The sequence below is a fragment of the Medicago truncatula genome, chromosome 7, assembly GCF_003473485.1.
Source record: "Medicago truncatula cultivar Jemalong A17 chromosome 7, MtrunA17r5.0-ANR, whole genome shotgun sequence".
Classification (NCBI taxonomy): domain Eukaryota; kingdom Viridiplantae; phylum Streptophyta; class Magnoliopsida; order Fabales; family Fabaceae; genus Medicago; species Medicago truncatula.
In genome coordinates, this window is record NC_053048.1 from 29,330,887 (window position 1) to 29,475,065 (window position 144,179).

Consider the following 144,179-nt stretch of genomic DNA (forward strand, 5'->3'; position numbering starts at 1 on the left):
TAATTTGAAGATTTTTTGGTTTTGGATCTTCATGGCTTCAAGTTACAAAATTTATGGTACTTTCGTCCATGTAATTTGAGCAAATTTTGGTTTACCCCTGTAATTGAGCAAAATTTGGTTTATCCTATGTCATAATTTGTAAAGGTCCAAAACCAAAAAAATCAAATTACAAAGGTGGAATCTAAAAAACATATTTTACAAGATAGTAAATTGAAAATGATTTATATTACAGGGAATAAAACATTATTAGCCACTCTTAAAATAAGTTTTTTTTTTTTTTGGTACAATGATAAGTATTTTAATTTCACAATGATAATAAATATGTGTCACATTTTTTATGTTTATTGATGATGAATATATGTCCGGTGTTTTTTATGTATAAATGAAAATATATTTATGGGTTTCATATCATTGATGAACCACAACCATGGACGTCCTTTCATAGCATCTCTAACCATAACAGGTCTTTCAATAACAGATTCAGCAGCCGATAAAAATGCATAATAAACATGGTGCTGGAAACCCTCTCTCAATAAAAAAAAAACCAGAGTTTGATTCTTGGAGTCACCTATTTAAAAGATAATCCATTTTTGTATAAATTGAAGGAATATCTTGTTGCCTGCTAAAAAAATAGCATCATAACAAGTTCAAAAGATTTAAAGTTGTAAAGATCACCCTGAACATTATAATAATATAATTTTTTGTAAGGTGGATGATGCACACTTTAAAAGAACTAAATTAATTTTTTGTTTAAAGTAAACGGAAGAAAAAATAAAAGATGAGCGAGAGCGTGAGAGTGGGAGAACGAGCGCGACCTGGTTGGGGTTTCCGACAATCTTCACGCCGGTTTCTCTCACTGGTGAGGCGCTCTGGGGGGGAAGGGCCATATGTCGGGGAGGCAGAAACGGGGAGGGAACAAGGGGATTGGATCAGGGTGAGAAACAGAAGAAGGAAAGCAATGGGACCGTTTCAGGACGGACGGAACGAACAGCAGCAAGGCAATGGACAAGGAGGGATGGTTTCTTCATCGGAATGCAGAGGTTATCAGGATTATAGGTTTGGTTATCGCAGTAGGTCAGCTAGAAGAGAAGGGTCACGGTTAACTCCTTCTAGGGTTAGGGTTTTGCATGGGACTGTTCGCGGAAGGTCGAGGTCCTTACGTTACGGTCGCCCATTCTCGTGCTCCAGAGAAGATGTGCCTCGACAGCTGCATAATGTTCATGGAGACAGCCTTATGGAATGGAAAGGGATTAACAGAGGTGTTGATTCGCGTTTAACAGTGCACAACAGTGGTAACAATGGTACAACGTCTCATGTAACGGCGGTGTTCTATATTACAAATTTCCCGAATCGCCTTTTGTTTGTTGATTTGAAGAAAGGTTTGGAGGTATGTGGTATTTTATCGGATGTGTATCTTTCTCGTTTCCGTAATTTTCATGGTCAGCGATTTGGTTTTGCCAATTTTTTGAAGGTTCGTGATGTTTCTAAATTGAAAAAGGCCCTTAACAATGTTTTCTTTGGGGACCTTAGAATGTTTGCGAATGTGGAAAAATATGATAGATTTGTTGATGCTTGTGAGGGTAGTGCTGGAGGAGAGGAGAGGGATGGTGTTAAGAGGGTTGAGGGAGAAAAAATGAAGGAGGCCGAGGGAGAAAAAAATAAAGGAGTTATGGTGGGAAAAAATCGAGGGAGTGGGAGGGTGGTAAGGATGAGTTAAGGGTTAGTTGGAAGTTGGCCTTATAGAAGGTTAAAGTGGCAGCCATACGCTGTGAGCTTGAGAGGGAGAAGGAGAGGGTGATTAAGGTGGGGGAGGTTGATTGTGGGGGGAAGTTGGCGGCGTCGAGGAAGGAGGAAGGTGCGAAGTTGGAGTCTCCTTCGACGAAGGAGGTTGCTAAACCGATATCTTGTGAGGTGGAGGGGAAGGCATCCGTTAGTGGTAATATTGGTTCCGAGGTGATTAGAGCTTATTTACCGTATCATGATGATGTTATGTGGGCTAACAGATGTATTTTGGCCAAGATTAAGGATGGTACGTCATTCATCGTAATTCAACAATCCTTTTTAGATGCTGGTTTTTCTGATTTCAAATTAATCTCTTTCGGTGGTGATAATGTTTTGTTGCACCCGTGTGTCGAAGGTGATTGTATGAATTTATTTAAATCCGCGTCGGACCTGATTGGGAATTTCTTATGTGACTGTCGTCCTTGGTCGAAAGATGCAAGTGTAATTTATGAGCGTGGTGCCTGGGTGCGGTGTTATGGTGTTCCTTTACATGCTTGGAATGATAATTTCTTTTTAGAGCTAGCCTCATCTCGAGGAAGGTTACTTAAAATTGATGATGCTACTATGAATAAAGATCGTATGGATTTTGCACGTTTCTTGATAGCAACTACTGATTTGAACGAGTTAAATTTTGTTGTTAATTTTTTGATTGACGAGCGGGAGTATCCAATTCGGCTTATTGAGGATTTGGAGTTTGGGTTTGCTGTTGATGCTTGTTTAGCTGAATATGAAGATGATAACAAGTCTCAATGTTCAGGTCCGGTTTGTTTGCAAGAAGAGGAGCCTCTAGTCGATGCTTTAGTTCAACAAATGCACGATGACTGGTTACGCAAGTCTAATGAGGTTAAGGTAGGGAATAGTGACATGGATATTTCTAAATCTGTTAATGTGAAGGATGAATGCTTCGATGCTAAGAAGATTTTGTGTTCTCCTCATACCTCTTTGATTAATGTCGAGAAAGCTCCTATGAAGGTCGTTGATCATATTCGTAAGCCAAGTAAGAAGGGTAGGGTAACGAAAAGGCACAAAGTGGTACCATCATTGATTGGGTTGAAAAAGATTGCTCGTCTAGCAGAGACCGATAGGTGTGCCTTGATTAGATCGCTGAAAAAATATAGAGGTTCGAAAAGAAAATTGAGGAAGAGTGCTTCTTCTAAAACTTCTTCCAGTACATCGTCTTGTAACAAAAATGGTGTATCTTTGTCAGCGGGTTCAGGATCTTCAGGTGATTCCAAAGATTGGAAAAATTGGGTAGTCCTTCATGGGGAAGCAAAGGGGATGGAGGATGACGTGGTAGAAGTGGGTAAGTCTATAGGTGTACGGTGTAAAAATAATTTTCAGGCACTATCTAGAGGAAGTGTGCGTGGAGGTTTCGTAGTTGGTGGGGAGGGGAGGGGGTTGGAGGTGAGGAAGATGACGGAGGTTTAGGGTGTGTGGGGTCGGTGTGGGGTGTTTTGGTGTGGGAGTTAGTTATGAAGATTGTTTCTTTAAATATTAGGGGTCTAGGGGCGGTTGAGAAGAGGAGGGAGATTCGGAGGTTGGTGTTAGAGAGAAAATCGGCGGTGTTATGTATTCAAGAGTCGAAGTTGGAGGTGGTGGATGAGTTTTTGTGTCGCTCCTTATGGGGGGCTGATTTGATGGCTTATTCCTTTAAAGCTTCAGTCGGTGCTTCTGGAGGTATTATTACGGTGTGGGATCCTTCTGTGTTGGATGTCTGGTTGTCAGTAAATATTGATAATTGTTTGATTGTTAAAGGCTCCTTTGTAACAAATAATGAGGTGTTCTGTTTGGCGAATATTTATGCTTCTTGTGATAGTAGGGGGCGACAGGTGTTGTGGGATTCTTTGTCTAATTTGTTTCCTTTACATGGGGAAGCGGCTTGGTGTGTTCTTGGTGATTTTAATGGTGTTCGTTCTAGTGCTGAAAGAAGAGGTCGCGTGGAGAATTATAGTTATGCCAATTACATTCCTTTTAATCAGTTTATTGATGGCAATTGTCTTATTGATTTACCGTTGGTTGGTCACAATTTTACTTGGTACCGGGGAGATGGTGTGGCTATGAGTCGTCTTGATCGTTTTCTTTTATCAGAAGCTTGGATTTCATTGTTTCCTAATTGTATCCAAGCTGCTCTTCCTAGAAGTTTATCGGATCATTGTCCTATTATTCTAACTATGGATGAGGAAAATTGGGGGCCTAAACCCCTTCGCATGTTAAAGTGTTGGGCAGATGTTCAAGGCTATGTTGACTTTGTTAAAGAAAAATGGCAGTCTTATCAAGTGCAAGGGTGGAGTGGCTTCATTCTGAAAGAGAAACTTAAATTTTTGAAAGCTAGTTTACAGAGTTGGCATTTGAATCACACTTGTAACATTGATAGTAAGATTAAGGGTGCTAAGGATCGGTTGGCGGTTTTGGATGCTGTGGGGGAGACTAGCACGTTGGGTGCTCAAGAGGTGGAAGAGCTTCACTTGTTAGCGGTCGACATTATGGTTTTTTCAAAACTTCAGGCTAGTATGCATTGGCAAAAATCAAGAGTTAATTGGTTGAAGGAAGGTGATGGTAATTCCAAATTTTTCCCTGGCATTATGTCCTCACGGAAGAGATCTAATTCTTTAATTTCTTTGTCTGTTGATGGTGTCACTATTGAAGGCGTGGAACCTGTGCGCCAAACAGTTTTTCAACACTTTCAAAATCATTTTAAGAGGTCTCAACATGAGCGACCGGACATAGGAGGTTTGTTGTTCAAGTCTTTATCACCAGTGGAGGGTGCTGATCTTATTAAGCCCTTTTTGTTAGAAGAAATTAAAGCAGCCGTGTGGGATTGCGATAACTTTAAATGCCCCGGACCAGATGGTGTTAATTTGGGTTTCTTCAAAGACTTTTGGGAGGTTTTGAAGATTGATGTGCTGAATTTTTTTGCGGAGTTTCATCGCAATGGTAAGTTAACTAAAGGTCTTAATTCCACTTTTATTACTTTAATTCCTAAGGTGGAATCTCCTCAGCGTGTGGCTGATTTTGGGCCAATATCTTTGGTGAGTAGTGTGTACAAAATTTTATCAAAGGTATTGGCTAATCGTTTGAGAAGGGTGATAGGTAATGTGGTGTCTGATTCTCAGTCTGCGTTTATTAAGGGTAGACAAATTCTTGATGGTATTTTGATTGCAAATGAATTAGTCGATGATGCAAAGGTCAAAAAGAAAAAGTTACTCATGTTTAAAGTGGATTTTGAAAAAGCTTATGATTCTGATGATTGGGGCTACATTGATGAGGTTATGATTAAGATGAATTTTCCGTGTGTTTGGCGGTCTTGGATTATGGAATGTATTACAACGGCGACGACATCTGTGTTAGTTAATGGGTGCCCGACTGATGAGTTTAATCTTGAAAGGGGTCTCCGTCAAGGGGATCCGCTTTCTCCGTTTTTGTTCCTTTTAGCAGCTGAAGGTATAAATGTGATGATGTCTGCGTTGGTAACGACTGGGTTGTTCACTCCATATGCTATTGGGGCGCAAGCTAATGTGATGGTTTCTCACTTGCAGTTTGCAGATGATACTTTAACTAGTAGGAGTTAAGTCTTGGGCAAATGTCCGGGCTTTGAAGTCTGTTATGTTATTATTTGAATCTATATCCGGGTTGAAGGTTAATTTCCATAAGAGTATGCTTTTTGGCGTGAATGTAAATGATTATTGGCTTCATGAGGCAACTGTGGTTATGCATTGTAAACACGGACGGATTCCGTTTCTTTATTTAGGTTTGCCTATTGGTGGTGATCCACGGAAACTTCAATTTTGGCAGCCCCTTGTTGAGAGGATTCGTAATCGTTTATCTGGGTAGAAATGTAAGAATTTATCTATGGGTGGTCGGTTGATTTTACTTAAGTCCGTTCTGTCGTCCATTCCGGTTTATTTTCTTTCCTTTTTCAAAGCTCCCTCATGTATAATTTCTACTCTTGACTCTTTATTTATTAATTTCTTTTGGGGTGGTAGTGAGGATGTGAGGAAATTGTCTTGGATTAAATGAGATACTGTTTGTTTGAAAAGGGAGAATGTTGGTTTGGGGGTGAAACGGTTGAAGGAATTTAATATTTCTTTATTGGGAAAATGGGTGTGGAGAGTGTTGGAGGATGGGGAGAGTCTGTGGAAGGCGGTGTTAACTGCGAAGTATGGAGAGGTTGGAGGGAGGGTGCGGTTTTGTGAGGGGGTGGGATCGGTTTGGTGGCGTCATATAAACCAAATTCGATTAGGTGTGGGGCTGTTGGATTCTAGGTGGTTGGTGGACAATATTATGCGGAAGGTGGGAGATGGGTGTCACACTCTTTTTTGGGAGGATACGTGGTTGGATGATGTTCCGTTAGCTGTGTCTTTTCCTAGGCTTTTTGAGTTGTCTAATTTTAAATTGTCTACGGTGAGGGAGATGTTTATGTTAGGTTGGGGGGCTGAAGGGGGTGCGTGGCAGTGGAGGCGTAGATTATTTGCGTGGGAGGAAGGTTTGGTGGGGGAATGTGTGGGGCGGTTGGCTAACTTTGCTTTGCAGGTTGATGTTTCTAATAGGTGGGTGTGGAAACTTCACTCGACAAAATGCTATTCGGTGTAATCGGCTTATTCGTATTTGACGGAGGTGGATTCTAACATTGTTGAAGATTTCAATCAATTTTTATGGTTGAAAGCAGTTCCGTTGAAGGTTAACATTTTTGTTTGGCGTCTCTTTCTGAATAGACTTGCTACAAAAGATAATTTGCGTAAAAGAAATGTAATTGATCCCACTCTTACTGCTTGCGCGATGTTGTGTGGTAAGGAAGAGGAAAGGGATCATCTGTTTTTCACTTGTGATCATTATGGGCGACTTTGGCTTTTAATTTCTCAGTGGCTTGGTATCGTTACAGCTCTGAATGGTAATTTATACTCTCATGCTACTCAATTTTGTGGTCTTGGAGGTTTCTCAAAAAAGTCTAGGACAAGTTTTAGAGTTATCTGGATTTCAGTTTTATTCGTCATTTGGAAAGATAGAAACATGAGAATTTTTCAGAATCATTCTGATCATCTTGAAGCTCTTCTTGAAAGGATTAAACTTCAAACGTTTTGGTGGCTGAAAGCGAATTACATTATGTTTGATTTTGACTACCCATTTTGGAGGAACAATCTTTTACTTTGTATTCAGACTATGCTATAATGTCTGTTTCTGTTTCTGTTTATTTGACTGTCTATCGCCTGTCTCTTTTGTAATTAACATTTTTCGGCTTTCTTAGGCATATCTTGTGCTTGAAGGGCTGATTGTTTCTTTAATATATTTTGCTTAGTTTTTTAAAAAAAAATAAAATTTGTTTAAAGTATTGTTTTCGTTGGTGACGTCCTCCTATCTTATTTTGCTTATATTTAGAGTTTTAGATGTATAATGAACAAGATCTCTGATTTATTAAAAAACTTACTCTACAAATCTTGATTTAAACTCAAGTTTGGTGTCTTCTATGAAAGTAAGTCTTATGTGACCATAAACATTTCGCCACATTATTTAATTAGCTTAGTTTAAGTATTAGCAAACTAGTAAATTAGCTTAGTTTAAGCATTAGTTTTACTTTAAGTCATAAAGCATTCCTAAATTATAACTAAGTCTTAGTTTTATTTAAGTCATTTTCCTCTTTAAGCCTTGATGGTTGTATTTAAAAAAGACGTTTCAACACTTTCAATACTTTCTTAAAAAAAAAATACTCATTCAATACTATATATGATTTTTATTTGGGTTAAATATGTTTTTGGTTTCTATAAATATATCAAGTTTTCATTTTAGTTCCGCTAAAAGTTTCCTTCAACTTTTAGTCCCTATAAAATTATCAATCACTACTTTTGGTCCTTATTTTCAAGTTATTTTTTGTATTTTTTTACCGAAATGTGTAGAATATTGTAAAAAAAATTCCCCCAAAAAATTAGAATTTTTTAACAATACATAAATTAAATATGAATTTTTAACCGTCAAAAATATAAAAATTCATATTAAATTTATGTTTTTTTAAAAAAAAATCTATTTTTTTAAGAGATTTTTATAATATTATAAATTTTTCTGCTAAATTTTATACAAAATTATGAATTTTACTTTAAAAGAGATTAAAAGTGAAGATTGAAAATTTTTTAGGAACTAAAAGTTGAAGGAAAATTATATAGAATTATAGAGACTAAAATTTTTTTAGGGACTAAAAGTTAGTATATTTATAGGGACCAAAAACATATTTAACATTTTTTATTTTATATATACTTATATTTTAAATCATTAGAATTCTACTATTGAAACTTGAATTTTATCAATCAATTCCTTCTCAAAATCATATTTTTTTACCGTCTCATTTAGTATCATGAGCCTTCCACCTTGTGTGATTATGGCTGCTAAATACAAACTAATGAAAACTTTAATGGTTTTGAAGAAAAGATGGAAATGGGTTTATGTTTTGTGATCAACATCTTACTTTGATGATAATCAATTAAAGCATAAGAACGTTAAGATAGTCATGAGGGATACCCATGAAGACAACGTCGAACCTGAAGAATTCAAAGATGAACGTTCATGGAACACGAAAGTGATGAATATGAATGAAGACGAAGTTTAACTAGAAAGTGATGGTCTCGAGCACCATGCGAGTGACCTTTCAGCAGCACGCAACAATGGATTGTCACAACCAGAAGAATACCTTCCATTGATTCTTGACCACCAAAGCACATAAGACCTTCCAGTGATGGTTTCCAATGTCGCTAACCGTCCTCCAGCTGTTCGATGAAATGCCAAAGTGTCATATAGCTGTTTGGAATGTTATCAGTAGCTGGTACATTATTAATGAGATGGAAAATGTTACTTTTGATTTGTCTAAATGCCTAATTTTCATATGTATTGCTCCTGGTCTATGAAACACGGACACAACACCGACACTGACACGCCGACACCACTAATAATATGAGAAAATCACATAATTCAGTGTAATTATATGTGTCAGTATCAAACACAACACAACACGTGTCAGACACCGGGACACACATAATCCGAGGAGTGTCCATGCTTCATTGCTCTTGGTCATTACACCCATATTCAACATATTGCTTTTGCGCTCTTTGGTGTTTTTAAATTTTGGAAGGCATGATCATGTTGTGGTAAATTCTCCTGTCATTATATCTTTATTGATGAATGGTAAGTCTGCTCAAAGAGACTTACGTAAAAATCTCTTGGTGAAGGAGATTTGGTTGTCCATCAATATCATTTTAATCTCTTGCTTTTGGTATGAACATTTCCTTAATTGGGGAATAAGAAAATTGTTTGGAAAGACAGCTTGATCACACTTTCATGAAGAGGGTATTGTCACTTCAACGGTGCACGATGGAAGCACAATCCTTCACTTTTTCCTTATTCCCTATAATGGATGCGTGGTCCTTTAGATGTTTTTGGTGGTGGAAGGGATTAATGCCAATACACTTTTCACTTTCTCTACGAATGTTGCAACAATACTTGTGGAAGAAGTCTTGTCTGCATCTATGAAAAAATTTGTTGGAAACATGGTTGTTGTGTTAATGCATCTTGAGATTTATTCCTTGATGAAGCGGGATCTGAATATAAAATGTATTTTCCAGTATCATGAACAACGCTATGACGTTTGTTTCAGAATTAAAGGCTGTGAAATTCTGATCTAAAAGTTCTGCCAGGATAATAAAAAATTGGCAAAATCCAAATGCATGTTCCATTAATCTTGTGTTGAGCATTTGTTTTATCATTTTAGCCACAAGTCATGTAAAACAAACACCTTGTTACATGCTACAAAATGGATCAGATTCACACATCTCTACTATTTTGAAACTGCACTGTTGTGAGGCACTGCTAATCTCCCTTGGAATCAAACCAGACCAAGCTGCCTGTGCCGAAGTTCAAAGTGTAGGTTTTATTTCTGATGTTGCACTAAATTTGAACATGCTGGTGAAAAATTATGGACTTGTGATGCTTGGGAATAAAAATTTATGCATAGTTGATAAGTTTGACCATGATGGATATATGGATGTGGCAGAAAGAGTAATTCAAATTTATGTACAATGGTCAAATAAATATATGTGCAGCAGCCCCCTTTAACTTGGGATATTTTGCTAATCTTTCAAGAAACAAAGTTGGTAGCTGTGTTACATAGGAAAGTGGTTGATAGGGGAACTATTGTTGTTTCTCAAATTATGTTCAAATGGAGGAATTTGCCTCCTAAGCATGATACTTGAATTTTTGCTGCTAATATTGACCCTGTTATGGCTATTCTTACATCGGAAAATGATCAATTGGAAGTGTCTCTGCTCTTAAAGTTCTAATCAAATGGAAAACTTTGCCTCTTAAACATGGCACTTGTGATTATTCATCCTTGAGGACGAGGATGTTTGAAGGGGAGGGTATTGTTACAGGAATGAAGTATTAGTGAGTTAACTTATTCTAAGTATTTGTTTTACTTTAAATCATTTACTCTTTTAGCCTTGATGGTTGTATTTAAGAAGGCATTGTGCCTCATTTGGTAATCAATCAAATATTTCAACAATTATCTTCTTCTCTCTAAAACCCTAAAACTCATTCAATACTATTCTCATATGATTTCTCTTTTGTATCGAATTCTATTCTAAATCATTAGAATTCATACACTTGAGACTTGAACTTTTTAGTTTCAGGGATCAATTTAGAAGTATGAGTATCATGTTGAATGGAAAATTTGAAATTAATCATTGCATTCGTTGGTATCATATGAAGTCGTCTATGATAGTGATTATGATGTTTTCAACTTTCAGGCTTATTCTATGCATCCCGATAACTTAATCTTATATGTGCATATACTGAATTATTGAAGTGTCCAAGAAAATAGAACGACTGAAGGAGAAAAGATGAAGAGCTTGTCCGAGTCTTTAGCACAAACAGAATTTCTGAAGATATTTAGTGGTTGGTTTATTGCATTTGAAGGTTTTTCAGGTTATTTCTTTGTTTACCCTTTGAATCTCTATGATATTACTGAATAATAATTGTAGTCTCGTTCATCTACTCAAAATAGATGCAAACTTGAATACGTAAAAGTATATGCAAAATCAGAAGAAAAGAGTTTAATGAAAAAAAACTTTCATGTATCTATTAAATTATCTACTCAATCATGATTTCACTTTTCAGATAACAAACTCTCTTGAATCTATTTTACCAAAATCTAACACAATACAAAATCCAAACGGACCAATTAAGCACCAATTTCATGTGCCTTTTGAAATCAACGACCACCAGAGAGAACAGATTCAGCAATAGACACAGAAGTATATGGCACTGTCTTGTCCTCAACAAGTTCTTGGTGCCCAAAAGTTAATCCATAGGAAGATAAACTAAGCAATGACAAAGCTGGTAAAGGTATATCCCTCTCCAAATACTGCACAACTTGTCTCATACTTGGTCTAGCCAAAGGCTCTGAATGTGAACACATCAAGCCAAGTTTCAACACCAATTCCACCTCTTCAGACAACAACTATGTGAACAAAGTTGAAGTCATTATACACGACAAAGTCTTTTGACTTATTGATAATTTTTGAAACAACAACCTTACTCAATTAGGATGGTGGAGAACAAACCTATCATAGAGAAATTGACAGAATTTTACAAGATACTTTTGACTTGGAGAACATTGAATCAGAATTGAAGGTGATGACAAAGCTTTGCTTTTGCTATGTAAAATGCAGTTTTTGACATATTTGTTGAGCAATCTTTCTATTCTAAAGGAGAGAATTTTTAAGGAATTTAGAGGTTTAGAGTAACCTTAAAAAGTAACTTAATAACATAACTTTGTTCTTCAAAAACTTTACTGTCTTTTCAATTTTCTGGTTCTTCTTCATTTCTTCTCCACCGCTTTATCATAGTTTCTGTTTTTCTTACCCTCGTTATGGTGTTATTATGAGGCTTTTCCACACATGCCCACACCACCCAAAATGAGCTTACCATATTTTCTACAATGGTTTTAGTCATTGTAAAAAAAAAAAAAATTTGTTTTTGGTCTCAGCAAAATTTTTTGTTTTTGAAAATAGACCCTGACCCCACTTTTGTGATGATTTGCATACGTGACACATTATAACTGAACCAAAAATTTTTGCAGGGACCAAAAACAAATTTTTTTTTACAGAGACTAAAACCATATTTTAGCCTTGATAATTTTTGAAACAACAACCTTACTCAATTAGGATGGTGGAGAACAAACCTATCATAGAGAAATTGATCCCTGTAATCGCTAATCCTTGCAAACCAGTCTTGCAATTATTAATCATTTAAAATTTCGTCCTTTGACCAATTTAATCACTGCCACGTCACTAATTTGATGACGTGGCAATCACTGCAACACATGAAATTCCAATTTTGCCCTTAAGAAGAGGACAAAATATTGAAGAAAGAATTGGAAACCCAAGGGTAAAATTGGAATTTTATGTGGCATGGCAGTGATTAAGTGGGGAGAGGGAAGAAATTTTAAATGATTAAACAATGCAAGGGTAAATTGCAAGGATTAGCTATTACAGGGACCAATTTTTAAATGACCCCTAATTGCAAGGATCAAATACATATTTAAGCCTTTAGCCTTTAAGAATATGTTAATTTTAGGGGCTAAATTGCACGACATCGTGACCAATACTATTTTAAGCTCGCTTTAACTAAAATGCATTAAAAAAATGATGAGTTGTCACTAATAAAGTTAAATTTCGTACATCAGACAAGTTTTTTTTAGGAGCAAACAAGCTAAACAAGTTGTCACTTATAAAATCTTAGAAATAACTCAAATATACGCGATAAGTTGTCTCAAATGAAATTAACTTTGATAAAAGAGACAAGTTGTCACTGATAAAAATCTTAGAAATAACTCAAATGTACGAGACCAGTTGTCACAAATGGAATTAAGTCTTATATAAAAGACAAGTTCTCACTTATAAAATCTTAGAAATAACTCAAATGTACAGGATAATTTTTCACAAATGAAATTAACTCTAATAAACTTTTATCATACAACGATATTAAGCTCTCTTTAACTAAAATGCATGAAAAAGTGATGAGTTGTCACTAATAAAGTTAAATTTTGTACAACACACAAGTATTTTTTAGGAGCAAACACGCTACACGAGTTATCACTTATAAAATCTTAGAAATAACTCAAATATACAAAATAAGTTGTCACAAACGGAATTAGCTTTGATAAAAGAGACAAGCTGTCACTGATAAAATAATTTTTGTTTCTCGTCATATTAAATAACGTAGAATATCTTCTTTTAATGATATATAAAAAAAATCAACATGATAACACTAACGATATTCCTATTATTTGCACGATAATTTCTATCATACAAAGATATGAAACTCTCTTTAACTAAAATGCATGAAAAAAGTGATAAGTTGTCACTAATAAAGTTAAACTTCATACGACCAAGTTTTTTTTAGGAGTTAATATGTTAAACGAGTTATCACTTATAAAATCTTAGAAAAAACTCTAATGTACGGGATCAGTTGTCACAAAAGGAATTAACTCTGATAAAAAGACAAGTTGTCACTTCTAAAATCTTAGAAATAACTCAAATGTACGGGATAAGTTATCACAAATAAAATTAACTCTGATAAACTTTTATTATACAATGATATTAAACTCTCTTTAAGTAAAATGCATGAAAAAAATGATAAGTTGTCACTAATAAAGTTAAACTTCATACGACATAGGTGTGTTTTTTAGGAGCAGATACGCTTAACGAGTTGTCACTTATAAAATCATAGAAATAACTTAAATGTACGGGATAAGTTGTCACAAATGAAATTAACTTTGATAAAAAAGACAAGTTGTCATTTATAAAATCTTAGAGATAACTCAAATGTACGGGATAAGTTTTCACAAATGAAATTAACTCTCATAAACTTTTATAATACAATGATATTATACTCTCTTTAACCAAAATGCATGAAAAAAGTGACAAGTTGGCACTAATAAAATTAAATTTCATAAGATTAAAACTTTTTTTAGGAGCAAATACGCTAAACAAATTTTCACTCAGCTTTATTTCTATGGAATTAAGTGGTGTACTCCACATATACATATGTTGATTAACAAAGTTGCCTTTTCCTTTGTGTTCCCAGAAATTCACCTAATTATATAAACATATTTGCTTAATATTAACCCCATGTTGACCGAAAAAAATATTTATAGTACTTTCCATCATTTCCAATCCAATTATTTACTTATTATGGGTACAAATCTGCCAATTATTTATTTACCAAGCTACCCAATGAAATTCAATTTTGATAAGTTTATTTTGTCCTAATCTTACTTTTTCCAGAAAAATAAAATAAAATTTCCTGCCAAATAAAATTATTTTAACAAATTTGCATTGCTTATACACTCCCCAATTATATTATAAACATTGGCAAAAGAAAATGCGCCAACGGCGCAACCCGTGCGAACTCACGGTACAGCACTAGTTTATAGATGAAACTGTTGTCTTCACTTGCTACTAATGTAACAAGATAAAACAACATGAGCACAAGCCTGAGGAACATGATTATGGATTGTGAATAATAATGCTTATGCAGTTCTATTCAGTGTTTATTATTTATATGATTTTGTCCTAAGTGAAGAAAAATTTGCAGGTCACATTTGGTTCCTGCTTAGAAATATCCCGGAACCTAACTTACCTACGACTTATTACTAAAATTGCATTTCTCATTTGGGTCCTACTAAGAAATGTCTCATTTAGTATACTGAAAATGAATGGGTTACACATTTGCATAAATAAATGTGCACATTTCAACCACAATTTTTTTTTTTCCAACTGCAGTAATGGCCTAGTGGGTGAATGTTTTTCAATGTCTAATTTTTTGAAATAGGTATAGTTTTTGTTTTTTAGTTTCACACTTGAATGTGTGGACTTGACCGGTTACTATTGATTATGCTGTAAATAAAATAGGTATAGTTTTTTAGTTTTAAAATAGGTATAGTTTTTTAGTTTTAAAATAGGTATAGTTTTTTTTTTTTTGAGAGAGAAGGTTGTTTTACTGCATTTGAAGGTTTTTCAGGTTATTTCTTTGTTTACCCCTTGAATTTGCTGAATAATAATAGTAGTCTTTTTCGTCTGCTCAAAATTGATACAAACTTGGAAACAAAATAGAGTATATGTTAAATCAGAACCAAAAAGTTTAATGAGTAAAAGCTTTGATGTATCTATTAAACTACTTACTCAAACATGAATTCACTTTTCAGATAACAAACTCTCTTAAATCCATTTTTACCAAAATCTAACACATTACAAAATCAAAATGCACCAATTAAAAATCAATTTCACGTACATTTTAAAATCAACGACCACCGGAGAGAACGGATTCAGAAATAGACACAGAAGTATACGGCATTGTCTTGTCCTCAACACATTCTTGGTACCCAAAAGTTAAACCAAAAGAAGATAAACTAAGCGAAGAAAAATCTGGCAAAGGTATATCCCTCTCCAAATACTGCACAACTTGCCTCATGCTTGGTCTAGCCAAAGGCTCTGAATGAGAACACAACAATCCAAGTTTCAAAACCAATTCCACCTCTTCAGACACATAATTTGTCCCAAAATTTACATCTTTTGCCTCAAGAATATCACCTCTTTTCCAACACTCAAATACACAATCAACCAAAATTACACATTCATTTTCCCCTACATTGGCAATAGGCCTTCTACCACAAGCAACCTCAAGAAGAAATGCACCAAAAGAAAACACATCAGAAAATTTAGTAGCCTTACCAGTTCTAATATGTTCCGGAGCAAGATAACCAATAGTTCCAGCCAAATGAGTTGTGTGAGGATCAGCACCATGATCATGCAACCTTGAAAGACCAAAATCTCCCAATCTAGCATTAAATTCAGAATCTAACAACACATTACTAGCTTTTATGTCTCTATGAATCACAACTTTTTCCCATTCTTCATGTAGATAAACCAAACCTGAAGCAACACCTTTGATGATTTTAAATCTTTGAATCCAATTCAACCTCACTTTTGGTTCCTTGTATAAATAGTTGTCTAAACTTCCATTTGGCATGTAATCATAAACCAAAAGTAACTCCCTTTTTCGCCTGCAATAGCCATGAAGTTGAACAAGATTCCTGTGTCGAAGACGACCAATACTAACAATTTCCGACACAAATTCCCTCATCCCTTGTCTTGATTCATGAGACACCCTTTTCACAGCAACCTCAAGTTTGGAACTTTGTATCACACCTTTGTAGACTCTACCAAATCCACCAACTCCCAATAGCCCCTTTTCCCTGAAACCCTTTGTGGCTGAGTATAGATCTTTGAACTTAAATCTATGTGGGCCATATTGATGTTCCCAATCTTCAAGAACCTCATCAAACTTCTTCAATTTGACATAATACATAATCCCTATAGTTATCATGAATACCAAACTTAGCAAAATCAAAGGCAATCCAACAGTTAAAAATTTCGACTTTTTTTTCTCTGCAGGTAGTTTAGGAAGTTCAGAGATTTCAAGGGTTTGAGCTTGACCATTAACCTTAAAACTCCAACCAAGAATATAATGAGAAGCTAAAATTAAACCTGTTGAAGATGAGAATCCAACATACATTCTATTGTTGAGAATTGGAGAAAGATCTTTGGTCAATGATAACAAAGGTTGTGTTGGTTTATTACTAGCATCTATTGGAGCTAAAGTAACATCAATCTTTTTTTTCACTCCATCATAGTCAATCCATACCTGCATGGGATATCCACTGAAAAGGGATAAATCCCTGAATCGATTATATTCATCGTAATATCCTGTAGAAGTTGAAATAGCTGATTTCAAATCATTGATATCAATTCCAACATGGTTATCATCGATATCATTAAACTCATTAGTCAAAACAGAATCAAGTTCAACACCAAAAACATGGTTGCTACTGTTTCCATTGTTTGAATTGTTAAAGAGACCAAGGTATTGACGTGGTAGTGAGTTTGGTAGCCCTTTTGTAGGAGAAACAACAAAAACAATTCCATCACCACTAATAGTTGGATATTGAGGTCTTATGGCAAATACAAAAGTAGTTGAGAAAGAAGACACACTTCCATTGGAAGTGTTTTTGAAAACTATAGGATTTGGATAGAAACCATGTCCTTTTTCATATTCTGTATCATTGGTGAGTTTTAGTAAGCCATTTGAGGTTAACTCAGCAATACCATCAAGATATAAATTTGATGATTGGAATCCATTATAGATGAAACTGTTTTCTTCACTTGCTACCAATGTAACAAGATAAAACAACATGAACACAAGCCTGAAGAACATGATTATAGTTTGTGGATAATAATGCTTATGCAGTTCTGTTGATTGTTTATTATTTATTATTTATATATTTTGTCCTAAGTGAAGAAAAAATTGCAAGTCTAATTTGGATCCTACTAAGAAATGTCCTGGAACTTAACTTAGCCACGTATTTTCAAATGGTTACTAATTAAAGTTGCTATAGTGGTGACCTCTTGTTTGGAGAAGTCAAGGGCTTAAGATTTTGTGGAATATATTTGTTTGGATTGACTTATTTTAATTTATATCTGTTGAAAGAGTTTGTAAAAATAGATTATGACATGTTCATAAGTTCTTGTCATTGTATTCCTATATGCTCTTCGTCATAGTTTATGAAGGTGGTTTAACTTATTTCATCTTTTGTTACATTAATGATTTTTAAAGGACTAACTTGGGACCCAAATATGTCATTTTAGTTTGAAACTTAAAGGATTAACTTGAGAATTCTGTCAAACTAAAATGACTTAATTGAAACTTTCGAAACTTAAAAATTAACTTGGAAATTATGTCAAACTAAAAGGATCAAAAGTGGTATTTAGCCCTCTAAATAATAGGTCTCTTTAGTCGTTTTAGCAAGTTACTAAGCTTAATAATATTTCTTATTCTTATCATAATTCCGACGAAGCTAAAATGGTTGTTCAAATAAAACATTTTTTTTTTCAATTTCACAATTGGATGTGTGGATTTCAACATTACTATTGATTTGTCTAAGTCTATGATTTGGTTGACTGGTAAGAAAATGATGAATGAATAAGTGGTGGAGGATGCATAAAGATACTGTTGGTTTTGAATCAAAATTTCATATTTTTCTTCATGGAAAAATCCATTGGCCATTTCAAGTCAGCCTGTTCCATCGGTCATATGTGCTGGCAAGTTGCGGGGAATTGGAGGTAAATCACGAGGCAATTTACTTGGGATTGACAGCTATAAAATACAGTTTTTGACATATTTGTTGAGCAATCTTTCCACTCTAAAGGAGAGAATTTTTAAGGAATTTAGAGGTTTAGAGTAACCTTATAAAGTAACTTAATAACATAACTTTGTTCTCCAAAAACTTTACTGTCTTTTCAATTTTCTGGTTCTTCTTCATTTCTTCTCCACAACTTTATCACAGCTTCTGTTTTTCTTACTCTCCTTATGGTGTTTTTATGGGACTTTTTCTGACATGCCCACACCACCTAAAATAAGCTTACCATATTTTATACAATGGGAGTTATCTCAACTTTTTTTCTACTGTTTATTCAATTCAGGGTTAAAAACTATGTAATGGACTAATTGTAAAACCTAACTTTCTTTTTTAGGTGCTGCACTATATGTAAAGAGAAGTGACATATTGGCTCTCGCTATAGGTATGATGAACTCTTCGATCCTCTACGATCAATGATTGGTTCATTGTGTCATTGACGGGTGATAATTCTGCATTTCACAATGAATGCTTGAATAAAATGATTTGCTTAGATCGAGTAGAACTTCTGTTTCATGAATGGTGTGTTTATCAACTGGTAACAATTAGAGCAACTATGGAAGAAAGGAAGTAGGTTGCTTCAATTGTTTTACATGCAATAAGGCATTCTTTAGAGCCAAGTGCATTTCAGATATGGCTCAATAAATGTTATATTTCATTTAGAGTGAATCGCCGTTTAAGTCTATAAAATTATAGGGGTTGAAATTTTTAACGTTAGTCCTTTTGGGTTGGTCAATATAGTCCTTGAAACTGTCTTGAAGAGACTAATGTGATTGAAAATTTTCGATTTCAAGGATCATTTTAGAATATGTTAATTTTAGGGGCTAAATTGCACGATGTCGTGACCAATACTATTTTTAGACTGAAATAGGTTATTCGCTCTTTTGTTTTATGTTGTATGATGTGCCTGTGCTAGGTGGTACTTACCTAAAAATTCTTGATTGGCCCATTAGTTCATATGTTGATGCTATCTGATGAATGGAAAATTTAAATTTCATCACTGTATTTGTTGGTCGAGGGTTGAGTACCTCAACTGGTTTCAACTAAGGGTTAAGGAGTTGGAGGTCCTGGGATCAATTTTCGGTAACGTAGGACGTTGTCTATGACAGTGATTATAATTATGATGTGTTGTTCAATTTTAATATTTAAGGCTCATTCTACGCATGCTGATAACTTAATCCTGCCAAGCCCTGTATATTAACATTGATTAGTTGCTCAATATTATAGGTGGATATCTAGAAGTACCAAGTGTCCAAGAAAATAGAGAGTGAAGGGGAAAAGCTAAAGAACTTTGCTGAGGCTTTATGGAAAAACCTTAAGATGTATTTCAATGATATTCTAGAAAATACAGAAGCAAATATGTGTCTGGTTATCGATGCTCGTATTTGGAGGATTCTGTAAATTGATCCATCTTCTGCTGCTAGTTCAGGTTGAAGTTGAACTAGTGATAAATGATAATAATAAACTAATGTTGTGCAAAATTAGTTCAGTGTTGCTTGTAGCTAAAATGTTATGCTGCCATGCCGGCTTATACTATGGTATCCATTGTTACATTTCTAAGGCATATAATGAAATGTAACTGGTACTATTTTGGATACATATAAACACGATTTCATGTATCTGTTACACTATAATTGTCAAAAAATAATGTATCTATTACACTATTAATTCAAATATGATTTTACATTTGATTTAACAATCTCTCTTTAATCCATTTTACCAAAATCTAACAACCACCAGAGAGAAGTGAATCAGCAAGAGACACAGACGTATGCGACATTTTCTTGTCCATAGAAGAAGGATAAGACAAAGGAAAGTCCTCAAAAAAATATTTGTTCCCAAAAGTTAATCCAGAAGAAGATAAACTAGGCAAAGACAAATCTGGCAAAGGTATATCCCTCTCCAAATACTGCACAACTTGTCTCATACCTGGTCTAGCCAAAGGTTCTGAATGTGAACACAACAAACCAAGTTTCAACACCAATTCCACCTCTTCAGACACATAATCTGTCCCCAAATTTACATCTTTTGCCTCAAGAATATCACCTCTTTTCCAACACTCAAACACACTATCAACCAAAATTACACATTCATTTTCCCCTACATTAGCAATAGGCCCTCTTCCACAAGCAACCTCAAGAAGAAATGCACCAAAAGAAAACATATCAGAAAATTTAGTCGCCTTACCTGTTCTAATATGTTCATGAGCAAGATAACCAATAGTTCCAGCCAAATGAGTTTTGTGAGGATCTGCATTGAATTCAGAATCTAACAACACATTACTAGCTTTTATGTCTCTATGGATAACAACTTTCTCCCATTTTTCATGAAGATAAACCACACCTGAAGCAACACCTTTGATGATTCTAAATCTTTCACTCCAATTCAACTTCACTTTTGGTTGGTTATATAGATAGTTGTCTAAACTTCCATTTGGCATGTAATCATAAACCAAAAGTAACTCGCTTTTTCGTCTACAATAGCCATGAAGTCGAACAAGATTCCTGTGCCAAAGACGACCAATACTGACAATTTCCCGCACAAATTCCCTCATCCCTTGTCTTGATTCATGAGACACCCTTTTCACAGCAACCTCAAGTTTGAAACTTGGTATCACACCTTTGTAGACTCTACCAAATCCACCAACTCCCAGGAGCCCCTTTTCCCTGAAACCTTTTGTGGCTGAGTATAGATCTTTGAATTTAAATCTACGTGGGCCATATTCATGTTTCCAATCTTCAAGAACTTCATCAAACTTCTTCAATTTGAGATAATACATAACCCCTAAAGTTATCATGAATACCAAACTTAGCAAAATCAAAGGTAACCCAACAGTTAAAAATTTTGACTTTTTTTGTCAGCAAATACTATTGGCTCATGAAGCTCAGAGATTTCAAGGTTTTGAGCTTGACCATTAACCTTAAAACTCCAACCAAGAACATAATGAGAAGCTAAAATTAACCTTGTTGAAGATGATAATCCAACATACATACTATTGTTGAGAATTGGAGAAAGATCTTTGGTCAATGACAACAAATGTCGTGTTGGTTTATTATTAAAACCAACACTAATCGGAGCTAATGTAACCTCAATCTTTTTCTTCACTCCATCATAGTCAATCCATACCTGCATGGGATATCCACTGGAAAGGGATAAATCCTTGAATCGATCATAATCATCATAATATCCTGCAGAAATTGAATTTACTGATTTCAAATCATTGATATCGTCAAACTCAAAATCTTGAACAGTGTCAAACTCAACAGCAAAAACATGGTTGCTAATGTTTCCAGTGTTGAAAGTGTCAAAGAGACCAAGGTATTTACTTGGTAGCGAATTTGGTAGCCCTTTTGTTGGTGAAACAACAAAAACAAGTCCATGGCCACAAGTAGCTGTATACCTAGATTTGATGGCAAATACAAAAGTAGTTGAGAAAGAATACACACTTTCATTGGAAGTGTTTTTGAAAACTATAGGATTTGGATAGAAAGCATATCCTTTGGCTCTTTCTGTGTCATTGGTGAGTCTTAGTAAGCCATTTGAGTTTACCTTAGCAATACCATCAAGATATAAATGTGATGAATGGAATCCATTGTATTTATAGATGAAACTGTTTTCTTCACTTGCTATCAATGTAACAAGAAAAAACAACATAAACACAAACTTATAGTTTGTGAATGAATAATACTTCTGTAGTTCTGATGTTCAAATTTATAAGATTTTGTCCTAAGTGAAGAAAAAATTACAAGTCAACATTTGTGTCCTACTAAGAAATTAGAAATGTCTTGGAACATAACTAGCTACCAATTATTATTAATTATTAAAAGAAACATCACATGGCTACCACTAAGAGAGAATAACTTTTCGAGGAAAAAAAGTAGAGGAATTGAATTGAAATACACACAAGAAAAAAAAAGAAATTAAAAAATAGTCAATCTCTATACTAACAGGAATATTTTTTTTTTTGAGTAAATGTTAGAATGACTTTTGATTTCTTGTTTCAATTTTTTGTTTTCTTTTTCAAAATGTGAAAAAAAAAAAACAAAGAATGGAAAGTTAAAATTGTGCTATCTGTTCACTCATGTGTAATTTTGTTTTTACAATGAATAAAAATCGGATGTATCATTTTGTTCTTTTTCATAACATAAATAAAGTAATGAATGCATAATATTTTTATTTCCATATCTGTTGTGTAGAAAAAATATGTGAGCAGCACATTTATTTTTAACATATAATAACTAAAAATAGTGCTTAAATAGTGTATTTTTTATACAGTAACTTTTGTTGAATCTCTAGAAATAAGTTTGCATAAAAAGACCATTTATCTTGTGTTTTGAAGAAAAGAAAAGAAAAACAGTTTCATTATCCTCAAGGCACCATTGACATGTATTTATCTCCAAGTTCATTTATCTGCAACAAAAAATTTCAAATTTTTAGGTAGCAACACTTTATACATGGTTTTGGAACTGTTTTGATTTGGAATCATGGTTACCACAATGGTTGTACAATTATCTAACCAATTATTTTCTTCCGGCTGTTTTTCATCATTTATTTACCCTCTTTGATGTTTCTTGGAGAGATAAGAACCATGTTCAACTTTCCTACAAAGAAAAAAAAATTCACTGTTAAAACAAATTAAAGATGACAAATAATGAGATTAGCATTTGAAGAATAGATATTTGAGCATTTGATTTTGTAACACAAGAAAGCATGTCTATGAATGAAAGTAGAAATGTGTCCAAACATGTATTTTATGTAGATTTTATTTTTTTCCTTACTTTTATTTTGACAAATTAGTTATATATATTTTTTCAAAACAGCAAGTATTACTAAAATCCAATAGAAATGGAAGAAAAAATAGAAAGGATCATTCACTTACCCATGTTTTCTCATTATTTACCTACTTGTGCTTTTCTTTTAACTTATATGTGCTTTTCTTCTTGTTTTATAGTTTGCTGGAGATACAAGATGATCATTCAACATTCTTGTAACATATAGTAGAGATATCAAAGATAAGAAGATGAGAATATGCAAAAGATATAAAATGTGTTCACTCACTTCTTCTCCCACTTATTCATTGTTTTATTTCCTCTTATATGTATATTGTTTTTTATGCATTCATGTAGAAGCTTCATTTAACATGTTATAGAGATTTGATATGAAGAGGGAAAAAAAATTAAAGACAATGCACAACTAAAAAATGAGTTCATTATCATCTTCATACCTTTGTGAAGATGTGAAGATAAAAGAAGTTTCATTTATCTTCAAGTGTTCAAGATTTTTCTGCAAAACATAAACGAAAAAAATGGTTGTTAGAAAAAATTGAGAAGAAAAAAAAGTACTAGTAAAAACAGTGAAAGAAGAAAAAGGGAGAATGATATAATAGTGAAGGAGTATTGGATGATATATTACCCTCTTTGATGTTTCTTGAAATTTGAATTTTTGCCCCCATTGGTAAAAGACATAAAAGCTGACGCAAAAGTAATTTATCTAGTTGCAATGCAAGGGAAATGGTGTTTTTTAGAGCAAATAAACTAAACCAAATGCTTTTAGTAGTTACATGACATCATCATAGTTAATTGTGGTCATTTAGTTCAATAAAGTAATTTTTAAATAACTTTTAGAGTAATAATAGATTTTCCACAACATCTTCCCTTCTTATATTAAGAGAGATTAGGGGCAAAGATTACACATTTGTTTTTTCAATTCTTTATTTATTGGCAACAAATATTTGTCTTATGAATTAGTGAATTCATGTTTATAATTGGTTATTAGTTTGAGTAACTTACCTTAAAGTTATTTCTTAATTCAACGTATCCTAAATTATATTTATTTTGAATAAATAGTTTAAGAAATTGATATTTAAACTTTACTACTATTTATTTTTGAATGAGATCATCATGATTATTTTGTCAAGGAAGCAGAAGTAAATTTATTTAAATTTTTATATAAGATATATATGATATAAAATTAAAATTCCTTTCTGAATTTCATTTTAAAATATTATTATTTCAAAATTGAATTTTACTTTTTTAATCAACCAAAAAAATTGATTTGTTTTTTTAACTTGGACTTATCAGAAAGACAAAAAACAAAACTTTTACAAAGCGTAAGGAACAATATCAAACCAAAAAAATATAAAGACCAATATCAAAATAAGAAGAAAGTACATGAATCAATGACCTATTTAAACCTATGAGTAAATATTTACGATCTACAACATGAAATTTAGGTGAGGTGGATTTGTTTGGTCCACTATGGAGTTCTCTTCCTACACTTTTGCAACGTCTTATGGTAACATTTCTTAAAAAATGTTGCATGCACTTATTTTAATATGTACTTCAACATTTTATTTATGAAAAATGATAAATTTTCTTTCTCATACTCGCATTATCTTTTTATTCTCTATCTTCATTATTTTTCTTATTTTTCTTATTTCCCATGCTGTTAACTTTCTTTCTCTATTCCGTTCATCATCAATTCTTCACCATCATCATCAATCGCCCAATTCAACACTTATTCTCAGAATCTTCATCTTAGGCTGGCTTCCAAATATGAATGATATTTTCTACATTCATGGTAGTTTGCTGAGAAGATTTCATCTATTTATCTAATCTTCATCGAATTCGGCAACACCTTGAATGTGGCAGCATTGATGTTCCAATCGCAGCTTTATGTGAGTCTCTCTTACTCTTCTTCCTTTTTTCCTCTGGCAACTTATTATTGTGTTGCGTGTGAGGTGTTTGATAATTTGACTCAATGAAATTTTACTCTATTATTTTGCAATTGTGTGCTTATCCAGGAATTAGGTGGATGAACTGTTATTTCCGTATTAGACGATGCCACTGCCGTGTGAGTATCTCCCAACAAATTTGTTTAAATTTCAAAATGATCCTTTAAATTGAAAATCTTCGTTCACGTATGTGATATTTTGAACTCTCCACCGATGCAAAGTGAGTCTGAAGGTAAATATTATTGTCCCCCTTGTTTCCATTATGTCTGTATGTTATCTACATCAATAGGTATGTACACACTGAATATATATATACAGAAAAATAATTTTTGCTGCACCAACGGTAGATAAAAGTGAAATACTGGCTCTTGTAGGCGATAAGATGGATTCTTTGATCCTTTATAATCTATGATTAAATGGTTGCGTTATTGATGAGTCATAATTATGCATTTCGCATTGAACTTAGGAATAAAACGATTAATTCTTAAATCAAGTAGAACTTCTCTTTCATGAATGTTGTGTTCAATAATCGGTGATTAGCTATTTGAAAGTCATCACTGCATTTGTTGGTATCATATGAAGTTGTCCATGATGGTGATTATGATCTGTTCAATTTTAGGGCTCATTCTATTTCTATGCATCCTGATAACTTATATGGGCATATGCAGAATTACTGAAGTGTCCACGAAAATAGAACCAGTGCAGGAGAAAAAATAAAGAGCTTAGCACAAATAGGATTTTTGAAGTTATTTAGTGGTTGCCTTATCGCATTTGAAGGTTTGCAGGTTATTTCTTTGTTTACCCTTTGAATCTCTTTGATATTGCTGAATAATAACTGTAGTCTCTTAGATAGATCTACTCAATAGATAAAACTTGGACAAAGTAAAGTATATGCAAAATCAGAACTCTACCAAATCCACCAACTTCCAATAGCCCCTTTTCCATGAAACCCTTTGTAGCAAAGTATAGATCTTTGAACTTAAATCTATGAGGGCCATATTCATGTTCCCAATCTTCAAGAATCTCAGCAAACATCTTCCGTTTGATATAATATATAACCCTAAAGTTATCATGAATAGCGAACTAAGCAAAATCAAAGGCAACCCAACAGTTAAAAATTTAGACTTTTTTTTTTCTCATCAAATATACTTAGCTCAGGAGCAAATATTCTTGGCTCAGGAAGTTCAGAGATTTCAAGGTTTTGAGCTTGGCTATTAACCTTAAAACTCCAACCAAGAATATAATGAGAAGCTACAATTAACCCTGTTGAAGATGAGAATCCAACATACATTCTATTGTTGAGTATTGGAGAAAGATCTTTGGTCAATGATAACAAAGGTTGTGTTGGTTTATCACTAAAACCAACACTAATTGGAGCTAAAGTAACATCATAATATCCATACCTGCATATCCACTGGAAAGGGATAAATTCCTGAATCCATAATCATCATAATATCCTGCAGGAGTTGAATTAGCTGATTTCAAATCATTGATATCAATACCAATATGGTTATCATTGATTTCATCAAACTCAAAATTTTGATCAGTGTCAAGCTCAATACCAAAAACATGGCTGCTACTGTTTCCATTGTTGGAATTGTTAGAGACCAAGGTATTAATATTGTAGTGAATTTGGTAGCCCTTTTGTAGGTGAAATAACAAAAACAATTCCATGGCCACTATGAGTTGGATATTAAGATTTTATAGCAAATAAAGAATTAGTTGAGAAAGAAGACACACTTTCACTGAGTGTTTTTGAAAACTATAGGATTTGGATAGAAAGCATTGCCATCAAGATATAAATGTGATGATTGGAATCCACTTTATTTATAGATAAAGCAACATGAACACAAGTCTGAGGAACATGATTATAGTTTGAGAATGAATCATGCTTCTGTAGTTCTGTTCGAGTGTTCGGTGTTTATTATTTATAAGATTTTGTGCTAAGTGAAGGAAAAATTGCATGTCTAATTCGGGTCCTACTAAGAAATTTCCTAGAACCTAGCTACGAATTATTACTAAAAGAAACATCACATGGTTACTAAAATTGCCTTATCATCTGGGTCCTACTAAGAAATGTCTCATTTAGTTTAGTGAAGAGAATGTGTTATACATTTGAATCACAATTTTTTTTTATTTTTTTTCCAACAGTAGTAGTGGGTGAATGTTTTTTTAACATTTACATATTAAGTGTTTGATGCTAAATTGAATATGTGAAATTTAATTATCAATGTGTTCTAATTTCTTAGAATAAGTAGTGTTTTTTTTTAATCCTGAATGTGTGGACTTGACCAGTTACTATTGATTATTGATTATGCTTCAAATCAAATGATGAATGAATATGTGGTGGAAAGATAAAAAGATATATGTTGGTTTGACTCAATTTCATACTCACTCCGTCTCTAAATATAAGACTCCTCTACAAATTACTAAATACATTTATTGCTCTTTTTTTTCCAATATACTATCAATTTATCTAAGAATATGAAAATTAACTTTGAATGCACTTTTATAAAAAGGGTAATTTAGAAATAGTAACACACATTTCAGACAAATTTATTACTCGAAAGACTTTTTTTAGTACCCGTGATTTTTGTAAAGTGTTCTTCTAAAAAAGGATGGAGGGAAAATTTTTCTTCATGCAAAAATCATGGTGAAATTTCGAGCCACATGTTCCATCGGTCACATGTGTTGGCAAATTGCAGGGAGATGGAGGCAAATCACCGGGTAATTTACTCGTGATTGACAGCTATAAAATACAATTTTAGACCTGGTTGTTTTGCAATCTTTCTACTCTAAAGGAGTTAAGGAACTAATAGGGTGAGGGTTGAGTGTTTTGCATGATATTCTTATGTTGGAAAACATCATGAGATCTCATTAGAGTAAATATCAAACTCTTTTTCTAGTTTTCTCCTTAGATCTCAATTTAGGTTTTAGTGACTTGAAAAATGGATAGAAATTAGAGATTGTTCTTATTGTCTACAAGAATGGTAAAGGTATTCTTTACCTAGGGCTTTGGTCAATTTACTCTCAAATTGTTTCAAACAAACTAATTTGGCTGAAATTTTTTTAATTTCAGGGATCATTTTAGAAGTATGAGTAATTTGGTTGAAATTCTTTTAATTTCAGGGAGATGAATGGAAAATTGAAATTTATCACAGCATTCGTTGGTAAAGTATGAAGTCGTCCATGATAGTGATTATGATGTGTTCAATTTTAGGGCTCATTCTATACATCCCGTTAACTTAATCTTATATGTGCATATGCAGAACTACTGAAGTGTTGAAGAAAATCGAACGAGTAAAGGAGAAAAGATGAAGAGCTTGTTTGAGTCTTTAGAACAAATATAATTTCTGAAGTTATTTAGTGGTTGCCTTATTGCATTTGAGGTTTTGCAGGTTATTTCTTAGTTTACCCTTTGAATCTCTGTGATATTACTGAACAATAATTGTAGTCTCTCGTTTACTCAAAATAGATACAAACTTGGACGCAATGAAGTATATACAAAATCAAAACAAAAAAAGTTTAATGAGAAAATGATTTTATGTAACTATTAAACCATTTACTCAAACATGATTTCACTTTTTAGATAACAAACTCTCTTTAATCCTTTTTACCAAAATTTAATACATTACAAAATCAAAATGCACCAATTAAGCATCAATTAGACGTGTCTTTTGAAATCAACGACCACCCGAGAGAACAGATTCAGCAATTAACGCTGAAGTATATGGCATTCTCCTGTCCTCAACAAATAATTGGTACCCAAAAGTTAAACCAGAAGAAGATAAACTAAGCGAAGAAAAATCTGGCAAAGGTGTATCCCTCTCCAAATACTGTACAACTTGTCTCATACTTGGTCTAGCCAAAGGCTCTGAATGTGAACACAACAAGCCAAGTTTCAACACCAATTCCACCTCTTCAGACACATAATTTGTTCCTAAATGAACATCTTTTGCCTCAAGAATCTCACCTCTTTGCCAACATTCAAACACAGAATCAACTAGAATTAGACTCTCATTGTCTCCTACACGACCTATAGGCCTCCTACCACAAACAACCTCAAGAAGAAATGCACCAAAAGAAAACACATCAGAAAATTTAGTAGCCTTACCTCTTCTAATATGTTCAGGAGCAAGATAACCAATAGTTCCAGCCAAATGAGTTGTGTGAGGATCAGCACCATGATCATGCAACCTTGAAAGACCAAAATCTCCCAATCTAGCATTAAATCCAGAATCTAACAACACATTACTAGCCTTTATGTCTCTATGAATAACAACTTTCTCCCATTCTTCATGAAGATAAACCACACCTGAAGCAACACCTTTGATGATTCTAAATCTTTGACTCCAATTCAACCTCACTTTTGGTTGGTTATATAGATAGTTGTCTAAACTTCCATTCGGCATGTAATCATAAACCAAAAGTAACTCGCTTTTTCGCCTGCAATAGCCATGAAGTTGAACAAGATTCCTGTGCCGAAGACGACCGATACTAACAATTTCCGACACAAATTCCCTCATCCCTTGTCTTGATTCATGAGACACCCTTTTCACAGCAACCTCAAGTTTGGAACTTTGTATCACACCTTTGTAGACTCTACCAAATCCACCAACTCCCAATAGCCCCTTTTCCCTGAAACCCTTTGTGGCTGAGTATAGATCTTTGAACTTAAATCTACGTGGGCCATATTCATGTTCCCAATCTTCAAGAACCTCATCAAACTTCTTCAATTTGACATAATACATAACCCCTAAAGTTATCATGAATACCAAACTTAGGAAAATCAATGGCAATCCAACAGTTAAAAATTTCGACTTTTTTTTCTCTGCAGGTAGTTTAGGAAGTTCAGAGATTTCAAGGTTTTGAGCTTGACCATTAACCTTAAAACTCCAACCAAGAATATACTGAGAAGCTACCATTAACCCTGTTGAAGATGAGAATCCAACATACATTCTATTGTTGAGAATTGAAGAAAGATCTTTGGTCAATGATAACAAAGGTTGTGTTGGTTTATTACTAGCACCAACACTCATTGGTGCTAAAGTAACATCAATCTTTTTCTTCACTCCATCATATTCAATCCATACCTGCATAGGGTATCCACTGGAAAGGGATAAATCCTTGAATTGACCATAACCATCATAATATCCTGCAGGAGTTGAATCAGCTGATTTCAAATCATTGATATCAATTCCAACATGGTTATCGTTGATATCATCAAACTCAAAATTTTGACGAGTGTCAAGCTCAACACCAAAAACATGGTTGCTACTGTTTCCACTGTTGGAATCGTTAAAGAGACCAAGGTATTGACTTGGTAGTGAATCTGGTAGCCCTTTTGTTGGAGAAATAACAAAAACAATTCCATGGCCACCAATATTTGCATATTGAGGTATTATGGCAAATAAAAAAGTAGTTGAGAAAGAAGACACGCTTTCACTGGAAGTGTTTTTGAAAACTATTGGATTTGGATAGAAACCATGTCCTTTGTCTCTTTCTGTATCATTGGTGAGTTTTAGTAAGCCATTTGTAGTTAACTCAGCAATACCATCAAGATATAAATGTGATGATTGGAATCCATTATATATGAAACTGTTGTCTTCACTTGCAACCAATGTAACATGAAAAAACAACATGAACACATGTCTGAGGAACATGATTATAGGTTGTGAATAATAATGCTTATACAGTTCGGTTCATTGTTTCTTATTTATTATTTTTTATTTATAATATTTTGTCCTATTGCTAGTCTCATTTGGGACCTACTAATAAGTGTCCCTTTACCTAACTTAGCTACGTATTATCACCAAAAGAAACATCAAATCAAATGGTTACTAAAATTGCGTATCTCATTTGAGTCAATTTAAGTGGTGGAAGGATGGATAAAGATAATGTTGGTTTTGACTAAAATGACTGGGGCAGTTTTTAAAGGAGATAATTTTTAGGAAACTTGGAAGTTAAGAGTTGAGTTGGAAAGATTCTTTCTTCCTCTAACATAGGTCATTTTGGGCCGAATTAGGTAAACAATTTGAAAATCGCTCTTTAAGCTTGAAAAATTGTTCTCTTGCACCTTAAAATTTCATTAATACCCCCAACAGCAATGAATTATCGTCGCTACCCAGCAGCAGTTAATTGTCGTTCGGTCTTTTTGCAACCACAATTGTGTTCAACTGCAGTTGCGTTCGAGACTTATTCTAGAACAGTAACAACACGTGTTCTGGATTTATTTTATAAAAGCAAAAATAGTTATCACTTTTGTTTGAAACACAAAACTCCAATCTCACTCAAATGAATCTCATCCAATTTCTTTCATCAAAATCAAAAGTTATCAACTATTCTACAAGTAAGTGTTAATAATCTCTTCTATTCACATTGTTAGTTTTATATAATTTTTTTTCCTTCAAAATTTGGTGGAAATGTTAGTGTTTATGATTGGATAAATTATTGATATTTTGGGTAGTCTGTGATCCTATATATGCATGTTTTGACTATAAATGTTGTTTAAACTAAATTTAAGTTCAATGTTGTAGTTTAAAAGTTGAAATAACACAATGAATAAATGTTGTATATTTTGTACTACAAGCGTTTGATGAAATGCTTGAATGAGTTTTTCATTGATATTTTTATTGTCTTTTGTTGTGTAGATATGACTGAGAACCTACATATGCGTAAAGAGACCATGACAAGCAGTTCCCGCAAGGAGAGAGTGACAGTGAACCCTACTAAAATCTGCATTTCCAACGATGTACGTCACAAACTGCCAATGCATTTAACCAAATTTTTAGCATTCTTTCTATTTAATTAGTTTTTCTTATACTTTGTCTATTTGATCTTTTTATCAATTTTAATTATTCAGATATAGATTGTTTCTTTCTACATCTGCTGCACAATTCACAAATCATGATTTTGATGATGTGATCATCAAGGTTGGCTAGGATAAGAAGATTTTTGCATCTAGTATATATCTTTGAAATGGAGATAACTTGATTTCCTTTCCTTACAGTATTTTTTTATTTTTTTAAATCAAGGAGTAACCTTTGCGCAAATCCTTGACGAATCCCACGGGGTAACTGAGATCCAATAATCAACGAATGAGCTATTTTTTATACACATAGTCCAGGTACCCTAAAACAAATGTTTAAGAGACTCAAATATCTACCACAGTACCAGTTATGCCACATATATTGGATGTTTCTTTAGAATGGATGATTTGTATAGAAAAGCCGACTGCAAAGGAAAATTCAAATAAAAACTCGTGAATTAATATGTTGAAGTGTGATTTAACAATAAAAAATTTATAAGCAAAGTAAATTAAATAAAATGCCTAAAAATCCATCTATTCCAATCAACTAAATACCTTTCTGCAAATGTAAAAATAATTCAAAGCAGCTACGCAACGCGCAGGTCAAAATCTAGTTAATCACATAATGTCCATGTATTATGTATATGTACACATAAATCAGTGTTTTATACCAGTGCATTGTGGCCGGTTTACAGATTTCAGTTTGCAGAGTGTTATATAGCCAGTGCTGTCAAATTTAGAGGCGCTATAGTGCTGCCGAATAGAAGAATTTGACCAAATTGCTATTGTTCCGTAATAAAGCCCTTTTGTACAAAATGTTGTCATTAATAATGGCTATAGAAGCACTATAGTACCGTACCATAGTAGAATTTGAACAAACCGCTATGCTGCAACATTCAACACTGGTTATATAGTCACTGGTCAGTTATGGTATTTCCGGCTCGTATTGACATTTTTTGGCACCCCCACTGGTTGTTAGCATTTTCGACTACTCAGCCTCAACCACACACATTCTTCTTCTTCTTAATCCTTTGTATACTCATTTGTTCATACTTCTCTTTGCAACTTGTCTTTTTCTTTAACCCTACATTCTTGCTCTGCAGCAACTCAATCCCCCATTGTTCTGTTTTTCTATACTAGGTTGTTAATTATGAATGTCTGTAATTTTGTGTAACTTTTTTTTATTTCTTTGAAAATTTATTTACATAAAGCATAAAATATTTATGTTGGATATATAATCTTTGGTATAGAGTTATATCATCATCTACTATCTCTCAGTAGCGTTCGTGGGATCTATTACATGTATCAAATGACTGCATAATATTTACCATGGGCTACATCTATGAATATAAATTAAAACTCACGTACCTACCTATTAGGAGAAAGAGACTACATTAAAACATAAACACTACATAAAACTCGTGTATCTATTACACTATTAACTCAAATATGATTTTACATTTGATTTAACAAACTCTCCTTAATCCATTTTACCAAAATCTAACGACAACCAGAGAGAATTGAGTCGGCAATAGACACAGAAGTCTGTGACATTGTGTTGCCCATAGAGGAAGGATAAGACAAAGGAAAGTCCTCAAAAAATTCTTGGTACCCAAAAGTTAATCCAGAAGAAGATAAACTAAGCAAAGACAAATCTGGCAAAGGTATATCCCTCTCCAAATACTGCACAACTTGTCTCATACATGGTCTAGCCAAAGGTTCTGAATGTGAACACAACAATCCAAGTTTCAACACCAACTCCACCTCTTCAGACACAAAGTTTGTCCCCAAATTTACATCTTTTGCCTCAAGAATATCACCTCTTTTCCAACACTCAAATACACAATCAACCAAAATTACACTTTCATTTTCCCCAACATTAGAAATAGGCCTTCTACCACAAGCAACCTCAAGAAGAAATGCACCAAAAGAAAACACATCAGAAAATTTAGTAGCCTTACCTGTTCTAATATGTTCCGGAGCAAGATAACCAATAGTTCCAGCCAAATGAGTCGTGTGATGATCTGCACCATGGTCATACAACCTTGAAAGACCAAAATCTCCCAATCTAGCATTAAATTCAGAATCTAACAACACATTACTAGCTTTTATGTCTCTATGAATTACAACTTTCTCCCATTCTTCATGAAGATAAACCACGCCTGAAGCAACACCTTTGATGATTCTAAATCTTTGACTCCAATTCAACCTCACTTTTGGTTGGTTGTATAAATATTTGTCTAAACTTCCATTCGGCATGTAATCATAAACCAAAAGTAACTCGCTTTTTCGCCTGCAATAGCCATGAAGTTGAACAAGATTCCTCTGCCGAAGACGACCGATACTAACAATTTCCGACACAAATTCCCTCATCCCTTGTCTTGATTCGTGAGACACCCTTTTCACAGCAACCTCAAGTTTGGAACTTGGTAACACACCTTTGTAGACTCTACCAAATCCACCAACTCCCAGTAGCCCCTTTTCCCTGAAACCCTTTGTGGCAAAGTACAAATCTTTGAACTTAAATCTATGTGGGCCATATTCTTGTTCCCAATCTTCAAGAATCTCAGCAAACTTCTTCCGTCTGATATAATACATAACCCCTAAAGTTATCATGAATATCAAACTTATCAAAATTAAAGGCAACCCAACAGTTAAAAAATTTGATTTCGTTTTCTCAGCTAATACTGGTAACTCAGGAAGTTCAGAGATTACAAGGTTTTGAGCTTGACCATTAATCTTAAAACTCCAACCAAGAATATAATGAGAAGTTAGAAATGAACCAGTAGCTGATGAAAATCCAACATACATACTATTGTTAAGAATTGGAGAAAGATCTTTGGTCAATGATAACAAAGGTTGTTTTGGTTTAACAACATTAATTGGAGCTAAAGTAACATCAATCTTTTTCTTTTCACCATCATATTCAATCCATACCTGCATAGGATAGCCACTGATAAGGCTTATATTCTTGAATTGACCATTACCATCATAATATCCTGCAGGAGTTGAATTAGCTGATTTCAAATCATTGATATCAATACCAACATGGTTATCATTGATATCATCAAACTCACGATTTTCAATAGTATCAAGTTCAACACCAAAAACGTGGTTGCTAGGATTTCCATTGTTGGAATCGTCAAAGAGACCAAGGTATGAACCTTGGAGTGAATTTGGTAGCCCTTTTGTAGGAGAAAGAACAAAAACAATTCCATGGCCACTATAAGTTGGACCTTGATGTCTTATGGCAAATACAAAAGTAGTTGAGAATGAAGAAACACTTCCATTGGAAGTGTTCTTCAAAACTATAGGGTTTGGATAGAAAGCATGTGCTTTTTCTTGTTTGGTGTCATTGGTGAGTCTTAGTAAGCCATTGGAGGTTAAATTAGCAATACCATCAAGATACAAATGAGATGATTGGAAATCATTATAGATGAAACTTTTGTCTTCACTTGGTACCAATGTAACAAGAAAAAACAACATAAACACAAGCCTGAGGAACATGATTATAGTTTGTGAATAATAATGCTTATACAGTTCTGTTCAGTGTTTATTATTTATTATTTATTATGTATAAGATTTTGTCCTAGGTGAAGAAAAAATTGCAAGTCTAATTTGGGTCCTACTAAGAAATGTCTTGGAACCTAACTTAGCTATGAATTATCACCAAAAGAAACATCAAATGGTTACTAAAATCGCGTATCTCATTTGGGTCCTACTAAGAAATGTCTCATTTAGTTTAGTAAAAATGAACTCATTTGGGACCATTTGAATAGTTGTGCACATTTGAACTACCAATTTTTTTCCCAACTGCACATTTTCAATGTTTACGTATTGAGTGTTTGATGCTAAATTGAATATGTGAAATTAAAACATCAATGTCGTCTAATTTCTTCAAATAAGCATAGTTTTTTTTTTTAAGTTCACACTTGAATGTGTGGATTTGACCGATTACTATTGATTATCTATGATTTGCTTGGCTGCTAAGAAAATGATGAATGAATAAGTGGTGGAGGATGCATAAAGATACCGTTGGTTTTGAATCAAAATTTCATATTTTTCTTCATGGAAAAATCGTAGGCCAATTAAAGTCAGCCTGTTTCATTGGTCATATGTGCTGGCAAGTTGCAGGGAGATGGAGGTAAATCACGAGGCAATTTACTCAGGATTGACAACTATAAAATTCAGTTTTTGACATATTTGTCGAGCAATCTTTCTACTCTAAATCAGAGAATTTTTAAGGAATTTAGAGGTTCAGAGTAACCTTAAAAAGTAACTTAATAACATAACTTTGTTCTCCAAAAACTTTACTGTCTTTTCAATTTTCTGGTTCTTCTTCATTTCTTGTCCACCACTTTATCATAGCTTCTGTTTTTCACATATGCCCACACGACCTAAAATGAGCTTACCATTTTTTCTACAATGGAGCCATCTCAACTTTTTCTCTGCTGTTTATTTAATTTATTTAATTCAGGGTTAAAAACCATGTAATGGACTAATTTTAAAACCTAACTTTCTTTTTTAGGTGCTGCACTGTCTGTAAAGAGAAGTGACATATTGGCTCTTGCTATAGGTATGATGGACTCTTTGATCCTCTACAATCAATGATTGGTTTATTGTGTCATTCACGGGTGATAATTCTGGATGTCACAATGAATGTTGGGATAAAATGGTTTGTTTAAATCGAGTAAAACTTCTGTTTCATGAATGGTGTGTTCATCAACTGGTAACAATTATAGCAACTATAGAAGAAAGGCTTAAGTGGGGTGTGGGTTTTCCTACTATAGGTGTTTCAATTGTTTTACATGCACTGAGGCATTCTTTAGAATCAAGTGCATTTCAGATATGGCTCAATAAATGTTATATTTGATTTAGACTGAATCACCATTTAAGTCTATAAATTACAGGGGTTGAAATTTTTAATGTTAGTCCTTTTGGGTCGGTCAATATAGTCCTTGAAATTGTCTTGAAGATACTAAAGTGATTGAAAATTTTCAATTTCAATGATCATTTTAGAATATGTTAATTTTAGGGGCTAGATTGCATGATGTCGTGACCAATACTATTATAAGACTGAAATAGGTTATTCGCTCTTTCGTTTTATGTTATTTGATGTGTCTATGCTAGGTGGTGCTTACCTAAAGATTCTTGATGGCTACATTAGTTCATATGTTGTTGCTATCTGATGAATGGAAAATTTAAATTTGTTGGTCGAGGGTTGAGTACCTCGATTGGTTTGAGCTAAGGGTTAAGAAGTTGGAGGTCGTCTGTTCAAATTTTGGTAATGTCGACATTGTCCATGACAGTGATTATAATTATGATGTGTTGTTCAATTTTAATATTTAAGGCTCATTCTACGCATGCTGATAACTTAATCCTGCCAAGCCCTGTATATTAACATTGATTAGTTGCTCAATATTACAGGTGGATATCTAAGCTGTATTTCGATGATATTCTAGAAAATACAGAAGCAAATATATGTCTTGTTATCGATGCTCGTATTTGGAGGATTCTATAAATTGAGCCATCTTCTGCTGCTAGTTCAGGTTGAAGTTGAACTAGTGATAAATGATAAAAATAAACTAATGTTGTGCAAAATTAGTTCAGTGTTGCTTGTAGCTAAAATGTTATGCTGCCATGCTGGCTTATACTATGGTATCCATTGTAATAACATTTCTAAGGCATATAATGACATGTAACTGGTACTATTTTGGATACATAAAAACACGATTTCATGTATTTGTTACACTATTAACTCAAATATGATTTTACATTTGATTTAACAAACTCTCCTTAATCCATTTTACCAAAATCTAACGACCACCAGAGAGAAGTGAATCAGCAATAGACACAGAGGTGTGTGACATTGTGTTGCCCATAGAAGAAGGATAAGACAAAGGAAAGTCCTCAAAAAATTCTTGGTACCCAAAAGTTAAACCAGAAGAAGATAAACTAAGCAAAGACAAATCTGGTAAAGGTATATCCCTTTCCAAATACTGTACAACTTGTCTCATACCTGGTCTAGCCAAAGGTTCTGAATGTGAACACAACAAACCAAGTTTCAACACCAATTCAACCTCTTCAGACACATAGTTTGTCCCCAAATTTACATCTTTTGCCTCAAGAATATTACCCCTTTTCCAACACTCAAAGACACAATCAACCAAAATTACGCATTCATTTTCCGCTACATTTTCAATAGGCCTTCTACCACAAGCAACCTCGAGAAGAAATGCACCAAAAGAAAACACATCAGAAAATTTAGTAGCCTTACCTGTTCTAGTATGTTCAGGTGCTAGATACCCTACAGTTCCAACCAAATGAGTTGTGTGAGGATCAGCACCATGATCATACAACCTTGCAAGACCAAAATCTCCTAATCTACCATTCAATTCACCATCTAATAACACATTGCTAGCCTTTATGTCTCTATGAATCACAACCTGCTCCCATTCTTCGTGTAGATAAAACAAACCCAAAGCAACACCTTTGATGATTCGAAATCTTTGACTCCAATTCAAGGTCACTCTTGGTTGGTTGTATAGATAATTGTCTAGACTTCCATTAGGCATGTAATCATAGACCAGAAGCAACTCACCTTTTCGCCTGCAATAGCCGAGAAGTGGAACAAGATTCCTATGACGAAGACGACCGATACTAACAATTTCCGACACGAATTCCCTCATCCCTTGTCTTGATTCATGTGAAACCCTCTTCACTGCAACCTCAAGTTTGGAACCTGGCATCACACCTTTGTAGACTCTACCAAATCCACCAACTCCTAATAGACCCTTTTCCTTGAAACCCTTTGTGGCAAAGTACAAATCTTTGAACTTAAACCTATGAGGGCCATATTCATGCTCCCAATCTTCAAGCAACTCAGCAAACTTCTTTCTCCTTTTGATATAATAAATAACCCCTAAGGTTATCATGAAAACCAAACTTAGCAAAACCAAAGGCAATCCAACAGTTAAAAACATGGACTCTTTTTTCTCACCAAATCTTGGTAGCTTAGGAAGTTCAGAGATTACAAGGTTTTCAGCTTGACCATTAACCTTAAAACTCCAACCAAGAATATAATGAGAAGTGAAAACTGAACCAGTAGCTGATGAAAATCCAACATACATACTATTGTTTAAAATTGGAGAAAGATCTCTGGTCAATGACAACAAAGGTTGTTTTGGTTTAACAACATTAATTGGAGCTAAAGTAACATCAATCTTTTTCTTTTCACCATCATATTCAATCCATACCTGCATAGGATTGCCACTGAAAAGGGTCAAATTCTTGAGTTGACCATTAACATCATAATATCCTGCAGGAGTTGATTTAGCTGATTTCAAATCATTGATATCAATACCAACATGGTTATCATTGATATCATTAAACTCACTACTAATAATAGTATCAAGTTCAACACCAAAAACATGGTTGCTACTATTTCCATTGTTGGATTTGTTAAAGAGACCAAGGTATTGACTTTGTAGTGAATTTGGTAGCCCTTTTGTAGGAGAGACAACAAAAACAATTCCATGGCCACTAAGAGTTGGATATTGAGGTCTTATGGCAAACACAAAAGTAGTTGAGAAAGAAGAAACACTTCCATTAGAAGTGTTCTTGAAAACTATAGGATTTGGATAGAAAGCATGTGCTTTTTCTTGCTTGGTATCATTGGTGAGTCTAAGTAAGCCATTGGAGGTTAAATTAGCAATACCATCAAGATATAAATGTGATGATTGGAAACCATTATAGATGAAACTGTTATCTTTACTTGCTACCAATGTAACATGAAAAAACAACATGAACGCAAGCTTGAGGAACATGATTATAGTAGTTTGTGAATAATAATGATTCTGTAGTTCTGTTTAGTGTTTATTTATTATATCAAAGAATTTGTCATAAGTGAAAAAAATAATTTGGAAGTGTCATATAGGGGCCTACTAAGAAATGTCCAGGAACGGTGGAACCTATAGTAGGGATGATTAGAAAATTTATGCACATGTGAACCACAGAAATTTTCCAACTTTAGTGAACAAGTCAAATTTTTATTTTACTTATTTGGTTAATTATTCTTTAATGTTTACATCATTACATGTTAAGTGTTTGATCTAAATTGAATATGTGAAATTAAACATCAATGTCATCTATATTCTTTTAATTTCATACTTGAATGTGTGGATTGGAATGGTCACTATTTTTAGTTATCTAAGTCTATGATTTGCTTGGCGGCTAAGTAAATAGGAGAAAATATCATTGTCACTTATTATTGATAGCTTACTTCCATCTCATCTCATTAATTTTTATCATTATCCCCATCTTATTGTTTTTATTTATATATATTTGTTTTTATTAGGTGATTTATATGTAAGTGACTAATGAGTTTATTTATTTATTAAAATAGAGACGTCCAATTAATAAACTTTTATTGACTCTTTGATTAATAAACTTGTTTCTTAGTTTATGACTTTTTAAATTTTTAAAAACTACTGGTACTATATAGAAAGCATTTTTTTTATGAACCGGTGCATTTTTAGGGATAGATTTGAACGCATGATCTCTGATTAACCTAGAAAATAGTCTTTATTATTTTAAAAAAGTGGCCTTGGGTACCATTTAGAAAGCATTTGGACTTATAATGTCTTTCTTTTTATACAAAATTCTTATTTATCTTTCAATTTTAATATACTTATTTAGAAAGCGGGTGTAATATTATTGTTTTCAAATACGATCCCAAACATTGAGTGTATTTAGATTGTGATTCAGCGACTTTAAGGCGGAAAAGTCACATTAATTTTCATGTAATTTTGTGTGTTTTATGAGAGGGAAAGATGAAAGGAAAATAATAAAAAGACGAGAGAAAAAGTAATATAAGAGAGACATTGATACAAAGTCATTGTGACTTTCCCATCTTAAAATCACCAAATCCCGATATGAAAGTATTTACACCTAAAGTTTTTTTTTTCTTTCTAAGCTACCGTAATTAAAATCATTGATCTCAAGTATGAGCCTCAAGTTATCGTCATGGCTTATGCCCTATGAGAATAATCCTTAAGTAGGCTGTGAGATATTTAGTTTCTTACAAGGACTAAACTACCTCCTAGATAAGTAGCTCTAGAAATCGAACCCAAATTATTTTTTTGAGGATGAGTAAAATATATTTGAGTTCTAATTATTTTTTTACTAAATAGATGTTTTTTATTAAAAAAATTAAATGAGTCATTCATGGGCTTGGCTGCATGGAAAATAATGGATGATGACGTGGGAAGACTCGAAGAAGATGACATTGCTAGAGCTATCAATTTAATTTGACATATATTCTCATCATTAGAAGACCCCAACAAACAAGTTTAACAAATATACGACTCAAGTTTGAAGATTCAAATCACGTGTATGCATGTTTTTGAAAGTGTGGTCGAATACACGAAGCATGCTACAATCTAGAAAGTCACAACTTTTTAATTCTACAATAATAATGATGACTTGGCACACTTTATTTGATATTTGAGTGTATGAATGAGTTATAATTTTCAAAATCACTAGAACTTTGTTGAAATTGTGATTATTTTCATTGTGACTCGTTGCTACAAATACAATAAGACAACTTAGAAGAAGTTCCCGTCTTACATTGTTTCTCAAATTGTATATGAAAAGACCTCTTGGTCTCTAGTTTTCAAAATTCCTTCCTATTTATGAAAAGAGAGAAGAGTCTTTACAACTTAATTAGCACATTACTTAACATGATTAATAACCATAGTTAATTTAGGATTTTTTTTACCAAAATAATTGTTTTAAATATATAAATAAAATATGATGGACGGACCAAAACTACTGTTGAACTTTAAAATAGGGGACCAATTTCATAAAAAGATGAAAATAGGGGGATCAAAACTACAATTAAGTCAAAATAAAAGGAAGTCATCCCTAATTGTCCAAATTTGATCACTATTATAAGAAGAAGAAAAATCATTTTTTAAATTAATTGATATACCTTGTTAATATTATAGACCTGATACATCCGTTATTAAATGAATCTAAAAAATGATTTTATGCTCATAATAATAACCTGATAGTGTAAGTGTTTGTGCATGTGTTGAAAGGTAGTACCGATGTGTTTAATTAGGGGAGGGATATCTGCTGATTTTTAAAAATAAATAAAAGCATTAAGATTTTACTAAAATATGTAGCAGTACTTTTTGTTAGTTTGTTTTAATTAAAGTTTAGTTTTAGTGATAATCACAATCAGTGGTTAATCACAAGTTTGTTTTAGTTTGTTATGAAGTTTGTTACAAGTTTGTTAGAGGTTAGCAGATAAGATCTAGAGTTTGTTACATTGCTTGTGCTTCAAGCAACTTAGCTAGACATTGTATATAAGCTACCTCCTTTGTATATTTTGTATGTAGAATCAATAAAGATCATTTTACAAATTCATCATAACTTTCTTCTCTCTCAATTCTCTCTCTAATTCACATAAAACCTTAGAATCAGAAACTGCTTCTGAACTGCTTCTGAACAGTGCTTCTGAACTAGCTTCTGAACTAACTTCTGAACAAGCTTCCGCTTCTGATTTTCTGCGCTATCAAATTGGCATCAAGAGCCTTTGGTTTCGTTCTAAGGGGTAATCAAGATCTTCAATCACGCAATTTGTAGAAAGAAACGCTGAAGGAAACACCATGAATGGTAGCAGCAGTTTCAACACACATCTTCCAATTCTTGAAGCACGCAATTGGGAAAGATGGAGTGCAGTGATGAAGAATCTGTTTGGAGCACAAGATCTGTTGGAAATTGTGCAGGATGGTATACATGAATTAGCTGCGAATGCTACTGAGGTGCAAAGGAACGCACACAAGGAATTGAAGAAGAAAGATTGCAAGGCTCTGTTCTTGATTCAACAAAGTCTTGATGAAGGAAACTTTGAAAGAATCTCAAAATCACTGAGTTCAAAGGAAGCATGGGACATTCTTTCAAAGTATCATGAAGGTGATGATAAAGTGAAGTTGATTAAGCTTCAATCTTTGAGAAGGAAATTTGAATTGATGCAAATGGAAGATGATCAGAAGATTTCTGAATACATCTCTAAACTCATTAATCTTGTGAATCAGATGAAGGCTTGTAGTGAAGCAATCACTGATCAACAGATAGTTGAAAAGATTATGAGGACCCTATCTTCAAGGTTTGATTTCATTGTGGTGGCAATTCAGGAATCAAAAGATGTTAAGACATTGAAGATTGAGGAGCTGCAGAGTTCATTAGAAGCTCATGAATTGATGGTTTCAGAAAGAAGCAATGAAAGATCAATTCAACAAGCCCTGCAAGTTCAAACTATCAAGAAGGATGATTATGATAGGAAGAACTTCAAGAAAGGAAAGAAAAACTCTAAGGGAGGAAACTGGTCTAAAGGCAAGAACAATGGATCTGATAAAGGTGAATCTTCAAAGGAAGGAAATTCTAATCAAAAGAAGAAAGTTGATAAGAAGAAGATTCAGTGTTTCAAATGTGAGAAATTTGGACACTATGCCTCTGAATGTTGGTCTGGTAAAGGAAAGCAATCAAAAAATGATGAAGAGGAAGCCAAAATTGCACAAGATGATTCAGATTCTGAATCATTATTCATGATGGTTACAACAACTAGTAATGAGAGCTGCAATTCAGAAAGTTGGTTCTTAGATACTGGTTGTTCTAATCACATGACAGGAAACAAGACATGGTTAAGAGAAGTGGATCCTGGAAGAAATACAAAGGTGAAACTTGCAGATCATAGAGTCTTAATTGCAGAAGGAATGGGGAATATTGCTATTGAAGGAAAGAATGGGAAAGTGGCAATAATTGAAGAAGTTCTCTATGTTCTTGGAATGCAGTGCAATTTGCTGAGTGTAGGTCAGTTCATTCAGAAAGGATACTCAGTTACTATGAAGGACAACACCTTTAAGTTGTTTGATAATCATCAAAGGTTAGTTTTGAAAACTCCTCTTGCAAAGAATAGAACTTTTCAGACCAATATGAAAGCTGTAGAATTGAACTGTTTATCTGCTATGGTAAAAGATGAAGATAGCTGGTTATGGCACTATAGATTCGGTCATCTCAATTTTAGAGGTCTTAATCAATTGGTTGATAAAGAAATGATTCTGGGAGTGCCTAAAATTGAGATACCTAACATAGTCTGTGATACTTGCTTGTTGGGAAAGCAACCTAGAAGTGCATTCAGTTCAAGTTCAGCAAGTAGATCAAAGGAGCTGCTTAATGTTGTATATTCAGATGTGTGTGGTCCTTTAGAGGTTCCTTCATTAGGAGGAAACATATATTTCATCAGTTTTGTTGATGAGTTTAGCAGAAAACTCTGGTTATATTTGATTAAGGCCAAAAGTGAAGCATTTGATATGTTCCAGAAGTTTAAAATCTTAGTTGAAAAACAAAGTGGTAAATCCATTAAGATTTTAAGAACTGATGGTGGTGGTGAGTATACCTCAAAGGTGTTTGAGAAGTTTTGTGAAGACAATGGCATTGTACATGAAGTCACTGCTCCTTATACTCCACAACACAATGGTTTGGCTGAAAGAAGGAATAGAAGCCTGCTTGACATGACCAGAAGCATGCTAAAGATGAAGAAGATGCCTAATACATTTTGGGGAGAAGCAGTAAGAACTGCAGCATACATCTTAAACAGATGTCCCACTAAAAAACTTAATCAAATTCCTGAAGAAATTTGGTTAGGATGCAAGCAGTCAGCAAAACACTTGAGAGTGTTTGGTTCATTGTGCTATATGCATATCCCTGATGCAAAGAGAAGGAAGTTGGGGGATAAGAGTGAACCTATGATACTGGTTGGCTATCATGAGACAGGTGCATACAGATTGTATCATCCTCTGAATCACTCTATAGTGATTAGTAGAGATGTAAAAATCTGTGAAAATGAAGCATGGGATTGGACCAAGAAAGAGAAGAGTTCCAGTCACACAATTCCCACAATAATTGAAGATGATGATCAAGTTGAACAAGTTCAACTTGATACTGAAGTTCAACCTGAAGTCATGTTGAAGAGAATCAAGTCACTAGAACTTCAGTTAGACAGAGATTTGCTTCAACTAGATTAGCTGGACATGAAGTCATTCCAGATAATGTAGTTAATGAAGAAGGGGAATTTGTTCATTTTGCACTATTAGCAGATGCAGAACCAATCAATTATGAAGCAGCATTGAATGAAAAGGTATGGAAGAATGCTATGATTGAGGAGTTGAATTCAATCAACAGAAACAACACATGGAAGTTGATTGAACTGCCTGCTAGTAAGAAACCAATAGATATGAAGTGGGTTTTCAAATTGAAACTGAAGCCAAATGGTGAAGTAGCCAAGCACAAAGCAAGATTAGTGGCTAGGGGATTCATGCAGAAGGCTGGTTTGGATTACTTTGAAGTATATGCTCCAGTTGCTAGATTGGAAACTGTGAGATTGATAGTTGCTATAGCTTGTGGAAGAAACTGACCAATGCATCATTTGGATGTAAAATCTGCTTTTCTAAATGGTCCTTTAGATGAAGAAGTGTATGTGACACAACCACCAGGTTTCAAAATCAAAGGGAAAGAGGATATGGTGTATAGATTACACAAAGCTCTCTATGAATTGAAACAGGCACCAAGAGCTTGGAACAAGAGAATTGACAGCTTTCTTGTGCAGCAAGAATTTGTCAAATGCAAGTCTGAGTATGGTGTATATGTGAAGAAAGGAAGTGAAGGTAATCAACTACTCATCTGTCTTTATGTTGATGATCTGATAGTGACTGGTAGTGATATGAATGAGATAGAAGCATTCAAATCACAAATGATGAGTGAGTTTGAAATGTCAGATTTAGGAAAATTGACATACTTTCTAGGCATTGAATTTACTGAAGTTGCAGAGGGATTGGTAATGAACCAAAAGAAGTATGCATCTGATATATTGAAAAGGTTCAATATGATGAGCTGCAATCCATCATCATCACCAGCTGAGACAAATGTAAAACTGGTGATGAATGAAGATGAAGAACCTGTGAATCCTACATTGTTCAAGCAAATTGTTGGTTCACTGAGGTATCTATGCAATAGTAGGCCTGATATTGCATATGCAGTTGGTATAATCAGTAGATTCATGAGTGGACCAAGAGTCTCTCACCTGCTAGCAGCCAAAAGAGTGATGAGATACATCAAAGGAACACTGCAGTATGGTATTCTATTTCCTAAATGTTTGAATGATAGTTCTATGGAACTGATGGCATATTCTGATGCTGATTGGTGTGGAGACAGACAAGATAGAAAGAGCACTTTAGGGTACCTATTCAAGTTTATGAATGCTCCAATTTCATGGTGTGCTAAGAAGCAACCAGTTGTAGCATTGTCAACCTGTGAATCTGAGTATATTGCAGGGTGTATGGCAGCATGTCAGACAATATGGCTTGAAAATATACTCAAAGAGATGGAGATAGAGGTTAGCAGACCTATAGAATTGCTCATAGACAACAAATCTGCTATAAGCTTAGCAAGAAATCCAGTTCTGCATGGAAGAAGCAAGCATATAGAAGCAAAGTTTCATTTTCTGAGGGAGCAAGTGAACAAGGGAGCACTACAGATTGTTCATTGCTCTACTGAGCTGCAGCTTGCAGACATATTCACTAAGGCATTGAAGGTTGACAGATTCATCAAGCTCAGAAGTTTGATTGGAATGAAGGAAGTGGAAACTTGAATTAAGGGAGGATGTTAGTTTGTTTTAATTAAAGTTTAGTTTTAGTGATAATCACAATCAGTGGTTAATCACAAGTTTGTTTTAGTTTGTTATGAAGTTTGTTACAAGTTTGTTAGAGGTTAGCAGATAAGATCTAGAGTTTGTTACATTGCTTGTGCTTCAAGCAACTTAGCTAGACATTGTATATAAGCTACCTCCTTTGTATATTTTGTATGTAGAATCAATAAAGATCATTTTACAAATTCATCATAACTTTCTTCTCTCTCAATTCTCTCTCTAATTCACATAAAACCTTGGAATCAGAAACTGCTTCTGAACTGCTTCTGAACAGTGCTTCTGAATTGCTTCTGAACAGTGCTTCTGAACTGCTTCTTAACTAGCTTCTAAACTAGCTTCTGAACAAGCTTCCGCTTCTGATTTTCTGCGCTATCACTTTTTTAGTCCTAAAATTTGAAACATGAACTATTCTCGAGACGGTGTGACCTCCCTCATTCAAGTTACAAAATCAATCTCTTGTCATTAAGGTGACATCTCTTAAACAAATAATGTTCCAGAGTTGATATACCCGTTAATATATTTTTTCCTAGTGTATAAATGAGACAACGAAGTTTGATAGGTATTGACAGAAATTAAAAGTTTGTTAATATTGACAATTGTTTTAAAAAATATTAATTTAAGTGATTTTTTTTTTGGTTACGGAGCTAAAAATAAAAAGGAAAAGGCAACAGAAAAAGACTAAGCTCTAGAGTAAAGAACTCCCATGGCGTCGTTCTTAATCAGCGGAAGGAGGTCGCTTGGAGAAGTATCGTAAGTTGAAAATTCTTCATTCGAAATGGCACCGAGCTTAGCTAAAAAATCAGCACAATGGTTTCCTTCTCTTAGACAATGATGAACGGTGAAATTCCTTGAAGACAAGAGATCTTTGATATCTTGAATTAAAACAGCATAGGTGTGGTAAATGGAGGCATGCTCAGTGAGGAGCTGAATGGAGAGGAGAGCATGGAGTCCGAGTAACAAACCATTTCGTCGATATCTGAATCTATGGCCAGCAGAATACCACGGTGGATTGCTGTAAGCTCGGCAAACAAAATGTCAAAACTTGTTGAAATATAACCAGAGAAACCTTTAAGGAATAAACCTGCAGAATTTCTGATGATTCCACCAAAACCCGCTCTAATAGGGAGTTCCCAAGCAGCTACCATCAACATTGAGCACAAAACAATTAAAGTTGCTGTCATTCCAGCGAACCATGCGATCAGGATGGGAAGTTGCTTCAGAATGCAGCGCGTTTTCAATCGTTTCCACCGTGTTTTGAATTTGGAAATTGATACGAACAAGGGACCAGGGTATTAATTTAAGTGATTGAATTCAAGTAACTAATAAATTTAAAATAATGTCAAATTTTACTTTTATGAGTCATGGAAAATTAACCTACCAGTTAGGAATGAAAAAATTGGATGTAGAAACTGAATGTAGGAAGTAGATGATCTTCTTAACTTCTGTTTTAGCACTTGTTTTATACATCCAAGATTAAAAGTGAACTTCTGGAACTTCTCATAACCAGAGACAATTTCTTACTATTAAGGGATATTATTTTAATTGAGTATTACGTGGAAATTTCCTAAGGTAATGATGAAGTATAAAAAAAGGACATAGCTAAGAACACATTTTGGTATCAGAATCAAAAGCATTTAGCTGATTTCCATGTACTAAACCAAGGAACACTCCATTTACAGATATATTGACATTTCTTAAGACAAAATTTTAAATCACAGTATATATAGCCAAATGACAGAAAACATGTTCTTGAAACCATTTTAAAAAGTTAAAATTGAATACATGTGTCAATAGTTACATGCACAATGAAAATGATGTGATCAAAGAGGAATATCAAGGCCTTTTCCAACTTCAAGTCCAATCACCTCAAGTATTCCCTTGTGGATTATCTGCAAAATACACCACAATCACAAAATAACTTAACTAGGAAGAATAATGTTTATGATTAAAGGAGGAATGAGAAGGTGAAAAAAGGCTATCCTCTCTTAAATTAAACTTCAGTATATTCCCTTGACACCCGAGCACACATCATCTCATCACATTTCAAAGTAAAATAACAACTAAACCAAAATTTTAAGATGGTATAAGAGTCTATCTGAGATTCATTGAGCCATGTGTTACTGGTCACTTAGGTCACACTCTTACAATTTGTGGTTGGGCGTAACAAAACTCCACAAAATCGGATTGAGAGATGAGGATTATCCCCACTTGTTTCGGTCATCTCATCCAATGTGAGACTCTTAACACACGCCCTCATACATAGCACTATTGGGTTTGACGTGTGGATATAAATGATGGATGACTTGATAGCATGTGGGTCGTCTGATCTTGAACCAGACTCTAATACAATGTTCAAATTGAGTCTAACTCATTCTTACAAAACAAACTTGTAAGGATATTGAGCATCAAATAGTATTAAGAGTCTTACATTAATTATTAAATTTTAAGATAAAATTTCCCCTTTACCTTTCAATTTAACATTATCTCAAGCAAATCTCGATCATTACATTGTATGTTGATTGATCAAGATCAGACGGTCTAATTTCTCCTTTCATTTATTCATAGTTTTATATAACAAAGTTTCACTAATTCAAAAATATAAAAACCCTTATTACATAAACGAAGATAAAATGCAAAATGATTAAAAATGAAGAAAGAAGATACTCACAAGCTCTACTATGAAAGTTCCAATGAGTCCCATCATACAAGCTCTTGAATTCCATATTTCAGCTGTCTTTGTAAACCCAAGAAATGGTGGTTTAAATTGAGGCTGTACTTTTGGAAATTCAACCTGAAAACAATGAAAACAAAAATAATCCAAAAACTTCATAAATAACTATATTTAAAAAAAAAAAAAAAAAAAAAAAAAAAGAATAGTAACAAAAATGAGAACATTATTAAACTATGGTATATCATAAAAAGTAAAAAGATAAAGTGCATACACCAGAAGGAGGTTTTACTGCATTGACAGTGAAGGACACTCTCTTCTTCTGAGGTGATGATCTGTTCAAGTTATGGTTTTGAAGAAACAAAACTTGGTGGTTTGTAGAGTGAAGTGAAGGGGTTCCTAAGATGAATGATGATGGTAATTTGGTTGATGAGATGATAGCCATGGCAATGCTTGATAACTGCACCTACTTCTTCACTGTTGGAGTTATCTAGTTTTTCTTTCTTCTCTTTTCTAGTTTCTTCTTCCACTTGTTTTTTGTGTGGTTTGGAAGAAGGTGGGGTTGACACATAGGATACGTGTAACAATAACCATGTCAGATGACTGGATATGATTTTCTAATGGAAGCTTCTGCGGTACACCTCACAACAAATTGAGGTGTACCGATACTCTGCTTCATAAATTTATAAATTAATGATCATTTTATGAAATAAATTGTTATTTGTCATTATTTATATTTTAGAAAACATCATCTCATGAGAAAAAAAACATCATTTCATTGTTTATATGAATTATATTAAATTTTTAACATTTTCTCATAAAAAATAATCAATATTCTTCATTATGAGCAATAAAAATTCAAAAAAGATAAATTTTATTTCATCGACGCTTTTAGTAAATAAGATTTAATTATTATAATTGTCAATGATAGAAAATAATTATTTTTCCTTCAAAAAACAATCAATTTAATTATTATTTTAATGTTGGATGTACCGGTACACTCAAAATGTTGGGTGTACCATAAAATTTGCCTTTTCTAATACTTATATTCTTGTATATATTGTTTTTTACATCTATTCCATTTTCTTAAATAATCTATTTTTCTTAATAATTCTTGTAAAAATAGCTTATTTGTATAAATAACCTATTTTCATAAGGGTGTATTAAATTAAGATTTCAAAGGATTATTATTTATTTTCTTTATAGTAAAATTAACTTCATTCAAATGTTAAAATAAAATATTTCAATTAAATTGTCCATAAGTTTAAATATTCTACAATCATATTTTGAAAGGTGAATATGTGTTATTGATAAACATAGAAATTTTAGAAGTGAAAAGGAGATTAATAACCAAAAATATAAATCAAAATAATTTCTTTCTTATATGGTCGGTACTTAGGGATAATGAAAAATCTACGGTCTTTAATTTCATGTAACTTTAAAAAAAATATTGCTGCTAGTGTTTGTTCATACCGACTATTTATGATTTATGAATTCACCAATTCAATCACATGATGCCAAGTTATTTATAAAGTTAAAAGAATGTTGAATTTAGTGCCAACCATGATGCCTTACTCAAAATATGGTATCGACAAAACAAGTTACTCTTACACATTTCTGTAAACTAAAAATATCGACACAATATAATCAAATAAACATAACATGTAAATCATTAAAGCACCAACAAAGACACTAATTCATCATAACATGTATATATGTGTCCTCTCATTATAGACACTAATTTGTTTGGTGAAATTATGATGAGCCACGGTAATTTTATAAAAAGATATACTTTAAAGTTTCGATATAATTACAGTGTCATTATGATTTTGATCAATTCAGATCAAGCAAGTGGGATGAAGTAAAGTTGTTACGTATAGGAATCGGTTCATATGAGGGTATGCTCACCAATGGTCTTCAACAAATTGGTCACAAATTCATCATTCGGTTTTCCAATTGTGGTGAATTTATTTTCAATTGGGATGAAGTTTCCTTGTTTTTAATTTTATTTGTCTGTTGTTCTCCATAATATTGAGTTCTCTCCTAAGGTCCATTCCTAATTCCTCGTTTGGTTTCAGTGATTGTAAACTGATTTTTCAATTAGCTTTGATGTGCTCTATGCAATTCCATTGACACTGCTAAAGGATTTGCTTGAGTATATTTATTGTCATGTCTGTTAAGAATAATCTTGTGTTTGAGGAAAATGATGTAACAACGGGACCTAAATTACATCCCCTTCATAAGTCATGAAAATTATAAGTTGGAATTGTAGGGGTGTGGATAGCCCTCATACAGTTCCTAGGTTGAAGTACATAGTACGAGTTTATAAACTAGATATCCTCTACTTATGCGAGACTATCACAAATTTTGATAAAGCTGAGGAATTAAGATGTGTTCAGGGGTTTGATTCTTGTTTTACTGTTAACCGACAAGGTCGTAGTGGAGGTCTTGTGTTATTTTGGAAATCTACAGTTAATTGTTCCATTACAAACTACTCAAATAATCATATAGATGCTCAAGTGGTGGATATGAGTAAAGGAAAATGGCGTTTAACTGGTTATTATGGTTTTCCAGAAAATAGTAGAAGGAAAGATGCTTGGCAATTTTTACGACAACTGTCAAATAACTCTACTCTAGTTTACCTTGGTGCATTTTGGGTGATTTTAATGACATTCTTTCTCCTACTGAAAAAAAAAGGAAGGAATGAGAGGGCTAATTGGTTAATAAGTGGTTTTCGTAGAGCTGTGCAAGATGCGGGTCTTGTAGTTGTTCATATGGAAGATTATGCTTATACTTGGTTCAAAAGCCTTGGTACAATTAGAGCAGTTGAAGAAAGACTTGATCGTGCTTTAGCCACTGATACTTGGAGCAATGTCTTCCCAAATGCAATTTTAGAAAACTTGGCTGCGCCATCTTCATATCACTATCCCATTATGTTACTTTGCAAACCAGGATAAGAGGTAGAAGAATGCAATCACGATTCAAATTCGAGAATGCTTGGCTCCTTGATCCTGATTTCAGTAATTATGTTCAAGACAAATGGAGTGGTTATGGTGCTCAACCAATTGGTGATAAATTGGATATGTGTGCAATGGATCTCTCGAGTTGGAATCGAACTCATTTTCGACGATTCCGACGAGATATTGACGATTTCCGTAAGAAACTTGATGTCATGCGTGGTCAAGTGGATTGTGACAACATCAATTCTTTTAATTCTCTCAGGAATCGAATGAATCAACTTCTTGTCCAAGAAGATGCATTTTGGCAGCAATGCGCTAAAACACATTGGTTATGAGACGGAGACCTTAATACTAAATTCTTTCATGTTGCAGCTTCCTCAAGGAGGAAAGTGAACCGTATTACTTCTCTCATTGATTTCAATAATAACCGCATATTTGATGAAGAAAAACTTTGTGAGGTTACACGTGATTACTTTGTTGATCTATTCCAAGCTCAAAACAGTGACATTCAACCGGTTATTGATGTCATTCATGAATCTATATCTTTGGAAGACAACACTTTGTTGACGACACCTTTTGTAATAGATGAATTCAAGGAGGCCATTTTTTCTATGAAGCCAGATAAATGTCCAGGACCAGATGGATTCAATCCCAGTTTTTTTTCAGAAATTTTGGGGAAGTTGTGGAGAAGAAATTTTTACTCAATGTTGTGAGTGGCTTTTGACAGGTACCTTTCCCTCTACCATGAATATGACTAATATTGCTCTTATTCCGAAAGGAGACTCCCAAGTCTCAATGAAGGATTGGAGACCTATTGCTTTGCGTAATGTGGTGTATAAGATTGTTGCCAAAGCTTTAGCAAACCGGCTGAAATTAGTTTTGGATAAATGTATCTCTGATAGTCAATCAGCTTTGGTGCCTGGGAGGTCTATCTTAGATAATGCCATGGCTGCTATTGAAATAATTCACTACATGAAATCAAAGGTTAAAGGTAAGAAAGGGGATGTTGCTTTAAAACTTGATATTAGCAAAGCTTATGACAGGATTGATTGGAGTTATCTTCGAGGGGTTATGACAGAGATGGGGTTTTCTGATCAATGGGTTAAATGGATTATGATGTGTGTTGAAACAGTGGATTACTATGTGCTTGTCAATGGTAATGCTACAAGTCCAATCATTCCAGGAAGAGGTTTAAGACAAGGAGACCCACTATCCCCATATTTGTTTATTATTTGTGCTGAAGGTCTTTCTGCGCTTATTCGAAAAGCTGAAGGGATGGGTGAAATTAATGGTGTCAAAATTTGTAATAATGCACCAATTATATCTCACCTCTTATTTGTTGATGATTGTTTCCTCTTTTTTAGAGCCAATGTGGACCAAGTAAATAAAATGCGAGCCATTTTATCTACCTATGAGAGAGCTTCTGGTCAGGCAGTAAACCTCCAAAAATCAGAGATTTTTTGTAGTAGAAATGTTTCAACTACATATCACAATATTGCAAGCATTTTGGGCGTGCAAGTTGTTCTAGGTACTGGCAAATATTTGGGGCTTCCTTCTATGATAGGAAGGAGAAAAAAATCCACTTTCAGCTTTATGAAAGATAGAATTTGGAAGAAGTTCAATTCATGGAGTAGTAAAAGTTTATCAAAAGCCGGTCGTGAGGTTCTCATCAAATCTATGCTTCAATCTATCCCTACCTATTTTATGAGTTTGTTCACTCTCCCTGTCTCTCTTTGTGATGAAATTGAAAGAATGATGAATTCCTTTTTGGTGGGGTCATTCGGGAGGTCAAAGTAGAGGTATTAACTGGCTTTCTTGGGATAAACTATCTATGCACAAGAATGATGGAGGTATGAGTTTAAAAAATCAACCTACCTTTAATCTAGCTATGTTAGAAAAACAAGGTTGGAGACTGATGACAGTATGTCATATTACATTTTTAGAGTCTTTTTAGTTTAGTTTTTAGTCTATTATTATTATTTTAGTACTTAATTTAAAGTCATTTTAAATAAATTGTCGTTTTTAATTTATTGAGTCAAATGAATGAAGAGCAAGTGTGCATGTCTTAGGAGGTGTGAATATAAAAAAAGATGAGAAAATAATTGGACTGGCCCGTATTGGAAAAGGAACGGCATTTGGAGCAAGAAAGGGAACTTAGGTTACATGAACTCATGCTATATAACTATAAGGCAGCCGCACAGGAACAAAGAGAAGAGTGGAGGAATTCACGTTTTGGGGGAGCAGCAACACAACATGTTCTCATCTTGGGAGAATTTTGGTTTGGCATTTCTAGAGAAACACAAAGCAAGGTGTTAGGAGTAGATTCAATCTAAGATTTGTTGAGACATCATGGATCTAGTCATTGAATCTTCATCTTTTCTTCATCCTTTGCAAAGCTATCATAGACATATGTAGCTACATCTACTCTTGTGGGTTTTGAGGTATTCAAACAAGCCATTATGTAAACTCTTGATCATTTAATATATGGTTCTAGCTATTTATTCAATGTTGTTGTTATTCTTGCATTTAATGTTTTATTGAGATTCAAAATGATATGGACACATACTTTTGAATCTAGAAATAGAATAACAATCTATCTTAAGTTATCACTCTAGACATGGATGTTAATATTTGATAATCACTTTTAATCTAGGACTTAATGCTTTTGGATAATTTAATCGGTTGGGAAATCGTCGATTAAATTATCCAATCGACTTTGTGATCGTTTAAATGTTTGGAAAATCGATGTTTAAACGATCCCTTAGAAATAACGATATCATTTGGACACAAATGATATTGTCGAGTGATTGTGATAATATCGTTTAAAAAGCTAGAATCTGTTATTTGATCGAGAAATTGCAGTTGTTACGCTTGGTTGATGTCTCTGACCCCAAGCGAAATAGCCATATCTCTTCTCAATTTTATTTTATGTCAAATAGTTTATAGGTTTACACAAACAAATATTTTAAATTCATACACTTAGAACAATATTGATTGTTGAATGGCTTGAATATCACGCTAGTCCCTGTGGAGATGATATACAATACTTACTTTTGATTGATAGAAAAATACTGCATCAGAGACTTATGACAAATTCTGGTTCATTGGTAGCTCGACTTTATAAGGCAAAATATTATCCTAGGTGCAATTTCTTTGAGTCGACTTTGGGACATTAGCCTAGCTTTGTATGGCGAAACATATGTAATTCTAAATTTATTCTCAAAGCTGGAAGCAGATGGAGGATAGGTAATGGTGAGGATACCTCAGTATGGTATAACAAGTGGATTGAAAATGATGTTACACTTATCTCACATGTTAATGGAGATTTCCCTCTAGCTGATCTAAGAGTTTCAGATTGCATGCTACATGACCGAAGGAATGGAATCTACCTTTCCTACAATCAAACTTTGATCACCAGGTAGTTGAAAATATAGTGAACACGCCGCTCTACCCACTAGTGACTGAAGATCGACTAATCTGGAAAAAAGAAAATTATGGTGAATACTCTGTTCGTAGTGCATACCGCTTTTGTGTGCAAGAATTACTTGATACATCTCATTTCAAGGTACAAGGCTCTTGGAATCTAATCCGGAAGCTCAAGATTCCCCCAAAGGTAAAAAAAACTTTATGTGGCGAATCTGTAGGAATTGTTTACCAACTCGCGTACGTCTAAAAGATAAAAGAGTCACATGTCCTATGGATTGTACACTGTGTACGGTGGGCAGTGAGGATACACTTCATTTAATTTTTCAATGCTCAAGTAGCTTAAATGTTTGGAGTATGCTTCCATTCCTTTCTACTATTTCTATTTTGCTACAACAAGATATGGATAGTAAGAATATTATTTTCAAAGCATTACATGATTTATCTAATGAAGATGCAGCTTTATTTTGTTGTGTGTTGTGGAGTATATAGAAACAAAGAAACAACAAAGTGTGGAATGAGGTAATTGATACTCAAGCCTATGTAGTGGAGAGAGCAAAAACTATGCTTCATGATTGGCAAGATGCACGTAGGTTTCGTAATACTTCTTGTGCACATCCGGACAAGAAGGAAATGTGAAATGGATCAAACCAGCTGAAGGAAGATTTAAGTGCAATATTGATGCTTCATTCTCACAACTTTCTAATATAGTGGGAATAGGAGTCTGTATAAGGGATGATACATGTACTTTTGTTTTGGCAAAAACTAAATGGCTTACTCCAGTATGTGAGGTACATGTTGGCGAAGCTCGTAGATTGTTATCAGCTTTGGAATGGGTTCATCAATTACATTTGGGATTTATCGATTTTGAGCTTGATGGCAAAAAAGTGGTGGATAGTTTTTCATCTGTACGTCAGGATGTTACAGAATTTGGGATGATTATCCATAATTGTAAAACTATCTTTGAACAATATTATGTCAACTCTAGTTTTGAGTTTGTAAGGAGACAAGCAAATGAGGGAGGCCATAGATTAGCTAAGGAGGCCACATCTTCATCTAGTTTCCAGATTTTGGCAGAAATATCAGATTATATTGAACACATTTTAAGTAATAAAATGATATAAGCTTATTTCCTTAAAAAAAAAAAAATGATTTTGATCAATTCATTATGGTACCAAACATATACGATATCAATATATTTTGAAGAATTTTGGTATGCCTAATTGAGGATGCATCATTAAAAGGGATATAAGAGGTGCGACGATGGCACTAGCAAGGCTATATTAGACATTTATATTTCTCAAACAATTATTTAACAAAGGTATCATCTTCCTTAAAAAAAACCAAAGGTACATCTGTGCAATAAATCTAGTTTTGTTTCGTCAGCAATTTTAATACATTAATTTTGTTTTTGGTTTTAATATTCATTTTTTTTTTAAATCAGATATCATCTGTACGTGCAACTATGAAGATTAATCTCTCGAACTATGTGAAATTCAAATAGGCAGCAAACTCTTCCCAAAAGTTCTAACGATATTGTATGTTTAAGGCTGGATTCGAACCCAGACTTTAATTAAGATAGAAGAAACTTATGTCATCTCATCTAAACGCTCTTAAATTTAATACTGATTTTCTTAGGCATATTGGTAAATAATTGTAATTTATTTTCTTGCTAAAGATGAAACGACACAAAGCTTAAACAATAAATATTTCCCCAATAAACAGACAAACAAATGCCATTTTTTTTTTTTTAGGAAAAGACAAACAAATGACATAACATGGTCTAAAACAACAAAGGACTAATTTGAGACACATTTTTTGATTTTTCAAATCTATTTCAATAAAATATAATACAAAATCAACTACAATAAAATATTCCTATAAGAACATTTCTATTCCAGTCTCTTATAAACTCAACGACCACCAGAGAGAAGTGATTCAGCAATTGAAGAAGTATGTGAGAAAGGTCTATCCATAGAAGAAGAAGGATAAGACATACCAAAATCTTGAAAATTTTCACATTGTCCATAACTTAATCCCATTGAAGACAAACTAAGAAAACTCAAATCAGGTAATTGCAAATCCCTCTCCAAATACCTCAAAACTTGTCTCATACTTGGTCTAGCCAAAGCCTCACAATGTGAACATAACAAACCAAGTTTCAAAACCAATTCAACTTCTTCAACCACATAATCCACACCTAAATTCACATCTTTAGCCTCAATAATCTCACCTCTTTTCCAACAATCATAAACATAATCAACCAAAATTATACTCTCACTCTCACATTCCCTTACTTGTTCAATAGGTCTTTTACCACAAACTACCTCAAGTAAAAATGCACCAAAAGAATACACATCAGAACTTGTTGTAGCTTTACCTGTTCTTGTATGTTCTGGTGCTAAATAACCAAGTGTTCCAACAACATGTGTTGTTTGAGGATCAGTTCCATGATCATATAATCTTGATAAACCAAAATCACCTAATCTACCATTCATTTCACCATCTAATAAAACATTACTAGCTTTAATGTCTCTATGAATAACAACTTGTTCCCATTCTTCATGTAAATAAAACAAACCAGAAGCAACACCTTTAATGATTCTAAACCTTTGACTCCAATTTAAGGTAAATCTTTGTTGTTTGGTGTGTAAATATTTGTCTAAACTTCCATTCTGCATGTAATCGTAGACAAGAAGTAACTCGCCTTTTCGCCTGCAGTAGCCGAGAAGTGGAACGAGATTTCTATGACGAAGACGACCTATACTAACAATTTCCGCGACGAATTCCTTCATCCCTTGTCTTGATTCATGTGAAACTCTCTTCACGGCTACCTCGAGTTTTGAAATCGGCATCACACCTTTGTAGACTCTACCAAATCCACCTGTTCCTAATAGCTCCTTCTCCTTGAAACCCTTTGTTGCAAAGTATAAATCTTTGTACTTGAATCTTTGAGTTCCATAGTCTTTCTCCCAATCTTCATGAAGCTCAGAAAACATTTTCTTCCTTTTGATGAAATGAAATATTGCTATAGCTACCATTAGAATCAAACATAGTGAAATCAAAGGCAAACCAATAATCATAATTGCCTTAGAATCATGTTTTTCATCTAAAGTAGGTAACTTAGGAAGTTCAGAGATTACAAGATTTTGAGCTTGACCATTAACCTTAAAACTCCAACCAAGAATATAATGAGAAGTTAGAATTGAACCTGTTGAAGATGAGAATCCAACATACATACTAGTGTTAAGAATTGAAGAAAGATCTTTGTTCAATGATAACAAAGGTTGTTTTGGTTTAACAACATTAATTGGAGCTAAAGTAACATCAATCTTTTTCTTCACTCCATCATATTCCAACCAAATTTGCATTGGTAAGCCACTAAAAAGGCTCAAATTCTTGAACTCATTACCATCAATATCATAATATCCTGCCGAAGCCGATTTCTCTGATTTCAAACCATTGATATCAATTCCAACATGGTTGTCATTGATATCATCGAACTCCGTATTCATAATAGTATCAAGCTCCAAACCAAAAACATGGTTATTGTTGTTTCCATTGTTTGATTCATTGAATAGACCAAGGTATTGACTTGGTAGTGAATTTGGTAACCCTTTTGTTGGAGAAAGAACAAAAACAATTCCATGGCCACTAAGATTAGGAAACTCAGATTTTATGGCAAAAACAAAAGTAGTAGAGAAAGAAGATACATTACTACTACTTCCATTGTTGAAAACTATAGGGTTTGGATAGAAAGCATGACCCTTTTGTTGTCTTGAATCATTGGTTAATCTTAGTAAACCATTTGAGGTTAATTCAGCAACACCATCAAGATATAAATGTGATGATTTGAAACCATTATATGTGAAACTAATATTGTTATCTTCACTAGCTACTACCAATGTGACAAACATAAAAAACAATGCTAGAAGCTTAGAAGACATTGTTTGGTATATTTTGCAATATGCTTCTTGCATTGTTTATATTCAATTGTTATTGTTTTGTTTCTATGATTTGTTTGAAGTACATATTTTGAATTTTTTCATGTGGCTTACGTGGAAAGATCCTAGCACTTTCATAGTAAAAGGAAACCCCTCTATCTAGGTGTTAAATGAGGAAAGGACAATTCATGTGTTTGTGATTAAGAAAAGTCGAATACATCACTTTCATTTTGATTATTTATTGTTCTTTCTTTTCAAAATCTTATGTCACAATTTAAATTCAAAATCTAAGGAAACTTGCTATGGACAAAAGTAATATTCCTTATGTGCTTGAATTTTGGTGCTTTGAACTTTTTTATTTTTGTCTAGAAACTTTAGTTAATTTATTAGAAAATTATTATATAATAATGTAACTTTTTGCACTTTATTTTTATTAAGTACTTATAATGAAAATTTAGAATTGAAAATTATAAATTAATTGAAACCAGAAATTAGCTGAGATTAATAATTAAGATTAAGACCCTTCAAAAAATAATTAAGATTAGGAGTTAGTGATTAAAATACAATAATCAATGGTAATTTAGTCTAAATTTATGAAAATTTATTACACCTTTTTTATATATAGGACTCTCTTAAAAAAATATTTGTCACTTTGTATTGGTGGATCGTTTCAAATTTTTAAATGCATTAAATTAGATTTTTATTAAATTTCCCAAAATTCTTGATATAAAAATAATTAAATTAACCATCTCTTCTCATAGACAAATTTGAAAAATCAATACTCTTGCTCTTAAACAAGCTCCCAATAATTCTTCTGAACAATTTGTCTTTGGTAGAACTTATTAATTAATCACTTTAACTCAATTGCTTGATTGATAATATTATTAACTTTCTTCATCAATAATATGTATTTAAGGGCTAAGAGAGTTTTTTTTTAATGTGTCATAACTCTAAACCACCAAAAGTATTGAACTTGAACCCAATGTTATTAATATTTTGCTAGACGTAGTTTTCAAGTTGTAACTATCCAATTTGTATTGTCAACTTTATTGGCACTACTACTTGGTAGCTAAGGAAGAAATTAATAGGAACACGAGAAATTGGTTTCAAGGAAGGTTCCTTTTCTGGTATCAAAGTTTGCAACTAAGGTCATGTAGCTATGGTGGGGACCCACCCTTTACCAGATGATGTAGTTCATTCAAAATTTCACCAGAAAAAATGAGACATAGGAAGATAAAAAAGAGAAAGATAAAAGTAAGAATCAGGAATAAAGCTTGGTTAATTATTTCTTTCCCTTTGTTTTTTTTGTGTGTGCATATTATTTTGAAGAAACACTATTTCGAATATAGTATATATTGGATATAGTGAGACGAATAAAGTTGGATCCCTCTTTTGTGTGGTTTTGCTTGGCTATATTTGCCTAAACAATATAGAGTTAGGCTGGTTAAATAAGGTTCACCCTTAGTTCATTTTTTCTTTTGAATTTCAAAATTAAGTAGCAAAGATGTAGTAAGTATTTGTTTCTAAAGCTACAAAAATTGATTTTAAATTATTAAAATGTATTTCTGGTTCTGCAATGATTCAATGTAAAGTTTTTTATATTTAAATGTATTTATGTAAAAGTGAATTTAGCAATAAATTCAAGGTTAAAATCAATTGTAGAAGTCAAAAATTACAAATGTTAACTTCGAGTGTAATTATTTCTACAAACAAAATTAATTTTCCCTCAAATCATCCAAATATGATAAAATCAATTCTACAAGTTCTATAATCACTTTTGACCCTCCAAACATATTTATTTGTTTAAAAGTGAGTTGAATATAAAGTTATTCATGTTTGATACATTAATGTAATTGTAAATGTTAGAAAATATCCCATTCATATGATAAAATTAATTCTATTCTAGAATATCAAAACTAGGTTGCTCATCAACGTTCAGCAAATTGGCCAAAATCGAGTGAAAAATGTTATAAATGTAATGTGGATGCATCATTTTCACAGCATAGAAACATAGTGGATATAGATATGTGCATCTATGATGATCAAGGTAGTTATGTGCTACCTCAGACTCGATAGGTATGCGCATCATTTTCAACTAAATAACGTAAGTTTTGGATTTGATTCGAAAAGAGCGGTAGATAATCAAATTTTGGTGCTACATTAGAGATTGTAAAAGTATTGTAGCTTTTTTTTTTCTTTCACAAATTTACATGTTGAGTTTATTTAGAGACAAACAAATAGAGTTGTTCATAGTCTTTTTAGGGTGACCCCATTTTTAACTAGTATCCAAATTCATAATGGTATTCCTACATGTATCCAATATGTGTGTTTGTTTCAAGGTTAAGAATGACATTTCTGGGAATACATGGTTAGAGAATGATTATACTCATGTTTGTTATGAGGTTGAGAAAAATTATTCCTAGGTATAAAAGATTCCTAGGAATGAAATAACTTTCCAGAACTTCCCTTATTCCCATGAATTGATTCCCATGTAAAAAGTTGGGAATGTGCATTCCCATGATATTCTGCATAGATTTAAAAAAAAAAATTGTAACTTTCAATTTTTCCAAGAATGTCAAGTTATTTGCTAAACATTTTTTTTAACAAATACTCAGGAATCAAAATTTCATATTTTCATCCCCAGATATATTATTCCAATGAATAATTTGTGTTTTCCCAAAACAAGCGCCCATAATTCATTTTTTTGAAAAAAAAAAACAAAATCAGGCTTCTTACTTACTAGCAAAGAGGCCCACGTAGAAAACAGTTGGATCTGGTTGGAAGATGGTCTAGTTATCTAGGCCCAAACTTGTACTGATTTATCATTATTTATATTTAAAAAACACAACAAAATTAGTTATACACCTCTAAAATCATTTCCAAAAAATTGGAATCAAACACACACACATAGTCTCTTCAATCAACCATCTAGTATTCTAATACTATAAATTGTTCATTTTTAGTTGTCACTTTAATAGTTGTTTACACATACAAGACCGATGAGGCCGATATTTGTATCCTCGGTGGAGTTGGTGAGGGTGGCTGGCTGGCTTTGGTAGGCAGTTCCTCTCTCCTATCTTTTGTTGGAGGAGGGGTTTTTCCAGAATTTTTTGTGCTCTTCTTGTTTTGCTAGTGTTTTTTATTCTTGTTCCTTTCCTTGGCCCTTCTGGTGCAAGGATTTTTTGTGTAGACTTGTTTATATTTGTACTCGGGGCTTTGTCCTCTTTTCTATATATCATATTTTACCATTAAAAAAAAAGTATCCTCGTTGAGCAAGATGTCCAACACCGAGTCTTTATGAAACTCCAGATAGCCATGAGTGGTTCGTGGGACCTCTTGTTTGGCTTGATTCTTCCACTTCGCGCATATTTCGTTGATATTGTGCACATGTGCGCAAATTTCCTTTGGAATATGGCTTCATACTCATAGCTTCTTCGGTAAGTGGCACTATAAACATGGAGTGCTGCTTAATTACTCTATTATCCAGTTCTGTTGAGTTTTTACCAAGTCTGATAACTTCACGACCTTCGTATACTTTAGTAAACATGAAATACATTCAACTAACTCGCATTTGGTTGTATTTGTACTCACCGAACCCACCATCGAACAAGAAAAACATGCCTAACCCTAAATCGCTTGTTTGTCGATTTCGGCGAATATGTAACATATTTTCGTTTAGAGTTATGATATCTTGACTTCGTGTCTTGAAACAGACGACGACATTAAGATACATAAATAAACAAGTACGAAGTTTATAATTTTCAACACGAATATTAATCGAAATATATCAAATCTCCTATTCCTTAACACGATACAAAACATCATTTATTCTTTTTAAGGAACAAAGCATCATTTGTTAATTGAGTTGTATTATTTGAGCATCCATACATGTGACAACTTTTGCGACAATCAAAATTTTACAAAGGAAATGAGGTAGTGGCACAAAAACCAAAGCAATAGAGAGAGAAAGTAAAAAGATACTCCCTCCGTCCCAAATTGTATGTCACTTTAGAAAAAATATTTGTCCCAAATTATATGTCACTTTATAATACCAATGAAACATTAATGTTACTTTTCCTATTATAACCTTAACTATTTATTACTCTCTCTTCTTTCAAGTCTTTTATTTATCTTTCTCATAGGACAATTTTGTAAAACAACTCATAATATTTCTTTTCCACACAATATTAATTACATTTCTTAATATGTGTGAAATGTCCAAAACGTCATACAATTTGGGACGGAGGGAGTAATATGAGTATGAGAGAGAAAGTAGTCATAAAAATTGTAAAAAATGGTTGTTCAAATATCATTTCTCTTGTTAATTTATTTTGCACCTAAGATAACTTATTTTAATTTAATCTTAGTTTATTAATTAATTTCTACACAGTCAAGAACCGTATTGAATAAATATATTAAATAATAGCCGTCAGCCAATGACAGCTATGACTTTTGTGATTCAAGACAATCATGCTTGGAAAATGATTTTATATGGGGCAGAATTGCCTTTGTGACAAGTTGATGCTCATTGACAAAGAATCCATATTCTCTAGTTTCAAAAGAATGTTTACCAAAATTGAAAATGGTTCTCAATTTTTCTTTCCTCAAAGGAGTGTGCAACGACCAATTCTTATCCAATCAAAGTGTTCTTTGTCTCCTACCTCAGGCTTGGCATTTTTGAAATTCGAACTATATCCCAAATTTGTTGTAGTGGTAGGGTATGTAAAAATAATTTTTAATCAGAAATTATTATTTTTCAAATGATTAAAAACTATAGTTTGAAGTTCAGAAGTCTTAGCTGGTAAAAATATCAAAATTGTTAACCCGGACTTTGTGACCGAAATTCGACCTTGAATATCTCTACTTCACTATCATATAAATCTCAATTATATTTGGTGCATCCTTACTTGATCGTTTCTCAAAATATTTGCAAGTACACTACTACTCAATTAGACGATGGATCTATGTTCAAGTACGCCAACTTCATCTCCTCACCAGTCACCTCAGCAAATTTCTAATCCAGTTGGATTAGAAATGAAAACAATAAACACAAGAAGTAAAGGAGTTACAAAACACTACAAATTGTCATAGATAAATATTTTCAAAAAAGTTTTTATTTTCCTATTAGTTGTTGGTTTAAATATCATAAGAACATAGATTAAAATTTCTTTTTTATATATTTTTTGTTACACCCGACCCCGATATGTTTTTGGATTTTAAAGAGAAGGAATAGATATGCATCAGAAAATGGATTTCAGGTATCTGAACACACGTCAATTTATATTGTTTTTTCTTGTAAATAGATCATATGTAGTGTTATTTTTTAATTAAGAAAATTCTTTGTTTTTTTCTTTCTTTCTTAAGTATATCCTAATGGCTAGAATTCACATTTTAAAGTAAATAAGTAGGGTGTCCGAGGTTTGAACCCCAACCCCTACGTATAACAATGAATTGTTCATGTCAACTGAACTATACTTCCAGGGACAATTCATTGTATTTTTAGTCATTCCTTGTAACACATGGGCACATATATTCACAAACAAGCAAAGATGCTCATCTAAAAACAAGTTATAGAAAATTTGACCAGCTATCTGATTTAGCAAAGGGGAGACATTGCCTCAACAAAACAGGGCGCCAAATATGGTCTAAGTTTGACCATAAATATGATTTTCAATAGAATTGATGCTTACTCTTCCTCCAACTTAGTCTATAAAATAGATACAAATAATACAACTAGTGGATTGTCCATTTTGCAACAAATTCATCAAACTTTGATAAAAAATGCTTACATTACCGTTTAACATTGAGGAGGTGGTCCAAACAATGTTTATGACATTGACCATGATTAAACTTACACACAATTTATCATTCTAAGCATAATTTTATAGATAAATGTTTTATGAACAACATTATAGATCAAGTAATCAATCGACTTCACTTCAATCTAAGACTGAATAATACACCTACAAGATCAGTGAATTTGAGCCCACCAACTTAGCATTAAACATACACATAAGCACTTTTTAACCAGATTTCATGAAAAGAGAGTAATGATGAAAATATTTTATAACTTACATAACCAACTTGTTGCGAAACAATCTTATATACTAACTTGTTAAAGACATCTAACTAATGGAACCACATGAGGTATTTAACCTTATACATGTTAAAAACTAAAGCAGAAGTAAAATCTGTCTTCACTAAAATAACTCTACATAAAGTAAAATCAATTCATATACTTTCCAAACTAAACACACTAGCTTTCCAATTTCAATCAGTGTCCAAAATTTTTTACAAGACAACATGTAAAAAACTGGAATTTGCTACTTTTCCAATTTCAGACATCATTTCCAAAACTTTGTATAATCAATACATTTTTTTGACATAATAATGAGATATTAAACCAAACCAAATTTCATGAGCTAATCAAGTATAATATTAGAGTCACCTTGTTTCTCCTCTAGCATTGAGAAGTGATGATTGAGGTGAATTACCAAAAGTGATAAAACTAGTATTATCAATATCTCTCTTTCCATTATAAGAACTTGAACTCATTTGATCAAATGAGTTAGAAGTTCCAAGAGAATTCAAGAATTCATCAAATCCTTCTTGTGAATCAATACCACCTGGTTTTCTCATTTCATTTGGTAACTCAACTTCTCCATCCAAAATCCTCACTACTTGTCTCATACTAGGCCTTATAGTTGGAACATCATTTGAACATATCAAACCTAATTTCAAAACCATCATTACCTCAGTTTCAACAAAATCACCATTCAATTTAGGATCAACTACTTCAAATGCTCTTCCTTCTTTGAACCTTTCCCACACCCAATCCACCAATACCAACTCATCTTGTGATGCCTTAGGTTCAATAGGCCTTCTTCCACAAACAACCTCGAGAAGAAGCGCGCCGAATGCAAAAACATCGGAGCTTGTTGTTGCTCGTCCTGTTCTAGGTAACTCCGGTGCCAAATAGCCTAATGTTCCCACCACTCTTGTTGTGCCTGGATTAGCACCATGTTCATACAACCTTGCCAATCCGAAATCGCCTAATCTTCCATTGAGTTCAAAATCCAACAGCACATTGCTAGCTTTAACATCTCTATGGATTACCACTTGCTCATAGCCTTCATGTAGATACAAAAGACCTGAAGCAACACCCTTTATTATCTTAAACCTCTGTTCCCAACTTAGCACATATTCTGAATCTTCAAACAAGTACTTGTCCAAGCTTCCATTCGCCATGTAATCATACACAAGCAAAAGGTCACCTCTGCGACGACACCATCCGAGTAACATAACCAAATTCCTGTGGCGAAGCCGGCCTATGCTAGCGATTTCAGACACAAATTCCCTTAGCCCTTGTTTTGACTCATGTGAAACTCTCTTAACAGCCACTTGAATCTTCGATTTCGGCAATATCCCATTGTAAACTTTGCCAAAACCACCCTGCCCAAGCAACTGTTTCTCCTTGAAACCTTTTGTAGCTTTCTTCAGCTCTTGATAAGTATATCTATGTGGTCCAACTTCAAGCTCCCAAGCTTCAATAACATCAGCATTCTTGATTTTTCTATAAATGTAAAAACCAAATGCCATAGAACACAATACAATCAAAGCAGATCCGAGCGATAAACCGAGTATCAAAGAAGTATGTTTCTTCTTAGGATGTGGAAGCTTTGGTAGTTTGGACAAATCAAGAAAAGGCGCCGGCCCATTAATTTTAAAACTCCATCCCAAAACATAATGAGAGCTAGCAAGTAAACCAGTTGAAGCAGAGAAACCAACATACATAGTATCAAGAAAAAGAGGTGATAGATCCATATGAAAAGTCAAAATAGGTTTTTTAGGCTTATTAGAAGTTGGTGAAAGTGTAACACTAATAAGTTCCAATGAAGAATCATAATCAACCCAAACTAAAATTGGTTTTCCACCTTTAATACTAATATTATGAACCATATCATCATCACTATAATAACCAGCAGTAATAGTTGCATTTGAACGCATACTATTAATATCTATACCAACATGGTTATCATTAATATCACCAAACTCAAAATCTTGAACAGTGTCAAACTCAACAGCAAAAAGATGGTTAGAGAAATTACCAACATCACTTGAATTCAGAAGACCAAGATATTGACTAGGTAAAGCTTTGAGATCTTTTGAAGGGACTATAGTAAAAGCCATGCCATGGCCACCAAGTTTAGGATATTCAGGAACACAAGCAAGTGCAAAAGATGATGAGAAAGAGAAAACTTTACCAGTAGTTTTGTTCTTTATCTGAAATGGTTGAGGATAAAAAGCATGACCCAATAATCTACTTGTTTCATTTGTTAATCTTATTATACCATTTTTTTCTATCTCTGCTATACCATTTAAGGTTAGGTTTTTTGGACCAACATCCTTAAAACCTGTGTATAGTAGTTGGTCAACTTGAGACAAAACTGGTACAAAAAAGAACAATAAAAATGGTATCAAAGTTTGAAGCATGATGAACACTAAAAAAAGATGGGTTTGTGAACATGTATGTATGATACTATGTTTGTGTTGTGTTAATGTGTGTTGAGTTGAGTTAAATGAAGGTTGGTGAAGTAGATCTGAGAGAGAATGATGGAGGGTTATAATGACATAAGGTGGAATGAGTATTAATTGATTACACACACACACACATGGGCCAGCAGTTATAGAAGACAGAGTGAAAGTGAAAGCTTTTTTTGGGGGTGGGTATGGGTGTAAATGGTTGTTTTCATTAGTCTACTTTTTTTTATAAAGGTACAAAAAAGTAACAGCAAGACTAGACAAAGGAAAAAACAACATCCATCTCTATCTTCTTAGTCATTTTTCTATGACTATTTTAGTTTCTCCCGCTTTCTATTCAGTTTGAATTTTAGAATTTGAACTCCATAAAAATCTCATAAAATTTTCAAAAACGCGTTGAAAGATTTTAGATTTAAGAATTTGAATAGGGTGCGCAAAAACCATGGAAAAAATAATGGCTTTTTTTTATATCCTCTATTTATATAAACAAATTGTATGTTAGGTTGTACTTATTGTGTGGGGACAATAAGTTAAAAATCATGTTATTTACAAAAGAAAGGGTTGAACACGTTATAAGTGAGATGATTTATAAATTTAATGTCTTAATATTTTACATTAAAGTGTAATGTCCAACTTACTTGTGTTGTTGCTATGGATCCAATGTGGACAATCCCCCCAAACTACTATGTGACTCCAACAGTGGTATCAGAGTTGTTATCCAATCAGTTGTTTCTAGCAAGGTGTTTAGGCGGTGGGTTCTGTTTAGCAGCAACAATGACGGTATACATATAAGATTATGTGGATGAAAGAACTTCTGCTTAAGTGATGATCATGATGAAACTCACACTTGAGAGAAAGATCGATGTGTAGCAAATGTGATTTAGAAGTCAGAAATTGTTTTAAACAAACAACCGAGGTTGAAAACTTTATCAATGACATGTCATAGAAAAAGTCATTTAGAGTATGTGACTTGAGCTCAAAACTAAAAGTGATAGCAGAAAATTTAGATTGATCAAAGTTTGAAAGAAGTTTTAAAAGAGACTAAAAATGAAAATTGATAGATTTAAAGGATCTAAAATATATTTAACCATTTTAAATTTTAATCTCTAAAATATATTTTACCAACATTTTTAGTTTATACTAATTAAATCCTAGATTATGTGGCTAACAAATGTTCTTTTTTAAGGAGCTAACAAATGCTTTTAATGTCACACGGTAGTAAAAAAAGCTCTTTAATGACATGGAAGGTTCATTATTTATTAATATATGTTTCTATTAATTTATTTATTATTTATAGTTAAAATAATATTAAATATTTGGACTTAAAAGTTTTGAAGATATCTCAAATCAATTACGTGACATGTATATAGTGGTCCTTATTCCTCCTCAATCATATGCAATCAATCCACGATGAAATTTGGAAAATTTTGGCAAAAAATAGTGATGGAAAATTTTGCTAAAACCAAAGGTTCAGTAAAAATTGTTAGGGGCTAGGTGTAAGTTATGGAGTCTTATATCAAATAGATAAAAATGTTTAATGTGATAATTAAATTATTAGAGTCTTTTATTTAATGAATTATAGTTTTTTAAGTTGTGTTCTTTTTATGAGCTTAAGTTATAAAATTAGTACTTTTATTGAAAATTTGGTCATGGAAAGGGCTATTTATAAATTGGATTAAAATGTTTTATTTAATAATGATGGGTGAATGATATCGACAAAAGGAAAAGATCTATCATCGGATCAGTACGGATAGAGTGAAAGTTATCGTGAGAGTTAGCTTTCAAAAAGACTAACAATATTATGAATGACAATTGAATATATAAATGTTGAATCAAGTAATTAAGCCAAGAGACCCTCTATCTTTTTTATTTATCTCTATTTTCATCCTACCGACCTTGAAGGAAGATATAGAGGGGAGTAAGGGACCCAATTTCCACTCATCACCCTCATTCGACAAGAATATCTCTATCAATGCAAAATCTAGATGCTTCATCTTAAAACTGATTGAATAGACCTCATTTTCAAATTTCAACCATATTTTACTATTGTAACATCCATGACTATTCATTTGTGCGTACCTTGCATAAGGGAGGGCACTGTGAGTTCAACCCCTCCAAATTGAAATGTACACAAATTGCAAGAACATGATAAATGCAAATTGGCCACTATTGACTTGGATGCTTCTTATTATGTTTCCTTCTCTAATTTGTACTGTCATTTTCTATGCTATTGAGACTTTTTTAGCAAAACGGTATCGACAACACTCTAGTGAGCTGACTTGAGGTCGGCACAATGTTAGAAACGACACCCTTAGAACAATAAGTCAATTAAATTGAAATAATTTTAAGATGTGTTATTTGAACAACCGTTTATATAACGGTCTCTGTAAGCTTAGTTCAGTTCGTAAGAATTATATGCAAGATCTGAGTTTCGAACCTTGAACATCACAAAAAATCTATTTATATCACAATTTTTGAAACAACCAAAATTTTACAAGGAAAATAAGATATTGACACAAAAATTAAAGCAATATAGAGAAATTAAAAACATAATGTGAGTATGAGAGAGATAGTTGTAAAAAAATAGTTGTACATATATGCATATTGTGGGAAATTAAAAAGCAATTAAAAATTACATATAAAATACTTGAATATATACATATAAAATTGTCACATGCGAAATTCAAATTACATTTCGAGCGAAAATTTTACTCATGTCCTCAAAACCAATCATCTCAACTCAAAATTTAGTTAATTATAGAGACCAGAACAACTATTAGAGCTACTCGAAGCAATATTTAAAATATACAACTTTTGAAAATTGTCATGTAAAGAGTGTTTAAGAAGTCTTTCGAGACAAGCAATTATTGGGTTCTCAATGCCAAAGATTCAAACTCAAAGTTCCTTGGAAGTTATGAAGCACATAAAAGTCATGCAACTTAGGAGTTAGTTTACTATTTCTCTATAAATTGTAAAATCAGACTCAATGTACATGAGCTTATTTCTGTTCGACAAAACAATACCTACTAGAAACATATCCGCGCTCACATGATAATACTCTTATTAAAATCATTGAAAAAACGATGTATGAATCTTCACACACTTTGATTTCTTTATCTTTTTTGCCCTTTTTATATTATTCAAAACCTCATACGTTTTTGGTACTTGTTACTTTAAATCTATCATCTAAGAACTCTTTTAAGGATCATACTCAAATTTTAGATTTATCTATTGAATGCATTTGTTGGGTTGAAATGTTTTTTGAATCAACAAAAATGTTATTTTAGTAAACTGTTCGAAGACTTTCTCGTCGTCTTCATTCCCAAAGAAAAAAATACACTACCCATGCACCCTTCACTAATCCCCATTTACCTATAGAAATTGACAACCATGCATGTCTTGTGAGCATCACTAAGTTTGCAGAGACAATGCATTGTAATATGCACCACATACCTGTCACTAATCCCCATTTACCTATATAAATTGACAACTAATGTATGTCTATGTAAACATAACTCAGTTTGTAGGGACAATGCATTGTAATATGCAGGAGTCGAGGTTCGAACTCCGAACACCCTGCTTATTCATCTTAAAAGTGAATTCTAGTCACTAGACTAATTGAGAAAAACTTGACAACCTAATATAAATCTAAAACAAATGTTAAAATTAAATATTTTAAAAATAAATTAATGTATTTTTTGAAATTATAGTAGTTTATTTCGAAATCTCTTTTAAAAATTGTTTTCACTACATACTCATTGAATTAAAAAAAATATCTTGTGTAATATTTAAAAATTACATAAAAATAAGGAAAAATATTAAAGAAATAAATATATAAAAATCAAAATTATGTATAGACATTTTGACCGACCCATGTAATTGACTCGTATCATTGTATTTTTTTTTAGAAAAATGATCACAAGAGAATAATAAAATATCATCTCTTCTCTTTCTTTCATAACACTTATGGATTGTTATAACTTGATGTTTTTATTTCAAATATATTCTTATAGCTCACTGATGTTTTCCAAACAAGCATAGCTGAGACGATTATTGTCATGCTAATCTAAGACCTTAGATAAAGAAAGATTCCAACTTCCAACATTTATTTGGGGGCTAATCTAACATTTATATGGATGTTTTATTCAGTTGACCAAAAAATATTAAGAAATCTTCAAGAAAACAACATATACTGCACAAATAGAAATTGAAGAATATTTATACAATTTCTTCACTACTTTTTTTTAAAAAAATAATTTTCCCATGGATACCAATGACTTAATTTCAACCAAACGAATTATTAAGACTAAAACATGGCAGCCTTATTGGATTTTTAATTGGTGGGGTTGCCAAGGAATGAAGAATACAATATGAGCCAACACTTAAAAAAATCTTGTGATGGGGGCAGGTGTTGATTGGTAAAGGAGAAATAGCCTCGAAGTGGTCCACTTTCTCTCGTTTTTTTAGAGAGTTTCTTTCTTTTGTTGAACAAACCTAGTTGCTAACTTCACACTAAAACCTTCTAAAAAATTCATTACACTAACAAATTCTTCAATCAGAAAGAAAGAAAAAAACTAAAACATTTGACAAAATTACGTATACACCCTTTAAAGCTCTTTTGAATTGTCATAAAATATACTAGAGAATATTTTATTCATAGGAAGACATACGAAAAAATCATGGTTTGCATGGATATATTTGATGAAAGATTTAGTTAGGTTGATCCATGATTTTTTTTTTCACCCACTTGGGTTGGCCTAGTGGTATTAACTTGGGATCTAGGAGTGTGCTTCTCCTAAAGGTCTCCAGTTCGATGCCAATTTGAGTGGGCTAATTTAGTTTATTAAAAAAATGTCATTTTTTTCTTCAATTTTGTGTTCTGGGCACAACTTGGATTATTATTTTTTTGAAAAAAATAAAATGATATTCATTAATTCAAATCGAGAGATTACATCATTCAACACCGCTAAAAATGTAAAGGATGAATTTGCGAACAAACTCACAGCAACCAAGTTGATAGCATATAACGGCATAATGCCTACAAAAATATATGATAAAATTAAAGTCACCGGAATATCCATGGCCTCCGGATCTGCAACGTTGACGTCCAAATCTTTGATTGAATAATCGATCTTTCAATAGGAATAAAATGAACACCGCAAGAAGACGGGAAAGCAAACAACGCCGCACAAGACGACGAACAACAAACCACCACACTTAGATGATGAAATCACAAAGAAAAAAAACTAGATCTGTGTGAAAGTCACTTATTTAGATTGAAATAGAGAGAAAAAGATGAAAAGGGGTGATTTCAGGTCAAGAATTGACCCAAAACCACCCCCTAATGAAGAAACGGGAAGAGAAAACCTAGAGAGAGAAAATTAGGGCCGGCTTGTTGGAGAGAGAAAATTATATAATCCGAAAAATGTCACCTTTCAAAGCACAAGTTTTAATATTTTCCAGGAATATTTTAGTTAATATCATTTGAACCAATCAATCATGATTTCAGATTTATACAATCCGAAAAATTTCAGAATGTGGACGACTGCATTACAAACAAAGTTTGGACGATTTGTGTTGTGTTTTATTTATTTTTAGTTAGTTGGGTCATTTTAAATGTGTCCTTTGATTGAAGTTATCGTTTATGATGATGTGGTGGCTATAAATAGTCTGACATTCTTCTCCATTTTCATTGTGATTCCCTCTTCATTCATTCTTCTCTTTTCTTTTTTACTTATCCTTTGAAAGTGAGTTATGATATCATGATCACTGCTGACCATTTCTACCATCTCCAAAATTGTTGTGCAGTTTTTGTGGTGATGATATTATGGTCAGCAAAGACCTTCCTATCTATTACAATACATTTTTTTTTTTTTTTAAATTTTAACAAGATTCAAATTATAAAATCTGAAATTAGTCAATAAGGATTCAGATTGTATAATACGAACAAGAACACAATGTGTATTTTGGAGGGTGCACAAGAAGCTCTGAGGGTGGAAAAATAAAATCTTTAAATTGTTAGATTTCTTATTTTCAAGCCCATGAACGGCCCATACCAACAGTCCACTTCAAAAAGAAAATTGCTTTTTTGACATCAAAAATTTCCTAAAAACAATTTTGGGGAACAATTTTGACCAAATTACTCCCAGCAGTAGTTAACTACCATTGGCAAATATGGCAGCAGTTACTGCCTCCCAACTGCAGTTAACTACCGTTGGCTCCAACTGCAGTTAACTGGAGCTGATTTTACTGCACATAAGTGCAGTTCCTGGAAGAGAATTAATTGTGATTTTACACGTTTTGGTCAAAAAATCAAAATAAATCGAAACTTATTCAGAATTTTACGAAACTTTACATACCCTCTCTTTGTATTTTTCTAGAGTTGTTTGCAAAGAACCAGCTCAAAATTCAATTTCTAGGTCAACGTTTTAATCCGTCCCTCGTCGAAAAATTCAAATTTTTTGTCCTAAACATGAGTGCAAAAAATCGTGAAAAAATTCAACCTCTAGGTCACATTTCCGGACTCGCACTTTAAAAAAAATTGCGATTTTGCATGGTTTGGTCGGAAAATCAAAATAAATCTAGACTTAGTCTGAATGCTACGAAACTTTACAGACATCTCTGTAACAATACATATAGAGGATGTGCAAAGTTTCGTAGCATTTTGAATAAGTCTCGATTTTTTAATTTTGTCGATTGAAACGCGCAAAATCACAATTGATGAACCAGCGATAGTTAACTGCTGCCGGATTTGTCAGCTGTAGTTAACTATTGACCTTGCATATTTTATGCATTATCCATACCAACTGAATTATACTCACGAAGACTTCCCTTATTGTCCCTAACCTGACAGTATCATCTCCAAGATACAAAAGCACAATTTTTTCAAAGTCTTCCATTCTTATACGAGGGATTGTTCTATGGACCCTCAAATTGCTCAATCTTTAAAATAAATCGATTTTAAGTTACACTCAAATCTAATAAAACAACGATAAGATTGTAACTCTAGATAGATTTTTTAAGATTGAGAATTCTTATCCGATATAAATATCCGAGGAGGAGCAATGCGAGGGGCTATAAAACAATTACCTCCTTGTACAATTTTCACTTTTACAGTGCCTTCTGTTCCTGCTTCACACTTTACAATCACACAACTAAAAATTGCAACTAATGTTTGTGTTCTTACTCAAATTGAAAAAAGGCTATCATTTTAGTTTTATCCTTTTTTCAATTGGTTGTGGTGAGAAAACGAGTAAACCACCATATTCTATCTCAATTCTCTAGGGCACTCCTAAATACATGTCTATATGGTTATGAATATTTGTTTTGTTGCATTACATCTGATGTTTTTAGTCTTATATTTTCCTTTTGATTATACATATTTTGTTTTGAACATATATGCTCCATATGATTTACATGTGTCCTATTGATTTTGGGCATTTCTTGACATTTTATAAGTTTCCAAACTGGATAATAATGATAAGAATCATATAAGTTTCCAAACAAGAGTAAGTTGAACATTATACGACTAAATTGACAATGATGGACGACGTTAATCAACACGGATGGTAACAAAATGATGGAAGTGACTAAAATTTGACTGAATGAGGGACCAATTTGAAATATTCATAATCTTAAAGATGTATTTGAAAACGTCATACAAAATTAGAGGCAAATGTTGTGGTTTACTTTTTTGAAAGAAAATGTTGTGGTTTACTCGTGAGAGAACTATACATTTTTTCAAATATAATCTAACTAACCTAGTTTTTTATTTATTTATTTATTTATTTATTTATTTTATGGTTTCTCTCTTTGATAAGGATTTTTATATGGATATAATATAATGTTTCAATCCAAGTAATTAGTATTTACTGATTCAACTTATTTTTTTCTTTGTTAGCTTTGCATTAATTAGTATTTTCTGTTATCTTATTTGTTTAGTACTTTGGTAAATAGAGGTAAGTTAGTTCATAATAGGTAACTAGAGGTACATCATGCCACTCACGAATCAGATCAACCGAGGTAAGCAGGTAACTTATTGGAAGGTCAGAAGGAAAGAAATGAGTAAGAGGTTTTTTTTTTAACCTACAGCTGTTGGAAGGAGCAGGGCGGACCTACATTAAGGTATGGTGTGGCTATAGCCGCCACGCCAGAATTTAAAAAAGATATCGATATTATTTGAAAGTTCTTCTTTAATGACCTAAATTTTGGTTGTTAATATATAAAAATCAATCACTAATTTGTTTTGCGATTTAAATAGTGACTGAAATTTCAATTACTATAGCATAAAATATTAAAATCGGTTGCTATTTGTTTAGCCTCACTTTTGTAAAAAAGATAAAAAATGTTTAGCGTGACGGAAAACTTATTCCTAGGTTTTGTCCCTGGTCTGCAAGGCAGCAGTAATAGTGAGATGCATGATATTTTTTTTTTGAGGCACGCTAATCTAGAGGGTCGATCTCATCGTCCACTAGCGGGAAGTCCAATTGAAACAGAAAAAAATTGTGTGGACTGATCCAACACATGAATTGTTAACACCGGAAGATTTAAACCTAAGTCTTTGAGAGAAGCACATTCCATAATCTCAAACTTATATAGTACTAGGGCAGCCCATGGGTTAGGGAGAGGCATGATTGAATCAACATTGGTTGGTCTATTTCCATTTTATTGTGCCGGAAAACACTAAAAAGGGAATGAATGTTAACCGTTACATTATACTTCCTAAATTTGTTTACCAACTTCATAGGGAGAGGCATTGCTGAATCTGCCTTGCTTATTCTTTCTTTCAAACATTATGTTGTCCAACCTATGTTTGGTTTTATGGTGCATTTGAGATGCTTATTTTGGTTTCCGCTAATTTTTATTGGGTCATGCTAACTTGTGTCTTTATGACACATGTTAAAAAACCTAAAAGTTGCAATATGTCCTCAGTTACTGTATTTGATTCATTAACTTGTGTTTTAAAGGCATAAATTAGTTTTTCCCATCTTTATTTGCAAATCCTTGGTCTAGCCTTTTTGTGTATAGATGTCGCGGTTATGTATTCCAAATTAATATTGCTAAGTTTTAAGTAAACAGTATGCTAGATAAAGGGTCTTGTTAACCGTATCCTAAGGACAATGGTTAAGGAATTCATAAGTAGAAATTTTGTCTCAGAAATGTAAGTTGTTACAATTGCCCAATTAATAATTACACTACTTTTTATTGAAAATTTACTTATTTTGGTTGTTTAACCAATGTCCTTAAAGTACTTGTTAGCATTCTCCATAGAAGCATCATTATTTTGGAGGTGTTCGAGACTTTAGTTCCCTAGCGTATGGGGACCTTGGAAAGAACGACCCTACATTTTCAAAGGTTTCTTTATCAAATACTATAACTTCTTCTAGAAGTAAACGAAAATTTGGGAGAAGAAATCTAGTGAAGATCATAAGAAGCCTAAATATACAAACTACTTCTAGAAGTAAAAGAAATTTTGGGAGAAAAAAATCTAGTCAAGAAGCCTAAATATACATGATTTACACACAAAAAAACAACAATAGCTTTAACGATTATTTTAATTTATTTAAAAAATATTTAATTTTTAACATTTACACTATATTTGATTTTGATATATACATTGAGCTGACCTCAAGTCAATGGTAGTTAGAGTCTTGATACCATTTAGTCAAAAAATATTCATGGCACCATAGAAAATGACCATACGAATTAATTGGAGAAAGGAAAAGTATCAAGAAGAAGCCAACTGCCCAAGTCAATAGTGGCCAAAAATCAATATGACTTTGTCATGTTTATGATTTTTCCACTTCTTCATTCTTTAATTTCTCTATTCATAAATCTATATAGTACATGCATTTGGAAAAGTAGTGTTATGAAATCTTATCATATAGTCATTCCATATTTTGTCACACTAATCCTCTTCCTTTAAACTTTTGTTCTGAAAGAAGCTAAATTAGCCCACCTAAATTGGCACCGAGAGATTCAAACCTGAGATCTTGAATAAGAGCGCACTCCCAGGTCCCAAGCCAATACCACCATACCAACCCAAGTGGGTTCTCTTCCTTTAAACTTAGCTCAGCACAACCTATAGTATGCTTGTTTGTTCCATCAAAAATATCATATCTCAAGCCCTTACCTTAGCTGATTTCTCTTGTTCATCATGCCAACCCATCTTCAATTCTTGGTAACATTTTTGCCATTCCTTTTTGTTCAAGTATTGTCCCAAGTTGACCAACTACTATACACAGGTTTTAAGGATGGTGGTGCCAGCAATTTAACCTTAAACGGTGTTGCAAAGATAGAGAAAAATGGAATAATAAGATTAACAAATGATTCAAGCAAATTAATGGGCCATGCTTTTTACTCTCAACCTTTTCAGCTAAAGAACTCAACAACTGGTAAAGCTTTTTCCTTTTCATCAACCTTTGCTATTGCTGTTGTTCCTGAGTATCCTAGAGTTGGTGGTCATGGCATGGCTTTCACAATAGCACCTACTAAGGATCTCAATGCTTTACCTATTCAATATCTTGGTCTTTTCAATGCAAGCAATGTTTTTGGTAATTTCTCTAACCATATTTTTGCTGTCGAGTTTGACACTGCTCAAGACTTTGAGTTTGATGATATTAATGATAACCATGTTGGTATAGACATCAATAGTTTGAGGTCAAATGCTTCTGTTACTGCTGGTTATTACACTGATAATTCAACCAAACAAGATCTTAATATTAAAAGTGGGAAACCAATTCTTGTTTGGGTTGATTATGATTCTTCATTGAATCTTATTAGTGTTACACTTTCTCCAACTTCAATTAAACCGAAAAAACCGATCTTGTCCTTTCATGTGGATCTATCTCCTATTTTTCATGATACTATGTATGTTGGTTTCTCTGCTTCAACTGGTAATCTTGCAGCCTTTCATTACTTGTTGGGTTGGAGTTTCAAAATCAATGGAGTAGCACCATTTCTTGACTTGTCTTCACTTCCACAACTTCCACAACCAAAGAAGAAACAAACTTCTTTGATAGTTGGTGTTTCACTCACAGCTTCTGTGATTGCTTTGTGCTCTATAGCATTTGCTATTTACATTTTCAGAAAAATCAAGAATGCTGATGTTATTGAAGCATGGGAGCTTGAAGTTGGGCCACATAGATACTCCTATGAAGAGCTCAAGAAAGCTACAAAAGGTTTCAAGGAGAAAGAGTTGCTTGGGCAGGGTGGTTTTGGGAAAGTTTACAATGGAATATTGCCGAAATCGAAGATTCAAGTGGCTGTTAAGAGAGTTTCACATGAATCAAAACAAGGGTTGAGAGAATTTGTATCTGAAATTGCAAGCATAGGCCGGCTTCGCCATCGGAATTTGGTTCAGTTACTTGGGTGGTGTCGCCGCAGAGGCGACCTCCTACTTGTGTACGATTTCATGTCAAATGGAAGCTTAGACAAATACTTGTTTGAAGATTCAGAAATTGTGCTAAGTTGGGAACAAAGGTTTAAGATAATAAAGGGTGTTGCTGCAGGTCTTTTGTTTCTACATGAAGGTTATGAGCAAGTGGTAATACATAGAGATGTTAAGGCTAGTAATGTTCTCTTAGATTGCGAACTCAATGGAAGATTAGGTGATTTTGGATTGGCAAGGTTGTATGAACATGGTGCTAATCCCGGCACGACAAGAGTGGTGGGAACATTAGGCTATTTGGCACCAGAATTGCCTAGAACAGGAAAGGCATCTACAAGCTCCGACGTTTTTGCATTCGGCGCGCTTCTTCTCGAGGTTGCTTGCGGAAGAAGGCCTATTGAACCTAAGGCATTACAAGAAGAACTGGTGTTGGTGGAATGGGTGTGGGAAAGGTACAAAGAAGGAAGAATACTTGAAGTAATGGATCCTAAATTGAATGGTGATTTCAATGAAAGTGAGGTGATGATGGTGTTGAAATTAGGGTTGATGTGTTCAAATGATGTTCCTACTATTAGGCCTAGCATAAGACAAGTAGTGAGGATTTTGGATGGAGAAGTTGAGTTACCAAATGAAATGAGAAAGCCAAGAGGTATTGATTCACAAGAGGGGTTTGATGAGTTTTTGCATTCTCTTGGAACTTCTTCATTTGATAAGACTAATTCAAGCTCCTATCTTGGAACTTCTTCATTTGATAACACATGATATTGTTAGGCAGTTATTACATTATTAGTGGTAGTTAGTAGTATATTATTAGGACCAGTTATGTGTTAATTAATTTTGTCAGTTATTCTTGACGTGAAAACTTATATTAGGGGTGTGTATGTAACTCTATAAATAGTAGTTTGTGTGTAACTGCTATCTAAGAAACTGAATGTATCTGATAGGATCTATAAGCAATCACTAATAAAACTAAGAAACTAGGGTTTTAAGCCAAAACAAAAAGAGAATAGAAATCGGTAAATAGTCATTTTCGTTCCTAAATTTGTAATGAGTAGACACAATAGGTTTTTAGTGTATCGAAATTCTAAAATAGTATATGATTGTGCACGTAAGTTAAAATAATTAATGACGTTAAAATAATTTCTCAATGTTGACGGTAATCATGTACATAGTGTTGCTTGGTCATTACTCATTATCCAGATTGAAGATGAGGAATAAAATCAATCAAATGCCACCAGATTTTGTAATTTCTTCAACATACACCTTGATAGCCTCCTAGTTAAATAACTAAAAAATTATTTTTATAAGTCTTGATATAATATTTTCATCACCAAAGTTTTTAAAAATCCCAATCCATAAAGCCCTTAACATTCAAAAGCCCTTCTTGTAATCTAAAATTAATTTGAAGCTTTTCGTTCTCTCTAATTTCATTTGTATAGAACTCCACATGCAAAAATGATTAATTAGACATTTTTATTTTAAAAAGTGCTTGAAATTGATCAAGAATTGAATAAAATTTCAAATGGTATCCATCTCTCATAAAGATTATGCTCATAACTAAATTTCAACATAAATTTTAAATTGAAATGCCTAAAAAATATGAACAAATACAATTGAATCATTCAACAATTTAAAATGCAAAATAGTTTATAATGGTGGTATTAAAAAATCGTCACCAATATACACTACCATTGTTTTTGGTTCCAATATGCACAACTCAAACCAACCAAAACATCAACAATTGCTTCATCCACTTTCTCCAAATTAGAGTAATGCAAAGTTTGCATCAATAACACAGTTGGTTTAGTCTCAAACTTTTGTTTCTCTAAATTCCTCTCTGCCTGCCACTTCAATGTATCATGTGCCAATGGTGCCAACCAATTCATCACCTCCTCCGCGGCGCCGCGCCGTTCAGATGTCGTCCATTCCTCCTCCCCCTCTTCCTCTTCGTCCGAAGTTTCCTCCCATTTCAACCGCATTTTCCTCAATTTTCCTCTCAACTTCACCTTCAACCTCTCCGGTAACATCTCGTATAATAGCTTTCGAGCGTCGTCTCCAATCGCCGCCGAAGCATGCACAATCCTCTCAGTGAAAAGAATCACATTTGCATACCTTTGTGATAGCCCTACCCCACCAACCGTTGTCGGCGGTGCCAACCGGAAAACACTATTATTCTTCGCCGCCACCTCACCTACACCGCAAGAAGCCATTGCTAGCACCGGAGAATGATTATGAAACCGAATAACACCCATTCTATTGCTCTTCAAAACATGACCAAAATGATTCTTCTTTTTCTCGTCTTTATCAAAGATACAAAGGTTTATTTTGTACAACTCACTATGTTGAATTCTACAACAACGATTTTCCATTTTCATTCGAAAAACACCCTTAACCTTAGCATCATTGTTGTTGTTATTGTTGTTGTTGCAACCCGTAATCAAAGAGCCAAAAACAAAAGAGATTCTAGCATAGACAAGGCAAATAATTTGAGCCATTAATCCAACAACTTTATCAAACGAAATATTCCAAAGCGAAATTTGTTTGTAATATTGAACTTGTCTTCTATGAAAAACAATTCTATCATTGAAATCTTCAACTTTCACTTTAAGCCCATTATTAGCTTTCATTGTTTTCCATTTTTGTATCTTCTTTTCCGAAACTTCCACTTCCGACAAAGATTCCATAGCATTATGAAGATTCCTTGTTGCATAAACAAGTTTCTCCATTCTCTCAATTATTTTCTCAACATTTCTCGTACCAAATTCGAGTTTTTTCAAATCAACCGCGCCGTTTTTAATCTGGGCGTACACTGCTTCGAAATGGGTGAGGCTCTTGTCGGAGCAGCGTGAGCCGAGACGTGAAACGGCGATGGCAGCTAAGTTGAGATCTTCGAGGCGTTCGGCGCAAGCGAGGTTTAAGAGGAAACATTCGTCGTGGGAATTAAGGTGGGACACACCTTTGGATTTGATAATGTGGCGACGAAGTTTGTGAATTTCAATGTCCGTTAATGATTTGTAAAGGGAGATAAGACGACACATTGTTTTAACAGCGTCAAATGAAAGGATACCAAGGGTATCCAAAGATGATGGTTCTTCGACGTGAAAGAATGGTAAACATAAATTAGAACCACGACAACGAGCCATGGTGGGGACCACGGCCGTTACGGGGGTGGGGCCTTCTTTGTTTTGTCTCTTTCAAAATTGATAAGTTTAATAACAATAATCTATTTTAGAAGAAAAAAGTAATTTTTTTTATATTTTTGATTTACGGCTTTTGTTCTCTAACTATTTTGCTTTCTTTGGTAATGGGTGGGTGTTGGCTTTTGGTGATGCTGAGGACAGAGGGGGTAGTGCAGGGTGGCAGAGAATTTGTTGTGGATAATCTTGAAGATATTATGTATGGACAGTGAAGATTGCTTTTTATAAACATTTATCATCACCAAAATGAGTGCCCTAGCTGGTGTAATAATTTTTGTAAGATGAGATTACCATATTTATTCATAGAGCCTAATAATTAATTTAACCTTTCATGGATAAAAATATATCTCCTAAATAAATCATTTATATTACTTACTTTCAGTGGCGGAGCCAGGAATTACATAGAGCCTGAGCGAAAAATTTATCGCAAATTCACATGTGACATAATATATATAAATTCATTCCTTCCACAATATATATATATATATATAGATAAATAGTCATATATAAAAATAAAAAAGGATCGTCATATTAAGTTGTTTGAAGGATTTATCGACAGTGGTGGATCTTGAGTTATTTTTCCACTGCATTACCTAGAAAATATGTAATTAATATGTCTGATATAATATATATAGAAACATCGAGGTACCATGGGTCCCAAGGAAGATCCGTCACTGATTATCGATCGAGCCCGGACGGTGAAACCGCCCCTGCTTACTTTACTTCCTTACTGAATTTTGAATTCTCACTTTTTTTTTTCAAAAAAAAGGAGGATTAATACAAAAAAACATATATTTGTTTTTATATTGTAAATTTATTTTAGAAGATTAATATATATATATATGTTACAATAGAATTTTTTTGTTTAGGACAAATAGACTGAACAAACATAAATATGCCTAAAATATTTAAAAAAAAATAAAAAATAAAATACACACAACAATTTATTAATTTTGATACGCTATCGGTGTAATTTTCTTTAAAAAATTTTTTTTGGTGATCATTTTCTTTACATTATTAATAAATCAAAACGCACGATTCGTAAGACTTTTAAGATTTTAATGTAATTTAAATTATAGAGATCAACGATCGTGTTTGAGTGGTAGAGTAGAAAATCTTTTTTTTTTATGCAAAGATTATTTTATAAATGAAAGTATGGAAATAAATCGAAGGTTAAGATTGCAAAAATATAAAATTATAAAGAGCATGTTAAACTAAATGATAGACAATTTGGTTGACCTCACATTTAATATGTAAAATATTTAAACTATGAAAATAAGCATTAAAATTAATACAATTTTTGGTAATAAAACCAACATAAGCGGGAAATTGATGATGAGGGTTCAATGTTCGAACTCAAAACTATATTTAAAGCATCATATTCTGCTATAAGATCTAAGAAAAATGTATTATTTTACAAATTTTCTAACGTGTTTTTTTTCATATAGTTAAAGCTTATGTTTTTTTTTTTTTGGTACAAAAGAGGGCTCTCAGAGCCCAAAGGAAAGAAAACTAAGAAATTAAACGGACGTTCCACTACCACAATTTGGGCTTTTAATAGCACAATTTTAATAGCATTTTTGGATAAACGCTATTAAAAATGCAACCCATAGGCCTGTTATAGCACTTTGCAGAAAGCGCTAAGAAAAACTTTTTGAAAAATGGGTTAGATAGCGCTTTTCGGCGAGCGCTATTAGTTTTGTTGGCACTAATAGCGTTTTCTAGCAAACGCTATTGTTGGAGGGGGTATAGATAGCGCTTTTCTCAAACGCTATCTTTGTGCTTTATGAAAATTAAAATAGGGCGGATGATTTTTTTCATTTTCGCGCACAAAACCAAAAACCAATATTGGTGTATTACACTCTCTCTCTTTAATCCACCGTCCCAAACATTCTCTCTCCTTAATCTGAAAAGCTTCCACCGTCCCAAACCACCGTCCTCTCTCTCGAAACCGCCGTCCTTCGATCCACCGTCCTTCAATCCACCGCATAAGCACTCTCTCTCTCGAAACCACCGTCCTTCCACTCTCTCTCTCTCTCTCGAAGCAAGCTTCAGTCACTCTCTCTCTCTCTCTCTCAATCCAAACCAGCTTCCGTCAAAATCTAAGGTTAGTGAAAACTCTTCATTCTCTTCTTTTACACGAATTGCATGCCTAAGTAATTGAATAGTTTATGTGATTTGAGGTCCTTGTAACCAACCAGTAGGAAGAGATTATAAAGAGGATTTTTCAAAGAGGAATTTTTAAGTCTTGGTGCGTGAAAGAGGATTTTTTAACCTAAGAGGATTTTTTAAATCATAAAGTGAGTTGCTGCACTGTGTTGGGCATATTTGCAATTTCAATTTTGGTTGATGTAGGAGGTTATATATACTAGAATTGGATTAAAGTACAACATATGTTTTTTTCTATTGCTTTTGTTCTGTTCTAATCAGAGACATGGTTAATTTCGTTTTGCATATTTGACATGGTTATAAGTGTATGGTTTATTAGTAGTTCTAAATTGCTAGTAGTTCTTTTGTGTATTAGTTTTGGAAGGCAGGTTCTTATAGTACACCTATTTTCATAAGTATTTCATCAGTGTTGGTCCAACGATTATTGTACTTTGTTGTTAATCTATTTTCATCTTTGTCGGGTTGGTTTATGTGTTGTTTTGGCTGGTGGCCTATGGCTTATTTGAGTTTGTCGATTAACATAGTTTTGTGAGACTATTTGGAAGAACTTATGAAAACAACTTATAACAATTTTCATAAGTTATTAAACAACAATATTGGTTCACATAAGCTATAGCTCCAAGTGCAGTGGAACAAGCCACATGAATTGAATGCGTAGCCACTCCTTCTTGAGGACCATGTATAACTGTGCTCACATATACTATCACAAGATGTCCATATGCAATCCTTTTAGTCAACAAGTGTGTCGATTTGGGCAGCGCCACCACAAATGCACCGGTAGCCACGGCTAGCGCAGCCATACAGTTGCTGAAGTTATCGAGTCTTATAACTTGCAAGCTAATTAGAGAAAAAATCATAACCTGAATGGTTGCCACATAAGAAATAGATGGAAATTTAATGTACCTGAAAACTTGTTCTTAAAAACATGGAAACCTGAAAACAGCTTGACAGATAACCACCAGCCATGGGTCGGGTATAACAAGAATAAACTAAGTAATTGAGATTTGTCATCATGTTGTATCAGTTTAGTTTTTCTTATTCTTAAGGTATACTCAAAGCATCAGATAAATTTCATTATAGCTAGTGTCACATTATTTAGTTTTTCTCCCTTTCCTTCTTGTGGAATTGACCACTGTGAATACATATACTTAGTACATTTAACAAATGAGAGAATTCGGTTATTCCCTTAGATAGTCACCGTAATTAAGGAGAAAAAGTGTCCCATGGAAATGATAGGTCAACTAGTAAGAGTATTAGTAATTAGGAGGAAACCTGAGAATAGTTGTGTCATATTAACTCTGAGCAAACCTTTATATCAGGGTCTGGACCATTTTAGTTTATTAGTAATTAGTGTATTCTAGCTTCACATTAATTATTTTTGGTTAGCAATGAAATATTCTATACATTAGTTATCTTAACCATGAATCTTATACCAATATTCAATGGCCAAGTTTAAACTGCACTGAGTTATTAAACAAAATTAGAAGGTTCATTTTATGGATCAAAGTAAAATCAATTGCGTGTGTAGCAGCAGCTGAACTGCAATGTCAAAAACAAATGCAATGAAATAAAGAGAGGTCACATATAATAACAGAATGAATAAAGAGCTATATATAGATATTAGTAACCTGAGGAGTGTGTGTTTTTATTGTATTTTTCTAATAAATGATAGACAGCAACAATTATCATTTAACATTTTTTCAATATTCCCCTTAAAAAAACATTTTATGAGTCCGGCCTTGTGAGCTTATAACAATCATGGAGCTGAGATGATATATTATATGGTTGCCAGGGGGACATCCTAACATTGACGTTGTAAGAAAAAAGTTCATGAAGTGAGTATTGATTCTTTTGATTTATAATTGACATAAGTATGATTATTGAGTGCTATTACTCATTTGAAGTTGATTTAATTTTGATAGTGCCATGTGTATTTGCCGTTGCCTTCATCCCAAGTTAAAATCAAAGTCAAGTATAATCCCATGGATAGAAATAAAGGTATATTTTCTAATCAATGGTATTTTTTTTGACAACGTAATCAATGATATTTTTAATTCATCATGCAGATTAAATTTCAATTATGTAATTTTTTTCCAGTGTCCTATGCAAACTAATGGCATTGATTGTGGCTATTTTGTCATGCGATTTATGAAAGAGATAATATTGGCAAATCAAGACATGATCCCCGAAAATGTATGTATGTGATTTTTAATATACTGTTAATTTGTAATCATATATATATAGCTAGGCATTCTTTTTCTAACTCAATGTTTTGCTACTTTTATATTTGAAGTACTTTGGAGATTACAAATGTAAAACCTATTCTAAAGATAAGCTAGTTGAGGTCGAGGAGGATTGGGCAACCTTTATGGTCGAGTATCTTAGTGAGTTTCATTTTCTTTTCCAACAATTTTCATTTGCGTTTTTTAATTGAGTTATTTTAAATTGCAATTGGTTGTGCTGGAAATTTTATGTTAATTAATTTTATGACACAGGAGACTATATTGCTCAGAGACTTAAACTGTAATTGGTTGTGCTGGACTATATAGCTTGTCACGAGTCCTCTAAAATTTAGGTGTTTTTTTGTTTGTAATTGTGGCTGCTTTTAGGAGCTTTTTTTTTATTGGCAAGTTTGGATTGACTAGTATTATGACATTCAGGATTAAACTTATGATCAATTTATATTGAGATTATCATGAATGTAATTTGCTAAATTCATATTTCAGTATCTTATTGTAGCAGTTTTGGTTACAGATTTAAAAAAAAAAAAAAAACGCTACTTTTATTAGCGCTTTCAATAAAACGCTAAGAATCCCCTGTATGAGTAACATAGCGCTTCTCAGAAAGTGCTAAGAAACAGCCGTTAGAAAAGCTATTTTAATAGCACTAGAATAAGGCTATATTAGCGCTTTTCTAAAAGCGCTATTGACGTATTTCTCTTTAATAGCGTTTGCAAAGCGCTATTATAGGCTCCTAACCTATTATAGCGGGGGCTTTCTTAGCGCTTGGGAAGCGCTATTAAGAGCCAAATTGAGTGCTATTAAAGGGGGCATTTTGTAGTAGTGTTCCTAGGCATGCAAGCCCCGGAAATATCATCAAACAAAAGACTCTGAAGCTCACTAGGAGGAGTCTCCAGAATATGAAAATCTAGAAAATCCGTCGAAATGCTGAAATTAGCAAGCCAATCTGCACTTCTGTTGCCTTCCCGCCAAGTATGGGTAATTTTGACAGTCCAACTCAAACTCAAAAGTTGTCGAATACGCCTGACCAAAGTAGGAGTAGTTCCACTAAAATTGCAATTTTCAGTAATCATGTCGACCAAAATCTTTGAGTCACTCTCCACTATAAGATGAGTGGTATTCTCCCTCCACGCCATGTCCAAACCAAGGTACATGCCCCATATTTCAGCATGAAAAGCATCACACATTCCAATCTTCTTGAAGTAGCCTTTGATCCATCTGCCATCAGAGTCTCGAAGAAGCCCTCCACACCCTGCAAGAGTACCAGATCCCTTCCAAGCACCATCACAATTAAGCTTAACCCAACCAAACGGAGGTCGCATCCAACCGATGTATATAGTTTCCTTTTGATGCGAACTTTTATGCACCAACTTCGTATTGTCTTCCATCTCTCTAGTAAACTTTTGAATCACCAGTGTTGGATTGCTTGGTCTTTGAAATCCTATTTCAAAAATAGATTTGTTTCGCCAATTCCATAAATACCAACATGTTGTCATGAAAGTAGTCTGCCAAGTAGCAGGATTATCTCCAATCCCTTTTTTATTAAGGTTGTTAAAAACCCACTCCCTGCAATCAAAAGAGAAGAAATTAGTTATGTAATTATGTGGGATAAGTTTGAGCCATACCTGAGTAGCGTGCACACAATCACGAAGGACATGAATGACTGTTTCATCCTCTCTCGCACAACAAGGACAAGTAGGGGAGATACCAACCCCCCACTTGCTACGACGATAATTGGTAAGGATCCTTCCATGAGCGGCCAACCAAATAAAGATTTGGATACGATGGGGACCCTTCCAATTCCATAAGGTCTTCCAATCACCTCCTACAGCAAAGGGGGTCTCTTGCTGCAAATTGTAAGCACTTTGGACAGTAAACTTGAGAGTGTTAGTTCCTCCCCATCCTATAGTATCTGGGCCATCAAAATCAGAAGGGGTTGGGAGGGCTAAAATCTGGTTAACAATGTCCACATGCAAGTTATCCATCAAAAAATTTAGGTCCCAGACACCAGAAGTATTAATAGCATCCCTAACTGAAATAGTAGTATCCACATAAGATTGAGTAGAAGAAGAGAAGAGAGAAGTATTATTTGAGACCCACTTATCGAGCCAAAAGTTAGTACTTCTTCCATCTCCAATTTGCCAAATAACATGACGCTTAAAATCATCCCAAATTCCTACAATCGCTTTCCACAGGGGAGAGTCATAAGGTTGGGAGCTAATATTGTTATTAAGATCATTATTTCTACCGTACTTACTGTAAAGAACTCTACACCAGAGCTTATCTGGTTGCTTGATAAGATTCCATAACATCTTCGTAAGGAAAGCCTCATTCATATGATGAGGCCGCTTAAAACCAAGACCACCATTCATCTTAGGAAGACAACAAACATCCCAACTCACCAAATGAGCTTTACGCCCCTGATTTGAGTCTCCCCACACAAAACCTCTTTGAATTTTTTCAATCTCATCACATATGGTTTTTGGGATCTTAGCATACTGCATGTGATAGTAAGGAATGGAGTTGATGACAGATTTAGAAAGGGTGATTCTACCTGCTAAGCTTAGACATTGTTGCTTCCAACCACTTAACTTGTTTTGAATTTTGTTGATAATATGATTGAAATGACCTCTAGAAGTTCTACCTGGTGTTATATTCGCCCCAAGATATTTACCCAAACTGTTAACCTGATTAAACCCTGTATGTTGAATAATATCTTCCCGAAGATGGTTGTCAACATTCTTGGAAAAATACACCTGAGTTTTTTCTCTATTAATTTTTTGCCCAGAAGATTGGCAGAACATATCAAGGCAATGTAAAACACAATGAGCCTGTTCAATGGAGGCTTCTGCAAAAAGAAGAAGATCATCAGCAAAAAGTAAATGAGAAATCGGGGGACCATACCTGCCAGCACGCATAGGTTTCCAGTAATCAGCTTCCACCTGATCAGCTATAATGTGGGAGAGCCTTTCCATGCAAATGACAAATAAATAAGGGGACAGAGGATCCCCTTGTCTAATACCTCTAGATGGATAAAAACTTTCACTTTTGTCGCCATTCCACATTATTTTATAAGACGGAGTAGATATACAGTGGTGTATGATATTGATAAGCTTAGAGGGAAACTTACACTCCTTGAGACACTCCTCCACAAAGTTCCAATTAAGACGATCATAAGCTTTTTCTAAGTCAATTTTGATAGTCATAAACGCCTTATTACCTTTCGTTTTGGACATAGAATACATCATCTCTTGAGCTACAATAATATTATGATGGATGCTACGACCCGGAATAAAACTAGATTGATAAGGTGAAATAATATTATCAAGCAAAGGCTTAATCCTATTAACAATAACTTTAGAAATAATTTTATAAATAACATTGCATAAAGAAATAGGTCTAAATTGAGAAACAAAATCAGGCTTATCAACTTTAGGTATCATAATAATCAGTGTATTATTAATAGAAGAGATGAGAGAAGGATTTACCCAAACCTGACTAACAAAATTAAATAAAGAGCCTGCAATGGTATCCCAACATTTTTGAAAAAACAGAGCAGGGTATCCATCTTCACCAGGTGCTTTGAGCGGACCCATATCAAATAAAGCTTTTTTGCACTCCATAAAATTAATATTAGCACTCAACTTGTCATGATGAATCTCAACGGTGTTAGGATACGTATTCCAAGACACTATTGAATCACGAATAATGATATCTTCTTTGAATAAATTCTCATAAAAATTTCTCACTAAAGCTTTCAGATTAGCAGGATCATCAATCCAACTTCCATCGTTATCGCGAAGAGTTAAAATTTTATTCCTACTTCTTCTAACAATGGTTTTGGAATGATAATATTTAGTGTTACGGTCCCCATCAGATATCCATTGGCTGCGAGACTTCTGGAACCAGAGACACTCCTCTTGATACAATGTCATGGCAAGTTGTTCTTGGAGTTCTTTCTCTAAATTCTCTAGGAAGTTACTATATCCATAGTTAGGGCTGTTCTGAATCCCATTAAGCCTGGCAATAAGCTCCCTTTTCCTCTTGAAAATATTCCCAAAAGTATCATGATTCCATTCCTTTAAAGAAGGTGTGAGCTCATTGAGAGTGTGAATCAAGTCAGAGCCTCTACCCCACTTATCTTTTAGTAATCTATGAAAATCATCATGAGTAATCCAAGCAGCTTCAAACCTGAAAAGGACGGTTACCTCCATTATTAGGCTCTCCATTAAGCATAACCATAATAGGATGATGATCCGACTGCACCCTAGGAAGGACTTTGGCAAACCCCTCATGGTATCGAAGCCTCCAATCCACGTTACAGAGAACACGATCTAGCTTTTTAAAGACTCTATTATAACCATTCCACTTAGGACCCCTCCAAGTAAACTTAGTTCCAACTGTGTTCACCTCCATAAGATTACACTCATTAATCCAATCAGAAAAGTGAAGACATCTTCTAAGATCAACTTGCGTCCCCCCTTTCTTTTCATCTGGGCTAGCAATTTGATTAAAATCTCCCATCATTAACCAAGGCTCATGAATACTCCCAGCTAAGTTCCGTAAATTATTCCAAGTATCACCCTGTTCATGTACCCTCGGGCTTGCATAAACTACAGTAAGCAGCCAAGGCTCATTATCTTTATCTTTAACTTGAACATGGAGAAAATGAGAATCATTACGAATGAGCTGAATTTGTAGATCTGTCCTATTCCATAATAACCAAATTCCTCCAGAAAAACCACGAGCTTCAGATAAAAGAAATTTCTTAAAACCTAGGCTTTTGATAGTCCTTAAGGCCACATTACCACTGCATCGAGGTTCTTGCAAAGCCACAATATCTACTTTATGCTTCCTGCAAAAAAGTTTAAAGCTTATGTTATATCTGAATCTTATGATAAAAGAACTTGTCAACAATTAACAACAACCTCACATATATTGAAGTTTCGATGCCCACTTAGCTTCTCCAGTGGTATTTCACTAACACTCGTGAAATTAACAATAGATCTTTATGTCTTTTTAAAAAATGATCACCCATTAAGGATATTAAAGTAGAGAGAAGACCCAAGTATACTTGTTACCCGCCTTTAAAGGTCATTAAATTTTTCTTAAAAAGAAAAAAATGTGTGGCCGCCCTAAACTACCACAATTGAGTTAATGTAGAGAGAAAGTTGAGAGAATAAAAGTAGAGAGAAGACATGAAATGTTTAGAGTGAAAATACAAGTGAGAAGTGAAAAAAGATAATAAAAATGAATTGTGATAGGAGTGAATCCGGTGAAAACTAATTATTATTGTGAGAAATGAGTACTTTTAACCAAATCCACTAGATTAAATTAACATACAAGATTATTTGACTTATTTAGATATGAACGTTCATGTCATGCATCTGAAATGAGAACTTCAGCGTTCATGTCTCAATGAGAGTAAGTGAGCTTAAAAAACACCTAGTGGGTTCCACCATGCTCAACACAAACTGAGTTGATCACCACTACTTAAGATCAAGAGTTAAAAGATTTTAGGTAATGCCTTCTTGACACATGAGAGAAAAAATGTTTGAATACAAGTCTGTAGCATCAACTCATGTTTGAATTCTAAAAAGGGAACTTCAAAAAAAAAATTATCCTCTTAACGGAACAAATCCCAATGAATAGTTCTTGATTAAATCAAGGGTTAATAGCGTTTTTCACCCCTGTAATATATGTCATTTTCGGTTTTCGCCCCTATAAAATTTTCGGTTTGATTTGCACCCTCGTAAAATTTTTATTTTCAGGAAAACACCCCTAATAGGCCATTTTCAGAATTTTTTCTCAAAAAATTTTGATTTTTGAATGGCCTATTAAGGGTGTTTTCCGGAAAATAAAAATTTTACGAGGGTGCAAATCAAACTGAAAATTTTATAGGGACGAAAACCGGAAATGACATATATTACAGGGGTGAAAAACACTATTAACCCTTAAATCATTAATCACAAATCAAACAGATAATTAAACCCTTTAAGGGTTCACGTTTTTTGCCTCTTGAAGCACATAACCTTTAAAATCGAATCATTTATGATCACGGAAAAGCAAGTACGACAATATCTTTGCTCATTTACACGAACAAAACTTATCTGATGACCAGAGCTAGCCAAACCATTCAGAGCTACAGAGAGATTAGGGTTTGTGTATGTCTAGGTTTTCAGAAGTTTTTGTAATTATATTTTGAGCTACCTAGTGAGTTATATTTATAGACTCGTTTACGTGCATCATACCTTATGGTGTGTTGTGTTTCACTTAAACTCATCGTTACTTACGGTATATCTCGTTTCGTAATTTAAATAATAAGTCTTATATATTAAGTTAATTACAAATAGTCACAGTTATTAATTTATAAATAAATCTTGTTTATTTATTTATTTATTTCACTCATATATTTGACTTATGTGTGTGACTCTGCAGGTTCTCGTAATGTTGAAAGTAATATTAAATCATATATATGATATTATAAACAACGATAGACATCTAGTGATACTCTGCTACCGCCCACAGTGACTAGAATATCATGTGATACGACAAAATCTTTTCTATGATAACAATTTTGTGTGTAATTACTCTTTTGTCTGTATGTATATATTCAATACAAGGCATACTATGTGTCACCCTTGTCCAGTTCAATATTAATCTCATTTGCATTTATCATGCTATGTTGAAGTGAAAACTTCCATCTAGACAACTCATGTCCTTCAACATGATTTCTAGAGTATTCATCAACAAACTTTATAATCGTCCTTTTACATACAATCTTAGTATGGAAACAACGTACTCAACTCCTACATCTAAGGTACATAGCGGTTTCATGTCGAAGGGTGGCATACACGACTATTACTACGAGAATATATTAGGCTAAAATATTAGTCTCTGCAAAAAAAAATTGTAGAAAAAGGTCCGTGTAAAATATTTTGTTTATAAAATAGTCCCTGAGGGACTATTTTATAAAACAAAATATTTTGCATAGACTTTTTTTAAAAAAAAAGGTTAAATATGTTTTTAGTCCTTAAAATAATAAGGACTATTCTTCAAAGTCATGCAAAATGTAGGGATAAAAAACATATTTAACCCCAAAATAATTGGGACCCACTAACTGCCACATCAATATTCCGTTAGAGCATTAACAATAGAGACTAATTTTGATAACGGAGATAAAATGTGAGGATTTTAAAAACATTTAATGAAATGTAGAGACTATTCTTCAAAGGGTCGCAAAATGTAAGGACTAAAAACATCTTTCCTATATGGGCCAATAAGAAAGCAACAACACATGACATGGTATGGAGAAAAGCACATGGTTTTGCATACAAAAGTTTGAAACAAATCTACTCTTTGTCTAATCAAGTGGAGACAAAATCAAGTATATACAAAAGTGAACTTTTTGTTTGTCGAATTGCTGCATTTCTACGGTTGAATCTCTCTCTAAACTCTTCTCTCTTTCCTCCTTTGCCTCTTTTCTCCACAACCCTAGTTTTTCTTTGATCTCTAATCTTTTCTCCATTTGTTGTAACCTTATTTTCCTAATGTTCTCATCTATTTGTAATCATTAGCTAAGTTTGATACTCTCTTAATCTTTGAAAGACTTGCTATAAGAACCTCCCTATGTTAATTTAATTAAAACGCTACTCAACTTACTTTTCACACCTCTTTTTTGCCCAATTTTACGAATTCACCTCCGTTTGCACTTTACTTTCTTATTCTCTCTAAAAAAACTCTTTTTTCTCCCACTATTCAACGAGTTAAGATTCTCTCCATAACCGACTAACCAAACAATCTACTTTCTCCTTACTTATTCTCCCAATAAATACGAATAATTAATTTAATACGAGTACTATCTAACAAACAATAATAATAATAACAATAATACTAATATTATTTAATAATAATATTAATAGAATAATATTAAAAATCAGGGTGTTACATTTATAGTCAAAAGATTTACTATGAAATGAGATTGTAGCAAGGCATATATTGGTACGTTGATGATCACATCTCATGGATCATGGATCATATAAGATTCATAATATTATTTATTTGTTTTACTATAGAATGTTACCTTTTATGAATTATATATGGTACCATATAAATCTATTTCATTCTTGACCCATTAAATTTCTTATATGGTTGTGCATGAGCTTTGATAATTTCTTTCTTGAATTTCAAGTTACAATTGATCCTTGTGTCCATTTTATAACTTTAACCTTTAACTTAACTAAAACATTCAAATACACAAGCTAAATACACAAATAATTAAAACCTAATAAAAATGTAATTTAAATACGTTTATCATCTTTAAAGCATTTAATAGGAATTTTAAATTTTATCCAACACTTTATCTATTTTGGAGTGTATGTTTTAGAAGAATGGAAAATGTTTAACTATAAAAAATCCATTTTCCGACAAAAATACCTTTGTATGGTGAAAATTCCTATTTTAGAAATTAGTTTCTCCATTCCTCAAATATTTTTGAACATTTTTCATGCATAATTTTTTTATATCTTTAAAATCAATGACACAATTTGATATGTTGGCGTAGATGTGTAAGACTCTTATTTTAACAGAGTGAGTTGAAATCATGACAACCAAGTTGAGATTTTGGAATCGTTCGATACAAGAGAGGTTTAAGAAGAAATATTCGTCAAGGGGATTAAGTGAGACACGCCTTTGAATTTGATGATGCGACAACAAAATTTGTGGATTTCAATGTCGGTTAATAATTTGTTAAAGAATATGAGACATCACATTGTTTTAACGTCAAATAAAAGAATACCAAGAGTCTCTAACAGTGATGATATTTTAGCGTGGAAGAATGTGAGACATATGTTAGAAGCATGACAAGTTACCATGTTGGCGAGGACTATGAATGTGATGGTGGTGGCCTCTTTCTTTTGTCTCTTTTTAGTGTTGATTTAGGAATTTTTTACTCTAAATTTTTATTTTATTTTAAAATGAGTAATTGTTGGCTTTTGACGATGTTGAAAAGTTAGAGGTTTAATTCACAGTGACACTGAGTATGTGGATAATATTCAAGAGGGATTTGGTGGCAAGTGGATAATTTTCTAATAAAACATTTGTTAATATTACCTCTGTTCCTTTTTAATTGTTATATTTTGACATTTTACACAAACCAAGACAATAAAAAATTGATACTACTTTTGATACAATAAGCTATACTTTTATTATAATGACATTATTCATTTAATATCTCATTTCATATATTTCTCTCTCTGTAATAAATAACTAAGGAGAATATTGGTAAAACTACATTTAATGTTGCATTGAATTTTGAAAGTGACAGTTAAATAGAAACAAAAATTTTCTTCAAAAGTGACACTTAAAAAGGAAGAGAGGGAGTACTAAAATGATTGCTCCAATCGGTGTATTAACTTTTGTAAGATAAGATTACCAGATTAATTAATCTAAACTCGGCCAAAAAGAATATGTTTAGAGCCTAATAATACTTATCTTAATCTTTCAAATATAAAAAAAATATATTACTTCTTATTTAATTTATATTATTTACTTAACTGAACTTCAAATTATCAAAGTCCACTCTTCTTAGAACTAGATAATTACTAAAAAATTATTTTATTTTTATATTGTTAACATTTTTTTTAAAAGATCAAAATGAGATATATTAAAACCAACAGACTATCTCTCCAGCATAAGACGTGCCGAAAAAAAAGCTACGAAATTACAACAAAAGTTCAACAAAAATTAGCCAATGTCCACACATAATAAAGAACTTAGGCACCAAGTATGACACGGATAAGGGAATAAAATAAATTTAATCTTAAACCACGAAAGATGCTTAATGTTCTCCAAAAGCTGAAACATAAAAAAAAATAAAAAAATGAGATGAAAAATTCAATTCCTTTCCTTCAAAATAACCTAAGTACTAGCAAACCAAATCAATAGCATAAAAGATCGCTTAAATTTTGCAAAACCTGCTAGATTTCCAAAATGAAGGAAATGTTCCGTAATAACATTAAGATCCGCTGAATGAATACCTAACCACTTTTAAACTAGATGTATGCTATTTTTAATAGTGTGGTGTTTAGTTTATAGACATTAATTGTCGTTTTTTATTTATTTAGTCAAATAGTATATTATCAGTAGTAGTATTATTATTATTAGTGTGAATTGTCATATGAATAAAAAGGAAGCATGTATGGCCCATTAGGAGAATTTGAATGTGGCATAGAATGAGAAGGGGAGGCAAGTGATTGACTGAAAAGAAGAAAAACAATTAGATTTGCAATATTATATAAAAAAAAATACAATAAAAAGGGATCACATGCAAGTGGTGGAAGAGAAAGCCACGAAAAACAAGGTTTTTAAGATCACGATTGGGAACATAAATGATTCATTCACGTTTTTTGACATCACAGTTTTGGAGGGAAGGAGCCGCACACAATAATTGATAAGGAATACCGGCAACGATCCTTCAAAAAAGAGAAAAAGAATACCCGCAACGACATAATTCTATCAATTTAATTTTTTTACTATGTTATTTATTCCTTTGATTATTAGCTAATTCTCTTTGATTGAGTCTTTAAGATGAATTTATTTGAACCATGTAATTGTTAAGTGTTTTTCTATACAATTGCAACCTAATATTATTCAGTTATATTTGTGTTTAATACCTTTTGTATATTGATGAATGTATGAACTGATCCTAAATATCAACCGATTACTAGACCTAACTTTTGAATTGGACCTAATACAATTGTTCAACCTAACATATCACTCTAGAGATATTAGATTATTAGGTTGTGAATTTAGAAATTAACTGTTATAAAAGCTTCAATGATTACGAACTCACCTAAGAGAATATGGAGTTGTAATTGGAGAAGAGGGTTTTCAGGGAAGAGATTGATCTGAATCATTTTGTTAATTTATTGTAATACTAGGCGCGCAAATCCAAAAATTAGACGCAATTATCAAGTAGCAAGAAATAAAGGATTCAAAAGACATGATCAATTTAATCTCTAATATTTTCCAAAGTCATTTATTTTGTTTTATTGTTAAACTCAAATATATGCTTTGCATACCCTAATTTGTTAAATCCTTATTATAATTAAATTGTCAAGTTTAGATTGAAACAATCCATGTGGAGGCAAACTTATAAATTTTATTACTTCGATGCATTTTTAGTACACTCGCAAAAAGTCTATCGATGCCAAATCGAACAGAAGAAACTACAATCCAAAAACAAATGGTTTGTTGTTTCCAACATGCCGCAACCCCCAATACAAGACTGACACTCGTGAGTGATAATACCTCTTCGGAGTAAATTCTCTTTGGTTGGCAACCTATTCTCAAAAAGTCTCCATGCAAACACTGATACCTTCAAAGGAACACCCCTTTTCAAATGAGCGTCGAAATTTCTGAATGATGAGAGGGAACATTATTAGTGAATAGACGATAAGCACCACTAACAGAGTATCCAACTATCTGATCAGGAACCCACCTCCAAACATCCTGAATATTATCTTACAAATTAACAGTTAGAAGTAAATACCTACACCCCCTACAAGCTCCTCATCCCAAACCAGCAAACTTCTCCTCAACCTCCAAGCCTCACCTCCCTTGCCCCAACCTAAAGCAAACATCTCGGCTACCGTCAACAATTGATTTTCAGACAAATCAAACTGACGACGAAACCGATCTTGGAAAGTCATACCACTCAACCACATATCAGACCAGAAATAAGTGGAAGCAAAAATTGTTAACATTTATTTTGATGATTACCATTTAAAGGTACACACATACACATACGATTAAGTTAAGATTTTATTGTAATCCAACGCTTGCGATTGGTTTTTTTTAGAGGTATTAATTTAGTTGGAATGTTTGAGTCTCCTCTTAATATTTGTCCTTTCTCCTAACTTATAAAAAAGCGATTGCAATTAAATGACACATGTTTTGGTGTACCTTAAAATCACATTTATTGAAGATTCTATGCCTATAAATTAAATTCATAACCTATATAATCTTAAGTTTTGGTGTATTATCACATGTTAATCTATATGTATATACGATCTTGTGACCATCAAGTAAAGGATAATTGAAATTTAATAAGATACAAATTTACTTTAATTTCTAAGTTACAATTAATATTTCATTATTTTTGACTTTATATTATATTTTTTTTACATAAATTTCATTATTTTATAGAGATGTGTTTATTAAATATTAATATATTCATCATTTATTTAATTTACTATTCATGATAATTAAATTTTAAATGCAAAACTTCTTAGACATTTTATATACCATTAGAGTCATACAAAAATAAAGCTTCCTATTTATAATAGGGTTAAATATGTTTTTAGTCCCTATATTTTATGCAATTTTGAGAATAGTCCCTACATTTTAATAAATGTTTTTAAAATCCCTACATTTTTCCTTCGTTAGTGCAATTGGTCCCTGCCATCACTGCCATGTTGATGAAACACAAGCCATCCTAACAAGTTCAACCCCACCCCACCAAATCTCCACCACAACACCTTCCATACCCGCAACGGCAAAAACTTTCAACGATAACATCATCGCTTTCGGCCTCCAAATCTTCCCCTCTAAACCAACATATTTCACTGGAAATGTGACGAACAGTGGCGATCCGCATCTACGACGCTGCGGAGAAAGATCGTGGTGAAGTTCCCCGCCGTTTTTTTTTTTGTTTTAGTCCCTGCAAATATAAAAAAATTGGTTGTGGTCCTTGATATTTTGTTTTAGTCCTTGTAAAATTGATTCATATTGAATTTGGTCCTTGTAATATGTAGAATATTTGATTCTAGTCCCTCAAAATGAGGATTAAAATGAATATTATAGGGACTAATTTCATATTTTACAAGGATTAAAACAAAATACCAAAGACCAAAATCAAATATTCTATATTTGCAGGGACTAAAACCAAAAAAATATTTTTATAGAGATTAAAACTAAAATGCCAGATATTTACAGGAACCATTTCCAAATTTAAACCTTAAGTAAATTATAAATTAACAACGAAGGTTTATGCCTGATTAATTCTCAATTTACCTCTTATGTCTCACCCTTTCCTAAATTATATGATCTAGAACCTTAAACGCAATGCCACTCTTTCATTTACTTTTAGAGAATAACAAAAGTAGAAAATCTATTTTCTCCAACGAAAATTTAAAACTACAACATAAGACTCCATAAATAACAATTATACTTTTGCAAAATCCAAACAAGTCAAAGAAGTTAGGATCATATAAATAAGGGGGCTTGTACGGTGCAGTTAGAAAATTAACTTTTTTAAAAAAGTTATTTTGTTTAGCCTATAGTATAACTACTGCTGTCATGTTGCTATTGTCCTGCTGGTGGACCACTCTAAAACTAAACTTTACCTTATTACAAATCAGTTCTCATACAAAATATTAAGGGAAATTTCAATCTTAGTGCACAAATGAGAATCTATGTTTAATGTTGATTTAATAAGGGACACAATTGCAATAAGTAAAGATACAATGACATACCTTATGAGCAAATGTGCAATACACCATATAATTTGACGTGACATGGATTAAATACACAAATGTTCAATAATTGACCATTTAACTTCACCAGAAAAGTCATTCTCATTACTTCACCATAGTTTTTTCCTATAATCCATAATCCCCCCTTATTTTTGGGTGTTTGGCAGATTTTATTGGTACAATAATTGGATAAATTAAGAGATCGTCAAATAACATACTACAATAATTGGTCCTCGCCATATGTGTTCATCATTTGCGCGGAGGGCTTTTCCTCCCTGATTCGCCATACTGAGGAGAAGGGTTATATCCATTGCACTTTATTTGTAGGGGAGCCCCTCTGGTCTCTTAACACTTGTTTGTTGATGATTGTTTTCTATTTATTAGAGTTGAGGTGCGTTAGACCCAAATTATGAAAAACATCCTTACTGTGTATAAGGCAGCCTCTAGTCAAGATATTATTCTCCCCAAATCATATATGTATTGCAGTAGGAATGTTCCTGTGACTTTAAAGACTTCCATCACAAATGTTTTAGGGGTTCAATATGTGATCGGTACATGTAAGTATTTGAGACTTTCGTCCATGATCAGTAGAGATAGAATAACAACTTATTCTTATAACAAGGCTGAAAGTTTCAAACTGATCCAAACTCTCTAGTTTCTCGTTATATAAAGCTCGGTACTTCCCCACTGGAAGTTATGTCACATCCAACTTGGGTCACAATATGAGTTGTGTGGCGGAGTATCTTGTGTGCTCGATTTATTGTTAGATACGGCGCGAGGCGGTGAATTTGGTCAGATGATTCTATTCACATCATTGATGAACCGTGGCTTTTGAATGCTGGTAATATTCTAGGGGCACATGACGTTCATAATTGTTTATGTGAATAGCCTGATTGATACTTCATGTAAGAATTGGAACCATGATTTGGTTCAGTAGGTTTTAAGCGGCAACAAAGATTGTGCTATTTTCGGTAATGGTGTGCAATTCCCTACAAGTTGTGTTAGCTGAATCTCTCCCTGTTTTTGAGTATTTGGAAGCACATGAACCTTAAATCATGGCAAGATGTTAATGAGCTATGCACACAAGTGGTAGAGCGAGTTCATCATTTAATAGAGAAATGTCCTTAAGATAGTTGCTCGTTGTCATCATTCTCATGTTGATAATGTCGACTTCATGCTTGATTCAAAAACAATTTCGAATCCTTTCCATATTAATCGAGTTGATATTACAAAGTTTGGTTATTTCCTAACCAACCTTGCTACATAGTGTGAAATATATGCGCACGACTACACACGATAAATGGTTGGAAGGATTTTTACATTTTAAAAATAAATAGAGTTAAAACACAGCCTAAATCCAATGGTTATGATATATCCTATGGCTGCAGTGGATTCGTTGCTTTTCGTCGCTCAACTATCGTACCATTAAGCTTTTTCCTTTCCTAACAACCTATAGGAATTTTGTTGAAGTTAGCAAATGTCCCTAAAATAGCAGCTTATAGTTTAGGCCTCTTGGGCCTTGCCCAAGTTTTATTGACTTATGGAGTACTTTTTCAAACAAAAATCAAGTTTTATTTACTTACGCATTAAAGGTTTGCAAGTTTTATTGACGTATTGTTGAGCAAATCCATTCCCCGCATATGCGTGGTTAGGTGAACTACCTACTTAATTAATTAAGTATTAAAAATCATTCTATTATTTTTCCTTAACCATTTTTATATTTTTGGTAGATTCTTTGCATCTTTTTCTTTTATGAGAAGTTAAATGTGAGTTGTTGAACCATTCCACGTTTGAATACAACATATTAGGATAGTTTAAGCCTCGAATATTTATTTAAAAACATATTTCGGAGCACGTCGTTTGTTCACCTAAAATATAACAATGTCATGGAGCTCCACACCTTTTTTATTTAAAAGTTGCAATGTCTCGTTAACAAAATTTGGTGGACAGAAAAATGGTTCGACATTTCACCCAAAAAATATAAGAAAAATGGTACGACATATTATAATTTTTAAGTTGTAACAAATTATTGGATTCAATTGGTTAATAACCTTTAAGACTAGAGTTCTCTTCCTCTAAAAATTAAAGTGTTTAATTACAAAAACAAAATCAATATCGCATGTCATGGTAATCTTTTCAAAAATAACTCAGTATAATCAAGGTATTTTACACCATAGACTAATCTTTGAGTCAGCATGCAAACACCAGAGATGAAACACTTCATAAATCTCATGATAGTTTAAGTCACAACACAGTCTAGGTTAGCAAAATATGTACTACAAGTTCTACCAAATAAATAAATAAATAATATATATTCTACAAGTTAGAAAATAATTCTATTATTAAAAATCATAAAATTTTAGAGCCAGTATAAACTATTGAGTCATTTATATATGTGCAAAAACGAGTTAAACACTTGAAAATTGTAAAGTCTCTTCAATTTGTCTTCTAATAAACTTCAACTATCAACTCATTATCGTATTGCATCCGGCTCTTTTGAGCCAAGACTCTTTGAGTCTTCATTTGCAAAAATACATCATGAACCCTAACCCTTCTTCTTTTCAATGTGTTTGTTGTAAATTTCTAACGAGGAGTTACACTCTCAAATCTATGACATCCTCTGATTTTGACATTGATTACAGTACTGTTCAAGCCATCTACATTGTTGATTATCTCGCAGCATTGTCTTCTTGGTGCCTATTAATCCAAATTTCATTCTAGTTAGGCACTAATTTTTGGAAAAAGATAAAGTATTGAGTGAATGTACAAATTGTGAGCATGGTTCATAGTTCCTAAATTTATAAATTGACAAGAATATTGAGTAATGTTATTCTAACTATTTTTTTGACATCTTGTAGGACAATCAAAATCTTATCTAGGTTTACTTTTAACATTAACCCTAGACTAGGTTTACTTTTAGCATCAACCCTAAACCTCAAATCAGAAGTTACCTTTTCTGATTTATTAAACAATGTCCAAGCCTCCAAGGACACTTATCAACATTTTTTTTATTTGTATTACTAATGGTTATACATGACACACTTATCAACATTTTCATAATAACAACATGTTACACTAATTTTCTCAAATTAGACATATCTAAATTAATTATTAATATTTTAAAAAATACATCCCCATTAATTAAATTAAAAACTTAATTTTAAATTTTGAGTATTCCACCCAAGCACACAACTTGATAACCAAAACGAAATATTAGCAACTAAATTATTTGTTATGATTAAGAGGTGTCAATTAATTGATTAGATCATACGTTTAGTACACTACCAAAAAAAGATCATACGTTTAGTGTGTTTAGTGTCAGTTGAGTGGTTAGATTCATTGCGATTTTAATAAATTCCATTTTATCTTTTTCAAAAAAAAAAAAAAAAAAGAACAAATTGGGCAGAAAAATACCACACCTGTTTCCAATAATGAGGCAAAAGCATAGGAGCTGAAACATGCACATAATGAATTCCATGAGCCACCTTATAATCAACCTTGTCACACTCCTTCCCTGAACCATCATCATATCTTTTATAACCGGACCGGGTCAATCCCCGATCTAAACCCTCAATCCGATCCATAAAATACACAACCGGTTTCACACACGAATCTTGACTAACGGGTCGGGTATTAAAAGTAAACGGGGCATCACTCCAAGTCCTCCACGTTTTAAATGTTTGGGAAACCATTTCAAGATATTTAGCTGTTGGTAAATAGGGATATAATTCAACACTATAGCCCCATGATATTGATATTGACCAATTTTTTGTATGGTCATAGCAAAAGGATTGTTGGATAGTTCGACCCGGATCCGATTTGTATGCGGTAACTAACTTTTTTACTGACTCAACCCGTTCCATGTTTGGAAAAATTGGGTCCACATAGTCTAAGTGATGCAATGAGACCAATGGTGCAACTGGATGTGATGCTAGTAAGCCATAAGGGTTACCACGAATATCTACCTGTATTAATCAATAAATAAATAAATTAGCTAAAATGGATTTTTTTTAAGAACATAATATGGAATATTTAGATATTTAGAATATAAATTAACTGATTTTGACTTGAAATTCATAATTAGATCAAGTAATCCAAACTGGTAGTTTTATTTTGACCGAATCTAAAATGGTAGAAAAATTCGAAAGAGAAATGTATTTAAATAAAATATATCATACTAATAAAGGAACCATTAATTAAATTATTTGATTTTATTTTTTGGTAGAACTTTGATTTTCTTTTATTCTCTAGCTTTGATAGAAAGAAGAAAAAAAACTTTGATTTTTTTTAACAAAATACATAATATGATAATTCTATTCAATATATAGCAATTAACGTTAATTTAACGGTGATATATTGATGATTGATAACTCTTAATTATGATTTTAGAAATCATCGATAAATTCAAAGTCAACAATTAATAATAAATACGTAATAATTAATGGCTAAACAAAAAAAACGCTTGTAGAGAATTCAAATCGATTAATGATGTGTTTCCAAAAAATTTGATTCATGATGTTGAATGAACCAATAATGTGTAAAAATAAAATAAAATAATAAACCAATTAATATTCAACAAAAACAAAAAGAATGAAGAAATGAATACAAAAAAATGTACCTGATGAAAACCAGGTTCTTTGGTAATCTGAACACCAATTTCACTAATGCAACTTTGAATTTTCTGATCAGAACCATAATACTCAGAATAACGATTAATGCAACCGTCCAAAATCTTCACAAGCTCCGCCGCCAAAGGATAGCTTATAGCAAACCCTCCGCCGCCATAAGCCATGGTGTAAAAATGTACCACATCTTGTTCAACACTCTCTGAATTTCCACCAATATAGTACATTTGATTATGATCATATTTCGACAACACCGTAACAAGGTTGTCGGGGAAGAAGACGGTATCATCATCACCCATTACAAACCACCTCACATTATCTAACCCTAATTCAAAACTCTCTTTCAGTATTCGTGCTATACGAATAGCTGAACGAGAGCCGTACCAACATGTGTATTTAAACGATGACGTGTCAGCAGAGACTTTATATGGTGGTGAAGTCTCTGGCCACGTCTCGTTTTTAGATGGCTTTGTGTCTAACCACACAAATCCTTTGGTGGTGTTTTGACGCCACCAGAGTTCGTTGTAGTGGCGACGTGCCTGCCATGTAGCTGAAGAGCCGCCGATTCCAAACAAAATGTGGGAAATATTAGTCGGTTCTTCGGCTTCACCAGATTCTATGATTAGGGTTTTTGGAGTGCGGGGTTGGAACATTTGTTTGGATGCTATTTGATAGAAATGGGTGTGTGGTTGATGATAATTTTGAGAGAGGTAGAAAAAATGGGAGATGAGAAAAATTGTGGAAATTGCTAGACCCACTTTGAGAAAGAGAGAGAAGTGATCATTGGATTTGATGGTGGGGAAGGGAATGGTTTTCCATGGTTTGATGAGAAGGTCTCGAAATGACTCTATTGAAGAAGAAGACATTTGAAAATTGGAATTAGAGAGATGATTATAATTTTGATTTTGATGTTTATGGATGAAAAAGGGTGTATATAATTTTATATAAGCATTTTTGTATAGGCACACACGTATATAGTAAGTGTAGTGTTTCTGTTTTTGGAGGCAAGTTTGGTGGATTAAGTTGTTTACTTAGTGGCGTGAACGTTTTCCATTATTTTAGGTGAGAGAAACGGAATATGGGAGCCTACTTAGTCCTATAATCATGTCATTATATTAAGTATGAGAATCTTATATATATTGCTAGAACTTAGAAGTATAGGTGGTTGGTTCAAACACCAAATTTCCTATCTTTTTCTTAAAGACCATTTTTTTTGACAGAAGAGATGGCAAAGTCAACATCATGTCGTCCGGTCTGACAATTTTGACATTTTTACTGGTTGAGTTAGGACTTATGAGACAAAGACCAAATTTTCTATTTGTTCACCTTACAAACTTTAAAAATGGTAAAATTCTAAGCATTAGACTACTTAAAATATTTTTTATAAATGTATATTAGAAATATGTATTGATTTCTTCATTAGAAAAAAAAATATTTTATTTAGAGATAAATTTTGATGGTGTGATATGTTTTTTAAACACGTATCCAATTAAATCACATGCAAATACTTTTAGGAATTAACTAGAAAATAGAAAATGACATCATGATATAAATAGAATGATTTTATCGTTTTGACTTCAGACCACCTAATATATATTATCACGTCATTAAATTTGATTGTCAAAGTCATGAGTTGGATAAAATATTTAAAATAGGATCAATTTCACAAATAGAAAATAGGAGACTGAAATTGCAATTTTTCCAGAGTAGGAAACTAAAATTGCATTCAAACCTAAATTTTCACATTAAGAAAATCTAAAATTATTTGATACAATTTTTATGTAAAAATCTAAAATATTTATAATGCATTAACAATTAACATTATGAACTCCATTAAAAAAATGTGATTTTTTCTTGCTAAAAAAACATTGTGTTTACTTCTTTTTTTGGATATTGAATTGTGATTACTTCCTTTAATTGAGATAATATCAATGAGTATGCTAAAATGAAAAGAAAAAAAATACATTGCACATTCAAATCCATTCATTGTCAAAAATCATGAAAAAAATCTTAGAAAATCGTTGCTAATTATAGTATGAGTAACATAACATGATGCAAATGCTGATTTGAATTTTTTTTTTTTTTTTAGAGATCAAATGCTGATTTGATAACGTTTTATTATATTCTCATAATGAATACTTAGTCAACACATCAGTTCCTTTAGAATACTCTGACAGTGTAAAGTTACTTTACACTATCAACCAATTAAAATCATTATTTGGGACACATGAGCTAAGTGTTAAAAAAGAAAATATCAAACAAAATCTAAACTAATAACGGCCATCAATTCACGTTTAAGTTTTTATTGTTTTTATTTAATCACTTTTTGATCTTCATAATTAGGCATGGCAATGGAGCGGGGTGGAGACGGGTTTCGCCTTCCCCATCCCCATCCCTTAATTACTTCCATATACTTACCCGTTACCCTACCCATACCCAACGGGGATGAAAAATTGAATCTCATCCCCGTCCCTGTAGTGATCAATAATTTTAAGATAAAAATAGTTTTTTTTAAGCTTCAATGGTAATGTTGTAATGCATTATCCAACAATTTGCGCTCATTTTAAAATTTTGTTACCGAATAATTCGGTTGATCCTTTAACTATCCGTGAAAGTTCTTATATCATGACAATTATCAAATCAAATAACATGGCATATCATTATCAACAGGGGCAGAGCCACTCACATGATTGTGGGGGCTCCTGCCTGCACAAATTTTTCTAATTTTTTTTTTTATATACATATATATACTGCTAATAACACCCCACCCACTATTGCTTTAGTAATTTCTAAAATATCAAACACTCTCACCCAATAGCCCAACTGCCCAATCCCAAAGCCCAGCTAACACAATTCTGATGCAGCATATTGCTTATGTTGTTATCTCATGAGATCACATCTTAAAGAAAACATATAGGTAGTGGCGAGGCCTTTATGACAGAAGGTTTTACAAATTGGAGAAAAAGTGACAGGTTCCAAGTCCATGTCGGAAGTGTAAACAGCGCTCATAATCAAGCATGGAGAAACTGTCAAAATCTAATGAAACAAAAGCAACATATTGAAGGAGCTATGTACAAACAATCCCATCAAGTTAAAGTGGAATATCGAATTCGCCTTACTGCCATACTTGATTGCATTCGATATCTGTTGATGCAAGGTTTAGCTTTTTCTGGTCATGATGAGAATTCATCATCAAATAATAAAGGTAATTTTCTCGAGCTTCTGGATTTTCTTGTTAATCATAATGAAACTATTTGTGATGTTTGGAAGAATACTAGTGGAAATCTTAAGCTAACATCTACTCAAATTCAAAAGGATATTGTTAGAGCTGCTGCCTATGAAACTACTATAGCAATATTCATGATCTAGGAGATGATTTCTTTGCTATTATGATTGATGAATCTCGAGATATCTCAGTTAAAGAGCAAATGGTTGTTGCTTTACGTTATGTTAATAAAAAAGGCAAAGTTGTTGAGGGTTTTCTTGGTATTGTTGAGGTTTCTAATACTAGTGCTTTATCCTTGAAATCGGCTTTGGAGGCATTGCTTGCAAAATATGGGTTGAGTTTGTGAAGGATACGTGGACAAGGATATGATGGGGCAAGCAACATGCGAGGTGAATATAATGGTCTCAAAAGCTTGATATTGAAAGAAAATTGTTCTGCTTTTTATATTCATTGTTTTGCTCATCAACTCCAATTAGCTCTTGTGACATTAGCAAAAAAACATTCTGACATTGCATCATTTTTTAATCAAGTAGCTAATTTGTCTAATGTTGTTGGAGGATCATGTAAGTGTCGAGATGCTCTTCGTGAAAGTCAATTTAAAAAGGTAGAGGAAGCATTGAAAGTAGGAGAAATAACTAGTGGGCGTGGCTTGAATCAAGAAATCGGGGTTAAGAAGGCGGGGGATACTCGATGGAGTTCACATTATGGTACATTACTTAGTATAGTTTCTTTATTCTCTTCTATGATTGATGTGCTTGACATGATCGAGGAAGATGGAACAAGCTCAGAGCAAAGAGGTGATGCAAAGCTTTTGTTGAAATGTATGCAATCTTTTGAATTTATTTTCATCTTGCACTTGATGAAAAAAGTTTTGTCAATTACTCATGAGTTATCTCAAGCACTACAAAGAAGTGATCAAGATATTGTTAATGCCATGAAATTAGTCAAAATGTCCAAACAAAAGTTACAAACTATAAGGGATAGTGGTTGGGATTCTTTGCTTGATGAAGTTTCATTGTTTTGTGAACATCATGAAGTTGTCATCCCAAATATGGATGATACCTATCAAACATTTAAAAAGTCAAAACGCAACTCAGAGAAAGTTTCTAACTTACATTACTTTCAAGTTCAATTCTTCTATCAAGTGATTGATCGACAACTTCAAGAGTTGAATAATCGTTTTTCAGAAGTGAATACTGAGTTGCTTCTTTGTGTAGCCTGTTTAAACCCAAGAGATAGCTTTTCTGCATTTGATAAGAAGAATTTGATTCGTTTAGCTAAATTTTATCCTTCAGAATTTTGTCCTGTTCAACTATTGGAACTAGATTCTCAACTTGAAAATTATATTGTAGATGTATGCTCTGAAAATGCATTTTATGAATTAGAGGGGATTGGTGATTTGAGTATAAAGATGGTGGAGACAAGGAGACATATTGTGTATCCGTTGGTATATTTGCTTTTAAAGTTATCTTTGATACTACCTGTGGCAACTGCAACAGCTGAAAGAGCTTTCTCAGCTATGAAGATTATCAAGACTCAGTTGCGAAATGGAATGGGTGATCAATGGTTAAATGATTGTCTAGTTACTTATATATATATATATATATATATATATATATATATATATATATATAGAGAGAGAGAGAGAGAGAGAGAGAGAGAGATTTTTATTGAGATTGAAAATGAGAAAATCATTCGATATTTCCAAAATATGACAAGTCGTAGAGGACAATTGTAATTGTTGTTGGCAGCTGGGTTTTGGTTTGGTGATGGCCTTTGTTGTTTTTGTGGTTTTGGAGCTTAGGCAGGGGTGCTCTTTTCCTACTATATATTGCAGGTTTTTCTTTTTGTCTTTTGCTGCAGTGTTGTTGTGTTTTCCTGCTATATATTCCAGCGGCCTATTAGTATTTTAGGTGTTTATTTATGTTTTTTGTTCTTAGTATTTTAGCACTTTGTTGTTAATATATATTCCTGCTATGTAATATATATATATATATATATATATATATATATATATATATATATATATATATATAGTGCCTCCACTAGTTGAAAGTCCTGGCTCCGCCCCTGATTATCAACCTCCTTAACAAAAACAAAAATATGACATTTCTACATTCGAGTAGGGTTTGGGTATGGGTTCGAGGTGGGTACAGATATCCCCATTACCCGTCCCGTACCCGTATTTTGAAATCGTGGAAAACCCAAACCCATACCCAAACCCAGTCAAATCGGGGTTGGTTTGGACGGGTACCCATGGGCATGGGTTTTGTTGCCATGCCTGTTCATAATCACTTCACCTTTCATGTCTAGTTTTATAATGATTAAAGAGAAATGCTAACTAGTGCCTCCGGGGCACTGGTTAATGATATAAAAAAAGAAATTATATAGTAGTTAATATAAATGATACATTTCAATATTCTCTTCACACTTATCATGGTAACACTTCCGGTCTTAGAATACTTTAGATCAATTTAAATCTTTTCATTGAAAAATCGAGCTTGGTCACACCATAAAGAAATAACCGGAAAAATCAGAAAGGTGTGGCACAAAATGACAGCATCAAGTCAAAATCAAGATTATTTCTTGCATGCTCTCACACCCTTATATAATGCTCCTTGTCTATTGTTTCAACAATGCACTAAACCAAGTTGTTTGGGCTCTAATGGCGAGGAGCTCCTTCCAAGGACGTACTCGGGGAATACCGGGTTCGATTCTCAGGGGGAACAACGCTTGGCCAGTGTGCATGCGTCTACGCATGAGCCAGATTAGTCGTCCACCTTTGGTGGGTCAGAAACCGGCGCGAAAGCCAAAAAAAAAATTACAGAAAAGAAAAAAAAAAACAATCCTTTGTCGTGAAAGGTGAAAGGAAGAAGTATAAAAACTTAAACATTTAGTGATAGTCATTTTTACTCCAGATTTTTCTTGATTCTTTCTTTATTTAATTTAGGCTGATGTGTTTTAAAGAATGATTTTAATTGGTTGACAGTGTAAAGTAACATTATATGTCATGAGTATTCTAATTAAACTCTTTAAAGAATATTATGCCCCCTTTGTCAAAAAAAGAATATTATGCTCCCTTTTGAAAAAGAATATCATTATGCAATTATTTAGAGGAGGATTCGAACCCCGAACACCCCACTTTTTTAAAGGTGAGAAAAACACAAGAAGTGTCCGGGTTGTATTGTGGTTGTTTTTTCTAGTCCTTTTTCTTAGTGTTTAAAGTTGGTCAGATTCTGACACAGAGTCTGAGTGCAGCGGAATAACATATCACAAAGATAAAAGATAAGGAGAGAGAAAAAGAATAGACACAAGCAATTTATATTGGTTCCTCCCACAGCATAGGAGTAGTTCACTCCCCTTGCACTTCCAAGGGATTTTAGTATAATCTAACTAGATTACAATTGCTCAAGGACTCGTCCAAGAGACTTCTCAATGCTCAAGCATACTTGCAGGAGACTTCTAATGCTCAAGGTCACTACCAAGAGACTTCTACTACTCAAGGAAAACTCCAAGAGATTTTTATTGCTCCAACACACAGGCAAGAGACTACCAATGCTCAAGGGCTATGCCAAGAGACTTCTATTGTTTAATTACAATTTAAAGAGACTTATGGCGCTCAAGGATTCTCCAAGAGACTTATGATGCTCAAGCTTCACAAGAAAGAGACTTCTACTTGTTTACAGAAAATATAAACAAACTTGTTTTTGCACCAGATAAACAATTGTTGGTGTAAACTAAATAATCTTTGAACAGACTCTTTAAGAATTTTAGGATTTTAAGTTACAAAAGTTGAAACGAAAATTTTAAGTGTTTTTGCGTTATATGATTTGGTAGAGTAATGACACGGAAAAAATAGCAAAGTCTTGTTAATCTTTTTCAGGTCTTTAATTCCTTATATAGGCAGAGATTTGAGAGATGTTGGAGAAGAGTTCCAACACATTAAGAGCCGTTGAGAAGCTTCAAATCAAGGACGTTGAGTCATTGCATGATATGGATAAATCTATTTGATAGTCATTCAAAAATCCTTTGCTGAAACAGGAAGTATCTGTTCATTCTTATTGCCCTTGAAATTCTTTGTCTGTTTCTACATGTGGTTAGAAGAAGATAAAACAATGCTTAGATCATTTGATGTGGACAGCTATAGAAGACGAAAAATCTGACGTGGAGTCTGAGTCCCTCAGGTTCTTCTGAGGTTTGAAGGTCTTCCAAATTTGATGGGATCTTCTATGTCTGATGATCTCCAAAGAGTCTGATAAGGCAAATCTTTAGCTTCTGTGAGGCGTCCTTTTCTTTTGATCCAATATGTTCACTTCTGGTTGACCTTTCTTCAGATCTTTTACCATAGTCTTTTGAGCTTCTATTGTGCTTCTGATGTTTTAATACATCTTCAATATTTTGATGGATATATACTATGATTCTGCACACTTGAACAAATATTAGTATATCTGTTATACCCTGATTTTGGACCTAAAAATACTCGTTCAAATTTCTTTTTTTAACACTGATATTTGTCAATTCTCTGTTATTTTACTCTGAACCTTTACTCTTTTTTCATCTGCATATTTTAATGTCTCTGTCTCAAAGTATGTTCAATCATGATTTTCTTGCATAAAGCTATCCAAAGTGTTTTCCTTACATTACAAGTCATTTAAGAACTCTCTGAAACGTCGCATTACTTTTCTTGCATGTTATTTCAAAAAATCGTACAAAAGGGTATTTTGGTCATTTCCTGCAGTGGAACCCATTTTAGTCCCTGTGTTTGCCTCTGAGTCTTTTCAACCTATCTGTACGAATTGTTGTTGAGTCTTTGTTTAAAAAAAATCATTTCAAAAATTGCATCTGAGTAAGTTTAGTCCCTAGGGGCATTTTGGTCTTTTCCTGTCAAAATTCCGACAGGGAGGTATTTTAAAATACCTCATGTCGGTAATTTGTTCGTTTTAGTCCGTTTGTTGATTTTATTTTTCGTTTCACTTTACCTTTTTACCAATTACCAATTTTAATTCATTTTATTTTTTATTTACATTTCGGTCCCCCAAAAGAGTCCCAAAATTGCATTTTTGTCCAATACTTTTTTTAATTGCATTTTTTTAGTCTTTTTTTTTATTGCAGATTAGTCCTCATATTAACTTTTTTGCAGATTAGTCCATAAGTCCAAAACAGTCCAGGTGTCAATTTTCCATTGGGTCTCCAATACACATGGCAGGCTATAAATAGTAAATGTGTCAGATCCATCACAATGAGTCAAATCAGAATCAATCACAATCACTCTCAAAACAGAATCTTTCTCTCTCTCTCATCCATAACAGAATCAAAACAGAAAAAGCTGAGAAAAAGAGGAAGAACACCAAGAACACTTCATCACCAAAATCAACAGATCCAAACCGGATCTGCTCCAAAACAGCCCCAACCACCACAAAATCAACAAATCCGAACCGGATTCACTCAAAACCACCGCGAAACATCACATCAACACCAAAACGTACCGGATTTTCGAGCAAAAACAACCACAAGCGGAGCAAAACGCGCGCGCGCACGGAGGGGAAAAAGGGAGATTGGAAGTTTTCCGAAGATTTTTCTCCGTTCTACGACAGAGGTAACACATTTCTCTCCTCTTTTTCTTCATTTTCGCGCGCGCACGTAGTGTAGAAAAGGTGTGAAAAAGTTTGTTACGGATATGTATTTGTAGATCTAGGCTTGTACGTTCGGATTTTGAAAATTTTGAGGCCGGATTCGGACACTAGAGCGAAAAGGATATCTAGATCCGTGGTTTTTTTTTTCAAAAAAAGTGTGAAAAATTTTTCAAAGAAAAATGTAGATCTAGTCCGAACCAAACCGTTCTCGCTAAAACTAACGCCGGATTTGTGTAGAGGAGGTGGTGACAGAACTTTTGATGTAAAAATTTTGAAAAAAAAAGTAGTTTGAATTTTCCGGCGCGGTGGCGCCGCCGGCGGAAACCGGCCGGCCGCCGCGCCGGAACCACCACCACCTCATGCTCGCCGGCGGCGAGTTCTTAGAGAGAAGGGAGAGCTTCTCTCTCTAAGTTTAACTTAGAGAGAGAAGAGGAAGAAGTTTATGTGTTTTTTGTGTGAAAAATCCTTTTTATACTCCCTCCGTTCACACGCGCGCGCGTGCGTGCTCTTGTTGTGTTCCCTCGCTTTGTGAACCATCAGATCTGGATTCTTCTAAGATCTGATGGCTGCTGTGTGTTTGATTTTGAATCCTGTGTGTGATTTTTTGTGTGGAATATGGTATATCTTCTGTTTGAACCGTTAGATCTTTGATCTAACGGTCACTGTGCTTCCTGCATTTTTACACTATCTTTTGTGCTTTTTTTTGGACCCTTGGATCTTTGATCCAATGGCTGTGATGAGATCTTGGGAGTTAGATCTGGACCTCTGGATTCATCCAGCGGACCAGATTAAATCCTGCTGAGCCTTTTTTTTAATTGCTTTTTAATTGTGTTTTAAATACCTTTTTTACACTTTCTTGGCATTTTATGCTTCGAAAAAATTTTCTAAAAATATTTCCCTATCATTTTGATTTTTCCCCTAAGTTTTAGAATTTATTTGCTTATTTTTGCATTTATTTTCTTTACTTTGTTCTTTTAATTCTTGCTCATTAAATTCCATATATGTTCTTGATGCATTTTTTCATATTGTGATATTTTGGCATGTGAAATAATGTGTGAAAATATCTCTAGGAATATGATATAATGCTTTGCTTGTGTGTGCTCTTATGATCCTCACATTGTAGCTTAAATTCAAACCTTTCAAAAATGGCTATAATGAGGGAATTATAGGTCATATGCATGTATGAGTGTTATACCTAAATTCTAGGTGTATTTTTACCACTTTATTTCATTTCATTACTTTTTTTTCTCTCTTGCTATTCTATTCAATTTTGTTTACCTTTCTACTATTTTTATGCTTTATGATACTAACCATCTCATCTCACATTTCATTCATCCTATAGTTTTGGCATCATTTTTTCTATTCATTTCTATATCAATTGGGTTTGTAATAATCTTAGATAGATTAGTTCCTTTTAAAATTCTTCACAAAGACCATAGCATGTATCTAGGACAATGTAAAGGACTATGGACATTATAAGGGATGTACACCGACACAAGCACCGACACGTACACACGTTGCATGATTACCGCTTAGATGTATGCTTAGGTTTTACAACGCTTAGAAAAAAAAATCATTTTTCAAAAATATGAATAACCTCATTTGAAAACTTTTTTTTCTAAAATAGGAGTCAAAACTCCTCATTTCCCTTTTGTTTTCTTAAGAAAAAATCCCAATGAATTTTAATCATACTTAGACTTTATTTTACAAAATAACTACTTCCACCTCACATTTTCCAAATCTCATGCCCTTGAGGCCTCTCATCTCCATTCTTCAAAATTCCTTTTTCAAACTTAAAATCAACCAACAAAAACAAAAACAATTTTCGAGAACGAACTACGTTTGGTTTTGATCCCTTAAAAGGGTACGTAGGCAATGAGTTAAAACTCCTCCAAGCCAAGTAAAATAAAATCTCAATCATCTTCTCTTCCCCCCATTCTTCACTCAAATAAAATTTCTCTTTTAAATAAGTAGGCAATAAAAATAAAGCGTAGAAATAAATTTAGGAGAACGGTTCTTATGGAGTACCATAATCGCTCCGGGTGCCTAACACCTTCCCGTAGTGAAAACGACCCCCGAACTTAGAATCTAAGGGTTTTTTCTCAATTTTGCCCTTCCCAAGAAAAAATAGAGAATATCAAAGATTGAAAGGTTCAAGCCTAATTAATGACTTGACACCCGAAAATCGCGATAACAATATCCAATTGTTCTTTAATGCTTTGTTATCATCAAAACCTTAGAGGAATTGTTCAAGAACCTTCTTGTTTCAACATTTTTCACGTTTAAAATGTGTGAGCTGCAACCATTGACAAAAAAAGTACATTTAATGCAAAACTACTCCAATTTAAAATGATATTATATTAGAGGCATAGAAAGGTAGTTAGTTTGTGACTAAACTAGTGTTAACTCGTGTCATGCACAAGGTGACAAAATATTTATTTAATCTCTACAAAATGCATTATATTTTATTTATCAATGAAATTATAATGCTAAGAGAAAGTTACAAATACAAGCATAATAGAGGATTGAGCTACCACATGTGAAAACTAAAAACAAAGTTGATGTGTGTTATCGCAATTTTCGGGTGTCAAGTCATTAATTAGGCTTGAACCTTTCAATCTTTGATATTCTCTATTTTTTCTTGGGAAGGGCAAAATTGAGAAAAAAACCTTAGAGTCTAAGTTCGGGGGTCGTTTTCGCTACGGGAAGGTGTTAAGCACCCGGAACGATTATGGTATTCCATAAGAACCGTTCTCCTAAGTTTCTTTCTACGCTTTATTTTTATTGCCTACTTATAAAAAAAAGAAGTTTTATTTGAGTGAAGAATGGGGGGAGAGAAGATGATTGAGATTTTATTTTACTTGGCTTGGAGGAGTTTTAACTCATTGCCTACGTACCCTTTTAAGGGATCAAAACCAAACGTAGTTCATTCTCGAAAATTGTTTTTGTTTTTGTTGGTTGATTTTAAGTTTGGAAAAGGAATTTTGAAGAATGGAGATGAGAGGCCTCAAGGGCATGAGATTTGGAAAATGTGAGGCGGAAGTAGTTATTTTGCAAAATAAAGTCTAAGTATGATTAAAATTCATTAAGATTTTTTTACTTAAGAAAACAAAAGGAAAATGAGGAGTTTTGACTCCTATTTTAGAAAAAAGATTTTCAAGTGAGGTTATTCACATTTTTTGGGAAAATGATTTTTGTCTAAGCGTTGTAAAACCTAAGCATACATCTAAACATACATTCCCTAATCATGCATCTAGAATATCCATGTGGGGTGTGTGCATGTGTCGGTGCTCGTGTCGGTGTACATCACTTATAGTGTCCATAGTCCTTTACATCGAGTCCTAAATACATACTATGGTCTTGCAAGAATTTAAAAGATGAATTTAAACTAGCCTAAAATATTACATAACCATCTTAACATAGAAATTAAGAAGAAAAGAAAAAAGAGATAATCTCTAAACTATGAGAAATTGAAATGAAAGAGGTGAAATGCTCATGGGATGAATGAAACATGAAATGAAATGGTTAGTGATATAAGGCATGAAAATGGTAAAAAAAAAAAAGGTAAACAAAATTGAATAGAATAGCAAAAAAAGAAAAGAGCAATGAAATGAAATAAAATGGCAAAATATACCTAAAATTGGTTATAACACTTAGACATGCACATGACCTATAATTCTCTCATCATAGCAATGTTAAAGGGGTTTGATTTTGAGCTATAATGTGAGGATAATAAGGACACATACAAGCCAAGCATTATAACACAATTATAGGAATATTTTACACTTTATTTCTTGACACAAAAAAAAGCACATATATTTTTATCAATTTTAATCATGAAAAAGAAAAAGAAACAATCAAAAAGAAAAAGAAAAGAGAGAAAAAAAATAAAAATAAAATACATCAAGAAATATGTAAGAATTTTTAGGAATTTTTCTAAACACAAAAATGTCAAAAAAGATGTAGAAACAGTATTTTAAAAATAATAAAAGAAGAAAAAAAAAACAGTTAAAAAAAAAAGAAATAAAAAACACTCAGCAGGGTTTAATCTGGACCGTTGGATGAATCCAGAGGTCCAGATTTAAACCTCAAGATCTCATCACAACCTTTAGATCAAAATGATCCAAATCGAAGAGTTTTAAAGAAACAGGAACACAAAAGACCTTAAATGACTACACACACATGAATCCACCCAAGAGCATCCTGGATCGTTGGATCTGAGATCCAACGGTCTAGCCTTGAGGTCACATGAACGTCAAAGGTCACTCATACATACAATCAGGAAAAGAAATGCACAGCAGCCCTCAGATCTTGGAACGATCCGGATCTGAGGGCTCACAACGTGAGGGAGCATCCAATAGCATGCACGCGCGCGCGTAGGAAAGCAAGGTAGTATAAAAGGGAATTCAACAAAAAAAAACACAAAATCCACAAAAAACTTCTCTCCTCTTTGGATTCTAGAGAGAGAGAGTCTGACCTCTCTCTAGAATCCGGTTGTCTTCTCCGGCGTGGCATACTTTTTCGGCGCGGTGGTCGGCGCCGCCGGAAATTTTTTTTTGCTCCGATTCAAAAAAATTTTACATTTTCAAACATCCTTTTTTCTCCTATGCATGAATCTGAGCTTAGTTTTTTGAAAAAGAATTTCAATCGGAGTAGATCTGAGTTTGAAGTTGCGGTTTTGAATGAAGCTTTTTCAAGTTCTTTTTTGCTTTTTCGGTTAGAAACTTCTAAAATTCTACGGATCTACACTTGATTCGCCTTTTTCTGATGTTCTTGAGAAAGAAAGATGAAGTTTGAGTTTTACCTGTGATTTTCGGTTGGAGATTTCGGATGAGTTCTTCGGAAAACTTCGATTTGATTCTGTTTGTGGATTTTTGCTGCGTGAATCCGAAAATAAATCGGTTCTTCTTCTTCACCGGTTCGACTTTTCTTTCCCTCTTCTTCTTCCTCAAAAAAACGCCTCTGCGATCGTGCTTGAGTTTGCCGCTTTCAGTGGTGAATTCGCACTTGAATTGTAGAGCAAAAACGATTCAGTGATGAAGATTCTTTGGTGAATCTCTGAGAATCGGAGAAAAACTGATGAATCTGTTGAATTTGAGTTCTGGAAAATTTTAGGGTTTTTTGGTTTGTTCTTGGTCATTTTTCTGTTTTGATCTAACAGAAAAGAGAGAGAAAATTGAAATCTGTTTCTGGTGATGTGTCAATGATTGTGTGGATCTGTGCAGAATAATGCTATTTATAGACTGCCATGTGTATTCCTGGACCAATGGGGAAATGCCACCTGTTTTTGGACTTAAGGAGTTTCCTGCAAAAATAAGAAAATTGGAGGACTGGACCGCAATTAAAAAAAAGGACCTAAATGCAATTTTAAAAAAGTTTTGGACTAAAATGCAAATTAAAATAAAATTGGATTAAAATTGGTAGTTTGAAAAAACGTAAAGTGAAACAAAAAATAAAATCAACAAAAGGACTAAAACGAACCAATTACTGACATGAGGTATTTTAAAATACCTCCCTGTTGAAATTTTGACAGGAAAAGACCAAAATGCCCCTAGGGACTAAACTGACTCAAACTGACTCAGATGCAATTTTTGAAATGATTTTTAAACAAAGACTCAACAATGATTCGTACAGACAGGTTGAAAAGACTCAGAGGCAAACACAGGGACTAAAATGGGTTCCACTGCAGGAAATGACCAAAATACCCTTTTGTACGATTTTTTGAAATAAAACGCAAGAAAAGTAATGCAATGTTTCTGAGAGTTTTTAAATGACTTGTAATGCAAGAAAAGACAGACAGAGGCAGTAAAATACGCTTGAAAAGAGAGTAAAGGTTCAGAGTAAAATAACAGCGAATCGACAAATATCATTGTTAAAAGAAGAAATTTGAATGAGTATTTTTAGGTCCAAAATCAGGGTATAACAGCTGCCCCTATTTAAGTTTCTTTGTCTGGAGGGTCAAGTGACGGAGTCTTTGGCTTGACGGGACGAAGATACTTAAATATTAACATTTGCACTGTGTTTGGACGTAAAAATACGCTTGTACATTTTCAAATATCATGAATGTCATGCAACATTTGGATTATGAATGCGAGACAAACGAGAGTTGGAACTAACAAAAGATGTCGTATCCATTGCGGGATTGGTAGACATTGGCAAGATAACAGATAACAGAATAGGTAGGGGACTAGGAACAAATTGACGGGTACAAGCTGCTCTTGGATTGAGCTGGGCACTTGACCTGGAATAAAAGCAGACAAACAGGTGCGAGTTGTTCTTGGATTCGAACTGGTCACTCGACCGGGGACATGGAAAAGGTAGACAGGTACGAGTTGTTCTTGATTCGAACTGGTCACTCGACTGAAAGCAAAGGCAAATAGACAGGTGCAAGCTGCTCTTGGATTGAGCTGGTTACTCCACCGGAGTCAAAGACAAATAGACAGGTGCAAGCTGCTCTTGGATTGAGCTAGCCACTTGACCGAACAGAAACAGATAGACAGGTACAAGCTGTTCTTGGACTTGAACTAGCCACTTGACCGAACAGAAACAGATAGACAGGTGCGAGCTGTTCTTGGATTTGCACTGGTAACTCGACCGACAACATTGAAAAGTAAACGGGTGCAAGTTGTTCTTGGATGCGAACTGGTTACTTGACCAAACAGAAACATATTCACTGGGGATTGTTTTTTTTTTTTTTTTTTTTTTTTGACAAGATATAGATTGAGATTGACTTGACGTCGATTTGATTTGAAAGGTAGAAATTGACCGATATTATTGGCTCACAAGGTTTTGACAGAGAACCAGACATGAGTATTGAATTGAGACTGATGTTGACATTGGAAATGCAATATGCATGAATGATATAACAGTTTCATTAAATGCATGGGCACGTAATATGCATGATTATGCATGTATGAATGCTTGTAATGCATGACTGTTGGCGATTTGTAGACACAGTTCCGCAGAGACAGACAAGACATGGGAGTATTGGGCACGTAGTGGCTCGTGCTATATTACACATTCCTGAAAATCCTCTTTGGAGATAACGTCGTTGGGAGATGTATCGGAACCATGACTGAGGGCAGGTAGCTATGCAACTTGCTGGGGATATAATCTCGGAAGGCTCTACTGGGGATAATGCCGTCATTACCGGGCATTTCAGTGCCGGGTGTATCGTGGATGTCGCATCTGTGGTCAATGCTTTTCGCATGTTATTTTCTCAATTTTCAATCATCATTTTTTGCATCCCATTTTTGCCTGGATCGCCCTTTCGGGTTTTCGATCCACCGGGGAAATAAATTTTTTCAATGCCCCATTTTTGCCTGAACTGCCCTTTCGGGTTGTCAATCCAGCGGGGTGCTCATTTTTGCCTAAGCCGCCCTTCCGGGTTTTCAACTTAGCGAGCCTATTCATTTTCATGCATTTTCATTCTGTTTTTTCATTCTTGCCATTGACCACAGACTATCCTGGAGGAGAACCTGCTTGTAACATATATTGAAATAGACACCAACATACACTCGCTCATGCACGTTTCGTTTGAATGTACCTTGTTGCTCAGGTTTGCTTTCAAAAAAAACTTTTCAATTTTCAAGATGTTTGTTTCAAGCATTTGTCATTATTAAAAATAGAAGGAAAATGTTTTTGTACATAACTTTGAAAGTAAAAAGAAAATAGAGTTTCAAACAAAAGCACAGGCTCAAATTGATGTATAAGAGTGGTGATCAGCCGAAGGCGTGACTCCACGGATTTACAAAGCTTGGAAAATGGTAATTTTTATTGGTTGGTGGTACATTGAACACAGCAATCATTACATTTCCTAGAAACTTTGAATTCGCAAGCATAGGAGCTTTTGATGAAGATGGTCATTAACAGCTGCAGATGCCCTAAGGGGACGGTGGTTGGCCAGATATAGTTACTTGCCTCTTGTTTCAATCTCAGTTTTGCATGAGCCGCCCTTCCGGGTTTTCGGCTCATCGAGACGCTCATTCTTGCCTGAGTTGCGTACAATCTCAGCGAGCTTTTTCATATATTTTTTTTGTCCCTTATTTTTGCCTGGACCGCCCTTTCGGGTTTTCGATCCACCGGGAAGCGCATTTTTGCCTAGGCCGCCCTTTCGGGTTTTCGACCTACCACGCTGTTCTTTTCATATTTCTAGGCAAAGTATTTCTTGACTATATCGGCATTCACTGGATTTGGAAGTTCTACACCATCCATATGTGTAAGAATTAAAGCACCACCAGAGAAGGCCTTCTTGACAACATAAGGACCTTCACAGTTAGGCGTCCACTTGCCCCTTGGGTTGGGTTGCTGGCTTATCCTCCTTTTCAATACAAGTTCCCCTACCTTGAATTCTCGAGGATGGACTTTCTTGTCAAAGGCAGTCTTCATTCTTGCTTGATATGACTGTCCACGAGCCATGGCATCCATACGTTTTTCCTCAACCAAATTCAACTGATCATACCGGTTTTGGCACCATTCGGCCTCGGATAACTTTGCTTCCATGATCACACGGAGAGATGGGATCTCCACTTCCAAAGGAAGAACTGCTTCCATACCATATACAAGAGAGAAAGGGGTTGCCCCGGTTGAACTGCGCACGGTAGTGCGGTAGCCATGCAGAGCATAGGGTAACATCTCATGCCAGTCCTTGTAAGTGATTACCATTTTCTGAACAATCCTCTTGATATTCTTGTTGGCGGCCTCAACTGCACCATTCATCTGAGGTCTATAGGGAGAAGAGTTATGATGCTCAATTTTGAATTCTTCACAAAGAGCTTGCACCACATTGTTATTCAGGTTGGTACCATTGTCGGTAATAATCTTGCTGGGAACACCATATCGACAGATGATGTTGTTCTTGATGAATTTAGCTACCACTTGCTTGGTCACATTGGTATAAGATGCTGCTTCAACCCACTTGGTGAAGTAGTCAATTGCCACTAAGATGAAACGATGACCATTTGAAGCCTTCGGTTCAATTCTTCCGATCATGTCAATGCCCCACATTGAGAACGGCCATGGGGATGAAATAACATTGAGAGCGTGCGGAGGCACATGAATCTTATCAGCATAGATTTGACATTTGTGGCACTTTCTGGCGTGCTGGTAGCAATCATGCTCCATGGTCATCCAGTAGTAACCTGCCCGTAACAACTTCCTTGACATAGTATGCCCTGTAGCATGGGTCCCGAAGGTACCGTCATGTACATCATGCATTAACTGCTCTGCTTCATGTTCATCAACACATCTTAACAATACCATGTCATAGTTTCTCTTGTACAGAATATCTCCATCTAACAGGAATCTACTGGCCAATCTTCTCAGGGTCTTCTTGTCTTTGTTGGAAGCACCTGGCGGATACTCACGGCTTAGCAAGAACTGTTTGATGTCGTGGTACCAGGGTTTATTGTCAACCACATTTTCACCAGCCTGATCGATCACATCCCCAATAGCGAACACATGCGAAGGTCTTTCAAGGCGTTGCACTTTGATTATTGGCACATCATTCCAATGGTTTACTCGAAACATGGAGGATAGAGTAGCAAGAGCATCAACCATTTGGTTCTCATCACGAGGAATATGGTGCAGCTCAACCTTTGTAAAATATGTCAGCAAACGCCTCGCATAGTCACGATAAGGAATCAACTTGGCATGGTGGGTCTCCCATTCACCCTTTATCTGGTTGATGACGAGTGCAGAATCTCTATAGATGTCAAGGTGTTTGATTCTCATGTCAATTGCTTCCTCGATCCCAAAGATACATGCTTCATACTCAGCCATATTGTTTGTACATTCGAACAGGATCCGGGCAGTAAAAGGAATGTGATGGCCCTGCGGGGATACAATGACTGCCCCAATTCCTTTACCATAAGCATTGACAGCACCATCAAAGACTAAACCCCACTTGCTATTGGGATCTGGACCTTCACCAACCAACGGTTCTTCGCAGTCTTTTGATTTCAAATACATGATCTCTTCATCGGGGAAATCGAACTCAATTGGTTGATAATCATCAAGAGGTTGGTAGGCAAGATGATCAGCAAGAATGCTACCTTTGATTGCCTTTTGAGTTTTGAACACAATATCATATTCAGACAAAAGCATCTGCCAGCGTGCAATCTTCCCAGTAACAGCAGCCTTCTCAAAGATATACTTTATCGGATCCATTCTGGATATCAACCAAGTTGTATGATTCACCAAATAATGACGCAGGCGTTTAGCGGCCCAGGCCAGAGCACAACAAGTCTTCTCAAGCATTGTATACCGGGTTTCACAATCGGTGAACTTCTTGCTTAGATAGTAGATAGCATGTTCTTTCTTTCCAGTCTCATCTTGTTGACCAAGTACGCATCCTATGGATTCATCAAATACTGCCAAATACATAATCAAAGGCCTTCCTTCCACGGGTGGGACAAGGATAGGTGGTTCCAGCAGGTAATTCTTGATACTATCAAAAGCTTCTTGGCATTCATCATTCCATACAATAGGCTGATTCTTTCTGAGTAGCTTGAAGATCGGCCCGTAGGTTGCGGTCATGTGAGATATGAATCCGGAGATGTAATTCAATCGTCCGAGGAAACCTCTGACTTGCTTCTCGGTCTGTGGAGCTGGCATTTCTCGGATGGCCCGGACTTTATCAGGATCGACTTCAATGCCCTTTTGGCTGACAATGAAGCCTAATAACTTTCCGGATCTGACGCCGAATGTACATTTGTTAGGATTCAATCGAAGCTTGTACTTTCTCAACCTTTCAAACATCTTTGTCAAGTATTCAACATGTTGCTCCTCATCTGTTGACTTTACAATCATGTCGTCCACATATACTTCGACTTCTTTGTGAATCATGTCATGAAACAGAGTAGTCATCCCTCTTTGGTAGGTAGCACCAGCATTTATTAAGTCGAATGGCATCACTTTGTAGCAGAAAGTACCCCATGGAGTGATAAAAGACGTCTTTTCTCTATCTTCCGGAGACATCTTGATTTGATTGTAACCAGAGAAACCATCCATGAAGGAGAACACCTTGGACTGAGCAGTATTGTCAACAAGCACATCAATATGAGGTAATGGAAAGTTGTCTTTTGGACTGGCTTTGTTCAGGTCTCTGAAGTCAACACACATCCGGACTTTACCATCCTTCTTTGGCACAGGTACAATATTGGCAACCCATTCAGGGTACTCAACTGTCATGAGGAAACCCGCATCAATTTGTTTTTGAACCTCGCTCTTAATCTTGAGAGCCATATCTGGATGAGTCCTTCTCAATTTCTGCCTGACGGGAGGACATTCCGGCTTTGTGGGGATCCGATGCTCCACAATCTAGACCTGGCATATCTTCATACGACCATGCAAAAATATCCGGATATTCCCGGAGGAGCTGGACGATCTTCTTTTTAACCCCTTCCTCTAGAGCAGCACCGATCTTGATTTCTCGCTTGTTCTCCTCGGTACCTATGTTGATAAGCTCAATCTCTTCCTGGTGAGGCTGAATGGCTTTCTTTTCTTGCTCAAGTAGCCGAGTGATCTCATACGGTATGTCATCACCTTCCTCATCTTCGGCCTCATACACTGGGAATTCAAAATTCGGAGGGAATGCAAGGTTACTGTGCCCAACGGGTTTATTATAGTTCAATCTGCGTAAAATGGTTGGATGATTTTAGAAAGAGGTTTTTATGCAGATTTTTTTTTAAATTAATAAGAAAATACAGATATTTTGGTTTTTTCTGGCATTACCATTATTTCCAAGGAAAAAGCACTGAAAAAAATGGCAATCGTGAAAGAAACGACAATTTTTTTTATTAATCAACGGCAATGCCGAAACAAACATGCCCTTACAGAAAATATCACTCTCGCTTTGGGCAGAGCGAGAGGATTGTTATTTTGAAAAAACAAGATACTTAAGCAACAAGGTATATTACTCAGAAACATGCATGATTGAGGGAATGTCAATAGCATCCCAATCTCTCGCAATGCCTCCTGGTGTAACAAATACAGGCCTAGGGCCAAATCCAGTTGCTTCTTCGGTGATTGCGTTGACAAACCCAGCACTGTAGAATGCCCCGGTGGAGACTCCTGAAGTTGGGGAAAAGCCAAGACCTTCCTTATGCTTGTTCTCACGGAGTTGTATTAACCTGCCCCATCCGGCAGCTTGACCCTCTTGGACGGCTCTCTGTGCATCTTTCAAAGAAGCCACGGCAGTTCCATCCCTTTTAGGCTCCGTACCTTCGACAGTTAATCCTTGAAAAGCGGTTCCCTCTGCAGACCCTGCTTCTATGCAAGAGAAAGATGATAGCTGGCTAACCAGGTATGCTTCCTCTCCATGAATTGTAACAAGCTTTCCGCTTTTTGCAAATTTCAACTTCTGGTGCAAAGTAGAGGTCACCGCCCCAGCGTCATGTATCCACGGTCTTCCCAAGAGACAGCTGTAAGAGGCATTAATATCCATGACCTGAAACGTGATTAGAAAGGTTTCGGGGCCAATAGTTATTGGCAAGTCTATCTCCCCGAGAACGCTCTTGCGGGTTCCATCAAAGGCTTTGACCAGAAAAGTGCTCCTCCTCAAGGGAGTTCCCCGGTAACTCAACTGATCCAACGTTGACTTGGGCATCACGTTCAAAGATGAGCCAGTGTCCACTAACACATTTGATAGCATGTCGGACTTGCAATTCACGGAGATATACAAGGCCAGATTATGATGCATTCCTGCTTCGGGCAATTCATCTTCACTGAACCACAGATTGCTGCAGGCGGTAATGTTCCCCACTATGCTACCAAAGTGATCCACAGTGACCTCATGATCCACATAAGTCTGCTCCAATACTTTCAAAAGGGTATCTCTGTGAGCAGCGGAACTCAGGAGTAGAGACAAAATGGATATCTTCGATGGAGTTTGCAGCAGCTGATCCACAATCTTATAATCACTTCTTTTGATCATCCTCAAAATCTCGTCCAGATTAGAATCCTCTATAGACCGGCCTGGTTGGCTCGCGTCTCTGGTAACGGGAGAAACATCAGTCGGGGTTGTTTTGTCAATGGGTGGCATGGTAGGCGTAGCTGCCTTCTTTTGAAACAACGGTGGACGGACTCTTCCGCTTCTTAGGGCTGCTGAAGTTCCTTCGGCGGTGTTGTTCATCACAGCCAAGGACACCAGAGGCACTTCTACTCCATTTTCGATCATGGTAGCATTGTATTTGTACGGGATAGCCCTATCCGAAGTATAAGGTACCGGTCCGGGCAACCTTATCACCAGAGGCTCAGTATTCTCCTTCAAAGGCATACTCTTGACAGGCGGATCATGAAAAACTGGCACAATTACGCAGACATCACTGACAGTCAAAAAATTATCATTCATCAAGCTTTGGATGTCATCTTGAACAGTATAGCAACCTGAAGGATTACGAAGGCATCCTAGGCACTTGGCATGATCATGGCTAAACAGAGAAGCTTTGCACAGCTTGATGTGTAGAGGCACCAGAGGAGTTGCGACATTACGGACATCAAGTCTAGGAGCTTCCTCACATACTTCGATCATATTTACAGCGGCATGATTTGGAAGAGGATTGTCGAGGACATGCGGGACATTATTCTCAAAAGTCAGTTTTCCTTGATCAATGAGCTTTTTCACGATATACTTCAAAGCATAGCACCCTTCGACATCATGACCCAGGGCGCCTTGATGGAAATCACATTTGAGGTCGGACCTGAACCTGGGAGGCAACGGATCAGGTGGGGGCTTGCCCTGTCTGGTTGTACAATGCCCTCTATGGAGTAAAGTCGGAAGCAACTCAGCATACAACATCGGTATCGGAGGGAAGGTAGGTCTAGCTTGTTGATGTTGTTGTTGTTGTTGAACCGGCAGCTGTTGTTTCATCTGTTGAGCAATTGCATTAACGGGTACCTGAGGTTGACCCGGTGGCAAAGGATACTGATGATAGAATGGCGGAAAGAAAGGATGCTGAGAGTACGGCGCATATGGGTACGACGGAGGCATTTGGGCAGCATTAATAGGAGCAACAGTAGCCATGGATTGACCGGCTCCGGCAGACACCATCCCTACTTCCGTTTCTTTCTTCTTGTGGTGTCCATTACCATACCTCTTTGATGCATTCACAGAGGATTCAGCTTTCTCGAATACAATGATTCCTTCTCTGACGGCTTCTTCCAGACGAGTTCCCATGGTGACCATCTCCGAGAAGTTATTCGGGGCAGCGATGATCATTCTCTCAACATAATCCTTTTTCAAAGTCTTTAGGAATGTCTGGGTCATTTCTTCTTCATCAAGAGCGGGAGTAATGCGGGCAGCTGCCCCCCTCCATCTTTGTGCGTATTCACGGAAGCTTTCCTCTTTCTTTTGGGAGAGAGATCTGAGGAATTCCCTGTTTGGCTTCAATCTGGTATTAAACCCATAGTGGCTTTTGAAAGTAGCGGCTAATTCATCAAAGGTATGGACGTCATTTTTGCTCAAGCTAGTATACCATTCTGCAGCATCTTCCATTAAGCTATCTTGGAAGCAGTGAATCATGAGTGAATCATTGTCTTTGTAGTTACCCATCTTTCGGACATACTTGATGATGTGGTTCTGGGGACAAGTCAGCCCATTGTATCGGTCGAAATCCGGGATCTTGAACTTCTTAGGGACATCCACCTTTGGTACCAAGCAGAGATCATGAGTCTTGAAAGAGTCCCCGTTCCCTCGGTTAGCTTTGATTTCATGACGGAGTTCTTTAGCAAGTTCCTCCATCCTTTCTTCCATGGTTTTGATCACGGGGATGTTTCCGTGATGTGTGTTGATGTTAACACTTTGAGGTATGGCATGCACAAGAGGCTCAGTGACAGCTGCCGTTGTTTGTGGCAAAGTAGTATTGATGGAGACAGCGTTTGTTGCAGGAATCGGACCATTGTTAGCAGTACCAGAAGTGCCTGCTGCAGTACTAGGAGTGAAAAACGGTGGAAGTCCATACGGAAACCCAGTTGGCATAACGAAGCGAGCATCAGTAGATGCAGTTGGGATCACACTTGTAGTTATAGGGATAGCTGCGGCTATAGGGATAGCCATGGCTGATTGTTCCTGGGCGGCTAGCAGAGCAGTCATGGTATCATTGGCCTTAGCCAATTCTTCCCTCAGAGAAGCTAACTCGGTACGGAGCTGAGCATTTTCTTCTTCCATAGCTACCAAATTCTTCTTTCTGTAGAGTCTAGTCCGATGTATTCTGTCAGGTTCGTAGACTTTCCGAGCACGAGCCACCTTTCAATCTGTGGCAGAAGAACCAGGAGGCAGTGAGCACTTGGAAACCTTTTGTGACTTGATGAATGATGCACATGATGCATGATATGTACAAATGCAAATGCAAAAAAGTTTTTTTTTTTGGACATCGAAGGATTTTTAGACAAATTAGGAGCTTTGTAAACAATATCTAAACAAGCAAAGCAAAACGAAGTGTTTACAAGATGAATCCCTTTGAAATACTAAGCCAAGGGAAGACTTTGAAATATAAACAAATAAAACTCTCAAGCATAGGAAGTAGTGGGATGATCCTCAGACTCAGACTCCGAATCCGAACCGCAGTATCTATCATAGAAGTTGCGTCGTCCTCTAGCTCTCTTGGAGTCCCGCATAAGCAACTCATCTTTTTCTTCAAGTTCCCTTCGGACCTTAATCAATTCCTTCTTCAACATCAGGTTCTCATGAGTCTTCTGCTCATCCTTGCCATCCAAAGTCATGATTAGATTCTCAGCTTCATTGTATTGGGCTTTCCACATCTGCTTCTCACGACTCTCCATGGCTAGATGCTCCTGATACATCTCCTGGGTTGTGGGAGGTAGAAGTAAAGGTATAGATGGAGCAGATGCAGACACATGTCTCATAGCAGGGTAAGGCATACCAATCTCTTCAGCTCGATTTATTACCCACTGAGTATAGGCCTCATGAGCAATACCGGATCTCACACCCAAATGCTCCACATTCTTCCTACGGACCTTAGACCAAGCCTCTATGAAAGCCTCCCTTTGCCCGGTGGGAGCGTTCGAATAGTAAACAAACCACCATATCGGAGTCGGAAACCTGTTTGATTCTTAACCTTGAGTGCCAATTCTCTCAAACTAACCAAATCAACCTCCTTGAACTTGTAGGATTTAGTCTTCTTCATACCTGTAATGTTTACAAAGTTTTTAATTTGTCCAATCCTTCGATGAATGCATGAGAAAAATTTATGCATGAATGCATGTATGCATGATTGTTTTTTTTCAATTACAGAGAAAACATGGAGGATTGAGATTAAAAGTCGAGGAGCCATGGGCGGATACGGTGCCCGGTAAACTAAGGCTTAGGATAGTAGTAACCAAGGTTCTAATCAAGTTCCCAAACTGCAACCTCTCTTACGTATATCATGGTAGCACGGGACAACGTCCGTTCCATGTTTATTCACAAGAAGGTCTAGCTTGAGTGTAGTATCGCGTGACGACTAATACTCGAGACAACACTCGGTTTAGCCACCGCACTACGTCCTAAAAAAGGCTAGGGATGGGTTTGGTAACTACGGTCCATAACATCGTCGAACAATTGAAAGCAAAGTGCCTAAGCATGACAACACACGCCGACAATATTACTTCCAAAATGCCTCAGCTATGTGAGATTGATCGCATAATCCAATACACGAGGCAACCCTCGGATCGAATTGTCGATTATATCTCTACCTATTCATAAGTTCACTCAGCCCGGGTATAGGACTTTTGATATTCTCACCCCACACGTCAAATGAAAATAAACAAGTATTCACATATGTAAGCAATAAAACAAAGCGTAAATATAAACTAAGGAAAACTAGGCGTGACCCGCTTAAAAAAAAAAATTCCCTAGTGAAGTCGCCATTTCTGTTATCGCGATTTTCGGGTGTCAAGTCATTAATTAGGCTTGAACCTTTCAATCTTTGATATTCTCTATTTTTTCTTGGGAAGGGCAAAATTGAGAAAAAACCCTTAGAGTCTAAGTTCGGGAGTCGTTTTCGCTACGGGAAGGTGTTAAGCACCCGGAACGATTATGGTATTCCATAAGAACCGTTCTCCTAAGTTTCTTTCTACGCTTTATTTTTATTGCCTACTTATAAAAAAAAGAAGTTTTATTTGAGTGAAGAATGGGGGGAGAGAAGATGATTGAGATTTTATTTTACTTGGCTTGGAGGAGTTTTAACTCATTGCCTACGTACCCTTTTAAGGGATCAAAACCAAACGTAGTTCATTCTCGAAAATTGTTTTTGTTTTTGTTGGTTGATTTTAAGTTTGGAAAAGGAATTTTGAAGAATGGAGATGAGAGGCCTCAAGGGCATGAGATTTGGAAAATGTGAGGTGGAAGTAGTTATTTTGCAAAATAAAGTCTAAGTATGATTAAAATTCATTAAGATTTTTTTACTTAAGAAAACAAAAGGAAAATGAGGAGTTTTGACTCCTATTTTAGAAAAAAGGTTTTCAAGTGAGGTTATTCACATTTTTTGGGAAAATGATTTTTGTCTAAGCGTTGTAAAACCTAAGCATACATCTAAACATACATTCCCTAATCATGCATCTAGAATATCCATGTGGGGTGTGTGCATGTGTCGGTGCTCGTGTCGGTGTACATCACTTATAGTGTCCATAGTCCTTTACATCGAGTCCTAAATACATACTATGGTCTTGCAAGAATTTAAAAGATGAATTTAAACTAGCCTAAAATATTACATAACCATCTTAACATAGAAATTAAGAAGAAAAGAAAAAAGAGATAATGTCTAAACTATGAGAAATTGAAATGAAAGAGGTGAAATGCTCATGGGATGAATGAAACATGAAATGAAATGGTTAGTGATATAAGGCATGAAAATGGTAAAAAAAAAAAAAAGGTAAACAAAATTGAATAGAATAGCAAAAAAAGAAAAGAGCAATGAAATGAAATAAAATGGCAAAATATACCTAAAATTGGTTATAACACTTAGACATGCACATGACCTATAATTCTCTCATCATAGCAATGTTAAAGGGGTTTGATTTTGAGCTATAATGTGAGGATAATAAGGACACATACAAGCCAAACATTATAACACAATTATAGGAATATTTTACACTTTATTTCTTGACACAAAAAAAAGCACATATATTTTTATCAATTTTAATCATGAAAAAGAAAAAGAAACAATCAAAAAGAAAAAGAAAAGAGAGAAAAAAAAATAAAAATAAAATACATCAAGAAATATGTAAGAATTTTTAGGAATTTTTCTAAACACAAAAATGTCAAAAAAGGTGTAGAAACAGTATTTTAAAAATAAAAAAAGAAGAAAAAAAAAACAGTTAAAAAAAAAGAAATAAAAAAGACTCAGCAGGGTTTAATCTGGACCGTTGGATGAATCCAGAGGTCCAGATTTAAACCTCAAGATCTCATCACAACCTTTAGATCAAAATGATCCAAATCAAAGAGTTTTAAAGAAACAGGAACACAAAAGACCTTAAATGACTACACACACATGAATCCACCCAAGAGCATCCTGGATCGTTGGATCTGAGATCCAACGGTCTAGCCTTGAGGTCACATGAACGTCAAAGGTCACTCATACATACAATCAGGAAAAGAAATGCACAGCAGCCCTCAGATCTTGGAACGATCCGGATCTGAGGGCTCACAACGTGAGGGAGCATCCAATAGCATGCACGCGCGCGCGTAGGAAAGCAAGGTAGTATAAAAGGGAATTCAACAAAAAAAAACACAAAATCCACAAAAAACTTCTCTCCTCTTTGGATTCTAGAGAGAGAGAGTCTGACCTCTCTCTAGAATCCGGTTGTCTTCTCCGGCGTGGCATACTTTTCCGGCGCGGTGGCCGGCCACCTCAAGGTGGCGGCGCCGCCGCCGGAATTTTTTTTTTGCTCCGATTCAAATTTTTTTTACATTTTCAAACATCCTTTTTTCTCCTATGCATGAATCTGAGCTTAGTTTTTTGAAAAAGAATTTCAATCGGAGTAGATCTGAGTTTGAAGTTGCGGTTTTGAATGAAGCTTTTTCAAGTTCTTTTTTGCTTTTTCGGTTAGAAACTTCTAAAATTCTACGGATCTACACTTGATTCGCCTTTTTCTGATGTTCTTGAGAAAGAAAGATGAAGTTTGAGTTTTACCTGTGATTTTCGGTTGGAGATTTCGGATGAGTTCTTCGGAAAACTTCGATTTGATTCTGTTTGTGGATTTTTGCTGCGTGAATCCGAAAATAAATCGGTTCTTCTTCTTCACCGGTTCGACTTTTCTTTCCCTCTTCTTCTTCCTCAAAAAAACGCCTCTGCGATCGTGCTTGAGTTTGCCGCTTTCAGTGGTGAATTCGCACTTGAATTGTAGAGCAAAAACGATTCAGTGATGAAGATTCTTTGGTGAATCTCTGAGAATCGGAGAAAAACTGATAAATCTGTTGAATTTGAGTTCTGGAAAATTTTAGGGTTTTTTGGTTTGTTCTTGGTGATTTTTCTGTTTTGATCTAAAAGAAAAGAGAGAGAAAATTGAAATCTGTTTCTGGTGATGTGTCAATGATTGTGTGGATCTGTGCAGAATAATGCTATTTATAGACTGCCATGTGTATTCCTGGACCAATGGGGAAATGCCACCTGTTTTTGGACTTAGGGAGTTTCCTGCAAAAATAAGAAAATTGGAGGACTGGACCGCAATTAAAAAAAAGGACCTAAATGCAATTTTAAAAAGTTTTGGACTAAAATGCAAATTAAAATAAAATTGGATTAAAATTGGTAATTTGAAAAACGTAAAGTGAAACAAAAAATAAAATCAACAAAAGGACTAAAACGAACCAATTACTGACATGAGGTATTTTAAAATACCTCCCTGTTGAAATTTTGACAGGAAAAGACCAAAATGCCCCTAGGGACTAAACTGACTCAAACTGACTCAGATGCAATTTTTGAAATGATTTTTAAACAAAGACTCAACAATGATTCGTACAGACAGGTTGAAAAGACTCAGAGGCAAACACAGGGACTAAAATGGGTTCCACTGCAGGAAATGACCAAAATACCCTTTTGTATGATTTTTTGAAATAAAACGCAAGAAAAGTAATGCGATGTTTCTGAGAGTTTTTAAATGACTTGTAATGCAAGAAAAAGACAGACAGAGGCAGTAAAATACGCTTGAAAAGAGAGTAAAGATTCAGAGTAAAATAACAGCGAATCGACAAATATCATTGTTAAAAGAAGAAATTTGAATGAGTATTTTTAAGTCCAAAATCAGGGTATAACAATGTGTTTCGCCTTTGATCACCCATAAAAATGTGCCTTAATTTTGTTATGCAGAAGGTGAATGAACTCTTCTTTATCATTGAAGATTCCAGCATTTCTTTCTTTCCAAATAATTGAAATTGTGGAAGCCTAAATCAAATGGATAAGATTCCATTTGGATTTGGAGAATCCTCCCAAAACACAAAATTTGGTAAGGTGTTTTGAGATTTTGTAAAGAGGTACCATGACTAAGTTTAACCAATCATAAACATCGATTCAAACCTGACAAAAATAGTGTCAATGAAGAAAAAAAAATGAGTTGTATCCTCCATATTACCACTATTTCCCACACAAGATTAAGCAATTGTCGGAATTGCCGCCCTTTTGCTTAAATTGTCTTTTGTTGGAAGGTGATAAGTAATAATTTAGGGTGTTTTTAGAATTTGAATTCAATAAATTATTTGTTATTTTAGTTCTATTTAAGATTTATTTTACTACAAAGCATTAGTTTTTTTTTTTTTTCAGAATCAAAATTATGAAGAACAACATAGCTTAACCAAAGTTACTATGCTCATTTAAATCCCTGAATTAGTTACTATGTTTCCCTAATTATGTGGTCTGTTATTAGTTAATTCTGATCCCGGTAGGTTTGCACCGATATTAGATATATATCTCACTTCCGTAAGTATCGTTATCTCAAGGTTATTTCGCTAGAGAAGAAACAAAGACTTACACAATAGTAAAATTAAACAAGATTAACAAAATAATTGAATAAAGAACTTAAATTAAATAATCCAACAAATAAAATAGAGGTTCATCTTAGAACCCTAATAGGTTTTAGTTACTCATGGTAACTAAAGACAAATTACAAAAGAAATAAAACATACCCTAGAGACTTAGAGTGACGAGAGACTCATCCCTTGAAGCTCCTAGTGCTCGCCTTCTTCTTGAACCGTTTCGTTTTGAATGAAAAATTATAAATGAGAGAAGTTGTATTTATAGGAAAGTTTCAGTTTGGGTTTGGGCTTGAAAACTGGGATTATTCCACAAAAAAAGTGGAAAAAGCAGTTTCTGACCCGCCCACAGCATGCCCGGGATGCATGCTGGGGCGCATAGGTGCAAATTTGCATTCCCAAGGGGCATGCAACATACCTAGGGCGCATGGTGCATGTCCAAGGCGCATAAGTGCTAAAACATAAGATCAGCCTTCATAGGCCCAATCCAAAAGTGATCCAAATCTCGTATTTGGGCCCTGCTAGCGGCACACCCCTTCCTCACGAGGGAGGTTCTTAAAGCTTTTTAGGAGACATGTTCAAACTATTGTAGTGTCTCTTTGGATATGTTAAATTCACCTCTAGCCAATTGATTCGATTAATTTTTTTTTTTTGAATCGTATCATGAAAAGTTTCAGCAAATTTTTCATACATTTCGATTCGATTCATGATTCCTTGAATTATATCATTATGAATCGAATCAACACTTCTTTGAATCATATCATTGATATCCATTTGGTCTTGGTTTTTGGTTGGTTGAATCGAATCACACTTCTTTGAATCGTATCAACCTTCATCTGGGGGAATATGAAGAGTTCGAGGTAAGAGCTTCAAGGATTGCACCAGTGATCGAGGGGTCGAATACTTGAAAAAACACCAATTTCAAAGGGTATTTGAAGATTGTGGGAGTAATTGCATAGGAATTGAAAATTAGGGTAATTGAAGGAGTTCTTGTAATCACAACATTGTAATCAAACATTCAAATTCTAGTGGAAGTCCTTGGTAGAGACGTTTTCTATCAAGAAGAGTAAACGTACCCCGAGGCGAGGATGAAAGGGGAAACTACTATAAATCTCGGTGTCGTTTCTCTTCCCTTTCCTCTTTTACTTTGTTTAATTTAAGTATACGATTGTTTAGAATTGATTGAATGTGATTTTGTTTCAATTTGTTAACCTTGTCTTAATTCCTTAAATTAGATTTTCTTTTAATTCATATTGATTACATTTTAGTTCAATCTAGCATCAGTTCATCAAATTAGTCAAATTGTTTTCAAACTTGCTTTTGCTAAAAACTTGATAAATTTTTTGAAACGCTATTCAATATATATATATAGACCCTCCCCCTACGGTTCCAGTCAACACAACAACTCACAACCACCATAAAAACACAACACCGACCATCATTTTCTGATCAGGTACGATCACATGCTTATATTGGAACACGCTTGTCTTCCTAATTTAATACATATCCATATATAGCCTTTTCATTTGGTATGATGACCGATTGCAGCTTCTGTGAATATATAGAACTCGAGTCCATTAGAAGTGCCAAAGTTAAACGAATTATAATTCAGCTTGAATGATTTGTCTTCATTTTTTGCCAAGAGAAAATGTGGAAATTATAATCAATCTTGCAATTTATAGCGGCATCTGTTGCTTAAAATTTAAAGATAAAGGTATGTGCCGTATCCCAAATTTTGGAAAGACTAATCTTTTTTTTTTTTAATAGATAGATGAAATAACATCAGTTATTAGAAAATCAAACACATAAGTGAAAGATGTGAGGTTTGAACTTTAATCACAGTATCAATTTATGAATATTTACATTTTTATTTGAGTTAGACCTTATGAACAAATAATATAATATTTAATAAAATAGAAAGAAAATATAAAATGATCGTATTAATAAGCCAACGAAAAGCTGCTTCTTACTAATAATAATACACCGAACAACGATTATATCATAGCTATATGACACGAAACTTTTATTATTAAAAAAGTAAAATAAGAATAGCTATGCTATATGAGAAGCAATAATTAATTTCCTTTTCTTTTTGAAAGGATAATTAATTTTCTATATACTGTAGATATAATGTAAGAATATAATCACTAAAACAATAATAATAGCACCCCTTCTCTCAAAAAAAAAATAAAAAATAGCACCCCTAAAAAAAAAATAGCAACCCAAATAAAAAAGGTCGTATCCTTATGGCAGAAAAATAAAAACATATATTCTTTGGTACAAAAATACAAATAATTTTTTTCGGTTCTAAAATACAAGTAATTTTAACATGTATAAAAGTGCATATATATTTTTGGTAGTGTTCCCACGATTGCACTAACGTGATATTTAATTTATATATGTAGCGCCAGTATATAAAACTCTCACACTTTCGTTCAATAATATATAATTACATTATTGAATAAATTTGACTACCACAATAATTGTAGATATCAAAATTTATTAAATAATGTAGAAACATGCCATTGAACTAAAATGTAAATTTTTTGATATACTAATAACACACCAAAATTAAATTTTCACATTTATTTACTCCATCATGTATTTTACATAAGCATAAAGGTATAGATTAAATACATGTACCTTTATGTTTATATAAAAAAAATCGAGTTGTACTTTCAAATGGGAAGTGGAAGAAGAGGTAGCTAGGTACGAAAAAAAAAAGTGACCTATAATTTTGCCAATTTTTCAAGGTCAGAAAAATGATCGAGTGCTCAATGTTGATGAATCCATTGGCTGATAACCTAACCTAAGCTCAAGGTCTAAATCACATTTCTTCTCTTCAATCCTTTGAGTTCCAACAAATGAAGAACTATGAGGAAGTTCTTTTGTAGTAATTAACTTACCCCTTTGAGTTTCGTGATTCTCTTCCAAATCTCCTTGATCATTAGGGTTTTTGTTTGCGATGTCCAAAGAAAGCAAATTTTCTTCGGAAGATTGTTGTTTGAGCTTGGCTCTATCTCTTCTATGGATATTCATGTGGCCTCCTAATGCTTGTGCATTAGAGAATCCTCTCTTGCAAAAAGTACAAGAATAAGACCTAACTTGACCTGGGTCGTCAGAGCTCCATCTTATTTGGTCAGATTTATTAGGGTTTTGGGTGTATTCCATCTTTCTTTGGAAAGCAATGGGGAAATAGCTATAAGACATAAATTTTACAAAGGAGAAAAGTGTGTTATAAATCTTGGGGTCAAAAGGTTAGCTACCACAAAATTTATAGTAAGATTGGAAAACTACAATAGTGTTTTTTTTCCACTTATTTTAATGTCCTAGATAAATAATATATAGTATACAATTTAACATGAATGCTATTAAAAAGGTGAGATAACCCTAAAATTAATTTAATAAAATATTAACTGCTTTGTTTTAGTTACTCATTCAATGATTCTACTAGACATTTTCCTTTCAGATTACCTTGAGAGGATCAATAAGAATTAATATGATTTTTATCTTGTGCTCTTTTAGGCTTTGTGAAAAGCTAAAAAATGTTTTCGCCTAGGATGAAAAGTTAATTAAGATTTTACTCATTGTATTAGCTTGTGTGTTTCAAGCAAATACAATAATATGTCTTTGAAACTATAACTGTCATATGCAAGATTTTCTTAATTGGTTAAAGAACTACAATATTTGACAAATTAAAAATCAAATAAACTTTTAAGCACATTTGTAGTGGCATTAGACTCTTCATTTACAATAAGGTGATATACAATTATTATAAATTAGGGATAAAAGAAAGGAAATATACTATGATATGTTTTATGCATATAATATAACCCTTTTAAAAAATGGCCAAAAATATATCTTCACTGTTTTTAGTAATTTTAATAAATATTCTTATTTATCCTTATTTTATTATCATGAAATTCACCAATTTACTAAAAATTATAAGAACACCCGTTGAGACCTTTTTGAGAGATACATATTAGCAAAACCTATAATATGATACTACTTCTATCAGAAATTAGTCAATGGGGTTCTACATAGGATGTCCTTGACTAAATTTTGGGGACTATGACAAATCTATATAGACACTATCAAATAACAAATTTCTCATACAGTGTAACCAAATATTAGGGGGGGATTAAATCTAGTCATTGGAGAGCTTTGTCGTACATTATAGTCATATCCAACTCGAAAAATTAATCTCTACAACGGAGGATACCTTGCTTATAGAAAATAAAAACCGTATTGGTCAATTTCTTCCATCATAGAAGCTCATATGTGGATCAGTTATATAATAATGATATATATTATATAAATGACAAAATACTCTTGTTAAAAATTATGGTTAATTTGTTAAAAAATTTAAATCAGTACTCATATTTTTTTTAAAATTTATAATAATTTTATTTTAAAACATTTTAATTTCAATATGTTATAATTTATTTTAGAATATATAATAAAAAATTAATTTTTTGATAAAATTATACATATTTTAATTTAGTATCAAATTTTGTTAGTTTTGTTGCATGAACAAATTCTATTTTTGGTTTTTACTTTATATTTATATTTTATTATATTTCCATTTTTTTAGGGATAATATATTTCCATTTTGTATACTTTTTTTGAAAACTCGGTATCCGATCAATGAATTGACTAATACGAGGGGACCAATCCCACCGCCCACTTGTGGGGGCCCCATTTAAAGCCAGAGCAAGCTCTGTATGGACTTAGCCCACCGAAATTGGCACTAGAGGGAATCAAACCTAAGACCTCTGGAGAAGCAAACTCCAAGATCCCAAGCCAACCACTGGGCCAACCCTAAATGAGCTTCCATTTTGGGTACTTAAATTGTGTTTTATAAGGATAAATGTGTTTTATATCATTTTCAGGACAAAAGTTTTTTTTTTTTGTTATGAAGTTCGGGATAAAATCTAAACAAGCGGTTTTCAGCTATAGTTATCACGATTGGTGGAGGCACCCTCTATTGTGTATGAAAGTTCTCTAATTTTTTTTATTTTATTTTTTTGTTTTCTTGTTGAGGATCATTTCTTTGTAAATACTCTTGGTTGATTCACCTTTTACACACTTTCTGCGGGATGTTTCACTTGTGTTTATATAAATATCATTTTAGTTTGTTCAAAAAAAAAAGTTCGGGATAAAAGTTTTAACCAAAGAAAGACTATATAATAAGGTTTATGATTATTCATTATATCATATGATGTTGATTCATCAAATAGTTTATATATCATATTTTACCTTTTGCCAACAAAAAACCCTTTAGTTTAGTTTAGTTTATAAATATAAATTTTTAAATTGCGTGTGGTTCGTTCATAATGTGTTGTTTTCACAATCATATAGTTTAATTATTTAAATGTTCCACTTTTCTTATTAAAATTATCACTTCGGTGCAGATGAGTGCACGGTCAGTTTCATTCTAATATATCTATTTTGATATATATGACTGACGATGATAGCTATGGCATTCTTGAAACAGTCCAACAAATATCCCTATACTCATCTGACAATTTAAAATTGTTATAAGAAAGGCCAAATTTGGTGTACAAAAAATCTCTTCAAATTTTGATTTTATGATTATTTTATTTTATTTTATTTCTTTGTACGAATTGTAAATGAATTTATAATTATCTTTTTTCTTTGCTAATAATTGAAATTTTATTTATCAAACAATTGTGATGTGTTAAGGAAAAATGGCAAGCAGAATTCAGAAATAAAAGAAATGTATTCACCAAAAAAAAAAAGTGAAAAAGAAGAAAAATGAAATGAACATCTAATAGCTATATTAACCTTACGTAAGCATGAATCCATAAATCTACTAAACAAAGTTTGAAAAAAAAATACTTTTACATAGAATAAAATTAGTGCTGTTATATTTTTGCAAAAAAAAATAATATCAAATAATGCAACCTCCATTCTTCAATATTAACAAAAAGTTAAATATATTCTTGTAAAAAAAGTTAAATATATTTAGTCTAAGTTTAAATTAGATACATTTAACTTTTTACTTATATTTTAATAATGAAACACACATATAATTTTAAATTATATATAAATAATGTTTTTTTTTTAGAGGAATAATATATAAATATAGTAAATGATGATTTAATAATACATGGAAGAAGGAGGGCGTTTAGGGTTAGTCTGGTAGAACCAGTTGGAAGATGTTAGGCGCGGAGATGGGTTGGCGGTAGGTAGCTGGTTTGATAAAAATATTATGCGGGTAATTGCTGGTGGGATCAAAACGTTCTTTCGGTCGGACTGTGGTACGGGGATGAGGCATTTTGTGAGAAGGTATATGAGATTGTTTGAGTCGGCGGAGAATAAGGAGGTGTCAGTCGATGTATGTGTTAGGGTGGAGTTTAGGGGGTGATGGTTGGAAGTGGTGGCGTCGTTTATTTGCATGGAATAGGAGGAGATGTGGGAGGAATGTTGTGCTCTTTTCAATTGCGTTGTTTGGCAGAACGGTGTGGATGAATAATTTTGGAGGTGGCAGATATCACCTGAAAAAATATATAATGTACAAGGGGTTTATGAGTTGTTGACGGCGGCGGAGGTTCCCCATCGTGATGACTTTCATCAGGATATCATTTGGAACAAAAAATTTCCTCTAAAACTGTTTATTTTTGTGTCGCGGCTTTTTAGGAATCACATTGCTACAAAGGATAATCTAGTTACGGGCAAAATTCTTCAACCACATTTGAATGTTTGTATCTCCGATTGCAATCATGAGGAAACAATTCATCATTTATTTTTCAGGTGCAATTATTTTGGAAGCATTTAGGTTCTTGTTTTGCCATGGCTAGGCATTTCGCTTATTATCTGATCATGTTCTACAATTTAGCTCGTTGTGCTGCTTTGCAAGAAGAGTAAGACATGCCATGCATATTGGTTGGTTATCTTCTGTTTAGGTTATTCGAAAAGAACGAGACTCATGTTATTTTCGACAAAAAAATGAACTAATATATGCATTAGAGGTGCCTTCTTTTATGACTCTTTGTCGATTAGGGTGGCTTTGACGTGCTACTCAAGCATACTTTCGTGAATCATCAATTTCAAAAGATTGATTTATCTTTATAGGAATTATGATTTACATAACATTTTCCCATTTTCTACTGAAATTGAACTTTGGCTATATTGTGCACCCACTGATTAGTCCTAACATTAACTTATAGTTTGCTAGTCTTTGGATCTTGAAACTTTGGTGGCAGATAATAACTCGATCTTCGAACCACAACGTGTGTGTTTGGTACAGAGTTTACAACCTCAAAAGTACGGCTGGCGTGATTATCAAAGCAAAACTACAATGACTTTATGAAGCTAGCCTTTGGAGCTTTTGTGCCACCGTGATTTCCTACCGTGGTTTTGAAAAAATTAAGCTATTCCAAACACACACAATATATGTTTGTTGAGTTCCTTTGACCTCAATATAATATTTGAGAACCCTAGTTGGTGTTGTAATCAATATTTTGTTATCAACCGATGTTTATTCGTCGACATTTATTCTATAGTCTCTAAAATGTTCCTCGGAATGAAGACAATGCATCGACAACCCCCCTCCTCATTCTTTCCTTTCATGAAATTAGAATGAGTTTTATTTTGTTGGTAGGTTGATCACAGTTCCTCCAAAGTTATTTTCAATGTTTTTTTAGTCAGTTTAGTAAATAAATTTAGTCATTGTAGAGAATTATAGAGAAGTTGCTCATGATTTAAGATATATATTTTTTGGGAACTATTAACTGTGCGACACTGTTTAAGAACTTTAATTAGTAAGTTTTTTATGAAAAATTGTGTATTGAGTGCATTATAAATTGTTAAAAGAATAATTACTAAATTTGGTATGTTTAAAGAATGCTCCGGAGGCACTCATTAACAAGATCCTATTTTTTATTGTTTTCATTTGAGCCATGTATTTTTGTTTCTTCCCTAAACCGGACAAATTCATGGTTGTTGAGTCTTTTATTGACAAATTATGTAATTCGGCAAGCAAGACGCCTCATGGAAGTTTTGCAAGACATAGTAGGAAGGTTATCGAGGTTCAATAAGGTATTACAAATTAGGGAAATTCTATCCAAAGTCCTAGGAAAAAGTCAGAGAAGGAAAACACTCAAAGAACGACGAAAAAAGGCAATATCTGCATCAGGGTATGCCTAGCGCGCCCTAGAAGCATCGGGGTAGAGAGCATTTTCTCTTTGTCAAATGCCATATGCCCCGTGCGTGCTGTTCCGTGAAAAAAAAAAAAACAGTTCTCTGCAAGTTGGGGGAAAAAGCTTATAATTTCAATCAAAATTCAACATGAAATATGTCTATAAATAGAGCTCCTTGCACGGGAGAATATTCATTTACAACTTGGCGGTTCAAAAGGAAGGCAATCACTTGGAGCATAAAAGAGGAGTCTCACACCTCCTCCACTTTTTGTTCTAGAGTATCCTTTATTTCTTTTTGATTATGTATTTTGTTACCATGGGTAACTAAACACCTTTTGATTAGGGTTCTAACTTAAACCTCTATTTATTTGTTGAATTTTATTAATGCAAGTCGTTTATTCAATCATGATCTGAGTTATATTTAATTTTCACATGTTTCGCGCATTAATGTTGTTTCAAATGCATTCCAATTGCCGATAATAATCTAAATCAACACCCTTTTATTATTTCTCTAATCAAATCAACTTGTTTTACCCAATCAAACAAAACTTGCAAAATCCCCTTAATTTACTGTTTTAATTTATAAGTTAGAAAATTGCCAAGTCAAAACAACAATCCATTACTACTTTATTATTTGAAACAGTTTAATGCACTTCCCAAATTTGTCATCATAGGCTCTCTGGCAACAACTTTGATAATATTGACATGTAAAAAGAAAGCACCATGAACATGTTTTTGTTTGTCTGCAAATTTTAACCTTCCTTCCATAAAATCTTTCTAATTAAGTCCCTGAAATGTACACATTCATCATCAGTGATATGCCCAAACATGTTTTGAAATTAACAAATTTATATCTACGATTTTAAATCTACTTAGCAAGTATCAAATTCAATATAATCTCTCTCAACCAATGTTCCATAAATCGAGTGTTAACATTTTGAGTTTACCAAACTTACGTTTTTACATATCAAAATTGTGTTAACTTGGAGGTAAACTCGATTTCTCGTAAAATTGGAAGATTTGACGAGTTTGACCGAGTTAACACTCGGTAAACTCGACCGAGTTTACAAAGTTTTACGAGTTTACATCTAAAAAAAATAAAAAAGACCCTTTTTTGG

The 144,179-nt window shown here is 34.0% G+C and overlaps 13 protein-coding genes, 1 long non-coding RNA gene and 2 pseudogenes across 16 annotated transcripts; 4 read left to right on the top strand and 12 right to left on the bottom strand.

The window, feature by feature from the left end:
* Positions 1-14,960: 14,960 nt before the first annotated feature.
* On the bottom strand, positions 14,961-17,129 carry LOC25498542 (L-type lectin-domain containing receptor kinase IV.1). The gene has a single exon (XM_013593469.3). It carries the CDS (start codon positions 17,092-17,094, stop codon positions 15,121-15,123), a length of 1,974 nt encoding a protein of 657 aa, XP_013448923.1. The 5' UTR covers positions 17,095-17,129; the 3' UTR covers positions 14,961-15,120.
* A 2,578-nt stretch (positions 17,130-19,707) lies between these two features.
* LOC25498543 (L-type lectin-domain containing receptor kinase IV.1-like) lies at positions 19,708-21,883 on the bottom strand (annotated as a pseudogene).
* Positions 21,884-24,475: 2,592 nt separating this feature from the next.
* LOC120576916 (uncharacterized) lies at positions 24,476-27,879 on the top strand. Its single transcript, XR_005643013.1, has 3 exons — positions 24,476-24,749; positions 24,876-25,038; positions 25,475-27,879. It is a non-coding gene; the product is annotated as an uncharacterized lncRNA (long non-coding RNA).
* Positions 27,880-28,330: 451 nt separating this feature from the next.
* On the bottom strand, positions 28,331-30,520 carry LOC25498545 (L-type lectin-domain containing receptor kinase IV.1). The gene has a single exon (XM_013593472.3). The coding sequence runs from the start codon at positions 30,467-30,469 to the stop codon at positions 28,490-28,492; it is 1,980 nt and encodes a 659-aa protein (XP_013448926.1). The 5' UTR covers positions 30,470-30,520; the 3' UTR covers positions 28,331-28,489.
* A 2,314-nt stretch (positions 30,521-32,834) lies between these two features.
* On the bottom strand, positions 32,835-35,135 carry LOC25498547 (L-type lectin-domain containing receptor kinase IV.1). Its single transcript, XM_013593475.3, has one exon. It carries the CDS (start codon positions 35,119-35,121, stop codon positions 33,115-33,117), a length of 2,007 nt encoding a protein of 668 aa, XP_013448929.1. The 5' UTR covers positions 35,122-35,135; the 3' UTR covers positions 32,835-33,114.
* A 2,068-nt stretch (positions 35,136-37,203) lies between these two features.
* LOC25498548 (L-type lectin-domain containing receptor kinase IV.1) lies at positions 37,204-39,583 on the bottom strand. Its single transcript, XM_013593476.3, has one exon. It carries the CDS (start codon positions 39,438-39,440, stop codon positions 37,431-37,433), a length of 2,010 nt encoding a protein of 669 aa, XP_013448930.1. The 5' UTR covers positions 39,441-39,583; the 3' UTR covers positions 37,204-37,430.
* Positions 39,584-47,062: 7,479 nt separating this feature from the next.
* On the bottom strand, positions 47,063-47,529 carry LOC112416643 (uncharacterized). The gene is made up of 2 exons (XM_024770931.1): positions 47,347-47,529; positions 47,063-47,308 (listed from the first exon to the last, which is right to left on the bottom strand). The coding sequence occupies exons 1-2, from the start codon at positions 47,527-47,529 to the stop codon at positions 47,063-47,065; spliced, it is 429 nt and encodes a 142-aa protein (XP_024626699.1).
* A 471-nt stretch (positions 47,530-48,000) lies between these two features.
* On the bottom strand, positions 48,001-49,614 carry LOC25498549 (light-harvesting complex-like protein OHP1, chloroplastic). The gene is made up of 3 exons (XM_013593477.3): positions 49,327-49,614; positions 49,053-49,175; positions 48,001-48,273 (listed from the first exon to the last, which is right to left on the bottom strand). Exons 1-3 carry the CDS (start codon positions 49,495-49,497, stop codon positions 48,205-48,207), a joined length of 363 nt encoding a protein of 120 aa, XP_013448931.1. The 5' UTR covers positions 49,498-49,614; the 3' UTR covers positions 48,001-48,204.
* A 7,621-nt stretch (positions 49,615-57,235) lies between these two features.
* Positions 57,236-59,499, bottom strand: LOC25498550 (L-type lectin-domain containing receptor kinase IV.1). Its single transcript, XM_013593479.3, has one exon. It carries the CDS (start codon positions 59,413-59,415, stop codon positions 57,349-57,351), a length of 2,067 nt encoding a protein of 688 aa, XP_013448933.2. The 5' UTR covers positions 59,416-59,499; the 3' UTR covers positions 57,236-57,348.
* A 5,980-nt stretch (positions 59,500-65,479) lies between these two features.
* On the bottom strand, positions 65,480-68,097 carry LOC25498552 (L-type lectin-domain containing receptor kinase S.4). Its single transcript, XM_024770539.2, has one exon. It carries the CDS (start codon positions 67,870-67,872, stop codon positions 65,824-65,826), a length of 2,049 nt encoding a protein of 682 aa, XP_024626307.1. The 5' UTR covers positions 67,873-68,097; the 3' UTR covers positions 65,480-65,823.
* Positions 68,098-77,690: 9,593 nt separating this feature from the next.
* Positions 77,691-80,311, top strand: LOC25498553 (L-type lectin-domain containing receptor kinase S.4). Its single transcript, XM_013593482.3, has one exon. The coding sequence runs from the start codon at positions 78,077-78,079 to the stop codon at positions 80,069-80,071; it is 1,995 nt and encodes a 664-aa protein (XP_013448936.1). The 5' UTR covers positions 77,691-78,076; the 3' UTR covers positions 80,072-80,311.
* Positions 80,312-80,994: 683 nt separating this feature from the next.
* LOC25498554 (uncharacterized) lies at positions 80,995-82,452 on the bottom strand. Its single transcript, XM_013593484.1, has one exon. The coding sequence runs from the start codon at positions 82,450-82,452 to the stop codon at positions 80,995-80,997; it is 1,458 nt and encodes a 485-aa protein (XP_013448938.1).
* Positions 82,453-84,298: 1,846 nt separating this feature from the next.
* LOC112416350 (uncharacterized) lies at positions 84,299-87,375 on the top strand. Of its 2 annotated transcripts, XM_039828333.1 has the most exons (6): positions 84,300-84,613; positions 86,468-86,510; positions 86,598-86,673; positions 86,773-86,868; positions 86,969-87,059; positions 87,171-87,375. In XM_039828333.1, the coding sequence occupies exons 2-6, from the start codon at positions 86,506-86,508 to the stop codon at positions 87,200-87,202; spliced, it is 300 nt and encodes a 99-aa protein (XP_039684267.1). In that variant the 5' UTR covers positions 84,300-84,613; positions 86,468-86,505; the 3' UTR covers positions 87,203-87,375. The 2 variants fall into 2 exon arrangements, with proteins under 2 accessions (XP_039684268.1, XP_039684267.1); XM_039828334.1 differs by lacking the exon at positions 86,468-86,510 and having other exon boundaries at positions 84,299-84,613.
* A 10,715-nt stretch (positions 87,376-98,090) lies between these two features.
* Positions 98,091-106,139, bottom strand: LOC25498556 (uncharacterized). 2 transcript variants are annotated; one of them, XM_039827331.1, is made up of 3 exons: positions 105,069-106,139; positions 103,870-104,415; positions 98,091-98,332 (listed from the first exon to the last, which is right to left on the bottom strand). In XM_039827331.1, exons 1-3 carry the CDS (start codon positions 105,939-105,941, stop codon positions 98,264-98,266), a joined length of 1,488 nt encoding a protein of 495 aa, XP_039683265.1. In that variant the 5' UTR covers positions 105,942-106,139; the 3' UTR covers positions 98,091-98,263. The 2 variants fall into 2 exon arrangements, with proteins under 2 accessions (XP_039683265.1, XP_013448940.1); XM_013593486.3 differs by lacking the exon at positions 98,091-98,332 and adding an exon at positions 102,635-103,147 and having other exon boundaries at positions 105,069-106,128.
* A 1,859-nt stretch (positions 106,140-107,998) lies between these two features.
* Positions 107,999-111,894, top strand: LOC112416644 (zinc finger MYM-type protein 1-like; annotated as a pseudogene).
* A 25,064-nt stretch (positions 111,895-136,958) lies between these two features.
* On the bottom strand, positions 136,959-138,191 carry LOC25498560 (transcriptional regulator TAC1). Its single transcript, XM_024770267.2, has one exon. The coding sequence runs from the start codon at positions 138,104-138,106 to the stop codon at positions 137,651-137,653; it is 456 nt and encodes a 151-aa protein (XP_024626035.1). The 5' UTR covers positions 138,107-138,191; the 3' UTR covers positions 136,959-137,650.
* Positions 138,192-144,179: the final 5,988 nt, after the last annotated feature.

Bases quoted from the DNA above. Each gene is read 5' to 3' on its own strand.
- LOC25498542 (XM_013593469.3), bottom strand. From the start codon at position 17,094: ATGTTCTTCAGGCTTGTGTTCATGTTGTTTTATCTTGTTACATTGGTA.
- LOC25498545 (XM_013593472.3), bottom strand. From the start codon at position 30,469: ATGTTCCTCAGACATGTGTTCATGTTGTTTTTTCATGTTACATTGGTT.
- LOC25498547 (XM_013593475.3), bottom strand. From the start codon at position 35,121: ATGTTCCTCAGGCTTGTGTTTATGTTGTTTTTTCTTGTTACATTGGTA.
- LOC25498548 (XM_013593476.3), bottom strand. From the start codon at position 39,440: ATGTTCCTCAAGCTTGCGTTCATGTTGTTTTTTCATGTTACATTGGTA.
- LOC112416643 (XM_024770931.1), bottom strand. From the start codon at position 47,529: ATGGTAGCTGCTTGGGAACTCCCTATTAGAGCGGGTTTTGGTGGAATC. The intron at 47,309-47,346 runs GTTTGTTACTCG...CTCTCCATTCAG, and splicing joins ATTCAGATATCGACGAAATG to CTCCTCACTGAGCATGCCTC.
- LOC25498549 (XM_013593477.3), bottom strand. From the start codon at position 49,497: ATGGCTATCATCTCATCAACCAAATTACCATCATCATTCATCTTAGGA. The intron at 49,176-49,326 runs GTATGCACTTTA...CATTGTTTTCAG, and splicing joins CAGTAAAACCTCCTTCTGGT to GTTGAATTTCCAAAAGTACA. The intron at 48,274-49,052 runs GTGAGTATCTTC...TGTATTTTGCAG, and splicing joins GAACTTTCATAGTAGAGCTT to ATAATCCACAAGGGAATACT.
- LOC25498550 (XM_013593479.3), bottom strand. From the start codon at position 59,415: ATGCAAGAAGCATATTGCAAAATATACCAAACAATGTCTTCTAAGCTT.
- LOC25498552 (XM_024770539.2), bottom strand. From the start codon at position 67,872: ATGCTTCAAACTTTGATACCATTTTTATTGTTCTTTTTTGTACCAGTT.
- LOC25498553 (XM_013593482.3), top strand. From the start codon at position 78,077: ATGCCAACCCATCTTCAATTCTTGGTAACATTTTTGCCATTCCTTTTT.
- LOC25498554 (XM_013593484.1), bottom strand. From the start codon at position 82,452: ATGGCTCGTTGTCGTGGTTCTAATTTATGTTTACCATTCTTTCACGTC.
- LOC112416350 (XM_039828333.1), top strand. The intron at 86,674-86,772 runs GTATATTTTCTA...ATTTTTTTCCAG, and splicing joins TCCCATGGATAGAAATAAAG to TGTCCTATGCAAACTAATGG. The intron at 86,869-86,968 runs GTATGTATGTGA...TTATATTTGAAG, and splicing joins AAGACATGATCCCCGAAAAT to TACTTTGGAGATTACAAATG.
- LOC25498556 (XM_013593486.3), bottom strand. From the start codon at position 105,941: ATGTCTTCTTCTTCAATAGAGTCATTTCGAGACCTTCTCATCAAACCA. The intron at 104,416-105,068 runs GTACATTTTTTT...TGATTAATACAG, and splicing joins AAGAACCTGGTTTTCATCAG to GTAGATATTCGTGGTAACCC. The intron at 103,148-103,869 runs GTGTGGTATTTT...TTGGATTAATAG, and splicing joins TGCCTCATTATTGGAAACAG to GCACCAAGAAGACAATGCTG.
- LOC25498560 (XM_024770267.2), bottom strand. From the start codon at position 138,106: ATGTCTTATAGCTATTTCCCCATTGCTTTCCAAAGAAAGATGGAATAC.